Source organism: Mustela lutreola, chromosome 14, assembly GCF_030435805.1.
Source record: "Mustela lutreola isolate mMusLut2 chromosome 14, mMusLut2.pri, whole genome shotgun sequence".
NCBI lineage: Eukaryota > Metazoa > Chordata > Mammalia > Carnivora > Mustelidae > Mustela > Mustela lutreola.
This window is the reverse complement of record NC_081303.1, coordinates 3,024,202-3,146,097: the sequence shown is the minus strand read 5'-3', so window position 1 is coordinate 3,146,097 and position 121,896 is coordinate 3,024,202. Positions and strand designations below refer to the sequence as shown.

Here is a 121,896-nt window from a genome sequence, read left to right as displayed (position 1 = left end):
ATTCTTCGCTTTTTCAGATGCAACAGCACAAACTATTAGAGTTGTAGAGTGACTCAACTTTGGGATGTTAGTAGGCTTATGATTAAAATAATATATATTATATATATAACATAATATATATCTTTTATATTAACCCATAATGTGTTATTTGTTTCAGGGGTACAGATCTGAGAATCATCAGGCTTACACAATTCACAGCACTCACCATAGCACAGACCCTCTTCAGTGTCCATCACCTAAATACCCTATTCTTACCCCCCAAACCCCAGCAACCCTCAGTTTGTTTCCTGAGATTAAGAGTCTCTTATGGTTTGTCTCCCTCCCTATCCCATGTTTCATTTTTTTCCTTCCCTACTGCCCACAAAATCCCACCCTGCCTCTTAAACTCCTCATATCAGAGACATCATATATGATGATTATCTTTCTGTGATTAACTTATTTCACTCAGCGTAACACCCTCCAGTTCCATGCATGTCATTGCAAAAGGGAAGATTTCATTTCTTTTGAAGGATCTTCTTTATCCATTCATCTGTTGATGGACATCTAGGCTCTTTCCATACTTTGGCTATTGTGGACTTTGCTGCTATGAACATTCGGGTGCACACGTCCCTTCGGATCACTCTATTTGTATCTTTAGGGTAAATAGTAGTGTGATTGCTGGGTTGTAGGGTAGCTCTCTCGTCAACTTTTTGAGGAACCTCCATGCTGTTTTCCAGAGTGGCTGCACCAGCTTGCATTCCCACCAACAGTGTAGGAGGGTTCCCCTTTCTCCACATCCTCGTCAACACCTGTCATTTCCTGACTTGTTAATTTTAGCCACTCTGACTGGTGTGAGGTGGTATCTCACTGTGGTTTTTATTTTTATTTCCCTGATGCTGAGGGATGCTGAGCACTTTTTCATGTGTCTGTTGGCCATCTGGATGTCTTCTTTGCAGAAATGTCTGTTCATGTCTTCTGGTGGGCAAAGAAATTTGCCCTGATTTTGAAAAGTGAGGTCTGGAACATCTGGGTATTATGAAGCAATATGGATTAAAGAGTAAATTAAAATTATCCATTCTTTCATTATTGTTAATATTAAGTAACACTCATTAACATCTGAAAACTTTCACTGAAGCACGAGTGAAACGTGTCCTGTTAGCGCCTCGTTCACCCGGCACGTGCTCATGGAGCACCTCATTCACCCGGCACGTGCTCGTCGAGCACCCGTTCCGAGCCGGGGAACTTCACGGAGGGTAAAACATATTTGCCTTCAAGAAACTTCAATGTTGTGGGGCGGAGAGAGAGAAAAAAAATTAGTGATTTCACTAAAGGCGGGGAAATGCAATAAAAGCTACACGGAACGCTAAGGCAAAACATAGGAGCAACGTGAACCTACTTGATCAAAGGCGTCTGGAAAATGCATCTCAGAGGTTTCAGTCAGGGTTTGAGTAGAGAGGCAGCATCAGGGATTTGACCGCAAGGAGTTGGAGGTTCCGTAGTCTCAGCAAGGCTGCTGTCTTCACACGGATGCTGGAGTGTGGCGTTTGCAGGGCACGCAGTTGGGAAGGGAAGGGGCATGTACAGTGGGAGAGGATGGGGAAAACCCACAGTCTTGGAAGTATGTTACTCTCCTGTGGCCTCTACCATTCAAGCTGTTGATGATGTACGTAGCTCACAGGAGAAGCTCGTGTCCTTTGTCAACAGAAGTCAGAGGAGCTGAAGGAGGACCCAAGGCAGAGGCAGTGGCTGCTGCCCCACACCAGAGAAATGAAGACATCCATGCACTGCAAGTGGACGTATTAACAAAGACACAGCACCTGAACCATCTGGGCTTTCAGCTAACTACAAGTCGTTTCCTGTAACTGGAGGGTCTGATGTTGGGGGGTGGGGGGGACAGGGTGGGAGGGAGATACAGTGATGAACCCAAGCCACAGGTCAAGCAAGATCAAGCAAGCAAGATCACTGGGGACTTTCTGATGGGTCTGGACAGTGTTCAACTGCTTCCTGAGGGCAATGGGCCACTACTAACGAGAGTGGGTTATCCAGTTTTCATTTTGAAAGTTTAAAGTGATTAGCACAGCATCGTCTTCCCCTCAGGACTCAGCTGTCCCCATTCTTTCCCTGCCCACCTGTGTCCATGACGAAGTCGCCTGCTTTCCCCCAGGACTCTTCTTGCCCCAGAAATGACATCTCCCTACTTCTCTTCCTCCTTCCGTGCAAGTCCCATTTCTTCCGTTCTCGGTGCTGCTCGAGGCAGTATTTGTCCCAGAAGGAGAAATAGGCACTAGACCATGTGTGTCACTAGACCATGACCTTCCTGAGAACAGGAACCTTGTTTATAGAATCCAAATGTCCCCACTGCCTAGCATAGTGCCTGGTACTTAGAAGGTGTTCAATAGATGCTTATCGATTAAATAAAAATCCAAGAGCTTCTCATCAAACACTTTGCTTATATGATTTTTCAGCTGTATTAATCGATCACTGTTAAACATAGGAAAGCAATGGATTTCGATATTTGAACAGAGAATTAGGTGACAGGAAAGGCTTCTACCATCCTTCAGAAAAGCATGTATGTATAGACTCATTATCAAGAGGAAAAGGAAAATCATTTCTCTTCTGAGGTGTGTTCTGAGCCACAGACCAACATCTCATTCTTTACTGAACTGTTTCCTAATTCTCACCCATATGGGCTTCCTTGTCATTCTTGGTGTCCTTAATCCTCACAGGACTGTGGGCGGGGCTGTCGGACCACTTATAATTATAGAGAAGCTTCAGTTTTTTTGTGTAGATAGAGTTAAATACTCTTCGGAAGATTTGTTTAAGGTTGGAGGAGGTCAATCTATGGGCTATTTCCTTAAAAACTGTGTAGGTTATCTCCGCCAACTCCCTGGTCACAAGGTCTTCGTCGCGAAGCCTCAGGTCAATGGCTGTAAGAGAAGAAGGGCCTTTTAGTGCAAGTCGTCTCTCTTGGGGTGGAGAAGCTCTAACCATGGACAGAACCACCACCTTTCACAGAGTCTCTCCTTTCCTTCCCCGACCCCCCGATTTTCATTATTTTGACTAGAAGCATCCAGGAAGCTCTATCTGCTTATCCCCACCAGACCTCAATAAAGAAAAATAGGAGCACTCACTAAATATTTACAGAGCACCTATTATGCGCTGAGCATTCTAAGTAGCGAAAACACATATTCATGAGGAGGTTCAATAGTGCTCATAGTAATGACAAAGTTGGAATCAGTCTCAATGTTCTTCAACAGAGAACCGCGTAAAAATTAGGCACATCGTAAAATGAAATACACACACATAGTAACATGAGGATGTCAACCCACGGTCCTTGGCATGAATATGTGAAGTGAAAGAGTTATACAACCACGAAGGTGGTCTAAAAAATCAACGTAGCATTCTTTAAACATGTCTGAGATAATGCATAATGCCAAAATGCTAATACCAGTCTATCCAGAGACCAGGCTTGTAGTTCTTTTCTCGCTAACAAAAGAGGAATTGAGAGGGGAACAAGGACAGAGGTGGCGAGGAGAGAGGAGCAGCAGGAGATGAAGGGGAGAAGGAAGAACACGATCCTGAGGGACATGTAGGCGGAGCTATCGTGCCTAACATCGGCAGGCGGTCAGTAAGTAGATGTTGAATAAACGGGTGGACAGGTGAACGAGCGAGTGGAAGAGAGAGGAAGATATGACGTGTCCGTGTGGGCTCCTTGGTTGTAACACACGTGCCACCGGGGGGGGGGGTGTCAAATCGCGGGAGGCGTGTGGGGTGGGGGCCAGGCATATGGGAAATCTCGGTACTTTGCTCTCAGTTTTGCTGTAAATCTAAAACTTCTCTGAAAAACAAGCTCTCTGCCACACATCCGAAAAGGGACGGCAGGCAGGTGGCCACGCCATCGTCTACCTCACCTATTTGTAAATCGGATCCTGGGGAGGAAATAGAGGCCACGAGGGAGACGCATTCCTGGAGCATGTGGGCACCGCTGTGCTCCAAAATGTCAATTCTCAGAGGGAAGGGGCTTTGCCTCGCTCACGGCTGTGTGCTCTGCAGCCGGAATAGTGCGTCCCATGGTAGATGCTGCAAAAATATTTGTTGGATGGACGAATGAGCGAACAAATCTTCAACTCTGCAGCTCCTGAGGGCTGCGGGTGATGTCAGGTCTCAAATAATGAGAAGGATAGACAGATTTAAGCACGTGCGCACACACACACGCACACACACACTCAGAAAGGAAGGGAAGAGAAGGAAGCGGAAGAGAAAGGAAGGGAAGCGGGGGGGGGGGGGAGAAAGGAGAGATGCTCTCCAACCCAGTCCTTCCTCGCATTCCCCCTCCACTTTCCTCCCATCCCCGGCTAACAGCTGTGAACTCAACCACTAATAGTGAATTCACTTAAACTTATACGTACAGATTCCTCATAGCTTCAACACTTACCCTCAAGCATGACTTCTATTTCATCTCTGAGCAGTAGGTGGCCACCTACCTTTGCTAAGTACCCTGTGCACAAAGTAAAATTAAAGTTACCCCGAAATATATTATGCGAATCCATTCTCTGATCTGGCTGCTTAGACAGCTTTCTTCAAAGAAAAACATCTCTAGATTATCTTTGAAACATCCTTTAGAGCTTTCAAATAATTACTACATAACGAAACTCTTTATTGCGATATATTTACGTGGAGAAATGTGCACAAATCACAACTGCACAGCTTGGTGAACAACTGCAAAGTGAGTCCTTAGACCTTAAGTAGGACAAGGACTAGCATTCCAGAAGCCTTCCTCCTGCCCTTCCCAAGCTCGTCCCCCACCCTTTTAAAATATTCTTCCGCTCACCTTGAGCATTATTGTGACATTCATCCAGGCTCCTTATTATAGCAATTGTTCATTTATTGTTTATTGATTTATTCATTTCTCATTTATTTACATAATAGCTCTCATGCCTGCTTTCACCCTCCAGCTGCAGAGCTGAGTAGTTTTGACAGAGGCCAGACATATCTCTGGTCCTTTACAGAAAGAGTTTGCTGAACCCTCTTACAGGGCATTCTGTCTTATGAACGCAGCATTATTAAAAAATCCGTTCTGCTGATGCTGGACGGTGTGTTGTTTTCAACCCATGGCTATTATGAATGAGGATGTTATTATGGACATTCTTGTGTGAATTTTGGTGTGTGTTTCTATGCACTGATGTTTGGTTTACAGCTACCAGACGACTTACTGGCTAATGGACATGTTTATCTTCACCGCCAGTTTCCAAAGTGGTTGTACCGATTTTCACTCCCACCAGGAGCTATGAACCTTTCCGTTGTTTTATATCCTCTCTGCCACTTGCCATGGTCAGTCTTTTTCCTTTCAGTTATTCTCCAGGATTTGGTAGTAGTGTCACCCTGATTTTCTTTGCTTTTTTGGGTGATGATTAATAAGTTTTATATAGCATTTTTTGGCCACTTGGTTATTTCATTTATAAGATACCTGTAAGTATCTTGCCTGTTTTTTATATTGAGTTATCTTTTACTGATATATTTGTAGGCATTTTTTATTTGGGATACTAATGTTTTTTAATGTCACATGACTTACAAATACCTCCTCCTACTTCGGGACTAAACTTTCCCATTTGTATTTTTTATTTTAATAAACAGAAATCTCTAATTTTAATGCAGTCTAATTCACCATCTTTTTATTTATGGTTAGTGAATTTTGGAGTTCTGATAGGAAATATGTGCTGTCTCAAGGTCACACTGATATTCTACTATACGTACTTCTAGAAGCTTTATTGTATTACCTTTTCCCCTTTGGGATTGTAGACCAAACGGCAATTATAATGCATAAAGTAGGAGTCAATATATTTTTTCATGTGTGCGTGATTAACCCAGCACCATTAAAAGAAAAAAACACCCACTTTCCCCACTGCTGTGCAAAGTCATTTACAACATCAATTGTGTGGGGGTCAGTGTCTTGACTTTATTCTATCAGTGCTACTGCCACACTACCTTCAGGTATGACATGTCCTGATACCTTTCCAGTAGTAGAAGTTCCTCAACTTTGTAGTTCTTTAAATTATCTTGGCTTACTCTCTAACCATTAAATCTTCATGCAAAGTTAAGAATCCTCTTGTCTCATTTCACACATACGTTCGCACACGTACACACACACGCACACGCACCCTGGGTGAAATTTTGTTTGGGATTGCACTGAATCTACGGATCAGTTTGGGGAGAGTTGACATTGCCATAATATGGAATCCTTGAATCCACGAACATGATTTGTCACTCTAAAGTTTCTAAAAACCTTCTCAACGTTTTCTAGTTTTCCGTGTATCAGTCTTATACATCTTTCTTTTGTTTTGAGGTATTTGATGATTTTTTTGTGTGTGTGCTGTTGTATTAGACATTTTCAAAAATTTTGTTTCCTGGAGGACCTGGGTGGCTCAGTCGATTAAGTGTCTGCCTTTGGCTCAGGTCATGATCTCAGGGTCCTGGGTCGAATCCCACATCTGGCTCCCTACTCAGTAGGGAATCTGGTTTTCCCTCCCCCTCTCCCTCTGTGATCTCCCTCTCTGTCTCTCAAATAAACACACAAAATCTTTTTTAAAATGCGGTTTCTTGGTCATTTATTGCTGGGATATAGAAGTCCAATTAATTGATATTTGTATTTTGATGCTGGAGCTAGGACACTTGCTAAATTTCATATTCAAATAGTTTTTTTTCTAAATTCTTTCCAGTGTTCTAAATATTTTAAAATATAGTTATTTATCTACAAATTTTAAAAGTGTTATTTTCTTTTGTCTAAATGTATATGTTTTATTTTATTTTATTATCTTATTTTAGTTCTGGGAAAGCTGGGGGGTTATTTACTAGAGTTCCTCCTCATGGTCAGTCTATTGCAAGTTTTGTTTTTTTCAGTTCAGTGAAACCTAAAATTTCTGCACTGTTTTTCAGCTTCCCAACTACTACTTTTGCATTTAGAATTGGCAAAATCTAAAAAGAGAAATAATCCCCAGATATCAGGCGTACTTCTTTTGGTATTCTATAGTATACTATAGTATCCTTCTGTCTTGGATCACTGACTTTAAAAAAGCTCTTAGATGTTTTCAGGTAGGTTTTTAAAGCCTTTTGAAACTATTCTTGTTATCCTCATTTTACAAATGATACAACCAAAGCCTATAGAGGTGAGTGACTTGGTAGAGGCCACATGGCTAATGGGCATTCATTCTGAGATGTGAATGCAAGCTGATCTAACCCCCACCAATATTTCATATTGTTTCTACTTCAGTCAAAACAGTGATCACAAAAAATCAGAACCGTTGATCATTTCCAAAACCCACCTACAGATCCTAAAGCTCAAGCTACTCTCCTTGGCATGGGGGGGAGCATGGGCTTAAACCTTTGACAATGCTTGAAACAAAAACGTGTGTTGTGGGGTATCCTTCTATGTCAAGTTTTTCCCCTCTGCTTAATTTTATAATCCAATGCAATTCCTTTTAGAATGAGATAGAGAAAACAAATAAGTGAATGAAAGTTTCCCATGCTAGAAAGTACTAATCTCCCCCAATATCAAATGGCTTCTTTCCTTTAGTTCTCTTACTAACGCTGCTGTGTTTTAGCTGGACATATGGCCACCCAGCAGATGCTGAGATTCTCTTGACTTCTTTGCACTTTGGCAACATGTTTGCGTCCTGGGCCAGTGATCATTTAGCAGAGGTAATATTAACTGTTTAAGGAATTGGGTGTGACCTCTTGACCTGTTTTTCCTTTCCAGTTGACTGGTATGTAGAAGTGGTTGCAGGTGCTGGAGCAAACATCTTGGACTTGATTTAGGAAACTGTGACAAGGACACGAGAGCAGTAGAAGAGCTGGTGCCAGGGGCCTGGCACTCGGCCTGCTGTGTGAGAGAGAAAAAACTACTACCTTGTTTCTGCCACGGCTGTATTTGGGTCTTTCTTACACTGCAGGGACATATTTCATAAATGCCATATAACTGCCAGAGGAACAAAACAGGGGGCAGAGTTCGGCAGCAACACCTGAACACTGAATGGCTCTCCTGACATGGCAGTGGGGAAAGTCACAAATGAACAATTAGGCAGAACCTGAAAATTTGACAAACATGGTGAATTAACCAAAATGCCAACGTGGCCCACACGAGTGTGACCTCGGCTGTGTGGACGACGGCCGTGGGCGGTGGTGGGGAGAGTGGCAGACAGGGAGTCCGAGCTCCATCCGTGAGTGTGGTGACCATTCGTTAACGCCACTCAGTTGGCTACCATGAAGAAACGCAGGTTCAGGGGCTCCTTATCTTTCCTTCCGCCCTGCCCCCAAGTAATTGGACATCCAGAGAGCCTCATGTGAAGTCTCAAATTTTACATGTCCGGGCTATGACATATTGCTAGCTGTCAACTGATAGCATTGTCTTCATCTCGCCCATTAAAAACAAAACAAAACGAAACATAACTCCAGGCATTTCTTGCAACTAATGATTGGTCACTGGGGGTATAAGATACACCATTGGTTGAGACTTTGTAGAAAGCTGGGTAAGATGGGGCTGACCCAGAAACAAAAAGCTGAGTTTTGTCCTTTAGTTTTTTGTTTCTTCCTTGGTCTAAGTAACACTGTTGAAATGCTGAAGGGAATCAGAACACACAGATGGGGAGAGATGCCACATGCTAAGGACGGGTAGCATTATAAAGCCAACGACGCAGTGAATGTCTAGGTACACACGTCATTTCTCACATGCAAGCGTGTCGAGAGTAAATCCTCCCGAGAGGAGGTTGAGTCAAGAGAGAACACATCTCTCATTTTGATGGATGCTATCAAACTGCTCTCCTTACAGATGGTGGCCATCTACATTCTCACCAGTAAGGTGAAGAGATTACCTACTTCCGGCAACCTCACGCTGACCACTGAGTGTAAAACTTTTTGGTCTTTGTCGTTGTGTTGCATGGAAACATTTCATTTCAATTTGCATCACTTTTTGGATGACCAAGTTATGAAAATTTCATGTTAATGAGCCAAATATTATTTTTTTTCATGTTCAGGGTCCATTTTTCTGATGGGTTGTCTTTTCTTACGGGTTTGTATAGAATCTTTGAACAGGAAGAACTCACCCTTCATTTGTGGACTCATAAGTATTTCATCTCAGTTTGGTTTTTCATTCTGTTTATAGTGGTCCCTGCAGATTATCAATCTTTTTAATAGATTATCAATCTTTTCTTTATGATTCCTAGATCTTGACTTTTACCTTAGAAAGATCTTACCCAACCCCTGATTATAAAGCAAATTCTTCCATACTAATTTTTGCTTATCATTATTATGGTTTTATTTTCAGCATTTGAGCCTTCGACTATCTGAAATTTATTTAAAGTAAGAAGTAAGATAGGAATTTTTAAAAATTCCAGATGGCTCACCAGGTGTCCCCAAACTATTTAAGGAATATTCTATATTTTCATCACTGTTAAAGCCATGATTCACCGTAAAATAGTGCATGTTTTGATGGTTATTTCTGGCTGGTATTGTTTGTCTATTTATCCCATGTGATTTTAAGTTCTGTAGCTGTATTAATATCTGATAGAGCTAGTCTTTGTCTTTGTCTCTGTCTCTCTCTCTCTCTCTCTCTTTTTTTTTTTTTTTTTGGTCAGAATTTCCTGGATATTCTTTTTTGCTTTTCTTTTGCCAAAAGCTTTTTCCTGGATATTCTTGTATGATAAATTCTATGTTAATTTTAGAATCAATATGTCACTTTTGAGAAAAGAAAGCCCTATTGACATTTTATTTATTATTTTTCATTTTCTTTATTTATATTTAAGATTTTATTTATTTGAGAGAAAGAAAGAGAGAGAATGCACATGAGCAAGGGGAGGAGCAGATGGAGAGGGAGAAGCAGACTCTCCCTGAGCTGGGAACCCAATTAGGAGCTCTATCCTAGGACCTTGAGATCATTGCGTGAGCCGAAAGCACACACTTAACAGACTGTGCCACCCAGGTAACACCCTAATGATATTTTAATTGGCATTTGATTCCATACCTATATTCCATGGATATTAAAAATACCATTTTATTTATTTTCAAGAGAGACCGTTAGAGTACAAGCAGGGGGAACAGCAGGCAGAGGGAGAAGCAGGCTCCCCACGGGGCAAGGAGCTGGATGTGGGACACTATCCCAGGACCCTGGGATCATGACCTGAGCTGAAGGCAAGATACTTAACCAACCGAGCCACCCGGGCGTCCCTTCCATATACATTTTAAATTTTGAATTTTTTTTTTTTTTGCCAAAATATGGTTTCTACCTTTCTATTTATTCAAATCTTCTTTGCATCTTTCAGTAATATTTGCAAGTCTTTAAAAATAGAAATATTGTATGTATTGTAGAGTTTTTTCTGGATCTCCCTTCCCTACTTCTTCCTTTCCTTCCTCCCTGGCTCATCTCCCTCCCCGGACACTTTCTGTCTCTCCTCTTCCCTCTCTTCCCTTCCTTTCCTCCTCCTTTCCTCCTCCCTCCCCCTGTTCTTTTTCTTTAGGGCTTTGTAGGCACTAGTCTTTGGTATTTTAGGGTTGAACGCTGAACTGGAGAAATCTAATGACAGATCTACTTATTTTGTAATTTATAGATAACTTTTTCCCCCTAAATGCTCAAGAATACTTTAACTGCGAAGTTTTATAACTTTATTATGAAATGTCTTAATGTTGTATTCTGTATAAAATGTTTCTTGAAGAAATATTTACCACCTCAGTTTATTAATCAAGTCTTTTTTTTCTTTCTTAAATTGCATCTTTGAATTCCTTTTTCTGCTCTAATAATTTTTCTTCTTCAGGGATATCATTTATGCATAGTTCCATTTCTTTTTTTAAACTTTAGAGTCAAGTTAGTTAACATGTAGTGTAGTATTGCTTTCAAGAGTAGACTGGATTGATCTGTCACCTACAGACGGGTCCTACACAGCATCCTGTACCCAATCAAGTGATCTCCTTAATGTCTATTGCCCACTTAGCCCCTTCCCCAACCCATCACCCCTCCTGAAACCCTCAGTTTCTTTCCTATATTCAAGAGTCTCTTATGATAAGCCTCCCTGTTTTTATCTATTTTACTTTTCCCACTCTTCCCCTATATTCACCTGTTTTGTTTCTTTAATTCTTCCACATATGGGTGGAATTTTATTTTAATACAAAGATCATAATCATATGATATGTCTTTCTCTGACTGACTTATTTTGGTTAGTTCTATCCACATTGTTGCAAATGGCAAGATTTCATTCTTTTTGATCACTAATATTCCATGGCGTGTGTGTGTGTGTATGTGTGTGTGTATCTCACATCTTTTTTACCCACTCATCAATGGGTGGACATTTGGGCTCTTTTCATAACTCTATTATTGTTGATAGTGCTGCTATAAATATTGGGGTGCACGTGCCCCTTCAAATCAGCATTTTTGTATCCTTTGCATAAATACCTAGTAGTGCAATTGCCGGGCCATAAGGTAGTTCTGTTTTTAACTTTTTGAGGAAACTCTGTATTGTTTTTCAGAGTAACTACACCAGTTTGCATTCCCACCAACTGTGCCAAAGTGTACCCGTTTCTCCACACCCTGTGGTTTCCTTGAGTCATTAATTTTAGCCATTCTGATGGGTAATGAGGTTGTATCTCATTGTGGCTTTGATTTGAGTTACCTCAGGATGAGTGATGTCTTTTATTTATCTTCCATATCTCTCATTGTCCCTTAGTTTTTCAAACTGTTTCTTGCTGGTTTTCATTCCTTTTGCTAGAATTTTTCAGCCCTGTACCCCTTGTCTTTTACTGTATTATCAACAATATGTATTTTCTCTTCTGCTGGTTGTAGTGTATTTGTTAATAATGGTTATATATTTTTTCTTATACTTCCCCAAATACTTTGAAAGCTTATTTTTCCTGAGCTTCCATTTTGCCATCCTATATTTCCTATGTGTTTATATCTATCCCTTAGATCTTTATATAAAAAAGCTTTGGATTCACAGAAATACATACATCCTCATTTTTATCTGGTCTGTAGAAACATTTTCTAGGGGCACCTGGGTGGCGCCTCTGCCTTCAGCTCAGGTCATGATCTCAGGGTCCTGGGATTGAGTCCCACATCAAGCTTCACATTGGGCTCTCTGCTCAGCAGGGAGCCTGCTTCCCCACACCCCTGTCTGCCTCTCTGCCTACTTGTGATCTCTCTCTCTCTCTGTGTGTTAAATAAATAAATAAAACCTTCAAAAAAAAAAAAAAAGAAATATTTTCTAAACTTTTTCTTTTTCCTCTATTTTCACCCTGGAAATACCTCTGTAGAAAGATAATGCTTTTTTAATTACTTATTTTTGGATCTTGCAATATTACATACAGACTATATACAGAATATATAATAAAGGATATATATATATATATATATATATATATATATATATAAAATTCAGGATAGCAGAATTCTTTCTGGCTTAAAATAAAGCTCTGATGATGCAGGGTTTTCTGTACGTCATGTTCCCTCACTCCTCTGAGATAAAGATCAGGAGCTCTAGTGATGACCACAGTTCAGTTTGTCTTCTACCCTGACTGACTGGCAGGCTCTTCTCTACATGTACAACACGACTGTATTTCCTCAGTCCTTGGTGGCCCTGCTATTCCATGATGCCAAATAGGGCTGAGGAAAGATCCCACTGTCAAACTGGGAGCTCACTTCCTGTCATTCCAAGTAAACGTTTGCTAATTTTGATCTTTATAGTGATAATTTAATGGGAAAAAAACGCTTTTTGGTCAGGTTTGTCCAAGATCAAAAACCTTAGGTATCTTCTGTTGGAATCTTCCATTATATCCCCTCCCCCCACAACATTAAAAAAAAAAAAACAAAAAACCAACTCTGCTGGATTTGGTAGCATTTCCTCATTTGTTGTAGTTTGTGGTTAGAGATGTCCATGTTTTATTAAAGATGGTATTTTGTATTTTTTGTATTATTCTTATTCTTTGGGGGGTGATTGTTAAGCAGTGAGAGGGAATGGTTAGCAGTGGTTTGCCACCATCTTAAATTTGAAATTCATCCTGTTGGGTACACTTTGTATGAGAATTTAATCACACAGCAACACTCACTGCACTAGAAAGTAGAACTCTATTCTCATCACGTGCATTAACTTTGATTCATAGATATCACCATGGCAGTTCTGTCCATCATAAACAAAGAAAATTTATATATTTTTAAGAAACTCTTCCAGCTGCTACCCTATTCTGTACCTTATAAGGAAAATTAGGTAATGAGAATCGAATTTTCTTTACCTATTAAAATAACCGACGATCTCCTCAGATATACTCGGGAGCTTCTCAGGAAACCTAAGGTATCAGATATCAGATATGTAATGTAGTTCTCATGAGATGTAAGCTGAGAATAAAATGAAGAAACAATACTCAGTCATTGGAAAAAGCACATTTGCTCCCTCTGGAGAGGCTTCCAGAAAAAAGAGCTTGGTTGCTTATATCAAGTTAGGACCGATTTAAAACTAGGGGACAGAAATCTCTTCACTCTCTTGTTTGTTGATGTTCCTCAGGTTATTACATGACTCCCAAGCCCAGTTTGTTTCCAAACTTTGGAGAACATTCCTCCACCCCCACTTGTCTCCTGCTGTACTTCATGCTGGTTTCCAGAACCCTGGCCCATCAGATGGTGGCCAAGTGCTTCTGGTTTTGCTGTTGGTGATTGGGAATGAAGTTCCTATCTCTGTGACCATCCACAACTCAAGGTGGGTGAGTCAGAGGAAGAAAGTCAGAGATAACCAATGTCAGGGAAGAGGTAGTGGAAACCTGAATTTTCTGGTCTGAAACCTCAGCTGTAATTCCTTGTGTGCTATCTTGTCTTCATCTTCCTTCTCTGGGACCCACGCTTGTCCCTGCCACACCTTTCATCACTCAGGATCTCCTTGGAAGCCAACTTTGTAACTTTGTAGCTCTCACTGCCACTTACGAGATTGCTGCAGATGCTGAGCACCACCACCTCGAAACTGTAAAACTCGTCCTTGAGCAAATGCCACGTTGGCCAGTTTAATTCTGAGACGCAGATCGCTAACGTATACTTACATGCCTGCAGAATAGAAAAGGGTCATTGAGGGTGTGTTCATCTGCGGTTACATAAAACACTGTGGTTCTCTGCAAAGCTAAGAAAAACAAGATTGCAGGACTTACTTGAGCGACTCTAATTTCTGTGTCTTCCAAAAACAGGATCAGAGGCACCAAACCTCCAAGAATCACATCATTCAGCATCCACGTGTACTCACTCATGTCCCTGAGTAATTCGCCGAAGTGCTGAATGGCCATACTCCGGATGCCTCCATTACTCTAGAATATGCACAGAGAAAGGCCTCGTTTGAGGATATCACTAGGGTTCTTTTCGTTAAGCAGTGGGAGATATATATCTCCCATATATATATGTATATATTACTTATAATATATATATTTTTATATAATTAATATATAATATATAATTTATATAATTAATATATAATTACTTCTATTTTAATATATATATAAATATAATATATATTATATACAAATATATATAATATGATATATATACAAATAAAACAAATAGATATGTTTACATATATTTACATGCACTCCTTCGAGACTTCCACAGGACAATATGGGTGCCAATGCTGTTCTTCAGAGAGTGACAGGGCTTTCCTCAAACTGACACAGTCACCCTGTGTAAAATATTTCCTATCCTGTTTCAGTACTTTTACTGAGAGGTCGAGAATCAGTCTGAGAAACTCCCATGTGGAATCTTCTTCTGGAGATAGATTGGTCAGATGGATTGGATCAGCTGTCCCATCATTAATCCTATAGTCAAACTCTCTCCCTTCTTGGGTTTACCTCTTCAGCGCTGGGGTAGTCTTCTCCTAGAACCTGAGGGCGTCTTCTCCTAGAACCTGAGGGCAGCCTCCTCTAAGATTGTGTAAGACGCCCCCACATGTTTCTCGCATGCATTTCTTACATCCGTCCATTTGGCCAATCTCTTACCAGAGTGGCTGTCTTTTTGGTTCCAGTCTGACTATTTCAAGTAATATGCCCCATCTCTGGCCCCAGAACCAAGGTGTCTTTGCCACTTTCATCTTTCCCACTGCACATGATGGCCTGGGGATACCCAAACCTCTCTGTGCCAGAGAAACAGCCCCACTAAGGATGAGAATATTCCTGAACTGCTTCTATTGTAGAATCGTAATGTTTTGATGAAGTGAATCTCATCATATATCTATGTCTTCCTCAACCAGACGACCGCCGGCGGTGGGCCAGTATCTGCCATTGGCCCTTCCCCGAACTATGGGTGGTCATCACTTCACCTGCCCAGTACTGTCCTGACTTAATTCTTTCATTCTTTCTTCTATTTTGTTCAAAGACTTGTGATAACTCTGAGGATCCAACAGCACATGTGGGTAAATTCTCAAATTAGCAAAGCCGCCATTTTTGTTTATGCAGGTCGCTCAATAATTGTGGTCTTGACAAGTGTTCACCAACTCTGTCGTCTCTCCCTCTGGGAACATGGGCTGGGGCCTTTTAGAATGTTCTCGCCATCAGCTTTGGTGTGGAGCTTGGAGTGCAGGTGCTGTGTGGAGCTGCTGCCCTAGGGAGGCAAGGCCTTGTGTCGTGCCTGGGGGAAGTGGCCATGGGAGCCTGGGGGCTGCATGCCTATCATTGTTGTTCTTTAAATATGGAGAAACACAGTATCATAGTTTCATTGATATCCTAATATTTTTCAAACATTCAAACGCTAAGGAATGACTTAAGGTCAATTGATATTTGGTAATTTTCTCTTCTCTCTGATTTTGCTTCTTTTCATTTGGTGTGGTATGATTGTTTATTTAGTTTAGTTTTGTTTTATTTTCCCTCCAAGTGATTTCATTTTGAAATCTTTTTTACATGGACATTCCAACTACTTATTTAGCTGTGTGAACTTGGCCAAATATTTGCTTCTCTTTGCTTCACTTTCCTTGTATGTACACTGGATAATAGTAATAGTTGTTTAGAGAATTATATGAGTCAGTACATGTAGAACCCTTAGAATAGTGACTGGTACTTAGTAAATGCTCAATAAACCCAGCCACTATTATTATTACTATTATTACCCTTATTTATTTTGAAAATAATTCTTGTCATTAAATGACTTCTAAAGCTTAATAACAAGCTTTCTTCAATGAAATCTGAATAATTAAGAGCTTAGAAATTTTTGGAAAATAATAGAAGTCTTTAAAAATAAATATTCTCTATGGCATTCCAAAGTGTCTTTGCTTATTAAAATATGTTACTGTCATCCAACTTTTTATTTATTTTTTTAAAAGATGTTATTTATTTATCAGAGAGAGAGAGTGAGCACAAGCAGGGCGAGAGGCAGGCAGAGGAGAAGCAGGCTCCTCTCTGAGCAAGGAGCCTGAAACCAGACTGGGTAACAAAACCCCAGGATCATGACCTGAGCTGAAGGCAGATGCTTAACCCACTGAGCCACCCAGGCATCCTGATGAAATACCCTTTAGTTAGAGTTTTATATGATAATAACAAACACTGGGGGCATTAATATGTCATCTCTAATGCCCATAACACACCTGCCACTCTCTCTATTTTATAGATGGGGAGACCAGAGCATAAAGAACTGAATAACCTGCTTAAGATTTCCCAGCTGGGAGGAGCCAGACTAGGGATTTGAACACAGGCAGTCCAGAGCTAGGCTTAGCTGAGATATAGCCCCTAAGCTACATACATTTCCTCTTTCCTCCAAAGACAGAGGATGCTCTTTGATTCTCCTTTCTTATGGACAAATTTTCCAGGTTCTCATAGTGTAGTTATATATATGTATATAGGTATATAACTATATATACATAGACGGTACTTATTTGACTAATATTGTCATCTCTGGAGAAAAAATGGTAGTTCGGTACAAAATGACTATCTTCTGTTGATTTCTTCTGAAACGTAATAGCATTGCCTCAGCTGGGGCTTCCGCTTAACTATAAAACTTAGTGATTTCACATATCTAACTGTGTAACTCACGTGATCCATCAGAGGACAGTAGCTGGAAGCAATTCTAGTACACAGAGAGGAGTAGGTCACCTTGTCCAGTCTGATTAGAAGTCTTCGAAGGGTGATTAAGGCTCGAATTATAACAGTTTTGTCTTTTGAAAGGAAGGCATCCAAGACGGACACCAACAAGCTGCAGACATTTTCTATCTGTATGTAAGAGAGGAAATGGTTGGATTTCGGAACTAGAAGGAGACGAGACATAGCATTCGGCACACACACGTCTGGGCCTGGGCTGCATGCAGTCGTGTGCTGGGCTTGCCTCCCAAGATGCAGTTGTCACATTGTCAAAACTTCTGTGAGGGGATTGTTCAAACAGACTCTCAAGTCTAGAGAATGAACCGATGGTTGCCAGAGGCGAGGGAGGTGGTGGGTGGGTGGGGGAACCGGGGACGGGGATTAAGAGTCACTTACGATCAGAAAGGATGAATACCCAACTTTTGTAGCAACATGGATGGGACTGGAAGAGATTTTGCTGAGTGAAATCAGTCAAGGAGAGAGGCAGTGATCATATGGTTTCACTTATTTGTGGAGCATAACAAATAGCATGGAGGACATGGGGAGTTAGAGAGGAGAAGGGAGTTGGGGGAAATTAGAAGGGGAGGTGAACCATGAGAGACTATGGACTCTGAAAAACAATCTGAGGGGTTTGAAGTGGCGCAAGGGTGGGAGGTTGGGGTACCAGGTGGTGGGTATTATAGAGGGCACGGGTTGCATGGAACACTGGGTGTGGTGCAAAAATAATGAATACTGTTTTTTCTGAAAATAAATAAATTAATTTAAAAAAATTAAAAATAAATAAATAAATAAATAAATGAAGTTGGAAAAAAAAAAAAAAAAAAGAGTCGCTTACGATGAACACCTAGTAAAGTCCAGAATCGCTGAATCAGCGCACGGTCCGCCAGAAAGGAGTGGAACACTGCATGGTAACTACACTGAGGTTACAATTAAAAAGTCACTATTAAAAAAATAAGTTTTGGAAAACTAGGAAGAAATAAACCCAAGGTAATAAATACTCAAAACCCATCACTTCCTATTTCTTTTGCTTCTCTGGACTCTTACATGCCCTCGAGGCTACTCACAGGTATTGTATCTGTCTGGGGGGAATATTAAATAACGACGCACTACCGGGCATCTCTCCCCAGTTCTGTGTTTAATGGTGTCCCTCTGATAGCTCGAAATAGCCATGGTGAGGGTACCCCAGAGCAACAGTATTGTTTCCGGAGCGCTGGCGGTGAAGCATTCACCAGCACAGCCTCAGCAGGGTGACCTCTAAACCAGGTGCTGGTGACTCGCGTGGGCACCCGAGAGCCCCTGAGCGGCGGGGGGGCTTATGAGACTCCATGGCCGATCCGAGACGACAGAACAGAAAGTAAGGAAAAAGGCAAAAAGGAGACACCAAAGGAGAGAAGCAAAGACGGAAAAGAGAAGAAGCAAAAGAAATAAAGAAATACGATTTGCCAAAATAATAGCCAGAGGCCTTGTGTTTGGTTGAAAAGCCGTCTTTACCAAGAGAGAGTACGTGACCTCAGCCCAGCTCACGCTCCACTGTTTCTCTCTTACTGTCCTTGACAACCTTGACCCAGAGTCTTCCTTGCAGTCACGAAAAACATTGGGAAGAGTGCTAGACAAGGCAATGAGTAACTCGGATACTACAAGAATGTACACTGACTTCTGTGACTTATTTAAAGCAAACCGATCACCGCTCATTTCATTCTAAATGCAAAATGGGTGCCCAACAGACAGGCTTTGAGCGTTCAGAGACAATGTTGAATAGGTCAACAAAGGTTTATTATTAAACTAATTAAATCAACAATGATTTACAGAATCAGCATAATCCCATTATGCAAGGTGCTTTGGGATGGGTGGAACAGGCGGTGAGGCTCCGGGAGGCACTTGTGATACAACAACACTGGGTGTTACACGTAAGTGTTGAGTCACTCCGTTGTGCACCTGAAGCTGATGACACTGTTTGCTCACTGGAATTTAAATAAAAACTTTAAAAAAAAAGAATTTATAAGAGCATCACAAAACATGCTTAGATTTGATCTTCCTGGAAGGCAAGAAGTATTCACGCGACTCAGCAGGAAAGAGTGTAAGATTGTGGCTCTCAAGTTTAAGTGATTACGACCCCCTGTAGGACTTTGGCTCCACTTCGATGACTTCTGAGTCCACAGCTCTGGGGCAGGCCTGACAATTTATATTTATACCAGTTTCTGGGAGGGGCTGATACTGCTGGTTCAAGCAGCACAGACAGAGAACTCCTAGTGTAAAGTATCGTGTAAGCAAGGGCTCACCGTGGGCATGGCTCTGAGAAGGAAGCACCTGCCAGGTCCGAATATTCAGTAGAATTCGACTTGAGTTGAGAAGCAGACAAAAGTGAACTTGTACGGCTAAGGACGAGTGTGCTGAGCGGAAGAAGCAGCTCGAGGGAGTGCTCTGGGATCAGAGTCAGTGTGGTGGCAGGTGTGTAGGTTGGAGGGGAAATGAACTTCTGTGTGTGTGGCTTAGACTCCAAGAGTTTGTGTAGGACAATGTTGGTCCATTCCAAGGGCCGTGAATGGTTTTCCAGGAAAAATAGAAACAGGGTGATTAAGCTCCTGAGTCTACTTGCCACACTGCTCCCATTCAACCCAGGCTTTGAAATTGTGTTAGTCTACAGAAACGGAGACAGAGCAGTGTGTGATCAGGAAGGGTCCTGAGCAGTGGGAAGCCCTCGACAGCGATGGCGGTGGCGTTCACAGACCACACACTCACGTGCCTCATTGATCACTGGCGCCATGCTGGCGATTTTCTGAAGGCTCAGCTTGCTAACCGCGGGGTTGGCGTCATTAACCCAGTTTCTGAAGAGAACCAGAAACTCTTCTGGGAATGGGTCCTTGAAGAAATTATTCAGGATCTGAAAGAAAACAGTCGGTACATTCATAAGTAGAGTAAAGGCTAATTCATGTTTTCTGCGTCAGTGATAAAAATGGAGATATTCTCAGTAAAATGGAAGCACAAGTTTCCCTAAAACTCCAGATACTTACACATATCCCCACACATATTTCTGTGTTCATAGTCTCTGGAAGCAGAAGGAAGCAGTCATAGTAGGAAACACATGCCTATATGTTTTTGTACGTATCTACAGTTGACCCTTGAACAACACAGGTTTGAACTGTGTGGGTCAGATACAGGTTTTTTACCGCACAATGTTGTGAATGTATTCCTCTTCTTCATGATTTTTTAAAACAACATTGTCTTTTCTCTAGCTTCCTTCATTGTAAGAATACGGTATGTAATGCATACAGCGTACAGAATGTGTGTTGATTGTGTTATTAGTAGTTATTAGTAGTTTGTGTTATTAGCAGTTAGGTTTTTGGGGAGTCAAAAGTTGTATGTGGATTTTGGATGGTATGGTATGGGGTTCAGCATCCCAAGTCCCATGTTGTTAGGAGTTAAATATATGCATTACATTTTTTTTTCTCTCCATTGCTGACAACTTAGTGACTCAATTTAAATTACCTCCATGTCCCAGATTATAGTTGGGTAGGAGAGTTCCTTGACAGTGAATGTTTATGTGTACTAGGAGGCTGTGCCTACTATGGGCCAGACATTATGCTAGTAAGTGGGAACACAGTAGTGAGCAAAACAGTCTCCATCCATGACCTTGTGGGGCTTATAGACTAGCAAGAGAGACTGATACTGTATAATAATTTTATACTATTTATACTATTATATAAATATATAATAGTATAGAATATATATATATATTTATATATATATACACACACACACACTATTTATACTATTCTGATGAAAACAGAGTTGCTAATTGTGATCAGTACCAAGAAGAAAAGCTATAAGGTACCATGAAAACATCTAAAGCAGAACTGAATTTGGACTGTGAAATTGTAGACTGAGTTATAATGAAAAGATGTTTAGATTTGGACTTGAAAGCAGAGTTGACATTATCTAGATAAATTGTTTAGAGAAGATCTCCCCCAGGAGGGTAAGCCATGTGCAGAGGCGCTGTGGTAGATGAGCAGGGTGTGTTTGAACACTAGAAGGAAGGCCAGAGTTATAGGATGGGAAGCGATGAGAAGATTGGAGGGTAGTGAGGCTGGCGGACAGGCAGGGCAGGAGACTCAGGTTGCAGAGGCTAGGTTATGGACTTTTAGTCTTAAACAGGTAATACCCAAAACGAAGATGTGATTACCATGAAGTTTTATGCATCTAGTAACTAGCAGCCAAAATATACACATTTTTAAATATCTTAGAAACACAAATGACAGTTTAGTAAAAAAAGGTCAGGAATTTAAAATATTATTAAGACAGGTCAAGTACACAGAATAATAGAGAACAAGAGAGCCAACAGTGAGAAGGAAGGGCAGATATATATTCTTCTCAATTTCCAAACAACTTTCACAAAAATTAATAATCAGATCCAAAAAATCAGTAACTTCCCTAAAGCAAATCATTTAAAAAGCACCTTAAAAAAATCATGATGTCTATAATAAAAGAAGAAACCAAGAAGAAAGTTTAAGTGGGAAAAAAGCCTATAAGCACTTGAAAATTTAAGAGAACTCTCCTCTGTTTTGTGGATCAAAATTATAAACCAGAGAGGAAATCAAACATACAACAAAGATTACTACAAAAACAATAAAACAACAAAAATAAAATGTTTCCCTGTGGTTGGAAGGAAAGGCCCAACTTCACGTTGCTTAAAAATATGTTAAAAACGAATGAATTATTTATTTCCTGAAATTATGAGACATGAAATATCACAAGAAATGAGATTGAGCTAGAGAAAATTAGTGTAAGAAGATAATAAAGGTAGAAGCAGAGGTTATGGAATTGGGAAACAGAAAAACAGTGGAATTAGTCAATCTAATCCTTGTGCTAGAAAAAAAAGCATTCAAATAAACCAATGTGACCAATATAATATAAAAAGTAAACATAAAATGAGAAGTGAGAAAAAGGGTGTGAAATAGATTAAAACCTTCACAGGATATTGGCTATTTGGGGCAGCTTTTCTATATTAAAGGCTTTGTCCCAGTCATGAGGCAAAGAAAATTAGATAATTGAAATCGATTAGGAACAATGGAAGACGGATGGCTATTGATGTGTTATTTCCAAATGTTATCAAGGTTAGCTCTTTCTGAGTGATCACACACCAAAACATAAAGGCATATTTTCTATTTACAACTAGTAACTAATCTGTGGGTGATAATTTGGTACTATGTGAATATTCTCCTACAATCTTTCACTTAAAAGTTTTAAAATTCATTGGTAATTTTTTTATTTAGTTATCACACTGGGGCTTGCAAAGTGGTAATTTTCCACGTCTAGCGTTCCGTCTACATTTACTGGCTGGCATCCGTCTCTCTGTCTCTCTCTCCTAGCATTCCAGGTTTGAGTCTCACCAAGGACTCAAGCATTTAAATTTTCTTCCCAACGTATTAAAATTATTTGCAGTTACTCCTTCTTTTGATGTTAAATTTGGCCAGTAGGAGCCCTTTCAAGTTGACTTTTGTGTCCTTTTGACATGATGTATCTATCTTGGAACACTTCTTTGCTTGTAGAAAGACTGGATGTCCCAGGCTTATCTTATATTTTTCTTGCCCCTGAAATCAACCATTTCTTCAAGGAGACAAGATTCCTTTTAGTGAATAATGATATTTGGTGACCATTAGAACTGTGTACTAGAATGTACACATTGTTATTGGAATATCATGTCTTCTTGGCCTTTACTTGAAACTAAGAGTTCTTCTCTTCTTCTTCTTCTTTTTTTTTTTTTAAGTCATGGGTTTATTTTGACAATGTTGATGTATTCAATTCAAATCTAACAGAATTTATGTTAACTTTTTTTTTAAAGATTTTATTTATTCAACAGAGAAAAATCACAAGTAGGAGAGGTAGGCAGAGAGGCAGGCAGAGAGAGAGGAAGGGAAGCAGGCCCCCTGTTCAGCAGAGAGCCCGATGTGGGACTCAAACCCAGGACCCTGAGATCATGACCTGAGCCGAAGGCAGCAGCTTAACCCACTGAGCCACCCAGGTGCCCCGAGTTTATGTTAACTTTTAATGGTTTTATGTTTGCTTCATCTTTTTCTTACCTGGAAAAACTCTGTGCCAATAGTGTTAATATATTTATTTGCTTATTTGCTTTCTGCTGTGTGAATGCATACCATAGTCTTAAAATTATATCACCACCTTACAATATTCATAAAACTCCCAAGTAAAAGTCAGTATTTTTTTATAGATTCTTTTTTGTCCTTAGGATATATCTCACTAAGGATGTATATAGTCAAAGCTCTATGTTCATAAGTTACTTGATATCCTTTGCAAATGTGTGTGTGTGTGTGTGTGTGTGTGTGTGTGTGTGTGTGTATCTGAGGGAGAGAGAGAGACAGAGAATCATACAGTTCACTGGGAAAAATACTAAGATCATAGTAGGTAAACAGGCAAAGGAGAGATCAGATTATTCACACAATGGAACTTTAAAGGCCAAGGCAAAACACATAATTCATGAAAATAATTTGACCAGAGATAACAATATGTTATTTTTATTTTTCACACATCAGGATCTTATACCTAGAAAACCCAAGAGAATTAACCAAAATATTATTATATATAATAATGCAGTTTAACTAATTTTCGTGAATATCCAACAATAATGAGCTTGAAAATTGAATGAAAAAGCCATATCTGGGAAAACAGTATGGAGGTTCCTCAAAAAATTAAAAATAAAAATACCCTATGACCCAGTAATTCCGCTACTGGGCATTTACCCAAAGAAAACAAAAACACGAAATCATTTTTTAAATTTAAACTCAATTAAATAACATATAATGTATTATTAGTTCCAGCGGTAGAGATCAGTGATTCATCAGTCTTATATAATACCCAATGCTCATGATATCACATGTCTTCCTTCATGCCCATCACCCTGTTCCCCATACCTCTTGCCCCTCCCCTCCAGTAACCCTCAGTTTGTCTCCTGAGATTAAGAGTCTTATGGTTTATCTCCCTCTCTGATTTTGTCTAGTTTTATTTTTTCCTCTCTTAAATTTCACATATGAGTGAGATCATGTAAGAGGCACTCTCTGACTCACTTATTTCACTCAGCATAATACCCTTCGGTTCCATCCAGATCTTTGTAAATGGCAAGATTTCATTTCTTTTGATGGCTGCATAGTATTCCATTGTATTTATGTATCACATCTTCTTTATCGACTCATCTATCGATGGACATCTGGGCTCCTTCCGTAGTTTGGCTATTGTGGACATTGCTGCTATAGACATTGGGGTGCAGGTGCCCCTTGGGATCACTACATTTGTATCTTTAGGGTAAATTCTTAGTAGTGCAGTTGCTGGGTCAGAGGGCAGCTCTAGTTTCAACTCTTTGAGAAACCTCCATACTGGTTTCCGGGGTGGCTGCACCAGCTTGCATTCCCACCAACAGTCCATGCACCCCTCTATATAGCAGCATTATTTACAAGGGCCGAGTTAAGGAAGTAGCCCAAGTGCCCATGCAGAGATGAAAAGGTAAACAAGATGTGATGTGTATAAATAGTGGACTATTACTCAGCCATAAATAGATGAGATCTTGCCACCTACAACAACATGGATGGACTTAGAGGGTCTAATGCCCAGTGAAATAAGTCAGAGGAGAAAGACAAATACTGTATTTTCACTCATATGTAAAATCTAAATAAATAAATAAATAAATAAACAGACAAAAAGCAGAATCAGATTCCTAAATGCAGAAAACTGATGGTTGTCAGAAAGAAGAGGGGTAGAGGGTTGGGCAAAACGGATGAAGGAGAGTGAGTGATCCAGGCTTCCGGTTATGGAATGAGCAAGTCATGAGAATAAAGGCACAGCAGTGGGAATACAGGCAAGGGTATTGTCAGAGTGTGGCATGGTGACAGATGGTGGCTACGCGCGTAGATTCATGGAATCTACTAGAAGGAAGTAATCTAAAGGAAGTAATCTAAAATCCTGGAAGGAAGAAGACTTAGGCACGAAGATGTAAACTCTCATTACTTATGTCGGTAGAAAATTAGAAATAATATATAAATAAATGGTATGTTAAATACTGCTGGTTAATGAGACTAAGGTAAAACACACAGATCGTGTGCTCAGAACAACTAAAGGCCAAGTGACGTCATGGTGAGGCCACTCGTCATTGCTTGGTTCCTAGAAGGACAGGTTTACCACTCTCCAAAAGGAGTAAGCACCACATTCATGATGAGAGAGGCCATTAGGACTCATTAAACATCATCTGTCACATTAATAATGCTCATATAAATCTCATGTTTATAAATTTCTTTTGAATATGTGATTTTGTGGGAACAATCATGTATGTCATATTTAGGTCTACTTAATGTCTGAACATACTTAAAAGGGTGACACAATGAAAATAATGAGTCACATAATCAAAATAATGAGAGATTCAAATGGATTAAAGCAAGTTTGGCAGTATTAGTGATTTTCTAGTGCAATGTTCAGTTAAACAGATTATGCATCTTTCTGGAAACTTTAGAAGTAGGTAGTGTCGTGTATGGGTATGTCTTTTACAGTTTATTACCTGTTTTGCTGACTATGATGCTTGAAATTATGTCAGATTTTTGAGACTCTTTGGCATGACACCTTTGGTTAGTGCCTTATTATGTATTACCTCTATGGAAAAATTAATAGTTGACTCAGAGAATTTCAACGTATAGAACTTTCTACATGCCTTTTCTAAGCAAAAGGACTTTCTCAATTTGCTCAACTCTAGTATAGCATTACAATATATGGTGTAATAGTAATATAAGTATTAATATATTCTATAGTTTCATTTTACTTAGTTATTTGGACCATTTCTTTTTCTTCCCCCTTAGACAGTCTGAAGTATCATTCAGATCTCAGGTATTATCTACTATCTTTAAGTAAACTTTGAGTGTACTTTAAATATTCCTTGGTCTACTGTATTTTTAGTTTAAAAAAAAATTTATTATGTTCCATTAGCCAGCATATAGCACTTCACTAGTTTTTGATGTACTTTAACAAGCCTCTAGAGATGTGTGAACCGGTACTACAGAAACAGTGTTTGTGCAAATCCACATTTCTGAAAGACATGACAAAAGTTATCTGTCGTTGTCTTAACTCTGGGTAAGAATTAATATTCAGAGCGGGAGATAAAAAGATTGGAGGGTCGACTTAAGTTTGGATAAGGAATGGGAACCTGGCTGTTCGCAGTCATCTGATGAGACTTACTTCAGTGAGGAATATTACTGTGATGATACTGTCTTCTGACCGTCTAGGATCTTCCACTGAGAGCTTGTAGAGGTAATGCAAGGTCTCTGGAAACTGTGGAAAGTTGTATTCACTGAGAGCTCTGTCATAGAGAGTAAGGCACCGAGTTAGCAACGAGAGGAGAGGCTTCCTGCATCAGCCATGGCTAATGGGAGGAAGAGAGAAGCATTATTCTCACATTTTATACCTCCCAGATGAAAAAGAAAGATATTTTCTAATATCTCCTAATCCATGGACCCCATCCTGAATTCTACACAGACTCCAGGGAATTACAGACGGCTGGATCACGGACGGTGTCTCATTCATTAACATCACTCCTCTTTCCCGTCTCTCCCCCGCTGAACCCCACAGCAGGGGTCCTGCACCACAATAGGCTCCTGCCTGACCGAAAGGACAGAAAATAGTGCAAAATAAATGTCTTGGCAATCCAGGATGGCGGAATAGGTTACCGTCAAGGTTTTAGACCAAGTCTTTCCTTTGAGTGATGTAATGAAGAAGACAGTCTGGGGCTACCCTGCTTTCCTCGGGAGAAGCGGTGGGTCCTGATTCACAAAAGCCCTTCTGGGCAGTGGCCAGGCTCACAGTTGTCCTGACACGCTGGCCTGGACCAGATGTGGCAGGACCATGAAAGTGGATGTGACGGGTTTCACTTCAGGACTCCAGGTTGGCATTTTAAACCAGTGCTTCTTGATCTTTAATAAATATACAAATTACCCAGGAATCTTGCTAAAGTGCAGATTTTGATTCATTGGGAATGGAGTGGGCCACGAGATTTCTGCCTTCTATCTTAAACTTCAAGGGGGTGCTGTTGCTGCTGGTCTGAGGACCACACTTTAAGGAAGAAGATCCAAAGATACTAAGGATATTGTGACACTTAACTAGTGGCCGCATATGTTCCGGGAATCTGTGTGTAAATAAAATGCCACTTGAAACACATGAAGGACCCAGAGACCACACAGACTCTACTTTCTGGGTTGGTAACAACTTTAAATGGTCTATTATCTTGTCAAGTTTTGATTCTTTTTTTAAAAGACTTTATTTATTTGACAGAGAGAGAGAGAGAGATCACAAGTAGACAGAGCGGCAGGCAGAGGGAGAGGGAGAAGCAGGCTCCCCGCTGAGCAGAGAGCCCGATGTGGGGCTCGATCCATGACCCTGAGGTCATGTCCTGAGCCAAAGGCAGACTCTTAACTGGCTGAGCCACCCAGGTGCCCCCAAGTCTTGATTCTTGATCAGAAAATCTGATCCTTGTAATCAGAAACTTGCTATTCAGTAACTAGGGGGAAAAACCCACCACCTTTTCTATTACAAGAAAAATAAAAGTTCTCCTTCATTGTACTTTCCAAATTTGTTCGTCTCATTGAGAACAGATTTTTACTGAACCCCTTTACAGTGGGAGCACATCTATGACGGTCTGATGCCTACGAAGCTGGGATCCGCTAACAGCAGAGGAAGAGAAAAGGCACATTTACCTCTAGTTCTCCATAGCTGAGAGGGGAACCTACTCTTTGGAGAGAGGATAACGGGATGTGTGTATCATCAAGTGGGAGAACCGGAAAGAGAAACTATACCAATAAGGAATAAGCCCCTAAAATAAGGGAATAAGTAGAAATCAGGGCAACTGAGATCGTTGGGGGGAGGGGAGGTTGGAGTGGATACTGTGCTCACACGTGGCTTAGCCCGAGAGAGCTGGAGAAGCGGGTAGAGCCCCAGCGCCTGGCCGAGCCCCTTTCTTACTTGGCGACGAGGTAGACCCCGTAGTGGTGGGAGGGCGCGTGGCTGAACCGGCTCCAGCAGTTCTTCCTCTTCAGGGCAGCGTCCACCTGCTGCAGCCCGGAGCAGGTCAGCAGCACCCTCAGGGCGTCCTGGGCGTAGCTAAGGCCCCAAAGAAGAGAGTCACCGCTTGACAGTGGCCTTCATGGAGCCAAGTACATGTGGCCCGCCTTGGCATTGCGCCCGGGCAGGACGCTGGCTTTGGGAAGGGGCGTGCGTCCAAGGAAAACAGCTTTCCCTGCCGTCCTCTCCCTGACCGACAGCACACGGGGCTTGGGGTTCGACTGAACCGGCGGCCTGTGGGATCCTGGGGCGGGGGGTTACTAGCGCGACGCACCGAACGATGGGACAACGTGCGCGAAGCGCGAATAGGTCGGTTCTCCGCCGGGGACCGCGCGCTGCGCCCGCCGCGAGCCAGAGACCGGCTTAAATATCTGAACGCGGCGGGTCGTGCTCTGGGCTCTGTCCGGTGCCGAAGCGCGCCCCTGGCCAGGGCAAGTGCCCGGCGGCGGCTGCGGACGTCCCCCGAGGGCGGCGGAGCTAAGGGGGTGTCTCGGGGGGAGGGAAGCGCTGGTCTCGCGGATGGGACAGGACCGTCGCCGTCTGAGGCCACACGCCCGGCGCCAGCCGCGAAGCCACTGCCCAGCTCACAGGGCACGTCGGCGCGCGCTATTTAGTCCCGCGGCCGGTCCGGGGAGGTCAGACTTGGCGGCAGAGCGAGCACCGCGGCCGCGGCTCCCGGGCTCCTGCGGCTGCCCCCGCCCGCCGGACCGCCCCACAGCTGCCCCCGCCGGACCCCCGCAGCAGCCCCGCGCTCTGCACTCGCTGGGGAGGGCCCGGCGAGCCCTTGGGACCGGGGGATTCTGACGGCATCGGCCCTTCGGGGGAAAGACTAGCAAGTGAGAACCCTGCCCGGCGAGGAGCCCCCGTGGACCCGAGGGACCGCGGAGAGGCCGCAGCCTCAGCTTCTTCCCGCCGCGTCGGGATGCGCAACCGGAGCTCACAGCGTCCTGTTCCCGGTCACCAGCCGCAGGTCCCTGCTGTAGCAGAGCTGGAGCATGAGGGCCATCAGCAGCTGCGGGAACACCTGCGCCACCGCCTTCCTGTAGGAGCCGACGGGCAGCAGCGTACACAGGGCCTGCGAGGCCTGAGGGGAGAACAAGAGTCCAGGACCGAGCGTCCCGCGCCCACGCGGCGGCCGCAGCCAGGCGGGAGGACGCACAGACCCGCGCCCCCCGAGGAAGCCCGCGCGTGTCCCTCATCCTGCAGCGGCCGCGAGGCCCCTAGTGTTCCGGGAGCTCCCGAAGCGCGTCCGCGACCGCTCGGCCGCCAAAGCGGCGGGAAGCGAGTGGTTCCCAGGGACGACAGCATCGCAGGGTCCCTTCCTCGTCGGCCGTGCAGGAGGGGCCTCCCGGTGCCCCAGGTCCGCCTGTGCTTGAACCGCCAGGCGGTGAGACAGGCCGAGGCGGGCCGGGCCACCGACGGTCATTTGGCCAACGAACCCCCACGACGGCGTCGGCCGCGTCCGAGAACCACCCGCCTCCGTCCCGGGAGCACCGCCCGCTCCACTCCCACCGCGTCCGTCCGGGGAGCACCGCCCGCTCCACTCCCACCGCGTCCGTCTGGGGAGCACCGCCCGCTCCACTCCCACCGCGTCCCGCAAGACGCGAACTTCTCCCGCCAGGGCCGATTTTACTCCGGAGACGTAAACGCGGGACCCAGACGGCATCAGGCCTGCATATGCCCGGAAAGTCTGTGCGGGCTGCGGGTGGCGTTGCTCTGACGCGCGCTCCGACCTCCGCCTCTGCGCCCTTCCCTCCGCTGGGTGTCCCCGCAGCCGCTGACGTGCCAGGCCAGTGCTCATCACTGTGGAGCTTTTGTCCTCCTGTCTGTCTAGAAATCATCTGCCTGGGCATTTGCAGGGATCACGCCTTCATGCTCTGACGGGGTGCTGCCTCCACAGAGCAGCCTCCCCTGACCGACCTCCCGAAGCCCACCCTGACCCTTTCTTTTCCCCGCATCCCCTGATGTCTCCTCTCAGCTAAATATCATCTGACACACGACACACTTTTTTGTTCATTGCCTATGTTTTACCAGAATGTAAGCTTCCTGATCAGGGTGTGGCATATAGTAGGCACTCAATAAGTGCATGTTGGATGGATAAATGAATGAAACCAGGACAGTGTCCCTGAGTACGACGGAGCCCGTGGGCAGACCGGGATTTTCATGCTCAGGGAAAAACCAGGACGAAGCAGCCCTCCTGGCGTCACTTACCGCTACAGGCATCATATTAGTGGTATCAAGAGAGAACCGCCTTCTTTCCTTGAGGCTATCCTGCATTTCTCCAGGCTTGCCTTTCAGGATCAGCAAGATGGTCTTCAGCACGTGAGGGGCCACGCTCGACTCGGAACCTGCCGCGCGCCACATCAGGATCAACGTGCTGCAAACACAGCCCCGCCCCGCCCCCACCACCGTGAGAATCAGGCTGTCCATTTCCTGCGTAATACTGCGTCACGAATCAGGAAAAGTTTTGGGTTTACATGTTTTATAGCAGAGAAATTGCAGACAAGTCGAAACCAATTTCCAAATGATCCCATTTAATCTCTTGTCCTTGAAAACACAGGAAGGATTTCAGTGAGATACTAACAGAAAACACAGTCTGCAGGTTCACTTCCTAGCACACCTAAATGTCTGTCCAGGTCAATGCCAAGAACTGATAAGCTTTCTCCATTCCATGCTCTGGTTCCCTCACCTTGTGATCCTGTTTATGCAGGAATAATGGAATATTTAAAAACTGGTATAAAAATACAAATTAATATAAATAAATATATCTACTTTAAAAAAACCAAATAAACAGAAATACTAAGCAAAAAAAAAACCCTATATAAATTTAAAAATTAGAAAAGGGAATTATTTTATTTTTTAAAAATTTTATTTATTTGACAGAGATCACAAGTAGGCAGAGAGGCAGGCAGAGAGAGAGAGAAGCAGGCTACCGGCTGAGCAGACAGCCCGATGTGGGGCTCGATCCCAGGACCCTGGGATCATGACCTGAGCCAAAGGCAGAGGCTTCAACCCCCTGAGCCACCCAGGTGCCCCAGAAAAGGAAACTTAAATTGAGCTCAGAGGAGTGGGCCCTTTTGTGAAATGTCACACATTTAATTAGCGACACAGGTGTCACGCACTAGAACCCTGGCTTCTCAACTCCCAGTCCCCTAGGTCCTTTCTACATACCTGGCCATTCAAGATTACTTTTTATTATTGCTTATCTTAAAAACTGCTACACACCTCTGTGTGGGCATATTCCTGATCCCTTATCAATTCATGCTGGGCTCTGAACCTCATTTTATCGTCTCTCTGCATTTAGGTTCCTAATGAAGAGAAGGAGGCCTGGTCCTACAGAGCACAGACATACCAGCTTTTTAGAACCCATTATTCCACTGATCCTGCCTTCTGGGCTCAGCTTTAGAACTTTGCTTAGAACCACATGGACATCCAGTCTAATATGTCCCGTATCATTCCCTTGCCTCTAGATCATACCTTCCAGGTGACCAGGCATTCTCTCTTTTTCTCTGATTTAGCTCAGCTCCAAATCCTAGTCCTTTCTACCTCAAGCCTCACCTACTAGTGCACAAGATCTGCTGGTGACCATTTTAATCAAATTCACCTAACTCTAATTATGCTTTCTCTCTGTACCTCATTTCTTATTGTTCGTATGGAGTCACCGGCAACTTTTATCAATGTTGGGTTATTCCTTCTCAACAAAATGTTTGAAGGCTGGTAATATATTGCATACAGTGGTTTCTTACTTCCTGAATGAGAAGACACTGAGTCTTACGAAGATTTTTAATTTCCAGACGTCTTTTCAGCAGTAATATACTTTGTACTTATGAGCCTCCCAAATAAATATAGATTTCAGTTGGGGGTGGGGGAAAGTCAGTCGTATAATTGGTTTAGCATTTTGTGGACTTTGATGCCCTTTCATGGATGTTAACTCATCTAACCCATAAAATTGCTGTATAGATAAAGAATTTTTCTCATCTCACAGATGAATTGAGGATCAAGGAGTTTAGAAATTTATGTGGCTAGGAAGGAATTCAGACCCATTTGTTTCGAAGCCTGAATCCTTTCCATAATGTAACTTCCTGCCTTGTGTATGGTTAGTAGTAAAGAAGTATTACTTTCCTTCTCAGGGTGCAGATGTTAGGAATGAGGCGATGTCATTTACTACTCTCTTCTGCTGTGAGTGAGGCTCATACTGTCCCACTGGCCCACACTATAGTGATCCTCAATCACGAATTTCAGATAAATAGCTAAGGAACAGCTACTTTTAATGTTTCATTACTTCTTTGGTGGGTGGAAGTACCTTACATCTGTTCATCATAAACGAGGGGGAAAAAAGCCCTATAAATGTAATCACTTGTGGGGAAAAACCCATCATCACTGGGAGGAGAGGTTGGTTCCTATGGGTTAGGCAGCAGAACACAATTTAGTCTCAGATAAACAACAGTGACAACGACCATTTGTTGATGGTGTTGACCGTGGGTAGGTATTGTATGAGAATAGGAACAAAGCCCATGATCCTTTTTACATTTTATGGTCATTGTAGGTGAAGCAAAAACAGATATTCTTTTTCAAAAAAAAAAAAAAAAGAAGAAGAAGCCAGGCCTGACTTGCCAGCTCTGTCGGATTCTGGAGGCTATGAACAAACCCCCGTAGAAGGGGTGAGGGAGACTTACTTGTCTGCTGGGACTGGGTAATCCATCAGTTGGAAGACAACCTTCTTCGGTGAGGTGCGTGTTAACAGGGTGACGACCCGCAGCATTGTGTGCTTCATGACGTGAGAAGGATTCTCACACAACTGCTTATAGATGGTGTCCACAATCTTAGACACCTGGAAAAGCAATTCAATAGGTCAGCAAGCGCCTCTTTTTCCATGGCCACCTCTAAAGCGAGGCATTTCTTGGATGTAAGAATTCAGTCCTTCTCAGAATGGCCAAGACAGCAATTAATGCACAAATAAGCACTAGAGGGAAGCATTTTTATGTGTGTGACTACACAATGTAAAACATTTATTGGGATGAGAAATAAGCCAATGCATTTATTGATAGTGGGAAAATACCCATTTTTTAAAGTTTATTTGGGGAAAGGTAGACTTCCTTATTTAAGATATATAAGCTCAGTATAGAAAACATGTATAAAAAACAACATGGAGTTTCCTCAAAAGGTTGAAAATAGAGCTGCCCTACGACCCAGCAATCGCACTACTGGGTATTTACCCTAAAGATACAAATGTAGTGATCTGAAGGGGCATGTGCACCCGAATGTTTATAGCAGCAGTGTCCGCAATAGCCAAACTATGGAAAGAGCCTAGATGTCCACCCACAGATGAATGGATAAAGAAGACGTGGTGTATATACACAATGGAATACTACGCAGCCATCAAAAGAAATGGAATCTTGCCATTTGCAACAACATGGATGGAACTAGAGGATATTATGCTGAGCAAAATAAGTCAATCAGAGAAAGACAATTATCATTTGATCTCTCTGATATGAGGAATTTGAGAGGCAGGGTGTGGGGTTTGGGAGGTAGGGAAGGAAAAAATGAAACAAGATGGGATTGGGAGGGAGATAAACCATAAGAGACACTTAATCTCACAAAACAACCTGAGGGTTGCTGGGGATAGGGGAGTATGGAGAAGGTGGTTGGGTTATGGACATTGGGGAAGGTCTGTAATAATGGTGAGCGCTGTGAAGTATATAAGCCTGACGATTCACAGACCTGTACCCTTGGGGCAAATAATACATCATATGTTAACAAAAATAATTTAAAACACCCCCAAAGCAAAAATAAACAAACAGAAAAAGAAAACATGCATAATTCAAGTCCTTTAAGAAGGAAGTCAAAATAATGGAACAGAATAACAATGTAACTGTATACTTCAGAAAACCTTTCTGACAATTAAAGAAGACATGAATTTACATAGGGAATGGATGAACTATGTGTTCAAAGAATGGCCCAGAATGGTAAACGCTGAGTCACATAATGCTGCAAATTCTATTCATAGGCCCTACATCGGTTTTATTTTTTCCCCTTTTTATTAATTCTTGAAGAAGGAGATTACGAGCTAGACCTGAAATTTGTCTCAAATTAATGGCTGTTTATTCAACATCAGATCTGACCCAACAAGATAACTTCGCTTTTTGTTTTGAAAATATTCCTTAGAGATCAGAAGCTGAAATGTTGGTCGACATAATTCACATCTCACTGCAGTTGTCCATACACAGTCAGTTACCTGTGCAGAACCCCCTGCTCCGAGCAATAAGTAGAAAATAAATGAATGAATAAACAAAGTGTTAAAAGTGCAGGACATTCCTCATGCTGCATATGCTCCAAGGTGAACATGAAATGGGGGACGCTAAACACTGCTCTTCTCCATAGACCTTTGAACGATGAGTTTAGAGCTCTGCTCACCCCCTTTCCTTGCAGCATGACCCAGAACAAGCCAGCGATGTTACTGTGCACTCAGGATAGCAATCACGGTCTGCTTTAATTCTCAAGATTTGCCGTGTTAGATTTGCTTAGAGATTGTAAGCCCACATACTAAATGTGCAATTTAGGGATTTTTCAGGGCTAATTTTAACTGTGCACAATTTTCCATTATAACTGATTTTATTTTATTTTTTAAAGTATTTTATTTAGTTAGTTTTACAGAGAGAGCGCATAGGAGCAGGAGGAGGAGCCGCGCGGGCGGGAGGGGAAAAATCTCAAGCTGTCTTCACACCGAGGGGGGAGCTCTGCGAGTCTGCCTCTCCCCAGCCCCAGATCGTGACCTGAGCACATAGTCCTGTGTGAGCTATGAAGTGTGAACTGCATTATTTTCTTGAGCTAAAAGCTGTTATATTTATGTCTATCACTGGCATCGCACAATAAAAAGATGTTAAAGTCTGTGCTATTTAAAAATTTGGGTTTTCCTTTTTTTTTCTTTTTAACTTAGAAAGACATTAAATAGAAAATAGAAATGCCATGACAAATTGAGAGTGAAAGAGACTGTGGAGGAAAGGCAAAAACTCTTCATATGTTTGTATATCTAAAGACACTTCTCCCCCTCTGTTTTGAACAGGAAGCCCCACATTCATTTGCACTTGCCCCCACAAATTGTGCAGCTGGTCCTACAGCGAGCTGAGGGTCCATGAAAACTTTCCTTAGTGGTTACACAGAGGATTTCAATTATATATGTACCAATTTACTGTTTTTAATGTATACTTAAAAAAAAAACTGACGCAGATGTTGGCAAGATATTACGATTTGGTATGATGGGTAGGTAAACATTCATGACATTATTTTCTAAACTATTCTGCAGGCTTGAAATACTTCACACACACAAAAAGCCTCATCGGATTAATAACATAATGAACAATAGCAAGAAACACAGGAAAAGAAGTTTAGGCATATAAGAGAGGCAACAAGAGCACTTTAGAGAATAAAATCTGTCTTTCTCTACTCACTGTTGAGGATCTTACCATGGTGACCTTATGTGCGTGGTATTCCAAGGTCAACTTCAGCATGGTGGATGCCCTGAATGCGATTATGTTATGAGGTGAAGAGAGTCTCATGAGGAGACTCCACACAAAGTCAGTCAGCAAGGATGGCAGCAGGGTGAATCCTACACTCTGAAACCAAAAAGGAGAGCCATGACCTCACGCCTTACCTACCATAAAGTAAGAAAGACAACCGAATTCAGTCATCCTGGAGGAAGCCCCCAGGCCAGGTAGGGCCAAGTGATTCTTGTAGGCCATAGGCATTTTTGCTATTGTGGCCCTCTTCCACCATTCGAAAAGGTTAAAAATTGAATTTTACAACTGTATTGCTATTGAGATGACTATAATTCAAGTGGAATTACACTTATTTATTTCCTTCTGATTTTTAAAGGGACTAAAATACTTTTATCTAGATAAGTCAACTCTGGGGCCAGGCCAGGAAAAAAATGAAAAACCATGGCATTACAATTAGGAGGAACTGTAAAATATTGATGTAACACCAGTTCAGCTGTTCAGATATTAGAAATTATTGTGGGATTCTTTAGTTTTGGAAATTAGTTTGCTGAGATCCGATACCAGCATGATTAGCAGACGCAGGAGGGGACAAAGTAAGAAAGGCAGGATGATTCAAGGGGTGGACTGGACTTTGCTCTTTTACAGAGAAGGACCAAGAAACAGTGAGAGAGAAAAAAGGCTCATAAGTCAATGACTGAGGTACAAGAACTATAATTCAAACAATCTTTTTTTTTTTTTAAGTCAGAATAATATCCATGGACCATAAAATAGCAAAATTACATAATTATGCATGGATCTCTCAGTTAAGAAAGATGGACGAAGCACGTTTTTTCCTTTCATGGACACAAATATATGTATATATATATTGCATATTATATTATAAACACACACACACGCACACACACACACACACACACACACACACACATCATTTTCCCAAGTACAGAAGGTAACCAGTCTTGCCAGAGAAAGCTTATCTGTATCTCTCTTAAAAGGATGGAGCATAGCTCTTTTTGGTCAGTAGGACAAACTTGAGGTTTGAGTAAAAATGGGGGACCCCAGTCTCCCCACTACTGGGCAGAGGGGTGAGGGGTGGTATCCTTGGAATGCTATGGAAGAAAGCTAAAGGAGGGTCACTAAGGCTTGGTGAGATGCACTGAGTGTCACAAATATTTTGTCCTTCTTTAAGAAAGCCAGATTTCATTATATGATTTGTTGAATTAAAAAAATATCAAAATGGAGGAATATTTTCTTTTAACTCTGTTTATTCAATGAAATTATTTTAGTGTCTATTTAAGAGTTGTAGAAGGAGCAATTTCTAGTGAAAATAAGAACTCATGCTAGAAGTTTCTGTCATGTGAAGGTCCATGTATGACAGTAGACTACATCAAACAACAGGACTCCCTATAAAATGTGATCTACATGTAACTCTTTAGAAATATACCAATCCCATAGGACCAGCTGGATTCTTTAGAAATCATTATATCTCTCCAATTTCTTACTCTTTTTTTAAAAAACATTTCATTGATTTATTTATTTTAGAGAGTGAGCTAGAGAGAGAGAGAGGGAGAGAGAAAGCATGAGCAGGGGCAGAGGGAGAAGATGAGCGAGAAGAAGACTCGCTGCTGAGCAGGGAGCCCGATGAGGGCTCGACCCCAGGACCCTGGGATCATGACCTGAGCCAAAGCCAGAGGCTTAACTGACTGAGTCACCCAGGTACCCCTTGTTTCTTACTCTGATACCATGTTATTCTTGCTGCTGAATCGTTGTAATGGCTGCGTGATATTCTATTAACTTGATATTCCATAATTTATCATGTTTCTCTGTGTTTGATGCAAAATTTGTTAAAAAAAAAATAAACCAAACATCTGTGAAGAACCTCTCTTTACAAATATCTTATTAATTTTAGTTTTTTTCCTTTGTGGCTCCTTCAGAAGACAATGTCCTCTCTTATAACTTGCCACTCTATAAAAGAATGGCTTCTAAATCTGTAAACTTCTTTTTTTTTAAATTTGATCCTCCCTTTTCATGGTGTCTTGTTTATAGCTCTCTTGGCTGAAAACCTTGGTGCGTATCATTCTATTTGCCTCCTTGGGACTTTTCTTTGGCCGTAGTCTTCTTGATCCCCTTGTTACAACCTCTGATTCTCTCGGTCCAGCTGTTCCGATCCACCGCTAAACGCCCCCGCCTCAGGGTTTTCCAGCTACTGCTCTTGCCCCAGGGCCACAACTGGCCTGCTTTGGTGTCACAAGTGGGACCCAAAGAAGAGGTCATGAGTGCAAGGATCCGGGGCACCCTCCCCACAAACCCAGGATTTCTGAATCTGAAGAACCTTATGCTCAAAAAAGACAAAACACAACCTAAAATGGGTAGTAGCTAGGAAGGGGATCTGAGGAGGCACTAGTCCTCCACTCCCTGCCCCATCGTGGTGCTCGGGATCCCAGTTCCAGGGTACTGGAGTGGAGGATACAAGAATGTAGAAGAATTTTCAAGTAAACCTATAGAGATGCTTGGTTTCTTCTTGCAAATGGACCATTCCATAGTCAACCAGTCTCATGATCTTTGAGGTGAACTGAATAAGAACAATGCTTGATTTTGGAAACACGCACCATCACGCAAACACATATTTAAGATATCTGTGCAGTATTTCTGACCATATTAGGTAAGATGTATCGCTTCCACAGCTCCTCAGCCTCCCACAGTTCTGTTTCTTTCAGCCATGGGAGGAGAAGTCACTGCTTTCTGTACCCAGTTTTAGGAGGAGCTATAAGACTCTCCCCCCGTCAAGAGATGAACTCGCCTGAAGGACTTCCCCAGCAGTTTTGCTGAGCTGTTAGCTTGACATGTGTGGCTAGAAGCCCACCTAGGGACAGCCTAGGATGCTGCCCAACCTAGGCGGCAGAGCAGGGTGACCTCTCAGGCAGATGGAGAAGCCCACGGACTTTGAAGGAGGTGTGGGAGGGTCAAGGCAAAAACTATCTACTTGGCACTGAAGTTTATCACTTCAACTTAGAGATTTTTTAACACTTTTAAAAAAAATAAAATCGAAAGCAGGTTATTTTGATGTTTGTTGAGTGAAACATAATCCTACTGCAAAGCCTGTTAACTGGTGACTCCATTAAGTCTACTAAATAACCAGAAGTTCCCCATCTTGAGTGTATATTTAATGACCAAACAAAAAGAACTATGAAACTAGAAAACACTTCTCTCATTTGCATTCTTTAAGGATTACATAAAATAATATTAATTGCTGTATTCAGGAATAACAAGCATCGTTCTTATTCAGAGAGATGAAAATTGGGAAGCCAAAGAGTCTACAGGTTACTTACTCTGGGATTCGCCGAACTTTAAAAACATGGAAAACATTAATTAAAAATGTAAACTGTTGAAATAAGTTGCCACTCAGTGTAATAATACACATGAAATAAAAGTCATAGGATCAAGTGGGGGGGGGGGCGAGTTACCTGGGTAATTTTAGTTTTGTCCCGTTGCAAGACGTTAGGTAGGAATTCCATATCCGAGGGAGTATTCAGGAGGCAGTGATCGCCGGACTTCTCACACACGGTGGATCTTTTTCTTTCAGTACCCGCTGTATTAGGAAAAGAGTTTAAGGTTTTTACGTGATCATCCGTTCTTTCTATGACATTGGTATTTCCAGTTTCTCCTTCCTTCCCAATTCTGGAGATCTAAAGTATTCCGAACATTCAACTCCCTGCTAATACTTTCATCCCATCAAATGTTAGGACAGCACTGATCCAGGCTCCATAAATGTTCACACGAGGTCTCTGTGAAGTACACATGCAGGACACAGACGATTTTAAGCGGTTGCGCACATATTGAATACATGTAGGCCATCAAATGCATCACCCAGTGCACTGGAGAAGCTGTGGCTAAGTTGGCGTGTGTATTGGTGTGAGAGCGGACTTGGAGGTGTTTTTCGAGGAGCCTAGGAAGTGGCCGCGCGGCAGAGCCAGAAGCTCTCTGTGACGACATCAGGTGCCGATGCTTTCGGTCCTGGAGAAGGGGAGTTTCAGTGATTTCACTGGTTTGCTGACAGCTCTGTAGAGAGTTCACTGACCTACAGTTTACTTAAAATGTACAATTTTAAGTTTTTAATATATGTATATACCAGTGAAAATATTACTACAGTAAAAAATAAATAAATACAAAAATTTTTTTAAAAGCCCACAACCATATTCATTCCCTCCAGCACACCTGCTGCCTGTGTCCACCACGATCCAAAGGCAACCACAGATCTGCTTTCTGTTAGCAGCTGTCCAGTTCATGTTTTCTGTCTTCTAATTTTATAAAAATGGATTCACAGAGCATGTACTCTTCCACGATCTGGCATTTTTCACTCAGCAAGAGTATTTTGTGATTCATCCAAGTTGTCTGGATCAAGACTTCTTTCCTGTTTTACTGGCGAGTACCACCCCGTGTCTGCTAATCCGTTTGCCGACTGGTAGACATCTGGGTTGTTTCCAGCTTTTGGCTTTTCCAGATGAAGGTGCTGTCAACATTTGTGCACAAGTCTTGGTGTGGATACCTGCTTTCACTCTGCTTTGGTAAGGCCTAAGTGATGGGATGACTGGATCGTTTGGTATGTGTGTGTTATCTTTTTAGGATACTGCCAAATTATTTTCCAAAATTGTTGTACCATTTCACACTCCCTGTAGCAAAGTGTGAGCGTTTTGGTGGCTTCACACCTTTAATAACATATGGGACGGTCAGCGTGTCAATCTGAGACATCCTAATGGGTATGGAGTGGGATTTCATTGCAGTTTTTAAGTTACATGTCTTTTATGACCAAATGTTGAACATCTTTCGGTGTGTGCCCTTGCCATCTGTGGTTCTTTGGTGGAATGATTCAAATAATTCAAATTCAAATTTACTACAATTTTTTTTAAAAGATTTTATTTATTTGACAGAGAGAGATCACAAGTAGGCAGAGAGGCAGGCAGAGAGAGAGAGGAGGAAGCAGGCTCCCTGCTGAGCAGAGAGCCCGATGCGGGACTCGATCCTAGGAGTCTGAGATCATGACCTGAGCCGAAGGCAGCGGCTTAACCCACTGAGCCACCCAGGCGCCCCAAATTTACTACAATTTGTTTCTGTTTTCTTACTGCGTTTGAGTGTGCATTTTCTCAGATATGTAACTTGCAAATATCTTCTCCCAGTGTACAGCTTATCTCTTAACAGTGTCTTTCGAAGATTAGAACGGATTAATTTTTCATTTTTCAAATTTATAGGTCATGCTTTTGGTGTTGTATTTAAGAAGTCCTTGGGGCACCTCGGTGGCTCAGTCAGTTAAGCATCTGGCTCTTGATTTTGGCTCAGGTCATGACCTCAGAGTCCTGAGATCGAGCCCTGAGATGGGTGAGGATTCCCTCTTTCCCTCTCCTTCTCACCCTCCCCACTGCGCTCTCCTCCGCCCCTATCTTAAAAAAAAAAAAAAAAAAAGGAAAAAGAAAAAGAAAATCTTTGCCTAATTCAAGGTACGTGAACTTCTTTTAGTTTCACAGTTTTAGATTTTACATTTCATCTTATGGGTCCATTTTGAATCAACTTTTGCATTATGTAAAAGATACATATCAAATTTCTTTTCTTTTGCATGTATCTAACCAATTTTTTCAACCCTATTTACTGATGTTTTCTCTTTCTTCACTTAACTGCCTTTCAACTTGCTTCAAAAAGCATTTGAGCATACATATGTGCATCTATTTATAAATTTCTGCTCCTGTTTTCTGAAGGAACACTGGTCTGTAGTTTTGTTTTGTTTTTGTTTTTCTTATAATGTCTTTATGTGCTTTTGGTATCAGAATTTTGCTGTCCTCACCTTCTCACATTTTGGTCAGAGTTTGAATAGGATTGGTACAGTTTCTTCCTTTAACTGTTTGCTAGATCATTTCAATTTGGAGTTTTCTTTATGGGTATTATATTTTCATTTTGCTCAAAATACTTTCAATTTCCATTTTTATTTCTTTATCTGACTAATGGGTTATTTAGAAGTGGATGACCTGGTTTCCAAATATTTTGAATTTTCCAGATCCCTTTCTGTTTCTTATTTCTAATTTAATTCCATTTCGGTCAGAGAATATATTTTGTATGAATTAAGGACATTTTGCTTTCTTAAGACTTGATTTATGGCTTGAATATGGTCTATTCTGGCAAATTTTGTTTTTCCTTGAGAATGTTCATTTTTCCACTATCTGTGGAGTGTGCTATAAATGTCAGTTAGGTCAAGTTGGTTCAAGACTATATCCTTAACACTTTTCTGTGTCATCATGAATTATTGAAAGCGGGATACTGAATTCTCTGATTGTAATCCTAGATCCACTCCAGTTCTATCTTTGTTTAATGTATTTTGATTTTTAATTTTTATAAGGACATATGTATTTAGGATTGTTATGTCTTATTAATTGACACCTTTCTCATTATGAAATTACCCTCTTTTTCCCTGGATGCATTCTTTGCTCTGAAATATATATAGCATGTGTATATTTTTATATATGTTTTTTGATATTGACTTAGCCACTCTAGTTTCCTCTTGACTAACGTTACTATGTTATATCATTTTCCAACTTTTAACCTTTATTGTCTTTGTGGCTCTGCATTTAAAGTGGATGTCTCATAGGCAGCATAGAACTGAGCCTTGTTTTTGTCCAGTCTGATAATCTCTGCCTTTTCATTGGAGGAATTCAGAATATTTACAGTTACTCTACATGGCTTTAAGTCTTCACTATTTGTTTCCTATTTTTCCTGTCCTTCTATTTTTTTCTTCTTTGTCTTGTCTTGTCTTTCTCTTCTTCCCCTCCTCCCCCTTCCCCTTCCCCTCCCCCTTCTCCTCCCCCTCTTCCTCCTTTGTCTCCTTCTCTTTCTTCTCCTTCTTCTTCCTCTTCTCCCTTTTCTTCTTCTTCTGAGAAAGAGAGATAAAAAGCTGGGAGTGTAGTTTGGGGGAGTGGCAGAGGGAGAGGGAGAGAATCGTAAGCAGATGTAGCGCTCAGCATGGAGCCCAACATGGGGCTCGATCTCATGACCCTGAGATCATGACCTGAGCTGAAATCAAGAGTTGGTCACTCAACCCATGAAGCCACCCAGGTGCCCCCTTTTTGTCTTCTTTTAAAGTACTTAGAACATTACATCTCCATTTTGGTTTATTATATGTAACTCTTTGCTACATTATCTATCTAAGAGGCTGCTTTAAGGTTTATATTATACATCTTTAGCTTTTCACAATTGACCTTTAAGGGATATTTCATGACTCTGTGCAAGAACCTGGAACTGTGGTTGTATTTCCTCTCTCAGTCCTCTAAGCTATTGTTATATATTTAGCTTTGACATGGTGATTATTTTTTGCTTTCAACAGGTGATCATTATTTTAAAAGATTTAAATAATGAGAAGAGAATTTCTGTATTTACCTACATAGTTGAACCCCATTATTCGTAAATCCTTTATGTACATCCAGATTTTTACCTGGATTTTTTTTTCCAGAAGGATTTCCTGTAGTATTTCTTATAGTGCAGATCTGCTGGTGATGAATTCTAACAGCTCTTGAATATCTAAACATGTCTTTATTTCACTTTTGTTTTTATTTTTTAATTTTTTTTAAAGATTTCATTTATTTATTTGTCAGAGAGGGTGAGCACAGGCAGACAGAGAGGCAGGCAGAGGCAGAGGGTGAAACAGGCTCCCTGCTGAGCAAGGAGCCCGATGTGGGACTCGATCCCAGGACCCTGGGATCATGACCTGAGCCGAAGGCAGTCGCTTAACCAACTGAGCTACCCAGGCATCCCTCACTTTTGTTTTTAAAAGAATTTTTGTTGACTGACGAATTCCAGATTAACTTTTTTTTTTCTTTCAGTACATTGGGAGGCTGCATAATTGCCTATGGCTTTTGTTGTTTTGGATGAGAAATCTGCTGTCATCTTTACCTTTGCTCCTCTGAATGAAATCTTTTTTCCTCTGGCTCTCTTTAAAAATTGTATTGTTGATCTCTGCTGGAGTGTCCTTCCTCTCAGACACTGCAGTTTTCATCTCCAGAGGCTTAGTTGAAGTCTTTTAGAAATTCTCCTGTATCCCTACTTCACACGCTCATTTTTTTCTCTGACTCCCTCAATAAATGGAATATATTACAATAATTGTTTTAATGTCCCTGTCTACTAATTCTATCATCTGGGTCAGTTTTGATGAATTTTTCTCCGCATTATAGGTTTGAGTCTGCTTCTTTGCATACCTAGCAATTTCTACTGGATGTCAGACACCGTGAGTGTAAACTTGGTGAGTGCTGGAATCTTTGTATTCTTGGGGGGAGTCTTGAGCTTCATTCTGATAAACATTTAAAGTATTTGGAGATCATTTGATCTTTTTAGATCTTGTTTTTAAGGGCTTTGTTCAGTGGCATGAAAACAATTTAGTCTAGAGATAATTTTTTTCTTCTAATGAAACCAAATGCTTTGAGTGCATTTTTTACTTATAAATTATGAAGTTTTAAATTCTGGCTTACAGTCATAGGCATGATTCCCAGCCTCTGGGAGTTCACTGGACTTTTTCCTCTAATCTTTTTCTCCCCCAGTCTCAGGTAGACTCCTCACGAGTTCTGATCACTCCACGCCTGAATGGTTAAAGTGGACCCTGGCAGGTGTCTGGAGTTCTCTCTCTGTGCCCTCCTCCTGCTACTCAGGTCCCAGACCTATAAACAGGTACTCAGACCTGCAAACTCTAGCTGTCTTGATTCTTTTTTTTTTTTAAAGATTTTATTTATGTATTTGACAGACAGAGATCACAAGTAGGCAGAGAGGCAGGCAGAGAGAGGAGAAAGCAGGCTCCCCGCTGAGCAGAGAGCCCGATGCGGGGCTCGATCCCAGGAGCCTGAGATTTTGACCTGAGCCGAAGACAGAGGCTCAACCCACTGAGCCACGCAGGTGCCCCTCTAGCTGTCTTGATTCTAATTCTGTCTCTTCAACTTGGTAAGACAACTGGGTTAGAGCCTAAAAACCCCCTTGAGGCGGTAAGCTCGGGCGATTGTAATCCCTACCTCATTAATTCATTTGTTCCCATCTCTCAGCAATCATCTCCTGTGTTATCTGATGTTCAATGCCTTAAGAACAATTATATACATTTATATATTTAATAGTCATGTATTATGGGAGGATAAATCTTTTCTCTGTTTAAGTTATTTGGAAATAGTTTGGTACTTTGGGGACTTGCTGTTTTGTTAGGCTGCCCACAGCAACATTTACTTTAGTTTTGGGCTAATTTTTCCCAACCACCGAAGCGAGAACCTGAATATTCTATCTGATGCCCCATTAGAGGGGAAAAGTATGCCTCTTTTTAAAAAGTCCTATTGGTAATCTTTCTTCTTCCCTTCCTCCCCACAGCATTCCTGTCCCCACCATTAACACACAACACTAATCAAAGTATATAGTACTTTATAGACCTTGAAGAGCCAAATATTACTAGCATATTTTGCTAATTCTAAAGATAGATTATAAAATATGTTTTGAAAAGTAGGACTACAGATCTTGGGAAGGATTTAGAAATCTACAGAGCCTTCTTGGGACCCTTAAGTGGAAACATTAGGGACAAATCCTTAGTATCCACTAGAAGGGACGGTGTGAACCATTCTTACCATTCTGACACTTTGCAATGCAGAGGAGGTGGCACAGTCCTGAGGCTGCCTGCTGTGTGATTAAGGGATCACTGTGGCAACACAGAAGAGACAGTTCTGCTGCCAGGACACCCAAACACGGGGCATCAACACTTGCCTAGTGGAAAAACAGAGGAGGGGAAAAATGCATTTGCTGTGCATAGTTAACATGGAATGTCTGCATCTGATCCTCTAATATACATGTATCAGACTAAGACAAGAGGATGAACTTCAGAATGTACCAAAACCTATATTCAAACCTGTTCCTGAGCCTCAATTTTCTCATCTATAAACTGCAGACAACAAATGCTATCTTGTAGTAGTTACTGGGGGAACAATTTATGACAAAAAAGAAAGTTCTTGCTTTCCAAGCCAGTTGCTCTGGGGAAATCACCGACCCTGTGCGCTCGTCTGCCTCGTGCCCTTGCCCTCACCTGCGGCTCCCTCCCCACCGCATTCAGGACTTGCGTCTCTCCCAAGCTGTGTGTTCACGCTTCCTCCCAGCTTTGGCTTGGACTCAGCTCTACCTTTATTGTGGAGTTTGTTTTGCCGGGCTTCAGGTCGATTTCTGGGGTGTTTAGGATAATTTGAAAATTATCTACTTATATCCCTGAGAGAAAGTGAGCCTAGGGTCCTCCCACTCCACTGCTGTCCCCCTCCAGAAATCCCACTCGTCTTTCAAATGCTGATGTGCCAAAGGAACAAACCCGGGGAAAATCTTTCTGTCTGTGATACAGGATGACATGTTTAGCTCACATTTCCTTGTCTGTTTGAAAACTGAATAGTTTAATGGGAGGGACGAACAGGACAGCACAGAGGTCATATAAGGAGAATTACTCTGTTAAAAAGTATTTTTGATAGAAAATCAAAACCAAAATCAAAATCCTGACTACAAACGGCAGTCAGGCTTGTTCAATAGGATGAGGGCCTCTGAGACTCTAGAAGACATTGGCTAGGGTAGCTTACGGGGGAAAAAAGTCTTCCCACTGAATGCACCTGAGAACAGAATGGATCGTTCCCCATCATCAGAGAAGGGAACAAGTCTCCACTGATGTGCACTCAATACATCAGACCTGGAGGTCCACAGAGGAGGCCTGTGGGAAGCTCAGCTGTTAATTTAGGAATACGTCCAGCTGTTTGGGTTCGTGTACTTGTCCTCTCTCCTCCGTTCATTTCATGGACTTAACCATCTTTAGAGGACATTGCCGTAAAGAGAAAGTTAGGCTTCATGCCTCTGTTGATGACCGGGCTGAGGCGAGCGGAGCCTCCCCATCCCAAGGGCGCTGGTGTGCCTCCACCTGCTGGCGCTCCGGCACACTGCAGAGCAAAGTGGAAAGTCCCCCTACGTGGCTTCTGGAAGAATCTGTTCCAGGTAGGAACCGTCCACTCGGGAGAGCCTTCTGCCCCAGAAGTGGAATTGCATATTTATCTGCATATTATCTGGGCTGTGTGTAGGGGGACTGCACTTGATGGACATAATCAGAGTTGAGAAGAGGAGATGGAAGATGACCAAACTCCAAAATGTCTTACCCGTCACCTCAGTGGAACTCACTAGAACGAACGAAGGAATGAATGAATGAATATATGTATACTGAATCAACATGCGGAAGCAGACAGAAGCATGTGAGTAGGTTTTGCGCAGACAGTCCCCATCGAATTCTTGCTGAGTGCCTGAAACATTCAGGGCCTACGCAGCAAGGAGGCCGGAGATGGGAACTAACTCCACGTCAAGCCTTGCTGAGAAACTCGGTGTGATTCGCCTTTCGAACATTTGAAGGGACAGCCAGCCACTTTAGAGACCCGGAGAGCCCAAAGACTGAAACAAAGACTCCATCCCTCTTTTGAAATAATCAACATGATGCAAAGAACATCACGGATTACGTTTCCTCATGTAAGAAAATTGTGTAACATCCCAAAGCTGATGTTAAACAAAATAGTAAGAATTCAGGTACGTTCTAAGGGTTATGTAGGCTTTTTGTCTCAATATGTCTGGAAACTATTTGTATAAGTAGTAGAAGATGGCTACACGAAGATGGTATCATAAATGCATGTTTCTGATCCCCTTTAATCTGAACGCCTAAAATATTTCAGACAATCAGAGGAGCAGTTAGAAGTGCACGTTTAAAAGTCACAGTTGAGGACGAGCTATGGTGAGTGCTGTGACGTGTGTAAGCCTGACGATTCGCAGACCTGTATCCCTGGGGCAAATAATACATTATATGTTAATAAAAATAATTAATAAAAAAATCACAGTTAAGGATGAGTTGCAAAACATAGGTTGGGGACACAGTATCCGTAAGAGAGAGAAATGTTTATAGATAGTAAGGTCTCTTAGAAGGAAGGCAATGATGTTATTAAAAATATAGAAAACTTCAGCAAATACCGGCAGTTATGAGATGCCCATTTGTTCTGCATTTGAAAGGCAACAATTAGAAAGTGCAGTGACTTGCCCGTGTGGTGGAAGTGTAGGGAAACCGTGTAACATCCGCAGGAGTACGAACGAGGTAATTCTGTAGTGCTGAAACTAGAACCTACTCCTACTCTGTCATCTATCATCTTTCTAAGTATTTCTAAGTACGTATGTACTGGAACAAAGGTGACCATTTGTATAGTGTCGAACTAAAAAAAAAAAAAAAAAAAAAAAAAAAACCCTAAATATACCTGAATGTCCATCTATAAGTAGATTACAATGTACTAGAACTATGGGTATATGCTTCGGCTGAAAGAATGAGGTAACTCCACACATATTCCCAGGAAGATCCCTGAGGAACGTACTGTTCAGCAAAAAATCGAATTGCAGAACCAGGTATAAATATAATGTGGTTTTAATCAAGAAGCACTAAGTAACAATCCGTGTATCTCAGAGCGTGCACGTGTGTACGGGTGTGTGCACGGAGGCTGTCAGCGGGGCCCCGTCACGGCAGCACGCGGGGGAGGAGAGGAAGGACTTCTGCCCCATCGCTAGCGTGCCACACAGGGACACGATTCAGGAATGACTTGTATAAATTTCAAATAAATGCATAATGGTTTAAAAATACTTTAGGAAAAGGAGAAATAAGGAGGAAAGAGGGATGGAAGGATTTCTAGGGGTGCACGTGACACTGGTCGCGAGCCACAGAGAATGCGGGAGTCCGTGGAAGTTTGACACACTCGTGCTGTGGGCAGGAAGCATAAAGGGTCTTAGCAACTGGTTGAGAGACTCTGCTCTGATGGACCTAAACCGTGGAGTATATGGACTCTACTCTGCCTGTCCCACCCTGCCAGCACGGTCCTACCAAGCAGGTGCTTAGTTTTCAAGGTCCAAGGCTCGGAGAGCGGGGTTAGGGCAATGAGCCTTGGAAGCATGTGGTGTGATGGCGCTGGGTGACTTACGTATCCCCTGACTCTCCGGGACGCAAAGCTTAGCACCCTGCTGATGATCACCATAACCCTCTCCTGTAGGTAGGAGCTATCTTCGTTCATCCACACAACCATGTCCTGTGGAAAACACAGTCATCATCCTAGAGCCCGGGGTTTCCATGTCTACAAGCTCCCTCCATTAGCCTCCAACTTCACCAAGTCAAGGGCCCCCGCAGACCCTGATTATTTCCTATCTAACCTACATTTATCTCAAAAAGATGACAAGCTAGGAGTATACTAGTTCATCTACTGTCATAACCACACTTGAATTATATGTTACTTAATTTTATGCAATGAATATTTACTCATGATGTGCATTGTAAGTCACTTTGTCAGTTATCATGAAAAGTTTAACAAGAGACTATCATGGGATTGTTAGCAGCTTCTCTTGTTTTTCTTTCAAAGTACATATCCGCTCTCTCTGTCTCTCTCATCACAGGATCTGATTTTCAGTTTTTAAAAAGAATTGAAATGTCATCTGATCCTGAAATGTCATCTCACTCCAGAATTTCCTCTGCAGACTCAACACTCAGATATTTTCTGGCTCATAGTTGCAGAGAATATTCCTGGAGACAGCTCGGTTAGAAAGTTCTTGCTAATTTTGATTCGACTCCATCTTGCTGTAACTCTGTTCTAAGCCTTCAGAAGCAGTGACATATTTAAAAGCTTGGTAAGCGAGGAAACGGCATATGCCTCACATTCCAACCACCACTAATGGATTTCTTTCTTTCTTTTTCTTTTTTTTTTTTTTTAAGATTTTTATTTATTTATTTGACAGAGATCACAAGTAGGCAGAGAGGCAGGCGGGGGTGGGGAGGTGGTGGGAAGCAGGCTCCCAGCTGAGCAGAGAGCCCGATGCTGGGACCCTGAGATCCTGACCTGAGCCAAAGGCAGAGGCTTAACCCACTGAGCTACCCAGTGCCCCCGCTAACAGATGTCTCAAGGCACTCTGTTCGAATCCACAGTATTTGTGCTAAATCTACTCCTTTCACTCGCTCCCATTGTAGAAAACTGTTCTCAAGTCCATTTCCTAGGGCAGAAGAGTGTCTAAATCTCAGGGGGGTCAGACTGTGCCTTTCCCAAGAGCGGGCTTTTTGCTCTTTTTGAGAATCAAGTGAGTTTCTAGACATGGAAGGTATGAGAACAACACAGTCAGGGAACAGGTTTCCAAGTTAGAGAGCCCCCCCATTCATTAGCATGGCACATATTATTGCTTCCATTTCCTTATCAGCAAACTGGGGGAAAATCACAGTAGCTTCCTCGGAGGGTTATTTTAAGGGTTAAATGAGATAACCTACACGTGAAATATTCAGCTTAGTCAACCCGATGTAGAGTAAATGCTCATAACAGTAGTTTATCGGTTGAAAGAGCCTGTGTGGGGAGGTGGTTGTAATAATGGGATAATAATAAGGACTTTAAAGAGTTGTGAGGTTAAATTTTTAAAAATTCACAAAAAATGTTCGACTCAAATTAGGCACAAATTCACTCCGTGTATTTCATTTTCCCTTGCATTCCTTCTTGTCTTCCCAGATACCAATTCTGCTTCTTTACTTGAATGTATTTTATGATTTGCCTAAACCCGTAATGCTCCTAGTAGAATAAGTCAACCTGGTTTCCCACTGTTTCCTGACAGGTGCCCCTGATGCCATCATATTAGAAGCCGTTGAGGATGGTAAGACATCCTGAGCAGAATTCCTGTCTCTGCCCGGGACGTTTAAGACACCCTGATGTCCAAATGTAAGTGGGGATTCGGACAGTTGTTGGGCTTTGCTCCGACACCACGGTGTCCATGAAGCCAGGATGCTTCAGCTCCAGCGGTGCTGGGGAGGAAGCAAGCCTACGGAGACCATCCCGGCATGGCTGCATGGACCCGCAGGTCGTCTAAGCCGATCGCCCTCTCTTTTCTGCTAAACCACACTGTATCACTCTTACATTGCCACAGAACATGGGGCTTCTTAACTGTTTTGTTGCTGCCATCTTCCCAAAATTGAATTCTTAAAATTATGTCTCTTCAATTGAAATAAAAGGAAGTGATTTCATTTGGGGGATCATTAGACAGCTTGGGAGGAAAAGAAAAAAAAATCAGCCACCAAATACTTGAAGGAGACATGAGTATAGGAAAAGGGAAATACTAAGTGAATATAATGACCTCTTTAGATTTAAGAAAAGGAAACAAAATTGCTCATTTCCCTTTATTTTACCTTTAAGATTTGCAGTTTGTAGAGATCTTTAGACACTAAGATCAGAAGAGTGTCCTCAAATAAGTTTAAAGTGTTTTGATACAGATTCTGAAAAACAAAAAAAGTGACACAAGCAGCTGGCCAGGTAAAATTAGACATAACTGTGTTCAGTGTCTATGGCTTTATGCCCGGGTGTCCTGCGTTCTCCCCATAAACTGAAGGTAAGAGAGGAGAGAGCCAGCCAGAGGGACGAGAGCTCCCAGGACCACGGGCCATGCATCACCCTCCACCTTCCAGGGCGGCTGCGCCCTGCGGCTGTGCTGGGGAAACCGAGACCAGAGGTGCGGCTCCCCGCACTGCAGGGCTGGTCCTCCCTCCGCCTCGCCCTGCTCTTACTTTCCTTCTTGGAGCATTTGTCCATAAACTCTTGTCCTTGCTAAAATAATTAACCCCAGATGTCTTCATTCATCCGTTCCTGTAACTCCTGTACAACCCATCAAATTCCGTGAGTCGTAGAATTGCCAAGGAGTCCGGGGGGCACGGATGAAAGCTGGAAGACACTGCGGTTAATCTACGGTAGGGATAAAAGGTGAAGGACATCACAAGGACAGCGACCTGCGGGGGCGCGCTGCGGGACCCTGGGCCGCGGGACGATGGGTCCCAACAGTTAAGGGACGCAAACGCTCACCTCCAGGTCCTCTTTGTCATCTTCCTGGTCTCCCATCTCCTTCACTTCCTCAAGACTCGGTATAGAAAATACCATTTCAAAGGAGGACTTTATTATCTTCAGTTGGGTTTCGAACTGCAGAAGGGGATCGACATAGCTGGTAACAAAGAGGTGTAGTTATTAAAAAGAGGAGAGAACAAACGTGATCTAAGTTTAGTGGCTTTCTCTGGTGTGAGGGAGAATGTACTAGAAAATGAGGCCCAGGTCTTGGCTTTATATAACATGTGGGTTTTACATATTCTCATAAAAATGACAATGGTGCTTTAAATGTAGAGGAATGAGTTTCTTTTTAAAAATCATCTGTAATCAGTTATTTCGAAACCAGAAGATATTTCTCCATAGACACAATAATGTAAAGAGTGGTCACAATTCCAGGCAAACCCGCAAAGCCATGCTGAGCGTTAGCTGAAATATATTACTGCCACATTTTCTCTAAGCTGTGATACTCCGCTTCTTACATTTTAATGTTTCTGAAATTATTGGGATGCAGCCTCTAATTCTTGGCAGAAGAAACCTGCTGTCAGCAGTTGGAAAGACAAGTTATGACACAGTTGTTATCCCTTAGATATGTGGGATGTGGATAACAGTCCTTCCTGATTTTTTTTTTTTGAAGTGAAAATATATATATATTTTTTTGAAAAGATGGTGATGTAGATGGTAAGGTAGGAAATTTTATGTTGGACTCAGAATATCTTTTTCTCTACTGGACGGGAAAATCAAAGTGTCTAATCCCACCGTTTGAAATGGAATTTCTTAGACTATGATAGATAATTTTCAAATATTGGGAAGATTAATTTGACTTATTCAAAGCTTGAATGAATTATTAGACTCTGAACAGCTTCCAGTAGAATTTTCAGGGGAAGATATTTAACTTTTAGGGATAAATACCTTGACTTAGGAAAGTGCAAAATTAAGATTTTGATGAAATAGTAAATAGTTTCTTTCAATGTACTTTGAAATCATACTGCTAATCCTAAAAATGCTAAAATGTTCCAAATCATGACTAAAGATAAGAAAAGTAGCATGATCCTCTAAGCCTGTGCATAACTGCTAATGGGCAACAGATCTTCAAATTTTAAATGTGAGGAAGGTTGAGTGTGAGACGTTGATGATGCTAAAGAAAAAAGACACATGGAAATCTATGGGTCAACATGGACAACTGCCATCAAGGATACATTTTTTTTTGATACACGTGTAATTAGCTTTCAAAAGAATAGTTATTAAATTACTAATGTGTTTTACAGTAAGTGACATCTTAGAATTAAGAATTTCAGTGTAAATGCTTTTTTTATATTCCAGAGTGCACAACCAGGTGATAGAGAACAGCACTGGGGGAAGAAGAATAAACATTCCTCACTCAATCACTGTATGATCAGTAAGCAAAGGGCCACACATATGTTTGCAAGTATAATGTTAAGAATCACAATTGAATAAAACAAAGTAGATGCCTCCTAATAAAAGCATGGGGAAATGATATTAAACAGATCACAAAGAAATCAGGAGGGACAATTTGATATGATAAAATGTTTAGTTCAAATAAAAGAATATTGAGAGATAAATATATGGTCATTTGAAATAATAAAAGGAAGAGTTAATAACAGAAATAGTTAAATTATTAAAAATAACTATTAAAAGTACAAGGTATTGAATTATTTAAGATGCAAGAGGAAATAGAAATTATTAAAATTATTAAAAATACAAGGAAAAGCAAACACAGTCATAGAATATTAAGCATTCAATTATCAGCCTGTGGTAGGTAAAAATTAAAAATTCTGCAAAAGAGGAGATCTTTACTAGAATTAATAAGGAGATATAGATAAATTATATTAAATGAGATAACAAGGATCATCCTCAATAATCATGGTGTGCTGACAAATATTTATCATATTTGTAAATATATGTTTTATTCTCAAATCACAATGAGAAATCCATTTTAAAAATGAGAAAATTCAAAGTACTTAAAAGTACTTGAACACTATTAGAATTTTTCTCATTTAAAATAAGGGGCATCTGGGTAGCTCAGTTGGTTAAGCATCCCACTTTTGGTTTTGGCTCAGGTCATGATCTTGTGGCTGTGGGACTGAGCGCTGGGTTGGGCTTGGTTCTCAGTGCAGAGTCTGCTTCAGATTCTCTCTCCTTCCCTCTCACCTACTTTTGCTCTCTCTCAAAAAAGTAAAACCTTTAAAAAAAAATAAAAAGAGAGAAAAATGACAAACTAAACATGTAACCAGATTTTAAAGCTACTAAAAATATAATCAAAGAAATAAAGGGCATAAACAATGAATAAGTATAAAATGAGGAAAGGGGAATAATAAATATAGTGATTCTTGCTGGAAAATTTAATAAATATTTTAAAAAGAAAAAAGAGGAAGCATAATAACATTCTGCTTAGAGGGACCCCAAAAGAAGAGGAGAGAGAAAAGGGAGCAGAAGATTTACTTGAAGAAATAGTAGCTGATAAGTTCCCTAATCCAGGGAAGAAAACAAAGATCCATATCCAAGAGGCACAGAGATTCCCCAACAAAATCAACCCAAGGAGGTCCGCACAAGACACACAATAATTAAAATGGCAACACATAGTGATAAAGAGAGAATTTTAAAAGCAAGAGAAAACATGACAGTTATATACGAGTGAAACCCCATACGTTATCCAGCAGATTTTTAGCAGAAACTTTGAAGGCCAGAAAATAGTAGCATGATATATTCAAAGTGCTGAAAGGGGGAAAAAAAATATCTGTGACCAAGAATAGTCTCTCCAGCGAAGCTATAATTCAGAAGAGAAGGAGCAATAAAGAATTTCCCAGACAAACAAAAACTAAAGAAGTTCATGACCAGTAAGCCAGCCTTACAGGAAATGTTAAAGGAGACTGTATGATTATAAAGGGAAGACCATAAGTATGAGTAAGAAAAGTAGGAAGGACAAAAGCAATAAAAATAAGTCTACCCATAAAAATCAGTCAAGGGACCCACAAAGTAAAAGGAGGTAAAGTATTACATCATAAACCAAGCATGTGGAGGGGAGAGGAGTTAAGAATGGGCTCAAGTGTAAGGTGTACGCAGAAATGTAATATACAAATCTAATGGTAACCACAAATCAAAACCCAGTAATAGATACGCAAAAAGTAAAGAGTAAGAATCCAAGTATGTCACTAAAGAAAGCCAGCAAACTGGGAGAGCAGAGCAAGAGAAGAAAGGATCCAAGAGGGGCTATAAAACAACCACAAGCCGAGTAACAGAATGGCAATAAATGCATACCCGTTACTTGGAATGTAAATGGACTAAATGCCCCAAACAAAAGATATAGGGTGACAGACTGAATTTAAAAACAAGACCCATCTATATGCTGCCTACAAGACTCATTTCACACCTAAAGACACGTGCAGATTGAAAGCAAGGGGATGGAGAAACATTTGTCATGCAGATAGATGACAAAAGAAAGCCAGGATAGCCATACTAATGGCTTTTCTCTTTGGAGAAAATAGAATTTATGACAAAACTGCAAAACTGTAACAGGAGACCAAGAAAGACACTATCTAATAATAACATGGACCATTGAACAAGAAGATATAACAATTGTATATATTTATACACCCAGCATTGGAGCACCCAAATACATGAAACAGTTAATAGCAAACATAAAGGAACTAGTAGATAGTAATACAATAATAGTGGGGGACTTTAACACCTCACTTACGTCAGTGGATAGATAATCCAGACAGAAAATCAACAAGGAAACAGCGGTTTTGAATGGCACAAGGGATGAAATAAAATTCACAGATATATTCATAACACTCCATCCTAAAATAGCAGAATACACATTGTTTTTTGTTTTTATTTTTTAAAGAGAGAGAGAAACAGAGTGGGTGCAAGTGGCAGGGGGGAGGGGGAGAGGGAGAGAGAGAATCCCAAGCTGGCTCTATGCTCAGTGCAGAGCCTGAGTTGGGGCTCAGTCTCATGACTCTGAGATCATGACCTGAACTAAAATCAGGAGTTGGTTGCTTAACCAACTGAGGCACCCCGGCACCCCAGAAAACACATTCTTTTTAAGGGCACATGGAACATTCTTCAGAATAGATCACATAATAGGCCATGAAACAAGTCTGAGCAAATTAAAAAAGATCAAAGTCACACCATGCATTTTCTCTGACCATCACACATGAAATCAGAAATCAACCACCAGAAAATATCTGGAAAGAGCACCAAAACATGGAGGTTAAATAACGTGCTACTGAACATTGAATGGGTCAACCAGGAACTCAGAAAAGAGATTAAAAAATTAGATGCAGAGAAATCAAAATGAAAACACAATGGTTCAAATCATTGGATGTAGCAAAAGGGACGTATATAACAAAACAAGCCTACCTCAAGAAGCGAGAAAAATCTCATTCTAACCTACACCTCAAGGAGCTAGGAAAAAAACAATAGACAAAACCTAAAACCAGCAGAAGGAAGAAAACAATAAAAATCAGAGCAGAAATAGAAAACTTGAACAGACTGATAAGCAGCAATGAAAATGAATCAGCAATTAAAAAATTCCCAACAAACCAGAGGCCAGGACCAGGTGGCCTCACAGGTGAATTCTACCAAACATTTAAAGAATAGTTCATGCCTATTCTCAAACTTTTAAAAAAGTAGAAGAGGAAGGAAAATTTCCGAATTCATTTTATGAGACTAACATTACCCGATGTAAAGCCAGATAAAAATACCACAAAAAAGAGAACTACAGACGAACAACTCTGATGAACATAGATGCAAAAACAGCATTTTTCACAGAAGTGGAACAAAGGATGCTAACATTTGTATAAAATCACAAGACCCCAAATAGCCAATGGTCTTGAAAAAGAAAAACAAAACTGGAAGTATCGCAATTCTGGACTATAAAGCTGTGGTAATCAAAACATTATGGTACTGGCACAAAAAGAGACAACATGGATCAATAGAACAGAATAGAAAACCCAGAAATAAACCTACAATTACATGTCAATTAATTTTTAACAAAGGAGGCAAGAATATGCAATGGGAAAAAGACAATTTCTTCAACAAATGCTGTCGGGAGAAGGCTGGATAGCAATATAGAAAGGAATGAACCCGGACCACTTTCTTACACCATACAAAATAATAAACTCAAGATGGATTAAAAATCTAAATGTGAGACCTGAAACCACAAAAATCCTAGACGAGAACACAGACCATAATTTCTGACTTTCGCCATAATAACGTCTTTCTAGATATGTCTCCTGAGGCAAGGGAAACAAAAGCAAAATTAAACGACTGAGACTTCATCAAAATAAAGTACTGCACAGCAAAGGAAACAACCAACAAAACTAGAAGACAACCAAGGGAATGGGAGAAGATATTTGCAAATGACATGTCCAATAAAGGGTTAGTATTCAAAATATATAAAGAATTTCTGAAACTTAACATCCCCCTCAAAGTGAATTTAAAAATGGGTGGAAAAGAAGAATAGACATTTCTCCAAAGAAGACATCCAGATGGCCAACAGACACATGAGAAGATGCTCAACGTCACTCATCATCAGGGAAATACAAATGAAAACTATAGTGAGGTATCACCTCCCACCTCTCAGAATGGCTGAAACCAACAAGAAGCAACCGATTTTGGCAAGGATGTGGAGAAAAAGGAACGTTTCACACTGTTGGTGGGAGTGCGAGCTGGGGCATCCACTGTGGAAAACAGTATGGAGTCCTTCAGAAAGTTAACAGTAGAACTACCCTACAGACCAGCAATTGGGCTACTGGGTATTTACCCAAAGAATATGAAAACACTAATTCAAAGGAATATGTGTACCCCTATGTTTATAACAATATTATTTACAATAGTCAAATTATGGAAACAGCCCAAGTATCCATTGATAAATGAATGCATAAAGAAGAAATGGTGTATATATACAATGGAATATTATTCAGCCGTAGAAAGAATGAAATCTTGACATTTGCAACCACATAAATTGATCTAGGGAGTATAATGCTAAGCAAAATAAGCCAGTCAGAAACAGACAGATGCCATATGATTTCACTCATCTCTGGAATTTAAGAAACAAAACAAACATACAAAGGGAAATCAAAAGAGACAAATGAGAAAACAGACTCTTAACTACAGAGTCTGGTTAAAGATAGTTCCCAGAGGGGAGGTGAGTGGGGGGCTGGGTAAAACAGGGGTCGAGGATCTGGAGAGGGATGTGGGGGGATGGGCGAGCCTGGCGGTGGGGATTAAGGAGGGCACGTATTGCCTGGAGCACTGGGTGTGGTGCACAGTGAACTTTGGAACAATGAAAAAAAATTAAATTAAATTAAATTTTAAAAAAAGAACACTTCTCTTGATGAGCACTGAGTAATAATATATGGGACTGCTGAATCACTCACACGATTGTACACCCGAAACTGTATATTAACTACACGGGAATTAAAATCATAAAAAAACTAACAAATTTCATTTATAAATATGAAGTTTAAATTTTTAGAATAATAATTTTTAAAATAATAAAATAACACTGTAACACCAATTATGATTTATCATCAGAATGTAAGGATGGACCAATAGCCTAAAAACTATCAATTAACACATACCTATAATAGGTTAAATTAAAAATCATGCTTTAATCAATCTTGAAAAAGTATTTAATAAATATCAACATCATTTTTTAAGGAGAATGAATAGTTTGAATAATTTCTTGAAAGGTTTTATTTAAACCAACATTTTGCTAATTGAGAAGTCATGTATGAGTTTTTATTAAAAACAGGAACAACATAAGGGTTCAATTTCCTATTTTAAAATATTGTGTTAGAATTTGTTGTTTTTCAAATAAGACATGGTCTAATAAAAATAGTTCAGTGAGCTCAAACACAGGATAAATATATCCCCCCCCAAAATCCCATATGTATTCCAGCATATCAGAAATTGCTGTCCAAACAATAAAATTGGGGAAGGAGGGAGCTAAAATACAATATAAATAAAAAATCAGTCTAGTAATGTGCAGAATCTATGTTAAAAATACCTCAAACTTTTAAGGGAGAACACAAAACAGAACTTGAATAATTAGAAAGATAGATTTATAAATAGGAACATCATTTATAAATGTCAATTATTCTCAAATTATTTTACAAACTCTGAAAGCACAATTAAAATTTCAGGACATTTTCATCAGAAGTTGATAAAAACACATTTACCTTCCTCTTAGAAAAATAAATTGGAGAGATTATCAAAAGTTACCATGCTGGAAGTGATCAAGAAAATAAGGAAGATCTAGTTTAATCAGATAATAAAATCTATTATAAAACAGCACTAAGTCAAAACAGTTTAGTGGTGGCACCACAGTAAAATTATAAACAATGTGAGAGAATGTAAATTCTAGAGAATATCTAATATGGGAATAGAAAATACCTGTATTAAATACTCTTGTCTCCCCTCCCTGGCCAAATGTGGCACTAATCTATTGGGAATATTTCATGTTGGATCAGAATGTGTTCCTAGAATGCCTTTTTTTTTAATTAAAATTTTTTGAGATATTTGTAGCTTTACATGATGTTGTAAGAAATAATAAAGAGAAACAGCTAATATACTTCCCACGGTTTTCCCCAGTGGTAACATTCTCCGATTATAGTAGAGTATCACCACCGGGATATCGATACGGATTCCTTCCAGCCATCTGGTTCAGATCTCCCCTGTTGTATTTGTGCTCGTGTGTGTCTGTGTATTTAGTTCTATACAACTTGATCACAGGTGTACATTCCTGTATCGACCACTGCCATCAAGATCCTCAAGAACAGCTCGGAACCCTTAAGCACGCAAGTATTCCCTTATACAGACGAATGTAAAAAAAGCATTCAGAGTTTAAACAAGCCTTTGGGGATGAAACACTTTAAATTAGTGTTATCTGTATTGGGATCAACAAACATTTTCTGTGACGGTCCAGATGACAAGTGTATGAGGCTTTGCCGGCCAAATGGCCTCTGTCTGCTCAGGTCTGCCATCATAATGCAAAAGCAGTGATAGGCAATGCAGGAATAAATACATAAATGTGGCTGTATTCCAACAAAACTTTGTTTACCAACCTTGGAATTTGAATTTCACAGAGCATTTGCATGTTGTGAAATATCCTCCTTCTTTTAATCCTCCCCCAACTATTTAAAAATGAAAAATAAAAGGGGGGTGCCTGGGTGGCTCAGTCTGTTAAACGTCCAGTCTTGATTTTGGTTCAGGTCATGATCTCAAGGTCATGAGACAGAGCCCCATAGAACTCTGCACTGAGTGCGGAGCCCGCTTAGGATTCTCTCTCCCTCTCTGTCTTCCCCTCTTCTCCCTGCTCTCACTCCCTTTCTGTCAAAAAAAAAAAAAAAGTAAAGAACACTCTTATCTCTCAGAATGTACGAAACCAGGAGACTACAAAAACAGATTTAGCCCATAGGCCAAGTTTGTTGACGTCTGTTTTGCATAATGGAATTGTGAAGATAATTTAAATTCATTCATAGCATCAAAAAATATCTGCTATAGCCTAGAGGGTAACAAAAATCAACTAACAGAAAACTAGGAGAAAGTGAACGTAATAGTAAAGTGTGATATAGAACTAATTTTATCCCAGATGTCATACCAAAACGTGAAAGAAAAAATAGCAATGACACTAAAATCAATTCTGAGAAGATAAAAAAGAACAAAGAATTTTAACCCCATAGGAATGTCACGGGACACTTACTAAGTATATGCCAAAACAAAAGTCCTCACGGAGGCGCAAAGACCACGAAAAATTTCCCACATGAGAAAATTCATAAATATATAAACATACAGAAAATATTAGGTCTTGTTTTTTTTTTTAAAGGAATACAAATTAAAATAATAATGAGGTACAATTTTGGGCCTATTAAATTAGTAAAGTAGAAAAATGTATGAAGAATCTATGTCTTTTGGTGACTCGGCTTTGAAGAAACATTATTGGTGGGATTTTTCTGGACAGCAAACTGACTCCTTACTAAAAGCTCTAAGTAGGTTTTCAATCCCATCTGCGATAGTTTGGGATCTTGGGAAACAGATGCCAAAACAGGTTTAGAGGTGCATGAGATTTCGGAGAGGAGGAGGGAAGGAAGGAAGTAGGGTTAGAAAGTGCATAGACGATAGCAAGTTCTAAGAAGGGTTCAGCCGGGTCGATGCGTTTCCTAGACTCCAAGTCACCCATTGGAGCTGACTGTCCTACCAGGCTGCCTGGATGGTCAGGGAGCATCCAGGGCTGTCCACCAATTAGGATTCCCAGCAGCAGGCCATTTTCGTGGTTGCCTGTCATCTAAATCGGTAACCTCACCCTCTCAATGCTATTTCAAAAAAATATTTTAGAGGAGATACGATCTTTGATGTACAAAGATGATTAATCATACTATTGGCAAAATAAAATATAATTTTAAAATTTCAAAATTGGGGAATCTTGTACTGCCATTAAAATGAAATTATGAGCATGTAGGGAAAAATCTCAAGACATAATGCCAAAGGGAAGAATATTACAGAAAATCCGATTGGCTTATAATAATTAGACTACCTGCTGATCCGTACAGCACTGAAGAAGTGGGGAAGATTGTGAGAAAGAAAGAAACAGTAGCTGCTGAGCTGGGATGGAGGTATTTGGAGCCGTTTTCTGTTTATCACAACTGTGATTTCTCTCTATTGCATTTTGAAGATGTTCAGTCAGTGAAATGGGGGAGTATCAAAGCTTACCGTACCTGGAGTTCATAGCAAGGATCATGGCTTGGTCACCGAACAGGCCTGAGTACGCGTCCCATAGGCAGGCAGCTACATTCTCCTGGAAGTATCAGGAAAAAGGAAAGAATCAGTGTTAGCAGGCCTGCGAGGCATCACACGGAGTTCTCCCCTTCCCAGAGACTGGGCTGGAACACGAGTCCAAGAGTTCGCAGCATTGAAAACAAACTCATTTAAATCCATGATAGCATCTTGGCCTGAATGGTGGCCTTTTACCACCAACCACTGTGTTTCTATAATAAACACTTCGGGACAAAATTTTGTCAGCCGTGTTCATTACCAGGAGCTCCTCTGCCCACCACCATCACTGTTACGTGCAATCCACTCAGTGGGGAGTCTCTTGATAGAAAATGCCCACAGGACGATTTAGGTCAGGCCTTACCGAAGAACATCTCATGCGATAGAAGGAGAACCACATCGAGATCAGTGCACAGCTCTTTAAACTTACCAGTGACAATCAGTGAGGTTCCATTAAGACATCTCGATTCTTGATTGAAGGCACTGGAGAAAGCCTAGGAGAAGAGCTTCTCTTCTCTTGCGTGTATCCGTCTCGTTTACACAAGCCTCTGTTGCAATGTCCCCTCCTTGCCTCAGACCCAGTAGTACTGTTTATGGAAAATCTCAGTCTATATTTTTGAAATAACTCAAAGTTCCTTTTTAGGTCCTGCCGTATAATAATTCTATTTCTAAGGGCACGTATGCCTTCTAACACATGTGTGATTGCCCACCACCGATTACCTATCACCCTAACGAAAGCCCCCTGTTCAGTGCCTCTCCCCAGTATGGAATGCCCTTGGGGATCTACGTCCTGTCTTCTGTGGGGTGCGAGAGCTATTCTCATGGATAGGGCTACCTGCCTGTCTATTCAGTCCATATGGTAGACTGCATGTTTGTGCTCCCTCCAAAACTGTACGTTGAAGCCCTAATCCTCAGTGCGATGGTATTTGGAGATGGGCCTCTGGGAAATAATGAGGTTGAGGTGAGGTGACGAGAGCCGAACCCCAAGATGGAGCTCATGCCCTTATAAGACAGATGCAAGAGAGCTCGCCTGCTCTCTCTTTCTGCCACGTGAGGATGCAAGGAGGAGAGGGACCACCATCTGAAAACCAGGAAGAGCAACCTGCCCAGACACTGAGTCTTGGCCTGATCTGTGCTCGGATCTGGCCTTCTTAGCTTCTAGAAGTGTGAGAAATCTCCACTGTTTAAGCCACCCAGTCCCCTGAACTGACTAGGACAGTAAGAGAAACTTCCTGTTTGGGATCTGAACTAAAAACTGGCATGTCCCCAGAAGACACAAGTACACCGTCATGACCATCCCCGGGAAGAGCACACAGAACATTTCCTAACACCTCCCTCTCTGGGCTGGGCTCAGACAACCGTGCGAGAGTTATTCTGCTTTCTTTAAAATATATTTTTAAAGAAGATTTATTTGTTTATTTGAGAAAGAGAGTGCATGAGCAGGGGGAGGGGCAGAGGGAGAGAGAGAGAGAGAGAGAATCTCAAGCAGACTCCCTCCTGAGTGTAGAGCCCCACACAGGGCTCAATCTCATGACCCCAAGATCACTACTTGGGCTGAACACTCAACTGACTGAGCCACCTAAGTGCCGCATTCTCTACAATATTTATATCCATATCCACCATTGATTCCTAACAACAGCAAACATGACCCTACTCAATCTTAAGAGAGTAATTCTTTGCTATGTTGCTTATTATCATATTGCCTGTTATCATTATTTAGAGAACTCATAAAACCGTTTATATATGCCTCTAGAGAATGAATAAGTCTGTATTCAAGACCAGCCACTTAAAACAAAACCAAACCAGGGCTTCCATGATTGTGATGTACAGCCAGGATTGAGCAGCACTTTTTTTTTTTTTTAAGATTTTATTTATTTGTTTGCAGACAGAGATCACAAGTAGTCAGAGAGGCAGGCAGGGGGGGGGAGGGAAGCAGGCCCCCTGCTGAGCAGAGAGCCCGATGTGATGCTCCATCCCAGGACCCTGGGATCATGACCCGAGCTGAAAGGCAGAGGCTTTAACCCACTGAGCCACCCGGGCACCCCAAGAAGCACTTTTCAAGTGAACTATTTCCTCTTAATCCTGGAGCTTGCTTCTCCATCACAAATTGCCCCCTAGTTGATCTATAACAACATGGACCTTGGCTTCCCATCCATTAGCTAGCGTCTCTTTTTCTCATGGAGCCAAATTTGTGACTACGACTCCATCACCAGGTTATCCTTCTTCTCGTATTACTTTGACATCACATTTTTGTTGAATAACTGGTTGACAGCATGTCCCCTCCTGGTTGTGGACATGCTTTTGCCTGCACCATAGGTACCACCAATGTTAACTTAATGCCAGAAGCCAGTGCGCACATTGGCAAGTGATAAGGATTGTCTAACATCTATCAACTGGTTCTGTAGTGATGTCAATCTAGTACGTTAAAGGAATTGTCCAGGAATTTCACCTGCTTTCCCCAGTTAGTTTTTTCTTATTGTTTAGGCTCTAGAACATGCTCAACAGTGTTCCCAGAAATTTTCAGTACCTCCTCTGGGGAATCACGATTATCACTCTGGCTTTAATGTCTATTATAGGGATAAATTCTCTTTCGTCTCATTTTCAATTACTCCTTAATCACCATGGCTCTCCATTGGAAACCCACAGTAAATGATGAAATGGTCACAATCCTGGAAACCTGTACTTTGGAATATATTTCATAACACTAGGTCCAAGGACCAGGCTGGTGCGCCTTAAGCTTCCATATTTATTATTTTGGCTTTCTTCTTTTAACTGACCATCTGCTTTTTATATATATCTTATATCATTGACATTTTTTTTCATTATCTATTGTCATTCTTGGTCAGAGAAATTGGAGTCATGCTAATTTGACTAGTTCCTTAAACCTCAGATTTTTCAAATCACATACCTTATGAGTTTCTGATGCCACCTAAGCCTGGGGGGAAATGGTATTACCATAATAATCATTATTCTGAGGGAATCTGAACTCCCCTGTAGTAATTCTCAAACAATCCCAGGAATGTTCAAAGGGAACCATAGACATGGTCCTCTCCACTATGATGGGAATTCGCACTTTTTCCTTCATCTCTAGCTCACTAGAATCCTCTCTTCTTTGACAATAGCAAAATACCAGAATTCAGGGAGATATAGAATCTGAATTGAGGTCACAAATATTTAATGCCTTTATGTCTTTGGCTTCCTATCTCTGGTGGTGCCTTACCAAAGGTGTTTCGCTGGTGTTCTCAGATCCCTCCAACCGTGGCAAGGCCAGATACTGAGAGATCTGAAGGCTACACCCAGGATTATTAGTTCCTCCCTGGCTCCCAAAGCCAGGTAAATTATTTTCCCCTACTGCAGAAGCCACCAGAACCGGCATAACTACACTGTACGCTCTCAGTATTGTGGTTCTTTTAGTTTTCACTTGTTTATGACTTACACTCCTAGGAAGATTGGTAAGAGAAATCCTTGAAAGAGAGTTTACTGGGCTCAATATAGAACTGACTCAATCTTTCTACATGGGTCATTTTCTTTAAACTAGTTTTGTGCCTCAGCTCTCTTAGGAAGCTTTCTCCCAGGAAGAAGAAAGGCGCCTACAAAACCAATTCTCCAGACATTTTAGGATCTTTTGATAAACATGGTCTAGGCTCACGATGGGACCCCAAATACACACTTCCCTCATCAGAAAGTCTTTGCCATTCTTATAAATCTTCCTTCCCAGCCAAGAATCTTGTTATGGAAAGATGGGGGACTAAATACCTCTTTAATATCTGTCCAAGGCTGAATTCCCAGGACACAGGCATTTTCAATTAACCATCAGATTTTTTTTTTCTTTTTAGTGTTTATTACATTAAACAATGGGGCTAGGAAGAAAACAGATAGTTTTGGCTTTACTCTTATGGGAAAGCAAACTTAAAGCAAATAACAGAAATTGTGGTGTTTTAAAAAAGGAATTATAGGAATTACTAAGGGAAGCTACCTAGTAAAGGATATCCAGGAAATTTTGCCTTTAAAAGTTTTACTTTCAACCTAGAGACTATGGTGGTGGAGGGAATGGAGAAAGAGTGTTTTGAACAGCAGAACACTATGTGCTAAGGACTTGAGTGGAAAAGGGGTTTGCTGCATTAGAGAAGTGGTTCTCAACCCTGGCTGAGAAAACCCAGATGCCTAGAACTCAGTCCATGCAAGTGAATCAAAATCTCTGAAGGTATGGCGCTAGCAATAGTGTTTTTTTTTTTTTTAAGTTCCACATGTAATTCTAATATAAGCCAGAGCTGAGAACAATTGCATTAGAGAACATGTAAGAAAGCCATGTGGCCAGAGCAAAGAGAGTAAGAAGAGTCATAAGTAATGGGGCCAGAGAGGCCAAATCAGGACAAGTCCTTTTGTGAAATCTAAAGATGTACTACTCATCTCTAAGAACAATGGGGAATTATTTAATTAAAGGGAGGTCAAGATCACAGTGCTGCTTTGTAGACTACTTTGGACAAGGCAAAACTTTAGATGTGAAGCATGAAAGCCATTGGAGACTTGGATGGGAAGAGTTTGGGACAGGGTTGCTGCAGATGCCCCGACTCGTGGGTTTGCTATGCTGATGCATGAGGTTTGGGTGTCACAGGGATCTGGGTTCCTCAGCTATCTTCAGACACAAATGAATCTATACACAAATGAACAAAGAAAAAGGCGCTACTAGCCAAATGTTACTTTTCCTTCCTATAAGACCAGAGTCATGGGACTCTCAAAAAAGCAAGATTGTATTATTGTGGCAAAGCCACTTGATTTCCATCCAAAACCATGTATACTTGGTACAGTGCCTGCCTCATTGAAGAGACCTGGACATGGCATGCCTAGAGACTTTGCACCTTTCTTTTTATCATTTTTCTCAGGTGGACTTTTGCCTCCTGTGCTTTCTTTGATTCTTCTACCCTAAATGGAGCAGTGAGCATTTCTGATGAATGGCCTTGTTGATAGCACTAGGGTAAGCCTCCTGAGGTAACTCAAAAGTTACAGCATGACTGTAAAAGCAGAGGACCTCTATAGACAGAGAGACCCAAATTTCCATGACCTTCAAAATGAGGAGGATTTCCACTTTCTTTGCCTGGGGCCAGCAAAAAGAGGAACTTCATTTTTAAGCTCAAGTATACACAGATACCATAACCAGTTAGTGTTTCTGATATCAATCCCCAGTAGTATCTACGTGGTTGTTTCAGGCCCAAGTCTCAATGGGGTTTCATTCACGCATTCTAAAACTTGCTGGTAGTGGCCTGTTATGGAGCCCTATGTTCACACATATCTGTTTCAATATCTGATCCAATTCTGCTGATAAAATTTACTGCTTTCGGGCACCTGGGTGGCTCAGTGGTTTAAGCCTCTGCCTTCAGCTCAGGTCATGATCTCAGGGTCCTGGGATCGAGCCCCACATCAGGCTCTCTGCTCAGCGGGGAGCCTGCTTCCCCCTCTCTCTCTCTGCCTGCCTCTCTGCCTACTTGTGATCTCTGTCTGTCAAATAAATAAATAAAATCTTTAAAAAAAAATTTACTGCTTTCATTCCTTCTCATCTCTTTAAACCATCAGAACTTTAATAGATAGTGTTCTTAGCATGTAATATAAAAAAAGAAACCGAGTTACATCATGAAAACCATCGTGTTCACATCAACTCCAACTGTTCAAGAGGGTGAGGATCTCTAATTATTCTCATTTTCTGAAGGCTCCTTGTGACTCCTTTCTATAACACATTCCTAGTTTATACTTCGGTTAGACTCCTGGGTTGGGTCGTTAAGGATTATCATCATAATATAAATATTATTCACAAGTTTCCTATGAAATTCATTGAAGCAGAAAATTTTAACTCCAAATAATTTATAAAATTTAGCCAGCTAGTAATTGCAGACACTTTCTTTATGTCCACATGTTAGAAAGGGTATGGATCTGGCACTTGTTTTGGAACAATTTTAAGTCAGCTTTCCCCAGTCTATCAATGACTTTAATTTGCCACCTCTTATGCCTTTTTTTTTATCCTCTTTGATTATGCTAATTTTATCTGTGAACACTAATACTTCCAGGTAGATCATCTTACCAAACTGCTTCTGTATTCAGTATGTAAAGTTTCCTCTTTAAACTAATAAATCTTCAGTGGACAGAAAAAGTGTTATTATCCTCATCAGTCAACATTATCTGGTCAAGTTGGAAGTGGTAATACTGACTTAGCAAACCTAACCCATGGAGAGCCACAAATATTCCAACAAGTAGTCCAGTGACACCTGAAAAGTTAGTGTGTGTTGGTTCAGTGATTATATTAATATTTACATTAATTAATATTAACAGTTTTTAAGCTTCCAGATTTCTTTTTACTGTTACTAGGGACAGGCATTTAAAAATAGCAGTTGGAATGAAGCACAAACCTACGTTTCAATTATATGAACACCCAAGGCATTAATCTCTTCTCAAACAGTCCTAGAGCATTATTGAAATTGTCTCATCCCATATATGGAATGGAATATTATGCCTCCATCAGAAAGGATGAATAACTGACTTCTGCATCAATATGAATGGGACCGGAAGAGATTATGCTGAGTGAAATAAGTCAAGCAGAGAGAGTCAATCATCATATGGTTTCAACTTCCTTGTGGAGCATAAGGAATAACATGGAGAACATTGGGAGAAGGAGAGGAGAAGTGAGTTGGGGGAAATTGGAGGGGGAGATGAACCAAGAGAGACTGTGGACTCTGAGAAACAAACTGAGGGTTTTGGAGGCGGGGGTTTGGGTGAGCCTGGTGATGGGTATTAAGGAGGGCACGGATTGCATGGAGCACTGGGTGTGGTGCATAAACAATGAATCCTGGAACACTGAAAAAATAAATTTTAAAAAGGAACAGCACAAATATGCAAAGAAAAAAAAAGAAATTGTCTCATCAGTTAACATTTTTTGGTAAAGATTTTATTTATTTATTTGACAGAGATCACAAGTAGGCAGAGAGAGAGGAGGAAGCAGGCTCACTGCTGAGCAGAGAGCCAGATGTGGGGCTTAATCCCAGGATCCTGGGATCATGTCCTGAGCGGAAGGCAGAGTCTTTAACCCACTGAGCCACCCAGGCGCCCCATCAGTTAACATTTTAATGTGTCAGTTCACTAATACACACACTTCAATCCTTTCATATGGAGAAAAACTTTGTTCTGTCCTGAGTTGATTCTTCAGTATGTTTTCATGTGTAACAGATAGTGGGGAGTCCAAAAATCCTAAAGCCATGAGATCTTAGGATGTCTTAAAATGTTACAAACCAGTGCCTCACTAATAGAAGTCCCAGAGGGAAAGGATGCAGAGAACAGAAGAAAGACATTGTTCAATCAATAATTCAAGATAATTCTTTGGAGATAAGTGGCTGGAGTTTTTAGATTGAAACTTGACTCTGTGTTTGTATATTTGAATAAAAAATACAACCAGACAGGTATTTATCATATAACCACCACACAAGGAAATTTCTTTAGGTTCCCAGGGATAGAAATTGTGCAGGTGACATTGTTTTGCAACAATGCGATGGGATTATGTGTTAAATATAAGAGTGGGACAATGGATAGTCATATTTAAAAACACAAATTTGTGTATTTACCTCATGCCTACACAAAAATAAATCAAAATGAATGATGGATCTAAATGTAAGAGACAAAACTATAAAACTTTAGAAGAAGAGATAGGATAACATTTTTGTCATATTTAGTTTCGACAGTTTTCTTTGATATGTCTGCAGAGCACAGTGAGAAAATTTGCAAATTATAGATTGACACGCAATAATAAGGCTTATAATATATTCCTAAAAAAATGATCAAGAAATGTACAAGTTCTACATGAAGAAAAAGACTTCACTGAAGATTCAAGTAAGTGGAAAGAAAAATACATGTGCCAGATGCCAAGACAATAATTTAAAGAAGTGACTTCTCTATAAATTAATATACAAATTTAGTGTAATTTTAATTAAGATGCCAAAAAAAATCTGGGAGAAATTTGAGTATATTCCAAAGTTCATCTGGAAGTATAAATGAGTAAAAATTGCTAGTATATTTTTGAGAAAGAGAAATAATGGGATAGATTTGTCTAATTAGATTCAGAGAGATTTCATTTTATATATTTGAGCTTTTTATAGTCGTTCTGAAGTGTGATGGCTCCTTTACTGCTGATGTGCTGTGATGACGTTGCATATCCCTGTGGAAGCCATGGATTCTGCTGCGATGGTTGCTGCTATTTGTCAAAGGCATTGGTGTTGCCGCTGATGGTGTCTCATGGCCACTGATGGCCATTATCCAGAGAACAGGGGTCATGCAAAAGTTGGTCTGGCTTTATAACAAGGGCCACAGGCAACCTCATTCATTCTCACCATTTCCAGCCGCTTGTTGGCTTTTCTCTCTCGCAGCAGCCCCATCACCCGAGGACTCAGCAGCTGCCTCAGCGAGAACCTCTCCTTCCCTCGTCCCCCAGCCCTTGTTCTTGAATTGCCACCTGGATCATCTTCACTTGAGATGTTCTCTTTTCTTGCAGGCTCTTTCGTTCTGTTGGTTCTGCCTCAATGGGAGGGGTCCTGACATCCTTGAATCCTAGCAGGAACTCAGGGTAGGCTCCCACCTGACATCTGCATCAAACAAGTTTATGTTTTGTATCCCAAGAGCCATCTGACCATCTTTCTCTCTTTTTTTCTACATTCGACTATTTTCAACCCAAGTCTATGTCATTCTCTTGAATATAATTTGATTTCTGGACTTGATATTTCCCAGAGCTAAAAGAAATATAAACCTAGCTTCTGAAAAACAAGTTAAAACCTGAAATTTGCAGTGTGGTTTTAACCTTATTAAGACCATGTTCTTAAATCTGCAGGCTCAGCAGCTGCCTAATTTCTATTGTGGTTCCAGGGACAAATCTGTGGGTCTATTATACTACTTGAAATATCACAAGTTAACTCTTGAGGCTTACTAACTTTTCTGTACACTTCGTATTTTCAATAAAACTCTTCATCCTGTTAGCAATGATTGTATTGAACTACTCTATTTCTCTGATAGTGTGTCTATCCTAGCGGATCAACATTTCACATGGTCATCCCTCACTGAGGGGAAACCTCCACTTTGTAATACTCAGTAGCAAAAGAAAAAAAAAACTTCAAATTTACATAGGAAGACATCTTGCTCTACACTAATTTATTAATTAGGGTCTCTTCTCCCCACCAGGAAATAAAGGGGATTGTAGGTGGCTTAGAGATAAAGAAAAAAAAATCCAATGATATAAAAATGAATAAAAGCTAAGAGAAGATAAAGGAAAAATTAGTATAAAATTGAGGCTGAGAGAGAGAGAGATAGTTAAGAGCCCCTTTATAAGGGCAAGAGATAGATTATACGCTTAAGGACAAATACATTGTTAGACCAAATGATGAAACTTAGATTACCTATACAAGTGTCTCTTTGAATAAATTTTAAAGCATGACCTCCCATTTATTTAAGGATTTTTATTATTTTTTATTTTTTAAAAGATTTTATTTATTTATTTGACAGAGAGAAATCACAAGTAGATGGAGAGGCAGGCAGAGAGAGAGAGAGAGGAGGAAGCAGACTCCCTGCTGAGCAGAGAGCCCGATGCGGGACTCGATCCCAGGACCCTGAGATCATGACCTGAGCCGAAGGCAGTGGCTTAACCCACTGAGCCACCCAGGCACCCTATTTAAGGATTTTTAAAAGTAATATACGCACATGTACAGTATAGATGGGTAAACAGGAGGCAAAATCTCCAAGTTTTGCCCCAGCTCCCTTACCCTAGTTCCCAGCCCCAGAATTCTTACTGGTGTCCTGGACATCATTCCAGTGATGGAATATGCAGATAATTTACCTCTGGGTATTTCCCCCAAAACATATATTTCTGGTGCAATCATGTGAAAAACATCAGATAAATGCAAATTGGAGGATATTTTATAAAATAGCTAACCAGTGCTCTTCAAAACTGTCAAGGTCATCATGAGGGAAAGACAGCAAAACAGTTATAGATTAGGGGACGCTAGGACACCTCATGGCCGAATGCAGTGTGGGATCCTGCCTTGGATTCTGGAACAGGAGAAATGGGCGAAATCCAAATAAAATCTATAGTTTAGTGACTACAATTGTACTACTACTAATTTCTGAGTTTTGACAAATGTGCCATGGTTCTGTTTTTCCTGTAAGTGCTATCACTGTGCTCTATCCTTCTCTTCTCTGCCAACCCTCTACCCTTGATTCCCTCCTAGAAAGTGGTCTCCCTTACCGGCATCTAAATCCAATTCAATGAATTTTCCATCTCCTTTGGTTATTTGAAAAGCATTACAATATTATTAATACTGAATCCTGTTTATTTAAAATCTTCAACTTGATAATTTATTCAAAGGTCCTCCTTGATCCCCAAGGCAGGAAAGATTCTTGGTTGTAGGGGAGACACAGTATAGCTTGGTACTTAGACTGTCCGCCTGGGAACCCAACTCCACAAGTTCATATCCTCGCTTTGCCACTTGGTAGCTATATGACCATGGGCAGGTCACTTCCTGCCCTCAGTTTCTTGAATTGCCAAGTGATGATAACAGTAGTATTTGCCAAAGAAAGGCTGTTGCAAGGATTAAATGAGTTATTTACTTAAAACGCTCAGAGCATGCCAAAAATGTTATAAACACTTTGTAAGTGTTAGTCTCACTATAATTGGAGTGGGGAAGGGGTTCCCTCTCTCTGAGCTGCCTTCATCTTCTGACCCAGATTGGTAAGAAGGGTTTCCACAGTGATGATGGAAGGAAGGATATGAGGCTGTTAAACCAGATTGGTTAGGAGATGCGGGGGGGGGGGGCGGTGGGCACTGGGATGGTGAGTCAAACGTTCACCATTTCAATCAATGTTGAAGGTCATTTCCAGGGGTACATGAGGGTGAGCAGGAACATGATTCTATAAGGAAGAAAAAACTAAAAACAGTTTCCAACTAAGCTGCCTCTTTTCTTTGCCTCAAGCACAGGTATTTTACATTCTTTTTTTTTTTTTTAAAAGATTTTATTTATTTATTTGACAGAGAGAGATCACAAGTAGGCAGAGAGGCAGGCAGAGAGAGAGAGAGGAGGAAGCAGGCTCCCTGCTGAGCAGAGAACCCGATGCGGGACTCGATCCCGGGACGAGAGATCATGACCTGAGCCGAAGGCAGCGGCTTAACCCACTGAGCCACCCAGGTGCCCCGGTATTTTACATTCTAATTATGATATCCCTATAATAGATACCGCGAACAAGTTGTTTTTTGTTTGTTTGTTTGTTTGTTTTTTGTGTTTTTTTTTTTTTTAACCCAAGAGATTTCAGTTACAATCACATCTTACAGAATATCACTTACCATGTGATGCCATTTCATGCTGGACTGCAGAATCTGGAGACTGGTTACTAGTCAGAGAGAAGAAGGAGACGAGTTAAAAGGAAATCAACTTGATCTCTTGTCACCTTAGTGGGGCAGATCCCCAAATTTGAAGTTAGTATGACCTTGATGGCCAAGGCCAAGAAGGACAACATATGCACACACACACTCACACACACGCACAATAAAGCTTCAGATAAATTCGTGATGCATGTTACGGAACAACCCTGAGCAAAAAGATTAGGAGACAGAACACAGAACCATGTTAAGAGAATAACAAAATTTAACGAAGGGGTGGTTCAGTAAAAGAGAATCTATAACACAATTATTAACATTCATGGCTTTAAAAAGAAGAAGATTTGCATGATAACTTTTGTGGAGGTAAAAAAATCTGATAAAATTTTATGTCTACTCTTTTTTTTCTTGAGAGAGAGAGGGAGAGAGAAAATCTTAAGTGGGCTCCTGCCTTGTGTGGAACCCAAAGTAGGACTTGATCTCAAAACACTGAAATCATGACCTGAAGCTGAAATCAAGAGTTGGACACATCCAAATGAGCCATCCAGGCATCCCAAGTCTATTCTTGATAACAATTCTTAGTAGAGTAAATATGCAATTAATTTCTTTTTTTTTTTAAGATTTTTATTTATTTATTTGACAGACGGAGATCCCAAGCAGGCAGAAAAGCAGGCAGAGAGAGGAAGAAGGCTCCCTGCCAAGCAGAAAGCCTGATGTGGGGCTCAATCCCAGGACCCTGAGATCATGACCTGAGTAGAAGGCAGAGGCTTTAACCCACTGAGCCACCCAGGTGCCTTGTGATTAATTTCTTAATGTGATATATAACCACAAAAGCTATGACCAATGTAATAAGGAAATAAGTAGAAGCATTCTCACTGAAGTCAAGAATGAAACAAAGATTTCTGCCACTATCTGGCATTTCTGGATATAGCATCCAGTATTTTTAGAAAATAGAAATAATATACTAAACTTGTAAGGGAAAAAATTGTATTATTTTTGAATTATTTACTTCATGGGAAAGAATGCGAGTGCGTTTTAAATTTCTCTGTTATCAGAATGATTATATATATATTTTAAATATTTTATTTATTTATTTGACAGACAGAGATCACAAGAGGCAGAGAGGCAGGCAGAGAAAGAGAGGAGGAAGCAGGCTCCCCGCCGAGCAGAGAGCCCAATGTGGGGCTCTATCCCAGGACCCTGGGATCATGACCTGAGCTGAAGGCTGAGGCTTTAACCCACTGAGCCACCCAGGTGCCCCCAGAATGATTATATTGAAGTTATTAGTTACTATGGTGTCTGGTAAAATCCTTTTATACAAATTTTAGGACATGGGATGCTTTTGTTTGTTTGTTTGAGGAGATAGCCCTTTGATAATCACTTGTATTTCTTCCTCTTTAATTGCTCTGTCTAGATTTTCTAGGTCTTCTGAAGTTCTTTAAAAATTTTTTTTGAATAGCTTTAGATTTACAGAAAATTTGCAAAACTAGTACAGAGATCTCATATACCCTTCACACAACTTCCCCTAATGTTAACATCTTACATGATTTGGCGTATTTGTCAAAACTGAAAAATATTAGTACAGTTATATTCACTGAATTACAGACTTGATTTGGATCTCACCCATTTCTTGTGTTCCAAGGTCCAATCCAGGATCTCACACTGCATTCAGCCATCAGGTCTCCTAGTTTCCCCTAATCTCTAAGTGTTTCACCATCTTCCCTTGTTCATGACCTTGACAGTTTTTCAAAGAATACTGGTCAGGCATTTTGTAGGCTATCCCTTGATTTGCATTTATCTGGTGTTTTCCCCATGATGACTGGGGATATAGGTTTTTAGAAAGAATGTAATAGAAGTGAAGTGTCCTTTTATTAGTCTCATTATTGCCTCTTATCAAATTCAGAAATTCAGCTTTGTCTTTATGGATGCCTTCTTTCCTACTGCCTTCCTTGAATTCATTTTTTGTTTATTTTTTTCTAAATTCCTATTCTAGATATTTGATTAAATGTTTTCATTCTTTCTGGTAGTTTAAATACTTAAGTTTATGGGTCTCTTTTTTTATTAACATATAATATATTATTTGTTCCAAGGATATAGGTCTGTGATTTATCACTCTTATACAATCATAGCACTCACCATAGCACACACCCTCCCCAGTGTCCATTACACAGCCACCCCATCCCTCCGCTCCAGCAACCCTCAGTTTGTTTCTTGAGATTAAGAGTCTCTTATGGTTTTTGTCCCTCTCTGGTTTCATTTTGTTTCATTTTCCCCTCACTTGCCCTATGATCCTCTGTCTTGTTTGTCAAATTCCTCAAATCAGTGAGATCATATGATAATTGTCTTTCTCTGATGGATTTATTTTGTTTAGCATAATACCATCTACTTCCATCCACTTCATCACAAATAGCAAGATTTCATTTTTTGATGGCTCCATTACATTCCATTGTAAAAAAAATATATGTATATATATATAAATATATGTTATATATATACAATACAATGTGTATATGTATATACATATATAAAAATATAAATATATTGTACATATACAATACAATGTGTATATGTATACACATATATAAAAATATATATATATATATATAAATATATATAAATATATAGAGCCTATATAAAATATATAGGCTCTTTCCATAGTTTGGTTATTATGGACATTGCTGCTATAAACATTTGGGTGCACGTGCCCCTTCAGATCACTATATTTTTATCTTTAGGGTAAATACCCAGCAGTGAGATTTCTGGGTTGAAGGGTAGCTCTATTTTGAACTTTTTGAGGAAACTCCATGCTGTTTTCCAGAATGGCTCTACCAGCTTGCATTCCAGCCAACAGCGTAGGAAGGAGGGTTCCCCTTTCTCCACATCCTCTCCAACATCTGTTCCTGATTTGTTAATTTTAGCCATTCTGACAGGTGTGAGGTGGTATCTCATTGTGATTTTGATTTGTATTTCCCTGTTGCCAAGTGATGTTGAGCACTTTTTCATGTGTCTGTTGGTCATTTGGATGTCTTCTTTGCAGAAATGTTTGTTCATGTCTTCTGCCCATTTCTCGATTGGATTATTTATTCTTTGGGTGTTGAGTTTGATAAGTTCTTTATAGAGTTTGGATACTAGCCCTTTATCTGATATGTCACTTGCAAATATCTTCTCCCAGTCTTTTGGTTGTCTTTTTGGTTTTGTGGACCGTTTTCTTTGCTGTGCAAAAGCTTTTGAACTTTTGATGAAGTCCCAAAAGTTTATTTTTGCCCTTCCTTCCATTGCCTTTGGGGATGTTTCTAGGAAGAAGTTGCTGCGGCTGAGGTTGAAGAGTTTGCTGCCTGTGTTCTCCTCAAGGGTTTTGATGGATTCCTGTCTCACATTGAGGTCTTTCATCCATTTTGAGTCTATTTTTGTGTGTGGTGTAAAGAGATGGTCCATTTCATTCTTCTGCATGTGGTTGTCCAATTTTCCCAACACCATTTGTTTAAGAGACTGTCTTTTTTCCATTGGACATTGTTTCCTGTTTTGTTGAAGATTAGTTGACCATAGAGTCGAGGGTCCATTTCTGGGCTCTCTATTCTGTTCCACTGATCCATGTGTCTGTCTTTGTGCCAGTACCATACTGTCTTGATCACTACAGCTTTGTAATAGAGCTTGAAGTCTGGAATTGTGATGCCACCAGCTTTGGTTTTCTTTTTCAACATTCCTCTGGCTATTTGGGATCTTTTCTGGTTCCATACAAGTTTTAGGATTAATTGTTCCATTTCTTTAAAAAAGTTGATGTATTTTGATAGGGATTGAATTAAATGTGTAGATTGCTCTAGGTAGTGTAGACATATTCATAATATTTGTTCTTCTAATCCATGAGCATGGGACATTTTCCCATTTATTTGTGCCTTCCTCAGTGAGTATTCTATAGTTTTTTGAGTACAGATTCTTTGCCTCTTTGGTTAGATTTATTCCTAGGAATTTTACGGGTTTGGTTGCCATGTTAGGGGCATAGATATTTAAAATTGTTAGATCTTCTTTTTGGACAGATCCTTTAAGTATATAAGTATATATAAGGTGTAGTGTCCTTCTTTGTCTCTTATTATAGTCTTTTTTTAAAAAAAAGATTTTTATTTATTTATTTGAGAGAGAGAGACCACTAGTAGGCAGAGAGGCAGGCGGTGGTGGGGCGAGCAGGCTTCTCACAGAGCAGAGAGCCAATGTGGGGCTTGATCCCAGGACCCTGGGACCATGACCCAAGTTAAATGTAGAGGCTTAATTCACTGAACCATCCAGGTGCCCCTTATTATAGTCTTTGGCTTAAAATCTAATTTGTCTGATATAACCCATCCCACCTTTCTTTTGACATCCATTAACATGGTAAATTGTTTTCCACTCCCTCACTTTAAATCTGGAGGTGTCTTTGGGTTTAACATGAGTTTCTTGCAGATAGCATATCAATGGGTCTTGGTTTTTTTAAAAAAATATTTTATTTATTTGACAGAGATCACAAGTAGGCAGAGAGGCAGGCAGAGAGAGAGGAAGAAGCAGGCTTCCCTCAGAGCAGAGAGCCCTATGTGGGGCTTGATCCCAGGACCCTGGGATCATAACTCGAGCCAAAGGCAGAGGCTTTAACCCACTGGGCCAGCCAGGCGCCCTGGTCTTGGTTTTTTAAATCCATTCTGATACCCTGTGCCTTTTGATTGGGGGCATTTAGCCCATTTATATTCAGGCTAACTATTGAAAGATATGAATTTAGTGCCATTGTCTTGCCTGTAAGGTGACTGTTACTGTATATTGTCTCTGTTTCTTTCTGGTCTGTTACTTTTAGCCTCTCTCCTTGCTTAGAGGACCTCCTTCAATATTTCCTGTAGGGCTGGTTTGGTGTTTGCAAATTCTTTTAGTTTTTGTTGGTCCTGGAAGCTTTTTCTCTCTCCTTCTATTTTCAATGACAGCCTAGCTGGATATAGTATTCTTGGCTACATATTTTTGTCATTTAGTGCTCTGAATATATCATGCCAGTCCTTTCTGGCCTGCCAGGTCTCTGTGGCTAGGTCTATTTCCAGTCCAATATTTCTACCATTGTATGTTACAGATCTCTTGTCCCAAACTGCTTTCAGGATTTTCTCTTTGTCTGTGAGACTTGTGAGTTTTCCTGTTAGATGATGGGGTGTTGACCGATTTTTATTGACTTTGCGGGGAGTTCCCTGTGCTTCCTGGATTTTGATGCTTTTTCCCTTTACCAAATTAGGGAAGTTCTCTGCTATAGTTTGCTCCCATATTCCTTCTGTCCGCCCCCCCCCCCCTTCTTCTTCTTCTGGGATCCTAATTATTCTAATATTGTTTCATCTTATGGTATCACTTATCTCTTGAATTCTCCCCTCGTGGTCTGTTGTTATTTATCTCTCTTTTTCTCAGCTTCTTTATTCTCCATCATTTGGTTTTCTATATCACCAATTATCTCTTCTGCCTCATTTATCCTAGCAGTAAGAGCCTCCATTTTTTTATTGCACCTCATTTATAGTTTTTTTTATTTCAACTTGGTTAGATTTTAGTTCTTTTATTTCTTTAGAAAGGTATTCTCTAGTATCTTGAATGCTTTTTTTAAGGCCCAGCTGGTATCTTTATAATCATCATTCTGAACTCTAGTTCCAACATCTTACTAATGTCCCTATTGATTAGGTCCCTAGCCATTGATACCACCTCTTGTTGTTGTTGTTGTTGTTGTTCTTCTTCTTCTTCTTCTTTTTTTTAGGTGAGTTTTTCCTCTATTATTTTGTCTGGAGAAGAATAGATGAATGAGAGAACAAAATGCTAAAAGGGTAACAACAATCCCAGAAAAATAGACACTAAATAAATCAGAAGAGACCCAAAACCAGGGGGAAAAGAAAGAAAGAAATATATATATATATACATATATATGTATATGTATATATATATATATATATAAAATCAGGCTAATAAATAGAACAGAGCCACACACTTGATTTTGGGAGTATTTTGGTCTGTTAGAATATACTGCCTTCCAAAATTTTAAAGAAAGGAAAACTTATAGATATAAAGAAATCAGGGTAAATATGATGAAGGGATAGACTATGACTATAATGATGAAAATTTAAAACGATTCTAAAAAAAGAATTGATGAGGATTTGGTTAAAAAAAGAAAGAAAAAAATTGAAAAAAAAATAGAATGTGATCAGGCAGGAGACTAGAACAAAGCCATACACTAGGTTTAGTGTATATTTTGGGATGTTAAAAGAAAATGTACCCCAAAATTTTAAGGGAAGAAAAACTTATATGTATACAAAAAATAAGGTTAAATACAATGAAGAGATAGACTATGACTATAAAAATGGGAAAAAAAAAGATTTTTAAAAACGTATTGATAAAATAGTTTAAAAAAGGTTAAAATAGGGAAGAGGAAAATTTTTAAAAATAGAAAAAGAAAAAATAATGAAAATTTTAAAAATTAAACTTTGAAAGACTAAAGAATCATGGGGGGGAAGCCATGAATTCTATGTGCTGTTTTCCCCTAGCATTGGTATTTTGCAGTTCATTCATCAGTAGACTTGGTCTTGGCTGGACGTTCTTGCTGATCTTCTGCAGGAGGGGCCTGTGGCCCTGATTCTCAAACATCTTTGCCTGAGGAGGAACCGCACCGCCCTTGCCAGGGGCCGGGCTAAGCGATGTGCTCGGGTTCGCGCTCGGAGCTTTGGTTCCCTGGGCGCTTTCCGTACCGCGGTGGACGACGGGAATGAAGATGGCAGCCCCGGTCTCTGGCCTGGAGGTGAGGAGAGCTCAGCCCGGCTCCTCAGTGCGACCTCGGAGAAAAGCCGTCAGTCCCTCCCCTCTCCTTGGTCTCTGGCCGCGCTCCGAGCTCCCCCGGCTTGTGACCCAGCGTTTTTGTCTCTGGCGCGGGGCCCCATTTGGAGTCTCCAAACCCGGCGGATCCTGCCGCGCGGCCAACCTGCTCCTCCCAGAGAAGGAACGGGCCTCCCCGGCCCTGCCGCTTGTTGACGGCGCCGCGGACCGCGGGTATGAGAACCGCGAGCTGGGAGCCCCTCCTCGGCTCCGTCTCCGCCCCCGGCTGCCCGCTCCGACACCCGGAGCTCTGCCGCCCTCGGACACCCCCGTCCTCCTGCGACCCTGAGGGACCCGCGACCACACGGTCCCCGCGAGGCCCCCACCCCGCGGCGGCGCCCCTGGAGCGACGTCCCGCCGCGCAGACTTCGGATCGTTGGGATTCGGCCGCGCTGCTCTCCCCGCGGGTAAGTGGCCGACGGAGGCCCCTCCGACCCCTGCGTCTTCCCGCGCATACACCGCGTCAGCTTCCCTCTCCGCGCGCGCGACCTTCCAGAAAGCGGTCGTTCTTCTGTTCCCAGAATCGCCGCTGCTGAGCTCCTAGGTGTTCAGGGGGTCTGGTCGCTGTCCAGCCGAGCTCCGGGGGCGCCCCGGGCGCGTGGCCGGCTCCCGCGCAGGTGGCGGGTTTCCTCTGCGCACGGCTGCGGCGGCGTCTGCGCGCTCTAGACCCCGCGATGCTGGGCCACCGAGTCTGGAATGTCCGTGTTCGTTTCTTCTCTGACCCAAGAGTTGTTTAAAATAGACTCGCTTCGATGGCACATGGTAGGTTGCTTTTTGGTTTGTGTCCTAAGTTCAGTCTTACTTTGTAATGTTTTGCTTGGTGATCAGAGAGTCTTTTTGCTATTTCTGCATTTTGGAACTGGTACAGAAATTTCTAACCTGACACGGTTATCTTTTGCGGCTAGACCCTTGGTGGGCGTTCGAGAAAAGGTCGATTCTCTGTGTTTATGATTCAGGATTGATATAGGATCTTTCGCACACAACCTACACACGCACACGCACACTTACCTTTGTCTTTGCTGTGTCTTAAATTCTTACTTGCTTTCTGATTCTTTGATGTCATGCTGACAAAGGTGAATTAAAGTCTTCTACTACTCATACTGCAAAACAATGTTTTCTATTAGTACCTAAGCCAGTAACTGTCTTATACTTTGTTGTACTTTACCATTTTGATGCTACTCTGTTACATGGAATATATACTGTATTAATTTTCCGTTGCTGTGTAACAAATTGCTACAAGCTTAACGGCCTAAAAACCACCCATTTATTTTCTGACGGTTTCTGTAGGTCAGAGGATCCGGCTCTGGGTAGGATCTCTGGAGGCTGGAATGGAAGTGTTGGCAGGGAATGGTATCTCATTTGAGACTTAGGATCCTCTCCAAGCCTTCGGGTTGGCAGAAATCAGTTCCTTGAGACTGTGAAACACGACCACTCTTGCTGGCTGTGTCTGAGTGCATCTTTCAGCTCCGAGAAGCCATCCCCGGACACATGGGCAGCGCCTTCTTACGCTCCAACATTTGGCTTTCATCTCCCACCTTTAGACCTAGACTTGTGTCAGGCCCGCTTGGGTAATACACATTTTATTAACTCAAAGTCAGTTGCCTAGTGGAAGACTAAAACTGTAAAATCCCTTTTACCATATTATGGAACATAGTAATATCCCGTCACAGCCAGAGCCACAGCCCATATCCTCCATTACCTTTACAGCATCAAGGGGAGGGCGTTACTCAAGACAGATACTGATAGACAAGAATATTGAGGCACGTGCAATTCTTCCTATGTAGATTTTTGTAATTATTTTATCTTCATTATGGTTTGTAAATTTTTTTCATTATGTACTGCTTTAAAAAATCACATTTAATGCTTTAACGTTTATTTCGAAGTGTGGGATTCAAGGCTATCTGGATTAAGATCTCAACTCCTAAATTGTTTTCATGATTGCTTGTTTACACTTTCCTGGAATGCTTTGGTCCCATCTTTTTATTTACAACCTTTTTGAGAAATTTTATTTTATAAATGTCCCCAATATTTAGCATATTTAGGGGGTATTATTTGTAATTCATCCAGATTCTTTTTTTCTTATAGGTGAGTTTTGATTTATTTACATAACATATGTGGATTTTACTTTTGTTGTTTTGTTTAAGAAGACTTTTTGTAATGTATTTATTTCTCAGAACTTTAGAGTGAATCTTTTGATTCCCAACTGTGACCAAGGATGAAATTTTTGAAATCAAAGATGAGTTTTTATTTCCTCCCCTCTGTCATTCACCATATAATTTTAATTGATTACTTGATGAAACTTTATGCCTTTCTGTTTGTATTACAGTTGACCCTTGAACAATATGGGTTTGAACTGTGTGGGCCCACTTACACATGAATTTTTTTCAGTGAATACCATAGAGTACTGTTAGTGTATTTTCTCTTCCTTACGTTCTTAATAATGTTCTTTTCTCTAGCTTACTTGATTGTAAGAATATAAAATATAATACAAATAATATACAAAATATATGTCAGTTGACTGAGTCAGTAAGGCTTCCACTCGACAGTAGGCTATTAGAAGTTAGGTTTGGGGGACTCAATAGTTATATGTGCGTTTTTGACCACACAGAGGTTGGTGCCCCTAACCACTGTGTTGTCGAGGGTTTACTGTACCTGATTAATTATTAACCCCTAAGTTTTAATACTGATGAAATCAATGTCCTGATATTACCTTCCCTGTTATTTTCTAGTTTTTATGTGTTAATTTTATCATTTCTATATTTTCAATGTTTATAATATTTCCATTCAATTCTGAAATAATAATTATAATAATCTTCACTTTCCTTTATGTCTTAGTTCGGTATCAAGCTAAATTCACTGTATACTGCCATGCCTTGTCCCTTCATATCTAACTGGGTTAAAGTTCACTTTCTGTTAGTCTATTGAAGAAGGGAGTCACACTCCTTAAGTTCTTTTGTGTTAAAAAAAAGTGTGTTACATTCACTCCAAACTGAACTCTGGCTGGACATAGCATTCTCAGGCCACATGTTTTTCCTCAAGGATTCTGGAAGCACAGCTCCATTGTCATCTAGCGTTGCTATGGAACGACAAAGGTGAGCTGAGTTTTTTCTTCTCTTGTATAGGTTAATGGAACATTTTTCCTTTCCCTGGATTTCCAGTTCTTTGTCTCTGAAAATCAGTAACTTTACTGGGATATAACTCACCATTGGTTGTCTTGAGTTAATTTTTCTGGGGACATAACCTGCTTTTCAATCTGTATAATCATGGGAAGTTTTATTAAAATTTTTATTGAAATATTTTCTTCTCTTCTGCCATTTTGGTTCTCTTCCTTGGTGATGCCAATTGTCTTATATTCGATCTCTTTTAAAAAGTCTTTCTAGTTGACGCGATCTTGTCCTTAATGCTCCTTATCATGTTTTAAGTAATGTTTATTTTCTTTGTACTATTTCTGAAAGGCCCTTTGGTTTTGTAGAATATTTTTTCCCATCCACTCTTTTCTCCTAAACTCTTATATCTCTATTTTGAGATCATATTATCTAGATAAAATTGTTTCACTAAATTATAAAGTATTTTTCATCTGTTCTGTGAAAAGTTTTTAAAATTATGTAATTATAATTTGTTTTTATATTACCTTTCTGTTCTTTTTTCTTGTGAAATCTTTGTTTACATCCTCTGTTGATTCCTCTTTAATTATTACTCAGTATTGAACGAGGTGAGCTGTCCTCAGAATGAATGTTTGCTGGTCTTTCACATGGAGGAATTCCCTTCCTGACCTAGAATCGTGTGTGTGAACTGCTCTTTTAGAAGCCTTATTCTTCTCTTCTCCATTATTTGCTCCTGGTGACTTCGAAGCTACAGAATTTTTCCCATCCATCCTGACCCATCTGCAATAATGGCTTATCTTTGTGACTCATGCAGCCACACCAGCTGATCCTGGATTCAAAACTAGAACCAGAGAGTATTCGTTCCCAGGGAGGTATTTCTGGATCCAAATATGTGAACAAAAGCTTCATTCCAGAGATGATGTATGTGTTCACAATTTAGTTCTTTTTTCATTAATGGAATATTTTCAGATATTTCGAACATTTCGTATTTTACTAAGTGGATACTGCTAGTCTACCCTACCAAAGGCTTTGCTTTAGCAAAAATTTATTCTTTAAAATTCTCACAGGATTAAATGCATACATGAATAAATTTTAGGACGATCCAGAATTGTCACCTTGATACAAATTTTGTTATTCTGTTTCTGTGTGTGTAGGGTTTATTTTAGTAAATAAATTTTGATTAGCAATTTTTTTTATGCCAAAACTATTTAGACCCATGGGCTTTTTACTACCTGATGGATTTGTTTCCTGACCCCTTGAAATCCAGCTTCAGTGAAGAAAATGAAGTGTTTTCTGGAGGAGAGTTTAATTTTAGACTTTGAGTGCTTGGGGTGGGACCAAACTTTGGTGAAAGTCAACTGATAGGTGGTTTAGTTGGCCATGAGGTAACGTAGGTGCTCATATACCTGCAAAGCAGGAGAAAATTTGGGCAGATGGTGGAAAAGATGATAGACGTGAAATTGGGAAGTCAGTTAACAAAGATGAAGTCTTCCAGTTGGCAAATTTGGTAAGAACTTTAGAAGATGGTGTATGGTGAAGTAAAGTCTAATATGCCCACAATTCTTTCTTTTAACAACAAAAACTAAGAAAAGGAGTCATGTTAGAAAGAAGACAGGCTTTGGGTTCCTGGGTGGCTCAGTTGTTTAGCCAACTGCCGTCAGCTCAGGTCATAGCCCTAGAGTCCTGGGATCCAGTCCCGCATCAGGCTCTCTGCTCGGTGTGGAGTCTGCTCCCTCTGACCCTCCCCTCCTCATGCTCTTTCTCTCTCTCCCAAATGAATAAATAAAATCTTTTAAAAATATATATTTAAAAAAAGAAAGAAAGAAGACAAGCTTTGATTGCCTAGAGGATTAGGAGAAAAAGTACTTACTTGTGTGTAACTTCTGTAATTGTCAGTAAGGCACAGTAGTGAAGAGATACTCAAGTGTTTGATCTCTTAGTCAAAGGTAAAATACTCTAGCGACTGAAGGAATCTTTAGAGATGTTGTCATTTGTCATGGTAACCATATGTTTCAGAGGTTCCATTCTGGAATGGATGTGGTTCCTGCCTATAAAGTGGCAGTTAATGCTCACCTGTCACTTGAAGAGGGAAGCTTCTGGTTCATTCATTACCAGCACTAAAAGGTAGTTTTGAAAACCACCATCCCAATAGAAGGTGGGAAGTGAGTAGGAATAAAAATTCATGGAAAGGGAAAACTGATCAAGAATTATTAAGAGATACTTAAGCTGCCTTCAAGTCCTCAAAATGCAAACCAATGAAATACCATTTCACAACAAGTAAAAATAAAATGTAAGATATAATTCATATTTCATAAAATTCATTTTTAAAGTGTGCAATTCAATAGTTTAAAAATATGTTTTAAATAGAGTCGAGCAACCATCCAAACTATCTAATTTTAGAATATTTTCATCACTCCCAAGTGAAACCCTGTGCCCATTAACAATTATTCATTGTCTCCTTCCTCCAGCATCAGTCAGTCACCAATCTATTTTTTGTCTCCATGGATTTGCCCATTCTGGACACTTCATGTAAATGGAATTACATAGCATATAGCCTTTTGTGGCTGCCCTCACTCACTCCACACAGTGATTTCAAAATACATCCATGGTGCAGCACGTGTCGGCACGGCCTTCCTTCGTGTGGCTCCTGTTCCATGGCATGGATCTGCCACACTTGGCTTATCTGTTTATCGGTTACTGTACACTTGGGTTCTTTTGTCCTTTGTGGCCATGATGACTAACACTGTTATGAACATTTATGTACAAGGTTTTGGGTAAGCATGTTTTTATTTCTTTTCTGAGAAGAAGAGTTGCTGGTTCATATGGTAACTTTATTTTTAATGTTTCGAAGAACTACAAATTGCTTTCCAAGATGGCTTCACCATTTCAGAATCTCATCAGCAATGTCTGAGGGCTCCAGTTTCCCCATATGCTTGCGAACAATCGATATTGTCATTTTTACTACTATTATTATAGCCTTCCCAGTGGGTGTGAAATGGTATCTCCTTGGAATTTTGATTCGTATCTCCCTAACAACAGATGATGGTTGGCATGTTTTCTTTTTCTACTAATTAGCCATTTGTGTGTCTTCTTTGGAGATAAGTCTACTTATGACCTCTGCTTATTTTTAAGTTGATTTACTTATCTTTTTGTTGTTGAGTTATAAGTGCTTTTTATATGTATTCTGGGTACTAGACACTTACCAGATATATGATTTGCAAATATTTTCTCCCGTTCTGTGAATTCTTTTTTCTTTAAAAGATTTGATTTATTTATTTGACAGAGAGAGAGACAGCAAGAGAGGGAACACAACCAGGGGGAGTGGGAGAGGGAGAAGCAGGCTTTCTGCTGAGTAGAGAGCCTGATGCAGGGTTAGGTCCTGGGACTCAGGGATCGTGACCTGAGCTGAAGGCAGATGCTGCTTAATGACTGAGCCACCTAGGCACCCCATTCTGTGAATTCTTAATAGTAGCCATTGAAGCATGACAGTTTCTAATTTTGATAAATTCCAATTTATCTATTTACTCTTGATATTTACTCTTGTTTTTGATGTCTCATCTCAGAAAAACTTGCTTAAACCAACTTCACTAAGTTTAAACCTATGTTTTCTTCTAAGAGTTTAATGATTTAGGTCTTACATTTAGGTTCTTTATGAGTTTTGAGTTAATTTTAGTACATGATGTAAAAATAGGAGCTTAACTTCATTCTTTTGTATATCTATTTATTGCTACCATTTCTTAAAAAGGCCATTTTCCCCCTATTGAATGGTCTTGACATTGTTATTGAAAATAAATTGACTAAAATGGTAAGGATTCATTTCTGGATACAGTTCTGTCTCACTGATCTATATGTCCATCCTATGTCAGTATTACACTATCTTGATTACCATAGCTTTTTATTTAATTATTATCAATTAATTATCAATTAATTAATTTAAATATTTTATTTATTTATTTGACAGAAAGAGACACAGTGAGAGAGGGAACACAAGGAGTGGGGAGTGGGAGAGGGAGACGCAGGCTTCCTGAGGAGCAGGGAGCCCGATGCGGGGCTCGATCCCAGGACGCTGGGATCATGACCTGAGCCAAAGCCAGAAGCTTAACCCACTGAGCTACCCAGGTGCCCCAACTGTGGCTTTTTAGTAAGCTTTAAAGTCACTCACTGTGAGTCCTCCAACTTTGACCTCTTTTTTCAAGATTGTCTTGAGCATTCTGGGTTCCTTCCATTTCTGTATGTATTTCTGGATCAACTTGTCAGTTCCTACAGTGAATACAGTGGGGATTTTGGTAAGGATTACCTCAAGTTGGGGAATGTTGCCATCTTAATGATATTACGTTCTGATACATGAACAGGGGATGTCTTTCCATTTATTTATCTCCCATTGTTTTGTCGTTTTCAGTCTACAAGTCTTGTATTTCTCCCATTAAATCCACACCTAAATGTTTATTCTTTTTAATGTGATTCTGCAATTGACTTGTCTTCATTTTATTTTTTGATTGTTCACTGCTAATGTGTAAAAATATAAGTGATTTTTACATACAAGATCTTTTTTATCTGCAATGAGAATAGTTTTGCTTCTTTCTTTCCACCTTGAATGCTTTTCTTTACTTGCCTAATTATCTTGGTGAGAAGCTCCCATACCATGTTGACCTTGTAGATGTGGATGGAAGTAGTGAAGGATTTCAATCTTTTACCACCAAGTATGGTATCAGCTGTGGGTTTTCCTAGATTCTTTTTATTAGGTTGAGGAAGTTCCCTTTTATTCTTAGTTTGTTCAATGTTTTTTAACATGAATGAAATGGTGTTAAGTTTTGTCAAATGTTTTTTTGAGTAGATTGAGGTGCTCATAAGGTTATTGTTTTTTATTATATTAACATGGCATTTTGGGGTGCCTGGGTGGCTCAGTGGGTAAAGCCGCTGCCTTCGGCTCAGGTCATGATCTCAGGGTCCTGGGATCGAGTCCCGCATCGGGCTCTCTGCTCAGCAGGGAGCCTGCTTCCTCCTCTCTCTCTCTCTGCCTGCCTCTCCGCCTACTTGTGATCTCTCTCTGTCAAATAAATAAATAAATAATCTTAAAAAAAAAAAAAAACATGGCATTTTGCCTTGGTTTTTGGATGACAAATCAATATTGTCTTTACAAAATAAGTTCTGCTTGATCGTGGAATATAATCCTTTTTATATGCTGCTAGATTCTACTAGCTATTGCTAGATTGCTACTATTTTGTTGAGGAATTTTTACATCTCTATTCATAAAAGTTATTGATCTATAGTTTTCTTGAGATGTCTTTACCTGGTTTTGGTGTCGAAATAATGCTGGGCTCATAGAATGAATTGGGCAATGTTCAGTCCTTTTTTTTTTTTTTTTTTTTTTTTTTTTGAGAAGGGTTTATAAAGAATTGATGTTGATTTGTCTTTAAATACTTGGCAGAGTTCACTGGTAAAGCCATCTGGTCCTGAGGGGGTTTTTTTGGTAGGAGGGTTTTGATTATTAATTTAGTCTCTTGTTAAAATTCTATTCAATTATTTTCTACTTTTTGAGAAGTTTTGATAATATGTGTCTCTCTAGAAATCTGTCCCTTTCATCTATGTTATTTAATTTGTTGTTACACAACTGTTCAGCATATGCCCTTATAATCCTTTTAATTTCTGTAAGGTTAGTAGTAATGTCCTCTCACCATTTATTTTAGTCATCTGAGTTTCTTCCTTTTGTCTTGGGCAATATAGCAAAAGGTTTATCAACTGATAATCAATTATCAATTTATCAGTTGCTGTCTTTTCAAACCAAAAACTTTTGGTTTCAATTAGTTTCTCTTCCCCCCCCACCAACTCTTTTTCATTCATGTTCAGCCCAAGCTTTATTGTTTTTTTCTTTCTGCTAGTTTTGGATTAGTTTGCTTTTATCTTACTCTGGTTTTTAAGGTACAAAGTTAAGTTGTTGACTTGATATCCCTTTGCTTTCTTTTTTTTTTTTTTAAAGATTGTATTTATTCATTTGACAGACAGAGATCACAAGGAGGCAGAGAGGCAAGGCAGAGAGAGAGGAGGAAGCAGGCTCCCTGCCGAGCAGAGAGCCCGATGTGGGGCTCGATCCCAGGACCCCAGGATCATGACCTGAGCGGAAGGCAGAGACTTTAACCCACTGAGCCACCCAGGCGCCCCTCCCTTTGCTTTCTTAACATAGGTATTTACTCATATAAATATAGCCGTTCACACTGAAGGAGCTTGAGTCAGGTAAAGTGAACCCTGTGAATGGTAATTTTTAGGGGGATAACAAGGCAAAGAATGATGGCTCCTTGGAGGACTTGGGGGAAGCTGTAAACCTATTCCGCCATTGCTAGTGAGTCTGGGTTGCTGATTTTCATAGCTACTGTGATTTTGAGGTTGATTTTCAGCCTTTTTTTTTTTTTTTTTTTTTTTTTAAATAAACACTCCTTAGATGATTGCAAGCCTTTGACCAGTTCCCCCAAATTCTTGGAAAAAATTTGATTTTGATAATTTTGCCTGTGTTCTTGTTGCTTTTATGGAGGAACAGAGTTTTAGAAGTCCTTCGTCCACCCTTATAAAAGTACTTGCACTGCCTATTTTCAATAGGAAAAAAAGTTGGAAAAGATATCTTGCAGTAAAGAGAATAGACAAATAAACTGTGATCTCTTCATATAATGGCATTCAGCAGTTAAAATAATGTAATTAAGATTATGTATCCATACATGAATAGTTATAAAAAACAGTGAAGAATGGTACCTACAGTACAATAATATTTATATAATTAAAACACACACTGAATAATATTTTTGATGGGTGCATATATTGAGAGCAAATTGTTTCTACAAAACATTGGCTGGGTGGATAAATACCATATGCGTGATGGTGATGGGGAACAGGATTGGAATGAAGAAAAAAAATAAGACCAACTTTTTCCATAATATTTTCTTTATTTTATTAAAGAAGACATGTGAGTGTATGCTATATTATTTTTTGTGCTTTTTTTTCTATGTAAAAGTTAGGAAGAAAGAAAAAGTCATAATGGATTGGATTCTTCTGTTGTCCGAGAATTCATTTAACTTTAATTTTTTGTAATCTATGGGTTTAGAGAAAACAAAAGACAACAGTAAGATAAATAACTGTTGAACCACAATTGTGTCTGTAATAAAATGATTTTGAAATGGCTTTCAAATCTGGAATGCCAAATTCTGTTTTTCATTTTGCTTTTAAATAATTACAAGTTCAAGCCAGACAGAAAAATGTGAATCGTTGGATTTCTTTCTTTCTAAAAATCTCCATAGCCTGTCTCTGCTCCAGCCAAGGAGAAGAAACTTTTGGCGTTGCTTCTCTTTTCCCCATAGTGTTCATCTGTAACCCCTTCATAACTTCCAAAGGTAGGAAAGGGAGCAGCTTGACAATTACAACCTCTCGAAAGAACACAGCATCTCTGTTCCAGAGATTTCTGACATTTGATCAGTGATGTGGGAGCACAAATATCACCTGTTTTACAAGTAGGAAGTGGAAGAATCTGAATCTCCATGCTACAAAGACGTTTTTCTTACTGATTATTTGATGAGGTTAAAGGTGAAAAGCCAACCACAAGCCTATCTCCTTCAGGCCTGGGAATTCAGAGAAAAAAGTGGAAATGTTCTCATTACACGACGGAGCCACTAGGTGTCACCAAAGATAAAATTTGTAGCTGCGAGCGGTTACAGCTGCACCAGCAAGAGGCCATGAGACTCGCCACGTTAGTGGAGAAAACACACTCTACTTTTAGGTGAGAAATGGAAAGAGGCCGCCCTCCAGCCCAGTACACCCAAATGGTTTTAGACCCTCTCTTTCATATCTGTGTGCGGACTCATTGGGGTTGGTGTAACCTTTTAGCAGAAAAATAACTCCACGGCTCGCAACTCAACAATTATGTTATATGACGACGGTTAATAAAACGAGGTTAAAATTCCAAGCTTCAAGTGCTGGAGTTCCGCCTGGGAATGTGTCTAAAATTTCAACAGCTGCCCCCAGGTGGTATGAGGCAGACCCATCAAATTCTCTTTAGACAAGAGACATGAGATAAAGATTTTTCTTTTTCAAATCCACTTCTACTGTTTGCTTTGATTTTTTCCCCTCCTACGTCTTTATTCTGAAACCCATAACTGGCAAGCAGTACGAATTCAATGCATATTTGTGGAAGGAATCGTAGGAATCGTGGGAAGAAAACTGTTTATTTAGTGCCTCTGTAAGCCCTGGTCTCTGCAACTTTCTTATATTCCTGTCTTACATAAGTCACGGAACTGACTTAGCAGCCTTCTCAGTGTATCCCGGGACTGTATTCATAAACACATAGATTCTAATCTTCTGTTCTAAGTTTTTGTCAGATGCACACAAACAAAATCCTAACTGAGAAAAATATCCAGTGAAGTGAGATTTAGTTTGAGGAAAGCTTTTGCTAATAAATAAAGTCACCAACTGAACAATGAAAGTGTTTTCCTAATTGGCAGATAAAAGGTAGAGAAAATATCCCTAGTTTTAAAATTATTCTTTCATAAACCTCACTTAAATCTTTGGTGTCACTACTGATTATCTGTTTGGCAAAATAAGTGAATAAATAACAGGCATTATTACTGGAAGACATTTTAAACAACCAATCATACTTAGACTTATGGCTTATTTTTCGAAAGTAACACTTTTGTGTTTGTAATTTTATATTACACATTTGTTGTAACATGGGTTTCTTAGGAAATTGTTCATAGATCTTATGGTAAAATGCATTTTGACACTATTTCATGGTGAGTCTCAAGAGAACAGCCGAGGAACAAGAGAACCACCACCACTGCTTCTCTTGCTGGATGGTGGACATCCGAAGGAGCAGGAAGGCAGTGGGGGAGGGGAGGGGAGGGGAGGGAGAAGAGACGTTGGTTTCTTATTAATGAAAACTTTAAGAAGTCTTACCCATCCCCTGTCTATCAAAGAAACTACCTTGTTTTCTCCCTCCATGTTTCCCCCTTTTTTCCTCTCTATTTTCCTTTAATTTAATTATTTATTTGCTTTTTCGGGGGGTCATGTTTCAAAATAGAAAGGACATGGTTTGGATGAACAGGGAGTCGTCTGATTCTTTTATTCCCTGACATTTAATTATAGGAATGGCAAATATATGAAACTAAAAATAATACCTAGTGGAAAACCATACCTAATGGAAAATCAACAGGAATGCAGCCCATTGGCACCGTTCTTGGCATGAACATTATAGTTTAGTCCCGTTGTATTTGTTACTTTATTTAGTTATTTCAGACTTTTGTTTTAATTAATAGGAAAATCTCTTTAAGACTACAACAGATAATTATGCAAGTTTTGGTAGATCAAAACAAAACAAAACAAACAAGCAAAGAAAACCTTTCCACCTTCACACTGAAGAAAATTCCCCAAACAATAGGCCTTAATTTGAAGCGGGGAGGGGGGCTAGTTATATAGCGTTTTCATTTAGACATGGTGATTCTTAGGACAGATTATTGAATTTAGAATGAAATTCTTGTACTGGGAAATGGGGAAAAAAGAGCGAAGTCATCAATACTTATACCACAGCTACTGCATCCCATTGTTTGGCAGTTGGAGAAGTGTTGTGAAGGGACTCAGGTTTCCATGCAAGTCTTTAAATATGAAAAATCGATGATATTCTTGGGACCAGGTGTTTATTTTTAAAAGACTTTGTAAAATGTAGGGCACAGAACACTATATAATATTTTTTTGGCCTTTTATACTACCAAATTTCAGAAGTAGATAGAAAACATAGAAACTCATTTACATTCAATAAAAACAAAGAATGACCTCAAAAACAGGATCTACATAAACACCCAGAGCCAGTTGTTGATTTCCTGAGCATTAAAGGAGTGAAAACACTGAAGAATACTTTGATGGGATTATAAGTATAAAAACATAGAGACTAAAGATTCATCAGTGAGAAAAGGAAACATTATTACTCTCATAGTCCCCTTTTACTATGGGAAGACAGACAATAAACAAGCAAATGAATACAAAATGTAGCGTGTCATATAGTTATAAGTGTTACAAGTTAAAACAAAGTTAGAGGAGGGGCAGAGATTTGGGACATAAGAGGAGTGAGTGTAATTTGCAAAGTACTATGGGTAGCAGATGTTTCGGTGAGAAAGTGATGTTGAGGCAATGGCCGTGCATCTACCCGGCCAAGGGGCATTCCAGGGGAGGAAAGGGCAAGTGTAAATGCTCTAGGGCCGGATCATGCTTGCACGTCCCAAAGACCATCAGGGAGACCACTGCAGCAGGACGTAAGTGAGGCGGGGTCAAGCACTGGAAGAGGTAATAGGGCGATGTCATTAGGCTGGTAGAGAGAGCATCACTGTGCGTGAGAAGAGAAGCCACTGGGAGCTTTGGGCAGAGGGAGGACACGTTTTGACATACCGTTCTGAGGCTGTTTCGAGAACAGTGTGAAGTCAGCCTAACGCCAAAGCACAGCAGGTGGTCGTAATCATTTAGGCAAGAGGTGGTGGTGCTGGGCCAGAGCGGAAGCAGCGCACATCGGAGCACAGGGCTTCTGTGGCAGCTGATGGATTCGATGTGGAGGGTGAGAGAAAGTCCCGAGCGAACAGAAGGATGGACGTGCCAGTCTGTAGGATAGGGAGGCCTGAGGCGGAGAGGAGCAGGAAAGGAGATCAGGTCTATACAGCGATTAGGTAGACGGTCTCATAGAGATGCTGAGCAGAGAGTTGGATCTGAGAAATTAGTTTTATAATCAGGATGCATCACAAGTCTCTGGGAACGGTACGGATTAGACCACAAACAGTACAGGCAAAGCTGGTTATTCAGGGGAGAAAGGTTAAAACTTAAACCCACACAGGACAGCAAAAGAAATATGTTAGATTAAAGACATAAATGTCTGAAAACATAAGAGCAAAAATGGTGGGAAAAAATCAAAAGGGAAAATATCGATAGATTTGGCATCTATGGATTTGATATATCAAAAACATAAAATGTGAATAACACACTTAGAGGAAATGTTTCATAGATATGACAAGCATGGGTTGATAATCTTATCCCTTGACAGATCAGTGTTCAAAGGACTAAGATCCAGTATAAAAAAAGCCAAAGGTCATGAAGATACAATGTATTGAAAAAGAGAAGGCCAAGAAAGTGATTCTAAGTGCTCACACCGACCAGTAATCAAAATGCCGAAAATTACACCAAGTGCCCTTTTTTTTTTTTTTTTTTTTTGCTTATCAAGACGGGTGTTCCCAGCAGCACTGCAGGGGACTTCAGAATGGTGCTGCAGTCATAAGCTGTCACGCAGTGCTGGGGGGACACGTTTGGACCTTCCTGTCACTAAATTAGGTGACATAGATCTAGACCCTTGGAAGAGTTCTTACCTTGTGATACCACAATCACACTTACAAAGATCTAAAAGACATAGAGACTCATTCAAAACCTTGTCTACAAAGGTCTTCCTCCTAGTGTTATTTATATAGTGAAACAAAGGAATAATGTAAGTATCAACAGAAGAAAAATGGTTACCTTGATTGTGAGGCGCACCTAAAATCAAAGAATTCTGTGCAGCTATTGGAATTTTGTTTTGGAGAAATCTTAAAGATGGTGAAACTCTAAAAATGTAATTTTTAGTAAATAAATTCAGAATACAAAACTATGTACGTCGTGAATCTAATGACATAAACATTAGAGGAATAATATGTAAGACAAAAATAGTTCCCCATATAAAAATTAATGGGCACTTAGTATACATAATTTGGAACATATAAAAATGGAAGACTAGACAACAGAAGTTATCCACAACCCAGATATGGAAGGGAGGCCATCTTAGACCCTCAGGCACCAGCCAAGCCAGCTCCAACCTGGAAAACCTCCCAGGCAACCCACAGGGTTGACAAATAGTCAATATTGAAAAATAATAAATCTTTGCTCTTTGAAGCTAGTACAGCTGATGTGGTTTGTTACCTCACAAAAGCTCATTGATAGGCTTAGTTACTCAAGCTCAGGGAACAACTGTTCTTTTTTCCATTATTAAGGTATCTGAGAAAGGAAGGATCTCATTCTCAGTAAGAAGGTGGTGGACGTGAACCAGCAGGCAAAGGGCACACCTTGTGCTCCCTTATCTCAAGAAGAGCAAACTTTATCAGGGATGGAAGCTTCTTCTGGTCAGCTTCGGTTGGTAACAATCTCACACCGGCCCTCACCAGAGCTTCCGTGTTTCCCCAGAGCTGCCTGCCTCCCGTCGCTTCCTCCACAGCCCTTGTAAACCTCCAGGTGCCCCTCTAGGCTATGTAACGGAAAGAAGGACTGGATCCCGGCTCATTGAATCAACACAGTCCTATTTCAGGGTAGAGGAAAGCAACTGACAACCAAACACCTTTCGTCAGGTGCCTAAAAAGGAAAGGCAGAACATTTAAATGGCATTTGAGTGCTGGAAAAACAGGTTGTCATTTCTTGGCAACACATTCTAATGCTTTCTTAAGGACCTTGGGTGGAAATTTTTTCCCTCCCTTCATTTTTCAGCCCATTTATACTTTCAGGGAAATCGAATCCCTATATTTCTGATTCATTTACACTTAACTCATTGTAGCGTTTTCCAAGACTGTTTCCAGTGGGCCTTTAAAACACAATTCCGTTTCCCAAGAGAATGAGCTCCAGTCCTGCCACCCCAGACAGCACACACACAGAGGAAAAATCACTGGAACGCAGCTTCATGGGGGAAATAGGTCTCAGCCAGATAATTTGCTTTGTTGGTCCCCACGCTCAGTAGAACTCAACAAAGGAAACCAGAATGTCCCGGTGGCCCTAAGGAACTAGGAGTTAGTTTGGTGGGGAGAGACAACTAGAACCATCTGGAAATGATAATGGACTCCAGGCCTGTGAGGGTGCACACATCACCTCATCTGACTGAGTAGCCTATCAGAAACAACTAAAACTGTAGCCGGGGCATCGGGGTACAAGAGTCGTGACTCCTAGAGTCCCAGACAGACCAAGTTTGGCCATTTACTGCTGACAAAATCCAAAGGGAGACAGAAGAGTGATGGTGAAATGAGAAAGGAAGGAATTTATCTCAGTGAGGTCAGCAGCGAGAAGACAGCAGACTAGTGGCTCAAAGACTCTCCAACGTGCTGAAAATACTTCTGGGTTTATATAAGGGAAATGTAGGGCAAAGGTGGATATGTGTAGGTAGGCCAGGAAAAGTCACATCTGTGAGTGTCCTGGAGCTGGTCACGGGCAGAGGGTCTTGCTGGCTCAGGGGTCGTTTGGTTCGCATCCCATCTGGGGACGCTTTGCCCTCAGGGTCCCCCGCCTGCGCCAACAGACAGAGCCGGAAGAAGAAGGTAGAGAGGATGATGACGAATGGGAGGCGGCCGAAGGCTTCTCTCAGTCGCTCTCTAGGAGCAGCCTTTGCAGCCAGGAATTGGCTTCTGCTCGCCAGGACGGGATTAAGTAACCTCTTGGATGGCAGCGAACACACTCGATCTGATGGACACTTGCAGAGAAGGGCCCTCAGCTATCTCAGAGAAGCGTGGTCCGACCTCCTTTCCTAAATCAGTCCAACCACCTGGGCCCTGTCCCAGTGTCCTCTTGACAGAAGCTCATTCATCGAGTGCCCACTCTCTCTGGTCGTCTTGCTCGGTTATTGCCTTCGGGTCAGCGTTGTAAGCATGCTCCACTCTCCATTTAAAGCCCCTTCCTTAGCTCTCAGTCTACTTAGTCTACCTTCTCCCTTGCAACTAGTTAGTCGAGTCTAGCCCTAACTCACACTACCCATACTTTGATTCTCAACTGCTTCGCAACCTGTCTTTCACCTCTACACACACAAACTTTTTCTTGCTAAGCTTGGCCCAAGATCTTCATGACCGGTATATTGAGCGGAATGGGCCCGTTGTAAGGACAAGCCAAGGTGAGTTGGCTCCTTGGTGGGTCAGAAACTGCATTGGACCGAGTTGTCACACAAAGAAAACATATTTTTAGCAAATAAGATCACAGGGAATGGCTTCCGAAGCTGTCACTCTCTGAGAGAGAGTGAATGAGCTCCTTTTGTCTAGGGTTAGGATGAATACCTAGAGAGAGGAGCCTTGTCATCCTGTGTAGAGGCAGGCACGAGGTCACACATGTGCCTTAAGGAAACATGGCTATACATACACTGCATGGTGTGTAAATGAGGCTGAGCCTCCTCCTGGGGGGCGGGGGGGGGGTCTAGTATTATCACGAAGTAAAGGTAATTGTAGGTCATGCCAGAAGTCACTCCATGGTCCATCTGCACAGCCATGAGTCAGGTTTAGCTCCATTGGTCTGGGTGATCTGTGCCTGTGGGAGGTCTTCTCGGAACAGTTGCCATCACCTGGGGGCGGGGGGTCCTCAGGTTTTATTTGTCTGAGTTAAGAAGAAAGCCAAAAAGAAAAGCTTACAGGAAAAGGCAAGACAAGGGTGAGTGAGTTTAGGCAGATGGACAGTAAAGGCCAGATCTTGGGGTCTAGCTGGTGACAGTCGCACTGCACATCACTCTTGATGTCTCTGCTGCATTGAACATGAAAGAAGTGTCTCCCTATACTGATGTATCCCCAACAAGGAAGCTCAGTTGAGCTTCTGTGTCCAGAATTTCATTGGGGCTTCATTACATAGTCAGGCTAATTGAATCACTGACCAAGTGATTGAACTAGATCTCCAGCCCTTCTTCGGTTCCTGCAACCCCCTAGGGAGGTAGCTGGTCTTCCAGCATAGCCAGAAACTATCTAGGGGCCCACCATGAATCCTGTTGTTAGCATAAACTCAGATTAGTTCCCAGGGGTCCATCAGGAACAACAAAGACACTCTTATCAGTAAGGAAATTCCAAATGTTTGGAGGATCCCTCCCAGGGACCGGCAGCAAATACCAGCCAGATTCCGTTTTTACATAACACTCAGCTAAAACCTTTGTAGCCACACTGGAATTCTATGGGGAAGGGGTGGTTTAGAGAAGGGCACCAGGGTTTTCCCATGCATAGTAAGTGTTCATTAAAAAAAAAAAAAAACCACCTGTGCATGAGAGATTTATAAAAACAAATTGAATACAACAATAATAGAAAGATATAGAATAATCATGACAGTATAATATGTAGGCATTAAAATTATGCTAAAGAATTTTTAAAGACATAAAAATACTGAAATAATATTAACGTTTTCCCGTGGAGAAAGAGTAGGCAAGGACCACAGAAACTGTGAGAACATCGGCGCTGGCCTCAGTTGGGAAGGAGTGCAGAATGGTCAGGGGCTGCGACTCTCCAGTAAACCCGGGTCCAGGCGCTGGACCCCAGGGGCAGGAGGCTCTCAAGTCCACACTGGCTGTGAGAGTAAAATGGTAAAGCTTTGTGTCATCTGCTATATATCAGCATGAGATAGGAAAGAAAGTTGCAACTCGCCTTCTGGAAGGCAATAATGAGGAAAAGAACATAAAACTGTTTCATGCTTTTATTTCTCCTGAGTTCAGACTATTTGGTTTAACGAGAGGAAGGAAAGACGGAGTGGGGTTTACAGTGGTTAGCATTTTTGTAGTGAATCTTATTTCCTTATGCCAACTTTTATTAGTAAATTTCACAGAGTTTTTTTTTTTTTTTTTTACAGTGAATGTGTATTTTTCTCTAAAAAAAAAAAAATCCCATAAGTTACAAAGTGGTAACATGGCATTAAGGATGTTTTATTATTGTCTTTTCCCCCCTTTTTATTGCCCTCTTCCCCCTAGAAAAAAAGCAAAACATTTTGTGCATGTTCTACAAGGAAAAGGCTAGTTTTACACTTAGAAAAGACATTAAACAGTTTCAAAAAATAGGAAGTGATTAGCTGCCCGGCAAATGTTCATCTGAGAATTCTTCTCAAAACCAAGTTTTCTTGATGAATATTTAATGCTTCAGTGTGCAAAAATGTACTTTTCAGGTGACCCACACACCTATGGTGTCAAACTAGTTGCATTTGCACCTAAATTGGCTTTATCCATTACATTACTTTGGGGGAAATTTCCTCCCAGTTATGAGGTTTGTAATGAAGTTGTTACCCAAAATCTGGAGGCGCAGATTTTACATTTCTTTGAAATGGTAAAGTGAAACTCAAAAAAAAAAAAAAAAAGGAATTATTCTTGTATATGAGATGAGAACTTAGAGTATTTCCTAAAATAGTCCAGTAAAGTATTGTCAAATCAAGATTATTCCCGTGATAGAAAGGAAGTAATAATAGGGATATTCCAAATGTAGTTTTCACATTTCAGATGTAAAATGCTTTTATTGTATTTAATGTAATTTCTTATTTTGTATTAGATTTTTATTCCTTTCATTTCTTCATTTAGCACTGCGCTGTAGGATCAGGTTTGCAGCCTGCCCTGAAGATACTGTCCTTTGTCTTCCTTGTAAAGTTACTTTTCATAGGAATTAAGCTCTTTTTTAAGAGCCTGTCCTTCTTGTCTCCTACAGGAGAGTCTCTCTTTATTTCATTTTTATTTCAGGTTCTAGTCTGTCAGAATTAATATCCATAGGGCAGCAGTTTTCGGTGTCATCAACAGGTGATTTGTAGGTCTCTGAGACCCTATCAGGGAATCTATATGGTCAAAACTACTTTCATAATAATTAGCTTAGAGTGTAAAAGCTTTGGTGGGTAAAACTGCGGGTCCTTTAGCATAAACGGTGCAGACCACATGGTTCCAGCAGGCGCCTGTTCACCAGCACAAAGAAACGAAACAGGCAAAGCTAGCACATGTCCTTTAACATTCTGGGTAACAAAAGGGAAAGCACACAAAAGCACTTCGGCTAGATAATGAAATAAGAGGAATTCTTACTTTTAAGGAAAAGCACACAGGATTATTTGAGTTGCGAGCTGAACTCTCCACTTTATTCATGAAATTTTTGTTGTTGTTTTACTTGAAGGAAGGCATGACACACTATTGTTAAACAATAAAATTCCACTGAGTAAATTTGGAGATCAAATTGGCTTTATTCAAGGATTCATGAATCGGGCAGCATCCCGTCCAGCAAACAGAAAGGGGCTCCGAAGAGCCACGGAAAAGGAAAAGTTTTTAAAGGCAGAGGAGGGTTCAGACAAGTCATAAATGAAAAAAAAAAAAAAAAAAAAGGATAATTTTGGGTCAGGTCACCTTTTGGGAGGAGACAAAAGGGTCTATAAGGTGGCTTTTTTAACTAGTGCTGATCGGGGAATTCCAGACTGACTAGTTAAATTTATATTCCTGGGGTGGGGGTATGGGGGGCGGAAACTGCATTTAAGTTAGACCTTATGTTTTGGTTTGGTGACATTGGCTAAGCACAAGTGACTCCATTTTGGGTCTGCTGTTTCTTTTTTAAGACTGGTTATTCAGACTTGGGTATTTGGCAGATATTTTCTCAAGAAGAAATGAAGTAAGTTTGTCACTGCAGCAAAAACAAGTATTTGTTGCCAATGATAAAATTAAAGGTTTCAAAAGAAAATTAGAATCTTGGAAAATTTTGCCTACCATCATGACTTTGACAGCTTCCCGATACATAAAAGCTTTTCTGATGAAATTGCTGGTGATATTAATAAATGTGATTTTGTGTCAATATTTGGAAGATCTGAAAAACTCAGTGAACCAATTATGTTTCAAATTACCAATGTACGATGTTACAAAATCAGGCATGAGGGGAAGAGCTCCTCACAGTAAAAGAAGACAAACGAATTTTAATGTCATAGCGTATGAAAAGTTTGTAGGCATGATTTCAGATTCCACATTGCCAGTAACTTTTAAGAAATCACAGCTTCTTAAATTTTAGTATAGTAACAAAGAATAGCGACAAATATGGGAAAGGCATCTGGAAAGAGATGGTGTTAAGGGGATGACAGGTGAGTTCAGTGATTACTAGAACAGCGGTTCTTTTGCAAGCATATTTCCTATGGAGAAATGTTTTGAAGACAGTAAACTGCTTTGTCAAAAATACTGCTTATTTTAGGAAGTGTTTCCCTGTGTGCAAATGGTCTCTGAGAGCAGTAACTGGTTCATAGTTTTCTTTCTCATCAGTAATTTACATGGGGAGGAGACATTAAAAAGGTTGATCAACCTTTCTCAAGGCCCATTTTGATTAACAGTACATTTTAAAGACAATATTTTGAATAATGACTTCATTTTTAATTTTCTTGTGAATGTTTCTTCAATTCAGCCACTGAAATTTCCCAAGAAGAACCGACCTATTAAGAGATGAGTTTAAAATGTCTTTGAAATACATTTTAGCTCGCAAGTGTCTCACAGATTAAGGCTATGTTCTTGGCAATGCAAGAAACATACACCCTTCTTGAAAACTGTTTTTGGGAAAGAATATGCTTACTTTGGATGTTCCCTGTGAACAGTTAGGATACTCTCAAATAAAACAAATGTTTCCTTTATTTCAAGGCAACTGAATAATATTTTCAACTACCTCCAAACAGATTTCAGAAATGACTCATGCTACTGTCACTATTGAGTTCCTGGAGTGACCGTTCTGAGGGGTCTCACCAGCCACAATGATTATAGACACTAGCGTGTAGGGTTTGACCTACAAAATCCTTTGGAAACTTGACCCTGCAAAACAAAGAGATGAGTGATAGGGAATAACTCAGTTTCTTACTAACCAGGGACTGATTCTCTGGTGTCTGCTTTACCCTCCTCAAGCCCTACCACGCGGATTCCTTCCTGTTTCTCAATATTTAGGGAAATGCCAGAATAAAATAACTTGCAGCTCTAGTCATAATTAGATTCATGGAAGAATGGACTTTCCTTAAAGACGCAATGTTGGGATATAAGAAATATTTAACTTTTCTTGCTGGGATCTTAAGACCTGGTTCTGTGGGCTCTTTAAATGCCAGCTAGGTGATTTCCCAACACATTATTTGACCTCCCTGGGCCCTAGGTTTCTTCTTGATAAAAAAAAAAGGATAAAGTAGATGCCAGTTACACAATTCTGTGATTTTTATGAAAACTGTCCTATCTTTGGTTCTTGGAGTCCACAGAAAAGAGCTGGCAAGTATTTCCAGACACGCCTGCTTTCCGCACCTTTGCAGACCTAAGCCCAATTTGCTTTTGCTGTGCTCACATCTGCTCTCAAAATCATACTCATTTCAAGACTTTAGAAAGCTCCTGCCAAAATTAGAGTCGGCACGTTTTCCCGCTGAACTTCCGTCGCGCTGGTTAGCATGATTTCTCTTTAAACAGTTAACCCAGATTAGCATCCTGTGCGTCCGTCCCAGCTCTGTGCGCTTTACAGGTACTCATTCATCGAATCTTGGCAGCTTCGTTCGGCGTGTGCCATTGTTGTCCCCATTGAATGCAGGAAGGAACTGAGGAACAAGAAATTGTTGTTGTTTTTTTCTAGTATTCACTGTGGTCCCTCAGCTGATAAGTAGTAGAATGCCACAGTCTCAACCATAATCCTGTGTTGTTTTCAAAATTCATTTCTGCCTGTTTTCTCCCTCATTTTACACTGCTTACTATGAAAGTAGCAAGAGCATTACACCCTCTCTGTGTGTATCACCCAACTTCAGTAGGTATCAGATGTGGCCGGACGTGTTTGACCTGTGCATCCCGTCCCTGCTCCGGCTAGATTGCTTTGAAACAAATCCCATGTATTATTTCCTTCCTCCGTGAATACTTGAATGGGTATCTGTAAAAGAGTCCCACCAAGACCATTTCATACTTAAATTAACTAACAAATAATTCCTTAATATGATCAAATATGTAGTCAGTGTTCAAACTGTCTTGATTGCCTGATAACTGCTTAGAATGTGTTGTTTTACAGTTTTTTCAGATCAGAACCAAAGTGTTTACACTTGCATTTGATTGACACCTCTCTCTCCTATTTTTTAAGATTTTATTTATTTATTTATTTATTTGAGGGAGCAAGACAGAGCAGAGAGAGAGCACAAACGGTGGAGAGGGAAAAAGGAAGAAACAGACTCCCCACTGAACAGGGAGTCCCAGGTGGGGCTCAATCCCAGGACCTTGAGATCCTGACCTGAGCTGAAGGCAGACGCTTAACCGACTGAGTTACGCAGGCATCCCGATAGATACAACTTTTTTTTTTTTTTTTTTTTTTTTTTTTTTACTTATTTGACAGACTGAGATCACAAGTAGGCAGAGAGGCAGGCAGAGAGAGAGGGGGAAGCAGGCTCTCCACGGACCAGTGAGCCCGACGCGGGGCTCGATCCCAGGACCCTGGGATCATGACCCAAGCCGATGCAGAGGCTTTAACCCACTGAGCCACCCAGGTGCTCCCCGATAGATACAACTTTTAAATCTCTTTTAAACCAGAGGATTCTCCTCCCTCTTCCCCCACCCCTTGTCATATACCTGTGGAGGAAACTGGTCTGTTTATTCTGTAGAATTCCCTTTAGTCTGGATTTCTTTATTACTTATTTGCTTCTTGGATTCTGCGATGTCACTAACATGTGCCTCTACCCCTCACAGTTCCTGTGAACTGGAAATTTGATCTAGAGGTTTGTTAAGAAGTAGATTTGATTTTTGGTAAGAATACTTTACAGATGTACCATGAATGTTTCAGGCATCACACCAGTAGCTACAACATGCCTGGCTAGTTTGCTTTTTGTGATGTTAAGGTCTGGTTCTGGTGTTGTCAGCCCACGTCAGCCCATTAAAATCTTCCCCATTTGGGGCGCCTGGGTGGCTCAGTGGGTTAAGCCTCTGCCTTCAGCTCAGGTCCTGATCCCAGGGTCCTGGGATAGAGCCCCACATCGGGCTCTCTGCTCCATGGGGAGCCTTCTTCCAACTCTCTCTCTGTCGGCCTCTCTGCCTACTACTTGTGATCTCTGTCTGTCAAAAAAATAAATTAAAAAAAAGTTAAAAAAATAAAACCTTCCCCATTAGCTTTTCATCTAATGATTTTAGTATCCACTGATGACCGTTGATTATATCCACTATTTCATTAAGTTTTGCAAAATGGTGATTTCTAATTCTGTCATTCCTTCTGCATTTGTGAGCTGGAATCCTGATACAAGGAAGAATCTCCCTTCGTGAACTATTAGTTCAAAGTAGAGTTCACACATCTTTCCGCCTATCTTTATGTGGTTGACAAAAGCGTCTTGCCTTTGGTTTCTAAAGCAACGTGCAATTTAAATTAGTTATAGTAAGATGCATATGTTGGAATTTTGGAAAAGACAATAAAATAAAAAGAATGCTACCATTGGGGTGCCAGTCTTTTGACAACTCATTAACTATTATAACACATGAAAGATGGTTAGCTTCGTTTTCATATTAAAATTTTTATCTTAACATTTTATTCTAATTTGGACTGGCTTATTCATTTAATCATGTATATGTTCAAGAAGTAAGAACTGAGACGTCACTGTGTGGAGACACTCTGCCAGTCATTGGCTCCACAACACCAAACAAAGTAAGTCTCCGTTCTCTCTGGGATCCTAGTCCAGTGGGAAAGAGAAAAGTTAATAAGGACACAAGTGTGATACAAGTGTGAACGCTGTGAGAGTGCACAGCAGAGAAGTCTTACAGGTGGGGGGCTGGTCAAGGAGTCGGTCGTAGTCTCTGTTTCTTTAGAATCTCCGTTTCTGAATCCTGGAACATCAAGGCAGCCAACACTAACGCTCTAGGTGTTCCTGGAAATCACAGAGTGACGCACCAGATGCACTAGAGTAATTTCACTGAAACTCCCTGGAGAATGTTGCTTCTCCTTGTCTTTATGATTACTATATTCCCCCAGAGTGGCTAGTGCTTAACAAAATGTTGCATGGTCTCGACGGAGGCAGCGATGGGAGTGCTCAGGTGTGGAAGGAGACGTGATTCAACCACAGTGACTGGCGCCTGCCCTTGCAGCGTTCTGGGCAGGGGCTGAGAAGCACTTACACAACCCTGGTCCTCCACACTGAAGTTCATTGGCTTCCAAATTAAAGTTGTGAACTTAGAAGTTCTGGAGTGAGGAACGTATGAAAACTTTCTTATTGACACTGGAAATTCCATTTTGCCAATTTTATAATCACCAAATACTTGCTCGAGTGATATATTTCCACAACATACTCAACATTTATATGGCCAGAACCTGTTTGTGTAGGGCCAAGATGAGCATTTTCATTTTTGAGGACCTGATATTAGGATTTTTAAAAGAAGATGAAGCTGACTATATCATCAATCACAGAGAGCTTTATCATTCCACATTTGGGGATTTCCTTCTTTTTTGAAGAAAGAAAATCAATGATTTGTTAAGAATCAAGAACAACAAAACAAAGCAAAACAAACAAAATAATCCATCCATGAGGGAACTAAGAAATGTCTTCTACAGCCATATGGAAACAAAAAATCGTATTAGGAAACTATTTGCCTTATTCTCAGCGATGGAAGAATTTGTTCTTCCTTACTTCAGATGCACAGGGCTGCTGACGTGGGGACGGACAGGGCACTGACTTCAGTGAGAAATCCTCTCCGTGTCCCGGAGTTCGGGGTTCATTACGAGCATGAGGAACTATCTGAGAGAGTCGGCAAACGCTCCTATTCCTAACAATCTGTGGGGTTTGTTTTTCTAAGTGAGTAGACTAAGAGAGGAAGCAAAGAAGCCCGCGATAAAAGGACGCGTCCTGCCGATGGCGCATGTGCTACGGACCCTGGGCTCCTCTGGGAGCACTGCCCGCGCTCTGCCTTTTAATCTTCACGTTACTTTTATGAGACTGATTTCTATATTTTACGGATTTAAAAATGAAGCACATCTCTAACTTATTTATGGTCAGACAGTCCGCCGTAGGATCAGGTTTTGAAGTCAAACAGGTTTTTGGTTTTTTTCCTTTATTTTGAAATTATTTTTGGTGAGGGTAAAAAAGCTTTGAAAAAAATGAGAAATATCTTTATTTCTTTTAAAGTTATTGGCTCTTTTGCTTTTTACTTTTACTTTAAAATTAAAAATTTTATTTATTTATTTATTTATTTGACCGAGAGACACAGTGAAAGAGGGAACACAAGTAAGAGAAAGTGGGAGAGGGAGAAGCAGGCTCCCCGCTGAGCAGAGAGCCCGATGTGGGGCTCGATCCCAGGACCCTCGGATCATGACCTGAGCGGAAGGCAGACACTTAATGACTGAGCCACCCAGGCACCCCTAAAATTAAATTTTTAATTAAATTTAAATTTTAATTTTTAAATTTAATTTTAATTTTTAAAATTTATTTTAATTTTTTAATTAACATGGCAGGTAGTAGTGGTTTCATGGGTGCAGGTCTGTGACTCATCAGTCTTACACACTCGCGGAGCTCACCACAGCACACAGGTTTCTAATAACTGCGCTACACTAACTACATTCAGGAGGAATCGACTGACCCGAGTCAAGCTATCTTTATGGATGGGCTGACAAAATTTGTAAATAATATCCCTGAAGTAATCATGATTACAAACAATTCTTAATGCTAGGAGGTTTGATTATTTAAAATCCTGAGGACCGAATCACAAATTGATAAAAAGTTAATAGTTTTGTGAACTGAACACGCAATAAAAAGCCTGCAGAAATCTTCGCTTCCATTTATACTACCACAAAGAAAAATAGAATCCGTGAAGACCAGCCCTAGTACATAAAATCCGTGAAGACCAGCCCTGGTACATAAAATCCGTGAAGACCAGCCCTGGTACACGGAATCCGTGAAGACCAGCCCTGGTACACGGAATCCGTGGAGACCAGCCCTGGTACACGGAATCCGTGGAGACCAGCCCTGGTACACGGAATCCGTGGAGACCAGCCCTGGTACACGGAATCCGTGGAGACCAGCCCTGGTACACGGAATCCGTGGAGACCAGCCCTGGTACACGGAATCCGTGGAGACCAGCCCTGGTACACGGACACTGAGAAGAGGAAGGGGGAGTAAAGGAGTGGAAGGGCTGAGTACAGTTTCTCCTGAAGATTCAGGGTGGAAATGCTCTGTCTGGTTGGTCTGAGGCGTGCAGGGCAGGAGTCCTCGGACGCAGGAGGAAAAGTCCCTGAGATTATTTTGTTCACCAGGGGCTCTCCCTGTATTTTAGGGACACACAGAAATCGCTGAAGGAACAAGTGAGTGTTGTGAGAATGTTGGACTCCTCAGCAATGAGGCCCCTTGGCTTCACAGGGACTGAGGAGAGAAAAGCTAGGAGCTTCCCCGAGACTGAGATCCAGAGGTTAAAAAGGTATATTCTCCCCACAAAAGTCGAGTATATTTGCATGGAAAAAGAAAAAAGAAGCATGCTAATTCACTTTCTAGAGTCAAGGCAACCGTTCACAGAGAACTTCGATGCCTTTGGGGTCTCCTGGGGGCTGTAGCTATATCTGTACATGTGTACCTTCCAGGGTGACCTACATGTGACTACTTAAATTTAACTTAATAAAATGAAGCAAAATAAAAAATCTGATTCCTCAGTTGCCCTAGCCACATTTTTCAAGTTCTTAGCAGCCACATGTTGCTAGTGGCTACCAAATTAGCTTGGCTCTAGAATATTTTCATGATTACAGGGAGTTCTATTGAACAGTACTGCTGTGAGGAATGAACAGAAAATAATTATTATGTTGGAAGAGTAGATGTTCACAGAATGCATGATAAACAAGCAAGTCAGCTGCCACCACCATCAATGCTGACACCAGCCCAAGAGAGCCTTTATTTTTTTAGCCACACTACCGGGTAAAACTGTCTTTCTGCGGTTTGCTGCTGCCCACCTCTCGGACGAAATCTAGAGCCGTTCCCATGACTTTCATGGTCACTCTCAAATGTGATCTCTTATGCATGAAACTTTTTAGTAATTATTTTGTCTCATTTTATTCAATAATCAAAACTCTTCACAACCAAGAGTTCCTCTAATGAGTTCCCTAAGGAGTCCCTCGGCTGGCACGCACTTCTCCCTCCTCTTCCCCTAGTTTTTGGTCCCTGTCAGATTGCCTTCTTTGGAGATGATTCTAGGCTGATCCTTGGGAAAAAATTCGTTGCTGTATTTCCAGGACACATAACAGTGCCTGGCACTAGTACTCAATATATCCTTGTAGTTAAACAAATATAGTCACGAGTTTTGTCAGTAAATGATGTTTAATTTTATACTCAAGTATTCATCAGGAGTGGAAAACTAAAATGTAGGCATTTAGGAAGAAATGGCATCAATGAACTAAATTACAGTATGAATTTTTTCACTATAAATCTTTTTTAAAATGAAAGTACAATTTATATCAAGTAAAATGCACAGATTTTTAAGAGCTGAAGAGTTTCTCAAATGGATACACCCATGTAGCCCGTGTTTTTTCCAAGATCTAGAACATTTTAATCAGGCCAGAATCTTTCCTGACTCTTCCTAGTTAATCCCTGTCAACAGGTGTTGTGTTATGTTCTTTAGGAAAATGTATATATATAATTTAATAATTACAAACCACCAATTTTCCAACCCCTGAGAACCACAGATTTGCTTTTAACTATTATAGAACAGTTTAATAAAAATCAAACACTATTAAATGAAATGAAATACTACAGATTCTTTCATGTCTGGCTTCTTTAACCCAGCGCGGTGTTCTTGAGGCTTGACCGTATTGTGTGTAGTGTTACACTCTGTGGACGGATTGCATTTGTTCATTCGTCTGTTAATGGACATTTGGGACATTTTTCAGGATTTTAGCTATTAGGAGTAAAGTCACTTTGAACATTCACTTTTTAAAATACATGTTTCCATTTCACTTAGGTAAGTACCAAAATGTGGGACTGATGGGTCCTAGGTAAGTACTTGCCTAACTTGACAAAAGACTGTCAGAATGTTTCCAAAGTGGTTTTACCATATAATATTCCCACCAGTAGTGCATTAGAGGTTTGATTATTCCACGTCTTAATCAACAATTGATGTTAAAAAGTCTTTAAATTTTAAACCTTCCAGTGAGTGTCAGTTGGTATCTCATTGTGATTCTAATTTGCTTTTGCCCCCGTGACTAATATAGAGTACTTTATACTCTTTCAGCAAGCTGGCCATTTGTATATTTTCTTTGTAAAATGTTTACTCAAGTGTTATGTTCTTTAGGAAAATGTATATATATAATTTAATAATTACATTGAATATAATTATATATAATTTTATAAAATAATATATTAAAAATTAGTATTTAAAAGTAGAATATATATATGTATATGTGTGTATCTATATAGTTATATATGATATATATAGAAGACATATATATCTATATATATATATCTTCTCCCAGTCTGTGGCTTGTCTTCATATTGTCTTAACAGCATCTTTCAAAATGTTTAATTTTGACGAACTTGATTTAACTTTTTTTTATGATTAGTGTTTACTTGGTCATGTCTGGGGAATTATTGCCTACACCAACATCATAAAGATATCTTTTCCCTAGAAATTATATCTGCCTAACTTTTATATATATGTATAAATATTTTATATATTTATGTATACTAGAGCTCACACAGGGGGAGAAAACATTCAAGGTTCAACAGAAAGAGTGGAAAGACCTTATAGAACTATCTCAGAATCCAGTAAAGATCCAATAAATGCTAAGTCTACTTGATTAATGTCCTGTTCTCCCCGCAATGATGGAGAGTTGAAACTCTCCTAATTCACCAATTTACCAGGCTATCTTTAAAGTTTTATTTTTGTTTCAGGGTATCATCCAGTAATGACCTTAAACAGATGTCAGCTCTTGAGGGTTGTGAAGTCCTCACTCAGATTCTGGAACATCCTGCTCCTGTAACACATACTTGTGTCATCTCTCACTACATTAACTGAAAGAAACGCTTCTTAATAAGAAGGTCATAGCCCGTGCTAGGGTTATGACATAGGCAAATGTAGTTCAGAGAAGTATGAATCTAAATTTTGGAAATTAAGGAAGAAAAAACCAGAATTAGAAAGACATATTTAATAAGAAGAATCCCTAGATTGGGAGACATGTCCCAGAGAGAGTTATGAGAGCATTATCATAATTTAAGATTAACCTAGTTCATAGAATTCTTAGAATAAACATCATAAGGAGCAATTCTTTGGCCAGAGCAATAGAGAAGATAACTTAGTGCTTTTTCTCAGTTCTGAAAAATACTGCATTACCACAGTGTAAAAAAAATAATAATAAACTAAAGAAAAAAAACCCCACAGGCAAAATTTGAGTTTTTTGCCTTGCCAAGAAAAACAGGAAGACACTTACGCCGTCACTCAAAACTTAAGAATACAGTGAGCTGTGGTTTAAATCCATCATCCGCCTTTGACGTCAAGTTTTTACCAGCCATACAGTCTGGCTGTCTTCTTTATCTCTTTGAAGTATTTGGAAAGTAATTTATTTGGAGCCACTTTGGATCGGGGCTGGTCTTCAGGTTCCTGCCTGCCTCCCCCAGGACGCGGTTAGGAATTGGATCAGCACACAAAGGAGTTCCAGGTTGGGCTGAGCTTTCTGGTTTTACTCAGGGAAGCTGCAGGCTGATCAGTGAGGGACAAAGTAGGGGGTGAACAGGTGGAGGCATCGCTGTCACAGGCTGCAGCGTAAAATGATCATTCTCTGCCGTTCATGTCTCCCTGCGACGGAGTGCATGACGCACTGGGAGGGAGGTCAGGGCACAGTTTCACAGCCTAGGGAATTTTTAGAACTTGTTTTTAGCCGAAGTGTCTCTTACTTCGAGTTGCAGAGTCATGAAAATGGAATGGATCGTAAGAAGAGAGTAGAAGAAATAGACTGAAATTGGTAGGGCTCCGAAACTAGCTCAAATTGGTTGTCAAAACAAAGAGGGCTCTAAAGCAAGTGGTAGCAGCTGGGCCGCCACGCCAGAAGATCAAAGGTCCACTAGATGAGAGCTAGAAACCCTGGTCAAGTGAGGGAGTGCGGAAGTGGGAGGGCGCTTTGAGCAAATACTGGCAACAGAGTAGCATTATTTAGGTCTGGAGTTTTACTTTCTTGTGCTAGTGTGAAAGCGGAGCGAGATTAGAACAAGCAGTGGTATGTGGTTAAATTGAGCTGATGGGACCTGGACTGATTAATACGAACCGATATCCTGGAAGGAAATTAATATAAGTTATATAAAAAGATTTTATTTATTTATTTATTTGACAGAGAGAGAGATCACAAGTAGGCAGAGAGGTAGGCAGAGAGAGAGAGGGAGGGAAGCAGGTTCCCCACCGAGCAGAGAGCCCCACGCGGGGCTCAATCCTAGAACTCTGGGATCACGACCTGAGCTGAAGGCAGAGGCTTTAACCCACTGAGCCACCCAGGCGCCCCTCAACTTCCTTTTAGAAACAGATATATATATATATATATATATATATATATATATATAACAAAATTTAACATCCATTCCAAGCCTAAGTGCTTACGAATAATTTAGACAAAGCACTGTGTTATCTGAATTTAATAGTTGCCTATGTGGATATAAAATATTGCATGTATATTATGTTCTATAATATATATTTATATATGTTATCTGTGCCCCTGCTCCTCTGTGGCATCCTAACCTGGTATGATGCTATATGTGCTTCACAACAGCAAATGACTTTGTAAAGATAGGAGCCCGGAGGCAGGATGAGGCCGAACAATGAGATGAGAAAAGAAGTTGCCGAATAAGTTGAACAGATTATGCACTAGTAACAACATTGCAGGATTCATAAATGAATTAGAAAGGACAAGGAAATGAATAGGCATGATTAAAAACTGGATTAGTGGTATGGGGCAGATGTTGAAATAATCACAGATAAAAGATTTGAGCAATTAGGGAAAGACGATAATTACGAAAGCCAATGTCATCCAGCAACGAGGGCAGTTGGAACCCCTGAGATAAAGACCTACACTCAAGATACACCATAATAACAAAAGTTTTCCTGAAATGAAGAGCAAATTGAATTTACAGCTTGAGAAGGCACTTTGCATATTAAGAAATAATGATAGAAAATCAATGCTATCGAGAATCCTGGTTAACTTACTTTTAAATGACTGAACTAAAAAAGAAAAAAAAAAAAAAACCCTAAAACCTTTTAAAAAGGAATTGCTTTAGATAGTGCGGCAGAAAAAGTGAGTCACCGAAGGAGGAGAAGATCTCCAGAATATAATGACGCATCTCTACAACTTTCTGTAGGAACAATGTCAGACCCTAGAATGTTTAACCCAGCCAATTGCCATTCAGGAAATAGGGGAAAAGGCAGACACCTCATATATGAAAAAAGCAAAGGACTATAGAGCTCAGGGAAGAATTCTTGGCTAAACATTCAATAATAAAACCCAGACAATTAAATGAATTTTAAAGAAATTAAGAATACCAGTTTGGAAAAGTGGTCAAATTAAAGAAAAACAAATACTGGTGGGTATTGAATCCATTTAAAAATAGGGAAAAAAACAGTTATAGAAAATTTGGTTGCAAAACACTATACAAGTGTTATAAGCCTTAAACAAATGAAACTAAGTAACAAAACTAGGAAGGTGAGGATACTAGAGGGAATGTAGCAATACCAATTGCTTCATTGTTGGTGGCCCCGAGGAAAACCAGTCTGATACTGGGAATGTAGCTTTAAGAAAATGTGACACCAATTTAATTTTCTTCACATATTCCTATTAAAGTTAGAGGGATTTGTAAAATCAATAAGTGCTACAGAAGGAATGTTTATCACATGTTTAGCAATTTATTATTTTTTTGAAAATTAAATGTTGGGTATTTTATTCAGAATTCCGTAAAGTGTATGATCCTGTTCTTACAAAATTAATTCCATATATCTATCCTCCTGGCCATTAGTCTCTATCACTCTAGTAAAGTTTTATTTTCTATTCTTTTTCTAGAGTTAATTATTCTATTACTTGCTTTCATGTAAACATCACATTAACTGTCTCTTAACAAATTACAAAATTCAGTATTTTCATCATTATTTAGTTGTAAGTATATTTCTATTTCCTTTACGCTTTCTCTTTTAAACCATGAGGGGTGTGTTTTTTTTAAGTTTTTTAAAAATCTCGTAGAGAGGGGATACTCTAGTTATCTTTTTGTTAATTTTTCATTTAAGGTTATGCTATGTGGCTAATTGTTTATACATTTTATGCTTTTGAAAACAATATATATTTTCTTTCTTTTTTTAAAAAAATATTTATTTATTTATTTATTTGTCAGAGAGAGAGAGAGTGAGAGAGAGTGTATGCATAAGCAGACAGAGAGGCAGTCAGAGGCTGAGAGAGAAGCAGGCTTCCCGCTGAGCAAGAAGCCTGATGTGGGACTCGATCCTGGGACGCTGGGATCATGACCTGAGCTGAAGGCAACAGCTTAATCGACTGAGTCACCCAGGTGTTCCTATATTTTCTAACTAAAGGGAGAAAAATAATTTCTATGGATAGGAAAATAGAACTAAACAGATATTAGCTCAAGCCTGGTAATGTTTGTTTCATATCTTCTCTATCATGCTTATTTTTTATTTGCTCTAATGGTGGACACACTTATTTCAGATTTTTGCTTATGTATTAGGAACTCCACTTCTTGGTATGTACACGTTTGTGATTGTAATTTCTTCTTGGTTGACTTCTCCCTGTACTGTTATATTGTATTACACTTTATTTATATTAACTGTCTTGCTCTAAATTCTTATATTATCTGATATTAGCATTATAAAATAAGCTTTTTTTTCCTGTTTAGGTTTATATGGTAAATCTTTTTTTAATAACTGCATTTTTAGCCTGCATGGTTTTACTTCAATTGTATGTCTTATACGTAGTTGATAACTGGATTTTATTCTTTATTTTATCCAACCTGCTCATCCCTATCTTTTAGCAGATGCTCTCATTGTGGTTACATTTATTTTAATCATTAAAATGTGGATTTATTCTTTGTCTGATTTTGTGTTTTTCTGCTTACCACCATTTCTTTGCTCCATTTTTTCCTTTTTCTATAGGATTAATGAAGTTCAATGTATTTCCTTTTTATTTTCTTCTCTCCATTCCAAAACTAAATATTTCTATTCCTTTAGTGCTTACCCTAAACTTTCTATTGTTTTACTGTGTGTAAGTAGCTTTAAATGTTTTAATGACATATGAGGTTATTCATTATTTGTGTCCTTCTTTTGAGTAATAGGATACAATGAACCTACAGAAATTGTCATTTTTTTACAGTTGCTGAATAATAATTGACATGTTTTTTTAATTTTCATACCTACTAGTATTATATTCTACTCCTTCATTACAGGCATCTTCTTCTAGGCTTTCCCTAATATTTGCAGGGCCTTGAGCAAGAACATAACTGAAGGTTCACAGATCCTAAATATTTAACAGTTATAAATAAAGCCCAGGGGCGTCTGGGTGACTAAATATTTAACAGTTATAAATAAAGCCCAGGGGCGTCTGGGTGACTCAGTGGGTTAGGTGATGATTCCAGGGTCCTGGGATTGAGCCCCGCATCGGACTCTCTGCTCAGCAGCGAGCCTGCTTTTCTCTCTCTCTCTCTGCCTGCCTCTGTGCCTACTTGTGATCTCTGTCTGTCAAATAAATAAATAAAATCTTTAAATAAATAAATAAAGCCCACCAGTTATTAAGTGAATGATGTTCTAAACCCTTTGACAAATATGCCTTTATAATAACCTCAAAGTCTAAGCTCGAATCAGATTTCTGATTTCTTGGACTTCAAGCCAGAAAATCATGGCTTGGGAGCCCAGGCCCCTGGCCTGTGTTTTGCAGCTTGCAAACATTCTGATCTCTTTCTGGTTCCATCCCACATCATTAAAAGCCTTATGTACATGTTTATAGTTCTCCCTTCCATACACCCAAGTTCCATCCACACCCTTGCAAACAGTCACCTTTGGGCCATCTCTTGGGTCACAGAAATGTAACCAGGAGTGGAAACTCCCACTCTTGGAATAACAACTAGGGAAAAGGACTCATAAAGAATGTATAAGTAGCCACAGGGGTGATTTGGTGAGAAATTCAGGGGTTCTGGGAATTGAGACCATGGTCTAGATGGTGGGCACATCCCCTTAGCCTTATAGATTCTGCATCATGGTAGAGGCACAGAAAAAAACAGAAGAGGAAAGAGCAAGAGAGAGCATGAGCTTCAGGAGAGCTACCTGGTTTTTCAAGTGAAAATGTCATGGAGCACATCCTTTGATAATTTTTTCAGTGAGAAACTGCATAGTAAACTGTGTTTTCCCTTTTCCTCTTAAATAATAGTTTAGCTAAGTAAAAAAATTTAGATTTAAATTTTGAAAATCTAATTTAGATTTAAATTTTTAAAATTAAATTTAATTAAATTTTTAAATTAAATTTAAATTTAGATTTAAATCTAATTTGGATTTAAATTTTTTTCCCTTAGCAATTTGAATGTATTATGCTATTGTCTTCTGCTATCTATTGCTTGAATTAAAAATCTGCTCTTCATTTCATTGCCATCTCTTTGTGGGTGATCTGCAGTTTCCCTGCGCACCTGTTTCAATGGCAGTCATGGAATGTTAGTCCTGCTTATAACCCTGTGCCTACTTATACATTCTTTTACAGCAGCTTTATTGATCCATGGACTTATAATACCAGGAGCGATCTTGGAAGTCATTTGTAGAGGAGAGAAATTGCATTTCTCTTTGGCTTCTTCTCCATCCCCTGCTTTTGCACTGGCTTATTTGGCAAGGCACATTTTGGACCCTATGTTCCTTTGCACTTGGGTGGCTGAGGCAGGCTGACTGCTCTGATTCATGAAGCTAATTATTTAGGTGAATTTAGAGTATGCTCTACCAAGCATGTTAGATGAGATCCGGGAGAGACGGGCCCAGTCCTTCCTCACAGCCCAAGATGCTCTAGTACGAATTGGCCAAAGAGCCCTCCACCTGAAATGCAGGTGTGTCATTCCTTATTTGACTATTTGGCCTTGGTCCAATACCTCCTTCAACAGAGAACCCCGAGATAGTGTAGGGTGGGATTTGGACACCCAAAACTTCCCACCGAAATGTTTAACAGCACCAAATTTGTCTTCTCAATTCGATAGAATAGATGTTGCAAATGAAGCCCAGAAAGGCGGAAAGACTTACCCAAGCCACCAAGTTCTTCACTGACGTAGCAGAAAATAGAACTTAGATCTAATGTTTAGCTCAGGAATATTTGCAGGATCCTTTATTAGTCCTTAGCATCTCTATTTTTTCGAATCTGCTTCCTTCATGGAATGGAGCTTTCTGGACCACATTCTCTACTATTACAATCGTTAAGACAACTGCATGAATGTGGAAGGAGCAGAGATTTTGGAGTCGGGAAGAGCTGCTGGGTTTGAATTCTGCTTCTATCATTAACAAGTTCTGGAATCTAAAAATGTTCATCTTTGGGCGCCTGGGTGGCTCAGTGGGTTAAGCCGCTGCCTTCGGCTCAGGTCATGATCTCAGAGTCCTGGGATCGAGTCCCACATCGGGCTCTCTGCTCAGCAGGGTGCCTGCTTCCTCCTCTCTCTCTGCCTGCCTCTCTGCCTACTTGTGATCTCTCTCTGTCAAATAAATAAATAAAATCTTTAAAAAAAAAATAAAAATGTTCATCTTTTTGAGCCTCAATTTTTTCATCTGTACAAGAGGTACAAGGACACTCACTTCAAAGGGCCTTATAAAGGTCACAGTGAAGCTCCTAGCACTGTGTTCAGCACAAAGTGAGAATTAAATTAATGATGGTTACTTTTTAAAGAGTTTATTTATTTGAGGTGGTGGGGGAGAAGCAGAAGGAGAGGGACAAGCAGACTCCTTACTGAGTGCAGAGCCTGATGTGGGGCTCGATCTCATGACCCTGAGGTCATGACCTGAGATCAAATCAAGAGCCAGAGGCTTAACTGACTAAGCCACCCAGATGCCCCAAATGATTGTTTTGTTGTTGTTGTTGTTGTTGCTGCTGTTTTTGCTATGAGTTTTTTCATTTTAATACATTGACTTTAGCACCACCCTGTCATTCCTATTTTCTTCAAGGGAGCTCTTACCTTCATCCCAGTTTTGTGTATGGATGTGTTTGATGAATTTATGGAAACTTCTCTGGGTAGAGATACAACTCACTTGCTTCTAGGGTAGAATTTCATATACTGTGCAGGAAGACTGAGAAGTGGTGATTGATACTTAAATGATAAATGAACAGTTGACAAATAGATGATAGCCATTTGATGCAGAATTAGTGCTTGGAGTCTGCTCATAACTCATTAGCTGCCAACGCAGCTTATGAATCATAGCCCCTGAATGCCAGCCCCAAGGACGTGGAGATGAGCTTCTCCTTGACCGCATAATGTCAGAAGGCACTCATTAGTGTAAACGTGTTAAGACATTAAGCGACTGTATAATTAGTGTGTCTTGGTTCTCTTTCCGGATGTTCCGCCATTTCCCCCAAACCTCCCGTGTTGTGTCACCCTGTGTGGCCTCTTGCTGGAGATTCCCACGGGAATTCCTGACTGATTTCTGAAAGTTGGGGATGGGACTAAATTATGAAATTTAAAGGGATTTCTTTTTACACTTCCATGTAAATCATCAGAGAAAGAGAACATGGGCTAGATGGGCGGCTTTCTTTAACTCAAGCCTGTCAGATCCATCCAGCCTGGCAGTGTAACATTTCAGCTCTGAAGGGGGAAAATATATTAGTTACCCACACGATTCTTGGGAAGCAAGGACAATATCCACTTCTTGAATGAAGCTCATGAGATCCAAAACTACGCATACTCTAGCTTCAGCAAGCCAAAGTTGAAGGATATAGTTGTGAGGAGGTCCAGTTAGGGTACAACTCCAGAAACTTCAAGGGAGAAATGGGAATAGGGACCATTGTTTCCCAAATGATGACAATGTGGTTTCAGATTTTAAATACATGACCATGAAGTCCCTGAGCTTCGGTGTGTTAGAAGCAAGCCTTCCCGAGGGACAGAGCACAAGAGACAGCAAAGAGCATGTAAGAATATTGACTTTCAAATAAGACAGATTTCTGATTTCATGTTGACATTTACTATTAACTGATCAACATCAGTAAGTTACTTTCCATATGTAAGTTTCAGTGCCCCATCTGAACATTGGGGATACTTGGTATCTATTTCATGGGGTGTTTGTTTGTTTTGAGGATTAGAGGAGCTCATGAATGTAAAACATTCATCACAGTGAATGGAACTTATTAAAGTTTCAATAAATGCCAGCTTTCTTAAGTGGTGGCCAAGCCATGTATGCTTGCTGAGCTAAATGAATCAAGTATTTATTAAACACCAACCGTGACCCCAGATACTTTGCATCAGACACTATTTAAGCACGGAGAAGATCTCGTTACGCAATCATCAAGATGTAGATGTTGACGTGTCATGTCTTTTGACCATTTTATCTCCAAGACACTATAAGAGAGACACTTCATATGTCTTCTATTAAAGTATCCCCATAATATAGGAGAATAAATACATTGAACAAATACTCACTGAGGTTTATTTGTACCAAGTTGTTTTGACCTGTGTCTAGAAAATTTCCCTGAAGGACACAGACAATTCAGAAATAACTCTCCACTAGGTGCCGTGATGCCATGGCTACACCACAGATGCTATGTTTTGCAAGGTCCCCAAACCTAACAGCTTCTCTGAGAGTGACACATGAATGTGTGGTCTAAGAGAATTTCAGGCTCATCTGGGTAGATGGGTTCCATACCGATGTAGCTCGGGATTCTGGTTGGTCTCCAGCCCAATTAACCACTTTATTGGGCCGCACCCTAGAACGCAGCTTGGGGCCAAGCACGGGTCCTGGGTGGTTAAGAGAACTTGCTTTGGCCAGTAGGTGTGTGCCTGCTGTTTCTAGATCTGTCCTCCTTGGGGACCCAGTGCCTCCTTCATCAAGAAAGCTGCCAGCATTCACAATCGGAACATACACAGGCCAGCAGGTTCTGATTAATCCAAATGGGAACTATTCAAACAGTCACAAAAAGAGATCTTTTCCCCTGAAGGAATTTACATGTGAAGAGAGACTAAGATGGGAAATAAACATTTCTATAATGATTAAAGTTAATTGGCTTGAAAGGATGCCTCTGAAAGAAATGCTTTCTGGTTTTAGTTCCAATCTATTTCGGGACAAGCCTGTTTTTCATAAGATTGGTAACTGCAAACAGATACTGCCCTTTCATTGGAAACAGATGGTACAGGACATAATTAAAGAAGTATGTACTGGCATCTCAAATAACTGCTTTCAATTACAGCATTTCAAGAGTATTAAGGGGAAATATTTTAAACAAGACCACTGCAAAAATAGATTTTGTCATTAACTTTGAAATAATATTTGACTTAAGGCTGAAATTTCCATGTGCCAGGTCTGGATCTCACAAGCTGATGCTGACTGGTGCAGGAGAAATTGAATCATTATGGTCCTATCGTTCAGGGAGAAAAAAATCTTCTCTCTCTCTCTCTCTCTCTTTTTTTTAACACAGAGAAAAACTGTATTTTTCCTCTTGTAAGCCCTGCATTTTAGTTTGCACTTGAATCTCAGTTCTGTTTCACAACCTTGAGGGACTTTCATAGTGAAACCATTTCCATGTGAAGCCCAAGATTGTCTGTTACTTATGTCTCTGTGTGTCTGTAGGCAGTGAGTACAGGCCTGTCCCCCACCATGAAGCAGGTTTCTGTGCCCTGTAGCCCACGTCGTTAAGTATACGCTGTACATGTTCATGCTGAGCTCTATACATAAAACCCCCAAATTAGTCGACCGATCACCTGGGCTGGTACATTTGTGATCGGAAGTTTCCTCGTTGTAATTTCTCTCCTTACATGATTCTCGCATGGAGATTCTAACAATGATGAGACAGTTGGATAACACTGAGAAGTTACCAAATGCTTCCCTTGTACCTTGGGCCATATTGGAATGCTGTTTGTTTCTCTCAGTGAGTATATATTGAGCATCTAATGCATGGCAGGCACTGTACCGAGAGAGAAATGATAAACCGAGGGCAGTGCTTCTCTCCTCGTGCTCCCGATCAGCTGGTGGAGACAGACGAGTGAACCAGCACAAAACGGGCGGGAAGTTCTGTGGCGAAGGACAGTCAGGACGGCACAGGAACACTGGACAGGGGCACTTCGCCCAAACAGCGGCTTTTCCTCTACTACTGTGAACTTCTCTGTCCGGTTGCTTTGCTCTACTGTTTCTAAACCAAGTGTTGCCCGCGTTTCGGAAGACTGCAGAATGTCACTTGGCTTTGACAGAAGACCTTAGACCTGTACCTGTTTTCGTTAACCAAGAGAAATTGGAGGAGGATTTTTGCTTTCACAAAGCAAGATGTAACGTGACAACAGCGTGTAGTTTGTATTCGCCAGCGTGCGCCGTGAGCAGTGACAGCGATGCCGCTGGTCCCTTCCCTGGAATGACACGCGGCGTCTGAGCACCCAGTTCGGAGCCGTGTCTGGGGAGGATCTGTGCTTTATCTCAGTCTGTTTTGTGCCTCCAATAGCAAGACATGCCCTGAGGTGTCAGGAAAGCCTGAGAGAGGTTATTTTTTGAGTCTGGGGAAGCTCAGAAGTTTTTCCGTGCAAATTAATGGTAATTGCTTCTTCATTTTACCTCATTTTGGATGATGAAAAGATTTCGTAGGAACAGCCCACTTTCAGGTAGCAGAGGAAACCCACGTATCACCTCAGTGGCTCAAACACATATCTTTTTAATGGACTAATGGCTCCTAAAGCCAATCACAGCAACTGGGCAGATGTGGTATAATATATTGATCCCTGATGGGCATTAATTGATCAATGAGCACAGCAAGCATTTGCTTTTGATTACGTGTACACACATGTGGGGAGACACAGAGACACAGAGCCCATGCATGAGCCACCCCACTCCTGACCCACCAAATTGGGCTTTAGGCTCTATCTAGCCATGGTGACGGGTTAGGTCTAAGCTCTGCCTGCTGTCACTCACTCGCCTTGCACTAATGGTCTGCCTTCCTGATATGGCTGAACGAAGGCTTGTGGTAAATAACAAGTAAAAAAGCAAAATGTTAACCAGTCCATACAGCTCTTTTCTCATCATACAGGTAATGGGTGGAATGTTACAGTAGGGTTTTTGGACTATTAAACATTTTTGGAGTAATTAAGCTTTAGAGAGCTTAGTAATAACCCTTCCAGGTTATACTTGATATTCAGATTCTCCATGAAGATATTCAGATTAATCCTATCCAATAAAATTAGATTTTCCTTATTTTGGATACTCTTTGTAGTGTGTGTGTGTGTGTGAGTGTGTGTGTGTACATTGTGTGCGTGCACACACGCGAGAGAGAATGATTGTGTGTCCTATTTCCTTTATTACTTCTTACAGGGAGTGAACTCAGGCAGCACCGTGAACGTCATGCTGCTCGTTCAGGAAGACTAGAATTCTGTCCTCTGGCTAAGGAAGAGGTGAAGGGGATTTAGGACCTTGAATGATAATGAAAAGTGAAAGAAGAAAAATCTTTCTAATAAGGAAACTTTAAATTCTTCAGGTAGAAGCACTTTCTGTAGGGTTGGGGATGGCTCAGACTAGTAGACCGACCCTGTTCTCTGGCTGCTCTTCACCCATACCTTTGCCACAGCTGCATGGCGGAGGGTATGTAATACCTGCTTCTTAGATTTCGGGCTTGGCCATATGACTTCCTTTGACAGTGTGGATGGGAGTGACAGGGCCAGTTCCATGCGCAGGTTTTAAGAGGCCTCATGGGTTCCTCTGTTCCCTTCTGCCTCTGCTCCCTTGAGGGAAACATGACTTGGCCAGTTCCCAATGCCAGGATGATGAAGAGGCATGGGGAGCAGAGCCACCCCGGCCAGCCCAGAGAAGCAGTCACCTAGGGAGCCACAGCTGAGCCCTGCCTCACCCAAGCTCAGCCAGTCCACAGACTGTGAAAACAAAAGAGTTTGGGGGCATTTATTAATCAGAGATATTGTGTCAAAGCTAATACAGTTCATACATTGTGGAAGAAATGTTCGTGTCTGGAGGGAGGAAGAGTGTGTGGCCGGAGGTGGGCTTCCTGCCGGTTCGTCCTCTGGCCCTCCACAGTCTCAGGGGCAGCAGCCGTGCAGGCAGATGTTTGGCCTGCCAGTGGTCGGCTGACTGTCTTCACTTGGTAAAATTCATTTCCTGCTTGCTTGACCAGAAAGTCTGCTTCAAAATTTAGAGCAAGTTCGCACAGTTTGAGGAGTGGGAGGCTGTGATTTCTGGTTCATAAATCTCCAAAATCCAATAATAACCAAACTAAATGTAGTTTGGCATCAGTAGATTAATTTAGGATTGTCCGTGCTTCTTATATAAAATAGCATGTAAGCCCCTTGACTATGGAGGATAATTCTGATCT

General features: G+C 40.5%; 1 protein-coding gene across 3 annotated transcripts; it reads right to left on the bottom strand.

Moving 5' to 3' along the window:
* Nucleotides 1-1,802: 1,802 nt before the first annotated feature.
* On the bottom strand, nt 1,803-84,718 carry MROH9 (maestro heat like repeat family member 9). Of its 3 annotated transcripts, none has more exons than XM_059146769.1 (22): nt 84,579-84,718; nt 80,613-80,704; nt 72,726-72,772; nt 61,312-61,391; nt 51,551-51,686; nt 50,884-50,970; nt 48,656-48,760; nt 45,266-45,401; nt 39,104-39,228; nt 35,607-35,756; nt 32,820-32,974; nt 30,355-30,520; nt 29,085-29,227; nt 28,045-28,182; nt 26,269-26,389; nt 19,783-19,924; nt 16,999-17,171; nt 14,143-14,295; nt 13,925-14,041; nt 13,243-13,345; nt 4,415-4,477; nt 1,803-2,906 (listed from the first exon to the last, which is right to left on the bottom strand). In XM_059146769.1, the coding sequence occupies exons 2-22, from the start codon at nt 80,665-80,667 to the stop codon at nt 2,650-2,652; spliced, it is 2,652 nt and encodes an 883-aa protein (XP_059002752.1). In that variant the 5' UTR covers nt 80,668-80,704; nt 84,579-84,718; the 3' UTR covers nt 1,803-2,649. The 3 variants fall into 3 exon arrangements, with proteins under 3 accessions (XP_059002752.1, XP_059002753.1, XP_059002754.1); XM_059146770.1 differs by lacking the exon at nt 84,579-84,718 and adding an exon at nt 83,236-83,482; XM_059146771.1 differs by lacking the exons at nt 72,726-72,772; nt 80,613-80,704; nt 84,579-84,718 and having other exon boundaries at nt 61,307-61,392.
* Nucleotides 84,719-121,896: the final 37,178 nt, after the last annotated feature.

Bases quoted from the DNA above. Each gene is read 5' to 3' on its own strand.
- MROH9 (XM_059146769.1), bottom strand. From the start codon at position 80,667: ATGACATCAAAGAATCAGAAAGCAAGTAAGAATTTAAGACACAGCAAA. The intron at 51,687-61,311 runs GTACGGTAAGCT...CTTTGTTACCAG, and splicing joins ATCCTTGCTATGAACTCCAG to CTATGTCGATCCCCTTCTGC. The intron at 14,296-16,998 runs GTGAGTTACACA...TGCATATTCTAG, and splicing joins ACTGTCCTCTGATGGATCAC to AGTAATGGAGGCATCCGGAG.